The following is a 109176-nucleotide window of genomic DNA, read 5'->3' on the forward strand; positions in this document are numbered from 1 at the left end:
CAAAAAACATAGTTATCACCCAACAACTATATATTAATGTTCCCCATGGTCTCTTGTACACCTGTGATGATTATCAATATGTTTTACAGCAGCATTTATTAATAATAAATTATTGAAATATTACAGAATCCCATCCGTTTCAATGTAATCTTTAGAAAAATCATAACAAATCCAAAAAACATAGTTATCGCCCAACAACTATATATTAATGTTCCCCATGGTCTCTTTTACACCTGTGATGATTATCAATATGTTTTACAGCAGCATTTATTAAGAATAAATTATTGAAATATTACAGAATCCCATCCGTTTCAATGTAATCTTTACAAAAATCATAAAAAATCTAAAAAACATAGTTATCGCCCAACAACTATATATTAATGTTCCCCATGGTGTCTCGTACACCTGTGATGATTATCAATATGTTTTACAGCAGCACTTATTAATAATAAATTATTGAAATATTACAGAATCCCATCCGTTTCAATGAAATCTTTAGAAAAATCATAACAAATCCAAAAAACATAGTTATCGCCCAACAACTATATATTAATGTTCCCCATGGTGTCTCGTACACCTGTGATGATTATCAATATGTTTTACAGCAGCACTTATTAATAATAAATTATTGAAATATTACAGAATCCCATCCGTTTCAATGTAATCTTTAGAAAAATCATAAGAAATCCAAAAAACATAGTTATCACCCAACAACTATATATTAATGTTCCCCATGGTCTCTTGTACACCTGTGATGATTATCAATATGTTTTACAGCAGCATTTATTAATAATAAATTATTGAAATATTACAGAATCCCATCCGTTTCAATGTAATCTTTAGAAAAATCATAAGAAATCCAAAAAACATAGTTATCACCCAACAACTATATATTAATGTCCCCCTAGGTCTCTTGTACACCTGTGATGATTATCAATATGTTTTACAGCAGCAATTATTAATAATAAATTATTGAAATATTACAGAATGCCATCCGTTTCAATGTAATCTTTAGAAAAATCATAACAAATCCAAAAAACATAGTTATCACCCAACAACTATATATTAATGTGCCACTAGGTCTCTTGTACACCTGTGATGATTATCAATATGTTTTACAGCAGCACTTATTAATAATAAATTATTGAAATATTACAGAATGCCATCCGTTTCAATGTAATCTTTAGAAAAATCATAACAAATCCAAAAAACATAGTTATCGCCCAACAACTATATATTAATGTTCCCCATGGTCTCTTGTACACCTGTGATGATTATCAATATGTTTTACAGCAGCATTTATTAAGAATAAATTATTGAAATATTACAGAATCCCATCCATTTCAATGTAATCTTTACAAAAATCATAAAAAATCTAAAAAACATAGTTATCGCCCAACAACTATATATTAATGTTCCCCATGGTGTCTCGTACACCTGTGATGATTATCAATATGTTTTACAGCAGCACTTATTAATAATAAATTATTGAAATATTACAGAATCCCATCCGTTTCAATGAAATCTTTAGAAAAATCATAACAAATCCAAAAAACATAGTTATCGCCCAACAACTATATATTAATGTGCCCCTAGGTCTCTTGTACACCTGTAATGATTATCAATATGTTTTACAGCAGCAATTATTAATAATAAATTATTGAAATATTACAGAATCCCATCCATTTCAATGTAATCTTTAGAAAAATAAAAAAAAATCCAAAAAACATAGTTATCACCCAACAACTATATATTAATGTTCCCCATGGTCTCTTGTACACCTGTGATGATTATCAATATGTTTTACAGCAGCATTTATTAAGAATAAAAATGCCATCAGTTTCAATGTAATCTTTAGAAAAATCATAAGAAATCCAAAAAACATAGTTATCACCCAACAACTATATATTAATGTGCCCCATGGTCTCTTGTACACCTGTGATGATTATCAATATGTTTTACAGCAGCAATTATTAATAATAAATGATTGAAATATTACAGAATCCCATCCATTTCAATGTAATCTTAAAAAAAATCGGGAAAAAAATCCAAAAAACATAGTTATCACCCAACAACTATATATTAATGTTCCCCATGGTCTCTTGTACACCTGTGATGATTATCAATATGTTTTACAGCAGCATTTATTAATAATAAATTATTGAAATATTACAGAATCCCATCCGTTTCAATGTAATCTTTAGAAAAATCATAATAAATCCAAAAAACATAGTTATCACCCAACAACTATATATTAATGTTCCCCATGGTCTCTTGTACACCTGTGATGATTATCAATATGTTTTACAGCAGCATTTATTAATAATAAATTATTGAAATATTACAGAATCCCATCCGTTTCAATGTAATCTTTAGAAAAATCATAACAAATCCAAAAAACATAGTTATCGCCCAACAACTATATATTAATGTTCCCCATGGTCTCTTTTACACCTGTGATGATTATCAATATGTTTTACAGCAGCATTTATTAAGAATAAATTATTGAAATATTACAGAATCCCATCCGTTTCAATGTAATCTTTACAAAAATCATAAAAAATCTAAAAAACATAGTTATCGCCCAACAACTATATATTAATGTTCCCCATGGTGTCTCGTACACCTGTGATGATTATCAATATGTTTTACAGCAGCACTTATTAATAATAAATTATTGAAATATTACAGAATCCCATCCGTTTCAATGAAATCTTTAGAAAAATCATAACAAATCCAAAAAACATAGTTATCGCCCAACAACTATATATTAATGTTCCCCATGGTGTCTCGTACACCTGTGATGATTATCAATATGTTTTACAGCAGCACTTATTAATAATAAATTATTGAAATATTACAGAATCCCATCCGTTTCAATGTAATCTTTAGAAAAATCATAAGAAATCCAAAAAACATAGTTATCACCCAACAACTATATATTAATGTTCCCCATGGTCTCTTGTACACCTGTGATGATTATCAATATGTTTTACAGCAGCATTTATTAATAATAAATTATTGAAATATTACAGAATCCCATCCGTTTCAATGTAATCTTTAGAAAAATCATAAGAAATCCAAAAAACATAGTTATCACCCAACAACTATATATTAATGTCCCCCTAGGTCTCTTGTACACCTGTGATGATTATCAATATGTTTTACAGCAGCAATTATTAATAATAAATTATTGAAATATTACAGAATGCCATCCGTTTCAATGTAATCTTTAGAAAAATCATAACAAATCCAAAAAACATAGTTATCACCCAACAACTATATATTAATGTGCCACTAGGTCTCTTGTACACCTGTGATGATTATCAATATGTTTTACAGCAGCACTTATTAATAATAAATTATTGAAATATTACAGAATGCCATCCGTTTCAATGTAATCTTTAGAAAAATCATAACAAATCCAAAAAACATAGTTATCGCCCAACAACTATATATTAATGTTCCCCATGGTCTCTTGTACACCTGTGATGATTATCAATATGTTTTACAGCAGCATTTATTAAGAATAAATTATTGAAATATTACAGAATCCCATCCATTTCAATGTAATCTTTACAAAAATCATAAAAAATCTAAAAAACATAGTTATCGCCCAACAACTATATATTAATGTTCCCCATGGTGTCTCGTACACCTGTGATGATTATCAATATGTTTTACAGCAGCACTTATTAATAATAAATTATTGAAATATTACAGAATCCCATCCGTTTCAATGAAATCTTTAGAAAAATCATAACAAATCCAAAAAACATAGTTATCGCCCAACAACTATATATTAATGTGCCCCTAGGTCTCTTGTACACCTGTAATGATTATCAATATGTTTTACAGCAGCAATTATTAATAATAAATTATTGAAATATTACAGAATCCCATCCATTTCAATGTAATCTTTAGAAAAATAAAAAAAAATCCAAAAAACATAGTTATCACCCAACAACTATATATTAATGTTCCCCATGGTCTCTTGTACACCTGTGATGATTATCAATATGTTTTACAGCAGCATTTATTAAGAATAAAAATGCCATCAGTTTCAATGTAATCTTTAGAAAAATCATAAGAAATCCAAAAAACATAGTTATCACCCAACAACTATATATTAATTTTCCCCATGGTGTCTCGTACACCCGTGATGATTATCAATATGTTTTACAGCAGCATTTATTAAGAATAAATTATTGAAATATTACAGAATCCCATCCATTTCAATGTAATCTTTACAAAAATCATAAAAAATCTAAAAAACATAGTTATCGCCCAACAACTATATATTAATGTTCCCCATGGTGTCTCGTACACCTGTGATGATTATCAATATGTTTTACAGCAGCACTTATTAATAATAAATTATTGAAATATTACAGAATCCCATCCGTTTCAATGAAATCTTTAGAAAAATCATAACAAATCCAAAAAACATAGTTATCGCCCAACAACTATATATTAATGTTCCCCATGGTGTCTCGTACACCTGTGATGATTATCAATATGTTTTACAGCAGCACTTATTAATAATAAATTATTGAAATATTACAGAATCCCATCCGTTTCAATGTAATCTTTAGAAAAATCATAAGAAATCCAAAAAACATAGTTATCACCCAACAACTATATATTAATGTTCCCCATGGTCTCTTGTACACCTGTGATGATTATCAATATGTTTTACAGCAGCATTTATTAATAATAAATTATTGAAATATTACAGAATCCCATCCGTTTCAATGTAATCTTTAGAAAAATCATAAGAAATCCAAAAAACATAGTTATCACGCAACAACTATATATTAATGTGCCCCTAGGTCTCTTGTACACCTGTGATGATTATCAATATGTTTTACAGCAGCAATTATTAATAATAAATTATTGAAATATTACAGAATCCCATCCGTTTCAATGAAATCTTTAGAAAAATCATAACAAATCCAAAAAACATAGTTATCGCCCAACAACTATATGTTAATGTGCCCCTAGGTCTCTTGTACACCTGTGATGATTATCAATATGTTTTACAGCAGCAATTATTAATAATAAATTATTGAAATATTACAGAATCCCATCCATTTCAATGTAATCTTTACAAAAATCATAAAAAATCTAAAAAACATAGTTATCGCCCAACAACTATATATTAATGTTCCCCATGGTGTCTCGTACACCTGTGATGATTATCAATATGTTTTACAGCAGCACTTATTAATAATAAATTATTGAAATATTACAGAATCCCATCCGTTTCAATGAAATCTTTAGAAAAATCATAACAAATCCAAAAAACATAGTTATCGCCCAACAACTATATATTAATGTTCCCCATGGTGTCTCGTACACCTGTGATGATTATCAATATGTTTTACAGCAGCACTTATTAATAATAAATTATTGAAATATTACAGAATCCCATCCGTTTCAATGTAATCTTTAGAAAAATCATAAGAAATCCAAAAAACATAGTTATCACCCAACAACTATATATTAATGTTCCCCATGGTCTCTTGTACACCTGTGATGATTATCAATATGTTTTACAGCAGCATTTATTAATAATAAATTATTGAAATATTACAGAATCCCATCCGTTTCAATGTAATCTTTAGAAAAATCATAAGAAATCCAAAAAACATAGTTATCACCCAACAACTATATATTAATGTGCCCCTAGGTCTCTTGTACACCTGTGATGATTATCAATATGTTTTACAGCAGCAATTATTAATAATAAATGATTGAAATATTACAGAATGCCATCCGTTTCAATGTAATCTTTAGAAAAATCATAACAAATCCAAAAAACATAGTTATCACCCAACAACTATATATTAATGTGCCCCTAGGTCTCTTGTACACCTGTGATGATTATCAATATGTTTTACAGCAGCAATTATTAATAATAAATTATTGAAATATTACAGAATCCCATCCATTTCAATGTAATCTTTAGAAAAATCATTAAAAATCCAAAAAACATAGTTATCGCCCAACAACTATATATTAATGTTCCCCATGGTCTCTCGTACACCTGTGATGATTATCAATATGTTTTACAGCAGCAATTATTAATAATAAATTATTGAAATATTACAGAATCCCATCCGTTTCAATGAAATCTTTAGAAAAATCATAACAAATCCAAAAAACATAGTTATCGCCCAACAACTATATATTAATGTGCCCCTAGGTCTCTTGTACACCTGTGATGATTATCAATATGTTTTACAGCAGCAATTATTAATAATAAATTATTGAAATATTACAGAATCCCATCCATTTCAATGTAATCTTTAGAAAAATCGAAAAAAATCCAAAAAACATAGTTATCGCCCAACAACTATATATTAATGTGCCCCATGGTCTCTTGTACACCTGTGATCATTACCAATATGTTTTACAGTAGCAATTATTAATAATAAAATATTTAAATATTACAGAATCCCCATCGATTTCAATGTAATCTTTCAAAAAATCATAAAAAATTCAAAAAACATAGTTATCACCCAACAACTATATATTAATATGCCCCATGGTCTCCTGAACACCTGTGATGATTATCAATATGTTTTACAGCAGCAATTATTAATAATAAAATATTGAGATATTACAGAATCCCATCCATTTCAATGTCATTTTTCAAAAAATCATAAAAACTTCAAAGAACATAGTTATCACCCAACAACTATATATTAATGTGCCCCATGGTCTCCTGAACACCTGTGATGATTATTAATATGTTTTACAGCAGCAATTATTAATAATAAATTATTGAAACATTACAGAATCCCATCCATTTCAATGTCATTTTTCAAAAATGATAGCGTAGCTTTAAGCAACTGCTTACTATGGGATATCATCGCCCCCTGGCGATCGCACAGAGCAACAACAGGACTCACGGAACTCCAATGTCCATTGGATAAGGGCCGTATGACGCAAACCGGAAACCGGTAGTGGTATAAATACCACTGCGTCACATGAGCTCTTCTTCCACTCTGCCAACGCGAAGCACACGGAGCCAACGAAGGCTAGCAGCCTAGCCTTTTGTTCGTCTCGTGTCTCGACGGAAGAGGGAAAAGATGGAGGCACCTTGTCACTGCGCATTCCGAGGATGCGGTTTCCTGGTCGCTGCGGACGACGACCACTGCCTCTGCATCTCCTGCCTTGGCCCGAGCCATGGCTGGCTCGCTTGCGAGCGGGGTCAGGACAAAGGCGGCTGTGGGCCATGCGGGATGTTCTCCGAGGCCCAGCTAGACCGTCGCCTGCAAAGGGCCATGGACCTAGCGGCCTCGACAAGCGGCGGTGCTAGCCCCGAAGCTCCCCCAGCAAAGGCACCGAGGAAGCTCGCACTAGCCCGGGGGCCTTGGGCCCTCCGCTCCACTCGGCCCCACGCGCCAGTGGAGCCATCAGCAAGGTCCGGGATGAGCAGGCCTCGAGGGCCGCTCCCTCATCCCCTGACCGAGAGGTCGCTGCCGAGGCTGTCGGGCCTCCCATCCTTCTCCCCCACCACCTCCATCGCCGCATGGGGAGACACTGCCACGGAATGCAGCGACTCGGACGGCGAGGACGAGGAATTCATCGTGGTGGTGGACGAGGAGGAGGATGTAGGCCCAACATGGCTCTCACAGCCGACTTAGAGAGACTACAGTGGCTCGAGCTCGCCTCTGGTTGCAAGGCCATCTTGACCTCGGGTCTGAAAAGCCTCTCGCTCAAACCGGACAACCTCTTCGACACCGCTGCCGACTGGATCATCAAGACCAAGGCGGCGGAGAAGCAGCTCGAGGAGACAACCACAGGCCTCCTCTCAACCCCCGTAACCCCCGCTGTGAGGCCTCAACAGCAAGGGGCTGCGGGCGGCAGACGCACCTCTGGACGTCAGCGTGGTGCATCCAGGGCGTCCTCCACCAGAGCTAGTTCCTGGGAGCGACCCGATAGCTCTCTTGGTTTCCAGGACGTAAGGCGTAAGGACGACAATAAAGCTGAGTAAGTACTACACCGGGGCAAGGTTCCGAGACTACGTCTGGAGAGCCGACAGCGTCTCGTATCCCCATGGGAACGGGCGCGCGCTCTGTGACGAGACCGACATTAGCCCAGCTAGCGCTACCGAGCAATGCTACAGGGCGGATGTCTACGGTGTGTGGGATTCCCCGTCTACGTCACGGGCTTTCCCCACCGTCGATCGGTCAGAGCCTGACGTGGCAGGTGACGTCAGCAGCCCCCACCATCCCCACGAACCCTCTCGCTCAATGCTTTTCCGAATGGAAAGCATGCAAACCGAATCCTTGGGTGCTGCGCACCATGTTAACAGGATACAGGTTGCAATTTTCGAGCAAACCTCCACTATCGGGCAAGATAGTGTTCTCCCACGCGTCGGGCCAAGCGGCCATAACGCTGAGGGAAGAGGTTTCAGCTCTCCTGAGCAAGGGTGCAATCAGTGATTTATCTCCGGATCAGAACCGACTGGGTTATTATTCTGAGTTTTTCCTGGTGAAAAGAAGAGGGGGGGGGGGGGGGCGGGTTTGTGTCACAGTTTGTGTCGTCACTCGAACCATGAACACACACGGCCTTCCTATCCAGAGGGGTCAGGATACGGGTAGGCACAGTAGTGTCCTGGAAGGTGATTACCATGGACGCCAGCTTCTCAGGTGAGGATACCTGGAGTTGCTGGGAGTCTTCCTCGCTCTCGAGGGTTTCAAGAGCCACATCGTGGGGTGCCATGTCCTGGTCAGAACGGAGAATGTCACAACGATGTGTTCTGCCTACAAACAAGGAGGCTTGGGGTCTCTTGTTTTGGTCAGATTAGCGCGCGTGCTGACGCCTTGGAGCGTACAACATTCGGCTTCACTACGCGCCACTCATGTACCGGGCCTCCTGAGACAGCGGTGCAGACCGGTTGTCCAAAACCAGGGCTCCGGTACGGGGACTGGCCACTATGCCCGAGGACGTTGGGCCTGATCTGGGCCCGGTTCGGCCGGGCCCAAGTCGGCCTGGTGGCTCCAAGAAGAACGCGGAGTGCTCACGGTTCTTCTCGATCGATCACCTTGGGAGTAGACGCCTTGGCACACGGGTTGGCCGGGCATGCTACTCTGCAAAATGCGTCTCCACCCCTAGACCTGATTCGTCCAACACTGGAAAGGATCAGGATCCAGGGCGGAGTGGTCCTGCTGGTGGTACCAGCGTGGGGCTCTTGGAGGTCGGAGATCACTCCCCTCCTCTGTGATGAGCCATGGCCTCTCCCCCGGTTCAGGAACCTCCTGAGACAGGGTGGGGACGAGGTGTTCCACGAGGACCCCCAGGGACTAGACCTGTGGGTTTACCCCCTGAAGAGTCGAGTCTGGGCCCGCAAGGGCTGCCCCCCTGACGTGGTGGCCACCTTTCAGGGGGCGAGAGCAGAATCCACCGGAGGTCGGTACGATATCTGGTGGAATATGTTCGAAACATGGTGCCTGGAGTAGTCACCTCCGGTGATTGCTTTTCAGGCACCCGGGAGAAGCGTTCTGATCTACCTGCTGGGCAGGCTGGACCACGACTTGGCCTTCTCCACCTTGAAGCCTCAAAAAGATGCTCCTGGTGGCCCTTTTTACGGCATGACGCGTCTGTGACATGCAGGCGCTCTCGGTGAGTGGGGCTGCATGTTGTTTTCGGACGACGGCAGGAGGGTTTTGTTGAAACCCAACTTGGCCTTTGTGTCCCACACCGGCGCAGTTGCGGGGACTGGGGGCTTTTCATCCTCCGCCGTTCTTTTCGGCAAAGGATGAACGGTTACTTTGTCTCTGTCCAGTGAGGGCTCTGTAGCTCTACTGTTAGAGGACAGCTATGGGCCGTAGGTCGTCTCAGCCTTTCGTCGCCTTTGGCCGAGGTCAGAGGTAGGCGATGGCTAAACCGACCCTGTCCAGATGGATTGTGGAGGCGATTCGGTTGGCGTACGAGAGTAGAGGGGTCCCTATTCCACTGGGACTGAGGGCCCTCTCTGCTCGGAGCGTAGCTGCATCTTGGGCCCTTTAAAAAGGGGTGTCGATGCAGGTGATCTGCTCCGCGGCTGACTGGTCATCTCCCTCGACCTTTGCATCTTCTTACAGCCTTGACGTGGCGGCATCTACGATGGCGCGTACAGTCTTGGGTGTGGGAGCTGACTCCGGGTAGAAGAGTCTGGATATGCCTTGGGGCATGTCTTTTCTCCTTGTGTGAGTGCAACAGCCGGGTTCCGACGGGGTCTAGGAGGCGTGCTCTCTCTCCCCGTCACGGTTTAATTGGTATTTTCTCAACCTTTTTGCACCTTTCTTACTGGTGGGGGAGTGTAAACTTGCCTTGGGGCATGTTTCTTCTCCCTGTAACTTTGCAGTGGCCAGTTTCATGGTAGGGAATGCGAGGGGTGCCCGGGGGCATGCTTCTCTTCCTACCTGGCTGGCCTTCCTTGCCCTCCTGGGACCGGCTAGGCATGGTCCAGGGAGGAGGAGGCCTTGGTTTCTCTGTCACTGGTTGGATAATCTAGGTTTTATCCAGTATTGGTGACGGACAGGATTTATGTCCGTCAAGGTTTTGCCTTTTCAGTCCTGCGCGTCCCGACCCGAGGGGTCTGGGGTGCCTGTAGGTCAGGGTCCTGCCGGGGGCAGGTCCTGAGGCCTTGGGCAAGCGTGTGGGTAAGGGTTGTCACAAGTGGGGGCTCCCCTGGGGGACGTGTATGTGTCCCATAGTAAGCAGTTGCTTAAAGCTACGCTATAATAACTATGTTTTTTGAATCTTTTATGATTTTTTTGAAAAATCACATTGAAATGGATGGGATTCTGTAATATTTCAATAATTTATTATTAATACTTGCTACTGTAAAACATATTGGTAATCATCACAGGTGTACAAGAGACCATGGGGCACATTAATATATAGTTGTTGGGCGATAACTATGTCTTTTGGATTTCTTATGATTTTTCTAAAGATTACATTGAAACGGATGGGATTCTGTAATATTTCAATAATTCATTATTAATAATTGCTGCTGTAAAACATATTGATAATCATCACAGGTGTACGAGAGACCATGGGGAACATTAAGATATAGTTGTTGGGTGATAACTATGTTTTTTGGATTTGTTATGATTTTTCTAAAGATTACATTGAAATGGATGGAATTCTGTAATATTTCAATAATTTATCATTAATAATTGCTGCTGTAAAACATATTGATAATCATCACAGGTGTACAAGAGACCTAGGGGCACATTTATATATAGTTGTTGGGTCATAACTATTTTTTTTTGATTTTTTTTCCGATTTTTCTAAAGATTACATTGAAACGGATGTGATTCTGTAATATTTCAATAATTTATTATTAATAATTGCTGCTGTAAAACATATTGATAATCATCACAGGTGTACGAGAGACCATGGGGAACATTAATATATAGTTGTTGGGTGATAACTATGTTTTTTGGATTTGTTATGATTTTTCTAAAGATTACATTGAAACGGATGGGATTCTGTAATATTTCAATAATTTATTATTAGGGATGTCCGATATTATCGGCCTCCCGATATTATCGGCCGATATTAGCATAAAAATTGATATCGGGAAAATATCGGTATCGGTTTTTGAAAAAAACATTATTATTATTTTTTTTTTTGCTTTATAAATAAGTTACAGGAGTTCTTACTGTATATGGTGTGTGTGATATGAAATTTGAGCTTATCCTAATCACAATAATCCCCGCATATATCGGTATCGGTTGATATCGGTATCGGTAATTAAGAGTTGGACAATATCGGTATATCGGTTATCGGTAAAAAAGCCAATATCGGACAACCGTATTTATTATTAATAATTGCTGCTGTAAAACATATTGATAATCATCACAGGTGTACGAGAGACCATTGGGAACATTAATATATAGTTGTTGGGCGATAACTATGTTTTTTGGATTTTTTATGATTTTTCTAAAGATTACATTGTAATGGATGGGATTCTGTAATATTTCAATCATTTATTATTAATAATTGCTACTGTAAAACATTTTGATAATCATCACAGGTGTACAAGAGACCATGGGGAACATTAATATATAGTTATTGGGTCATAACTATGTTTTTTGGATTTTTTTCCGATTTTTCTAAATATTACATTGAAACGGATGGGATTCTGTAATATTTCAATAATTTATTATTAATTATTGCTACTGTAAAACATATTGATAATCATCACAGGTGTACAAGAGACCATGGGGCACATTAATATATAGTTGTTGGGCGATAACTATGTCTTTTGGATTTCTTATGATTTTTCTAAAGATTACATTGAAACGGATGGGATTCTGTAATATTTCAATAATTTATTCTTAATAATTGCTGCTGTAAAACATATTGATAATCATCACAGGTGTACGAGAGACCATGGGGAACATTAATATATAGTTGTTGGGCGATAACTGTTTTTTGGATTTTTTTATGATTTTTCTAAAGATTACATTGTAATGGATGGGATTCTGTAATATTTCAATCATTTATTATTAATAATTGCTACTGTAAAACATATTGATAATCATCACAGGTGTACAAGAGACCATGGGGAACATTAATATATAGTTGTTGGGTGATAACTATGTTTTTTGGATTTTTTTTGATTTTTCTAAAGATTACATTGAAATGGATGGGATTCTGTAATATTTCAATAATGTATTATTAATAATTGCTGCTGTAAAACATATTGATAATCATCACAGGTGTACAAGAGACCTAGGGGCACATTAATATATAGTTGTTGGGTGATAACTATGTTTTTTGGATTTGTTATGATTTTTCTAAAGATTAAATTGAAACGGATGGGATTCTGTAATATTTCAATAATTTATTCTTAATAATTGCTGCTGTAAAACATATTGATAATCATCAGAGGTGTACGAGAGACCATGGGGAACATTAATATATAGTTGTTGGGCGATAACTATGTTTTTTGGATTTTTTAATGATTTTTCTAAAGATTACATTGTAATGGATGGGATTCTGTAATATTTCAATAATGTATTATTAATACTTGCTGCTGTAAAACATATTGATAATCATCACAGCTTTACAAGAGACCATGGGGCACATTAATATATAGTTGTTGGGTGATAACTATGTTTTTTGAATTTTTTATGATTTTTTGAAAGATTACATTGAAATCGATGGGGATTCTGTAATATTTAAATATTTTATTATTAATAATTGCTACTGTAAAACATATTGGTAATGATCACGGGTGTAGAAGAGACCATGGGGCACATTAATATATAGTTGTTGGGCGATAACTATGTTTTTTGGATTTCTTATGATTTTTCTAAAGATTACATTGAAATGGATGGGATTCTGTAATATTTCAATAATTTATTATTAATAATTGCTGCTGTAAAACATATTGATAATCATCACAGGTGTACGAGAGACCATGGGGAACATTAATATATAGTTGTTGGGCGATAACTATGTTTTTTGGATTTGTTATGATTTTTCTAAAGATTACATTGAAATGGATGGGATTCTGTAATATTTCAATAATTTATCATTAATAATTGCTACTGTAAAACATATTGATAATCATCACAGGTGTACAAGAGACCATGGGGAACATTAATATATAGTTGTTGGGTGATAACTATGTTTTTTTGTTTTTTTTTGATTTTTCTACAGATTACATTGAAATGGATGGGATTCTGTAATATTTCAATAATGTATTATTAATAATTGCTGCTGTAAAACATATTGATAATCATCACAGGTGTACGAGAGACCATGGGGAACATTAATATATAGTTGTTGGGCGATAACTATGTTTTTTGGATTTGTTATGATTTTTCTAAAGATTACATTGAAACGGATGGGATTCTGTAATATTTCAATAATGTATTATTAATACTTGCTGCTGTAAAACATATTGATAATCATCACAGCTTTACAAGAGACCATGGGGCACATTAATATATAGTTGTTGGGTGATAACTATGTTTTTTGAATTTTTTATGATTTTTTGAAAGATTACATTGAAATCGATGGGGATTCTGTAATATTTCAATCATTTATTATTAATAATTGCTACTGTAAAACATATTGGTAATGATCACGGGTGTACAAGAGACCATGGGGCACATTAATATATAGTTGTTGGGTGATAACTATGTTTTTTGAATTTTCTATGATTTTTCTAAAGATTACATTGAAACGGATGGGATTCTGTAATATTTCAATAATGTATTATTAATAATTGCTGCTGTAAAACATATTGATAATCATCACAGGTGTACAAGAGACCATGGGGAACATTAATATATAGTTGTTGGGTGATAACTATGTTTTTTGGATTCGTTATGATTTTTCTAAAGATTACATTGAAACGGATGGGATTCTGTAATATTTCAATAATGTATTATTAATACTTGCTGCTGTAAGACATATTGATAATCATCACAGCTTTACAAGAGACCATGGGGCACATTAATATATAGTTGTTGGGTGATAACTATGTTTTTTGAATTTTCTATGATTTTTTGAAAGATTACATTGAAATCGATGGGGATTCTGTAATATTTCAATATTTTATTAATAATTGCTACTGTAAAACATATTGGTAATGATCACAGGTGTACAAGAGACCATGGGGCACATTAATATATAGTTGTTGGGCGATAACTATGTTTTTTGGATTTCTTATGATTTTTGTAAAGATTACATTGAAATGGATGGGATTCTGTAATATTTCAATAATTTATTATTAATAATTGCTGCTGTAAAACATATTGATAATCATCACAGGTGTACGAGAGACCATGGGGAACATTAATATATAGTTGTTGGGCGATAACTATGTTTTTTTTGGATTTGTTATGATTTTTCCAAAGATTACATTGAAACGGATGGGATTCTGTAATATTTCAATAATTTATTATTAATTGCTGCTGTAAAACATATTGATAATCATCACAGGTGTACGAGAGACCATTGGGAACATTAATATATAGTTGTTGGGTCATAACTATGTTTTTTGGATTTTTTTCCGATTTTTCTAAAGATTACATTGAAACGGATGGGATTCTGTAATATTTCAATAATTTATTATTAATTATTGCTACTGTAAAACATATTGATAATCATCACAGGTGTACAAGAGACCATGGGGCACATTAATATATAGTTGTTGGGCGATAACTATGTCTTTTGGATTTCTTATGATTTTTCTAAAGATTACATTGAAACGGATGGGATTCTGTAATATTTCAATAATTTATTCTTAATAATTGCTGCTGTAAAACATATTGATAATCATCACAGGTGTACGAGAGACCATGGGGAACATTAATATATAGTTGTTGGGCGATAACTATGTTTTTTGGATTTGTTATGATTTTTCTAAAGATTACATTGAAACGGATGGGATTCTGTAATATTTCAATAATGTATTATTAATACTTGCTGCTGTAAAACATATTGATAATCATCACAGCTTTACAAGAGACCATGGGGCACATTAATATATAGTTGTTGGGTGATAACTATGTTTTTTGAATTTTTTATGATTTTTTGAAAGATTACATTGAAATCGATGGGGATTCTGTAATATTTAAATATTTTATTATTAATAATTGCTACTGTAAAACATATTGGTAATGATCACGGGTGTACAAGAGACCATGGGGCACATTAATATATAGTTGTTGGGTGATAACTATGTTTTTTGAATTTTCTAAGATTTTTTGAAAGATTACGTTGAAATCGATGGGGATTCTGTAATATTTCAATATTTTATTAATAATTGCTACTGTAAAACATATTGGTAATGATCACAGGTGTACAAGAGACCATGGGGCACATTAATATATAGTTGTTGGGCGATAACTATGTTTTTTGGATTTCTTATGATTTTTCTAAAGATTACATTGAAATGGATGGGATTCTATAATATTTCAATAATTTATTATTAATAATTGCTGCTGTAAAACATATTGATAATCATCACAGGTGTACGAGAGACCATGGGGAACATTAATATATAGTTGTTGGGCGATAACTATGTTTTTTGGATTTGTTATGATTTTTCTAAAGATTACATTGAAACGGATGGGATTCTGTAATATTTCAATAATTTATTATTAATAATTGCTGCTGTAAAACATATTGATAATCATCACAGGTGTACGAGAGACCATGGGGAACATTAATATATAGTTGTTGGGCGATAACTATGTTTTTTTTGGATTTGTTATGATTTTTCTAAAGATTACATTGAAACGGATGGGATTCTGTAATATTTCAATAATTTATTATTAATAATTGCTGCTGTAAAACATATTGATAATCATCACAGGTGTACGAGAGACCATGGGGAACATTAATATATAGTTGTTGGGCGATAACTATGTTTTTTGGATTTTTTATGATTTTTCTAAAGATTACATTGTAATGGATGGGATTCTGTAATATTTCAATCATTTATTATTAATAATTGCTACTGTAAAACATTTTGATAATCATCACAGGTGTACAAGAGACCATGGGGAACATTAATATATAGTTATTGGGTCATAACTATGTTTTTTGGATTTTTTTCCGATTTTTCTAAAGATTACATTGAAACGGATGGGATTCTGTAATATTTCAATAATGTATTATTAATAATTGCTGCTGTAAAACATATTGATAATCATCACAGGTGTACAAGAGACCATGGGGAACATTAATATATAGTTGTTGGGTGATAACTATGTTTTTTGGATTCGTTATGATTTTTCTAAAGATTACATTGAAACGGATGGGATTCTGTAATATTTCAATAATGTATTATTAATACTTGCTGCTGTAAGACATATTGATAATCATCACAGCTTTACAAGAGACCATGGGGCACATTAATATATAGTTGTTGGGTGATAACTATGTTTTTTGAATTTTCTATGATTTTTTGAAAGATTACATTGAAATCGATGGGGATTCTGTAATATTTCAATATTTTATTAATAATTGCTACTGTAAAACATATTGGTAATGATCACAGGTGTACAAGAGACCATGGGGCACATTAATATATAGTTGTTGGGCGATAACTATGTTTTTTGGATTTCTTATGATTTTTCTAAAGATTACATTGAAATGGATGGGATTCTGTAATATTTCAATAATTTATTATTAATAATTGCTGCTGTAAAACATATTGATAATCATCACAGGTGTACGAGAGACCATGGGGAACATTAATATATAGTTGTTGGGCGATAACTATGTTTTTTGGATTTGTTATGATTTTTCTAAAGATTACATTGAAACGGATGGGATTCTGTAATATTTCAATAATTTAGTATTAATAATTGCTGCTGTAAAACATATTGATAATCATCACAGGTGTACGAGAGACCATGGGGAACATTAATATATAGTTGTTGGGCGATAACTATGTTTTTTTTTGGATTTGTTATGATTTTTCTAAAGATTACATTGAAACGGATGGGATTCTGTAATATTTCAATAATTTATTATTAATAATTGCTGCTGTAAAACATATTGATAATCATCACAGGTGTACGAGAGACCATGGGGAACATTAATATATAGTTGTTGGGCGATAACTATGTTTTTTGGATTTTTTATGATTTTTCTAAAGATTACATTGTAATGGATGGGATTCTGTAATATTTCAATCATTTATTATTAATAATTGCTACTGTAAAACATTTTGATAATCATCACAGGTGTACAAGAGACCATGGGGAACATTAATATATAGTTATTGGGTCATAACTATGTTTTTTGGATTTTTTTCCGATTTTTCTAAAGATTACATTGAAACGGATGGGATTCTGTAATATTTCAATAATGTATTATTAATAATTGCTGCTGTAAAACATATTGATAATCATCACAGGTGTACAAGAGACCATGGGGAACATTAATATATAGTTGTTGGGTGATAACTATGTTTTTTGGATTCGTTATGATTTTTCTAAAGATTACATTGAAACGGATGGGATTCTGTAATATTTCAATAATGTATTATTAATACTTGCTGCTGTAAGACATATTGATAATCATCACAGCTTTACAAGAGACCATGGGGCACATTAATATATAGTTGTTGGGTGATAACTATGTTTTTTGAATTTTCTATGATTTTTTGAAAGATTACATTGAAATCGATGGGGATTCTGTAATATTTCAATATTTTATTAATAATTGCTACTGTAAAACATATTGGTAATGATCACAGGTGTACAAGAGACCATGGGGCACATTAATATATAGTTGTTGGGCGATAACTATGTTTTTTGGATTTCTTATGATTTTTGTAAAGATTACATTGAAATGGATGGGATTCTGTAATATTTCAATAATTTATTATTAATAATTGCTGCTTTAAAACATATTGATAATCATCACAGGTGTACGAGAGACCATGGGGAACATTAATATATAGTTGTTGGGCGATAACTATGTTCTTTTTTTGGATTTGTTATGATTTTTCCAAAGATTACATTGAAACGGATCGGATTCTGTAATATTTCAATAATTTATTATTAATTGCTGCTGTAAAACATATTGATAATCATCACAGGTGTACGAGAGACCATGGGGAACATTAATATATAGTTGTTGGGCGATAACTATGTTTTTTGGATTTGTTATGATTTTTCTAAAGATTACATTGAAACGGATGGGATTCTGTAATATTTCAATAATTTATTATTAATAATTGCTGCTGTAAAACATATTGATAATCATCACTGGTGTACAAGAGACCATGGGGAACATTAATATATAGTTGTTGGGCGATAACTATGTTTTTTGGATTTGTTATGATTTTTCTAAAGATTACATTGAAACGGATGGGATTCTGTAATATTTCAATAATTTATTATTAATAATTGCTGCATCACAGGTGTACGAGAGACCATGGGGAACATTAATATATAGTTGTTGGGCGATAACTATGTTTTTTGGATTTGTTATGATTCTTCTAAAGATTACATTGAAACGGATGGGATTCTGTAATATTTCAATAATTTATTATTAATAATTGCTGCTGTAAAACATATTGATAATCATCACAGGTGTACGAGAGACCATGGGGAACATTAATTTATAGTTGTTGGGCGATAACTATGTTTTTTGGATTTTTTTCGATTTTTCTAAAGATTACATTGAAATAGATGGGATTCTGTAATATTTCAATAATTCATTATTAATAATTGCTGCTTAAAAGCATATTGATAATCATCACAGGTGTACAAGAGACCATGGGGAACATTAATATATTGTTGTTGGGTGATAACTATGTTTTTTGGATTTGTTATGATTTTTCTAAAGATTACATTGAAACGGATGGGATTCTGTAATATTTCAATAATGTATTATTAATACTTGCTGCTGTAAAACATATTGGTAATAATCACATATTGTAAAGGACACACATGGGCACAATAACATTTAGTTGCTGGGTGATAACTATGTTTTTAGATTTTTTTATGATTTCCCAGAAAATACTTTAAACTGTATGGGATTCTGTAATATTACAATATTTTATTATTAATAATTTGTGCAGTAAAACATTTCGGTAATAATCACAGACGAGAACGTTAGACACAAACTATGTTTTTAGTTTGTTTTATTACATTTTTACATGTATATATTGAAGTAACTGGGATTTACGATTTCATTGAACGCACCATCAGTTCGCCTAACCGCAAAAAGCCACGTAGCTGCGCAATCATTTTTGAAGCACGGCTGGTGCGACCGACTCTCTCTGAAGAGCGGCCAGCGTGACCGCAGTTGTTTAAACCAGTGGTTCTCAAACATTTTCATGTCATCATGGACCCCCAAATGAATAGACCCCTTAACAGACGATGTCACACTGATAAGAACCATTATGCGTGCAACCAGTATGCGCGCAATGAAACCCATTCTATCAGGTCTCGCTAGGACGCGCCTCACTAGCCAACACACAAGAGGGGGTTGGGGGTGTGCTGAAACCAGCGCACCCCGAAACAACAGGTTGAGAATTGATTGCGTGAAACAATCACCTGTGCATCCAGTCTCAATGTTAGTAAACAAATAATTGGTCTATATGTATTTGTCTTCGGACCCCCATCTGAAAACGTTTCATGCAGGGACGCGGGAAGTACTTCAGAGCAAGGGGTGCTGGTAAACGGGACACATGCACGCGCGCGCAGCGCGCGTGCATGGGTCCCTCGCGCGCGCGAAGCGCGCGCGATTTTTTTCGGGTCTCCCGCGGATAAAGTGACTTTTTTTGTTACTTTATTTCGGTTTTAGGGTTAGGGTTAGGGTTGGATTAGGGTTATGTGATTTAATTATTTTGGGGGAGCCGCGCACACCGGAGAAAATCTCTCACACACACACACACGCACGCGTTCAGCCTTTTTTTTTTCTTCCCCTCACAACGGCAGGGGGTGCTGCAGCACCCTCAGCACCCCACTTCCCGCGTCCCTGGTTTCATGCCAGGGACCCCATACAAGATTTGTGTTGTTAATTATTTTTATTTTTTTCACACATTTACTTTTTGATTTAAAAAAAAAAAAATCAGATCTATGAGCTCACAACGTGTCGCATTGTTGTGAGCTTGTAGATCTGATATTTTCAAATAGCAAATGACACGTGTATGTATGTGTATGTATGTAGGTTTAAAGGTCTCTTGTGGTCGCTTCTTTTGGGCTTGTTTTCATAGACCTGGTTGCTTGTTTCTCTCGCAAATCATGGCAACACCGTTAGCGCTCCTCTCTCGTCTGGTGGTGAAGCTCCGCAGAATAAGCTCTTCTTGTGGTTACAACTAGCCGGGGCTAGCCTAGCATAACCATGTCGAACGTTGTGGACACCAAACTGTACGACATCCTTGGAGTTTCACCCTCTGCCTCTGAGAATGAGCTGAAAAAGGTGCGTTGGGTTCAGAAACGAAACGAACGCCATTGTACGGTCGGAGAAACATGGACATAACCAGCGAGAAGAGCCACTAAAGATGTACAAATGTGGCCTACATACACGCTAGCGTGTTGAGTTAGCTAGCTAGAGAAAAGATGCTTATAGCGATGGTTTAGAGCAGTTTTGAGCTAGCTGGCTTCATGGCTGCTTCGTAATGTGCTGTTTTAGCATAGAAAATAACAGCCAACTACCTAACCTAATGTGTCTTTTCTTTATAGACATAATGACATTAATAGCCGTATAATAACCTTAGTCATTTTGAAAATCAACAATTGATGGCTAGCTTGCGAACTGTTAGCTCCTGTCTTATTATTATTATTATTATTATTATTATTATTAATATTTTTGGAACAATCTACCCACTAATTTGAGAAGATCCATCCTTTACAGCTTTTAAGGTCCAACTAAAAGGATGGATCATGGACAATAAAACATGTGAACATTTTTAAATAGGCTAAAACGTAGTAGATTTTTCTAGTTTTCTTGAGTGTCTTGTATTTTAGGTCAAAACCAGGCCTTTTTTTTTTTTTTTTTTTACTGTTTTCCTCTACTGTTTGTATCCTTTTAGTCATGTTTATGTGTGCTGTTTTTGTTATGTTGCTTGTTTTCTGTATGGGGACTGCGGATGGAAATGAGCATTCTTGCTAAATCCGGTGTATTTACATTGCATTGTATGTGTGGTGTTCATTAATATGCACTGTCCCGTCCAAATAAACGTATAAATAAAATACAATTAAATATTATTTGGTTTGGTATTGATTATGTAAGAAATGTGTGTGTGCTGCTCGTGATTCAGCCTTGCAACAAATAAACTGCACCAAGCCAGAGCTAACTGTCGGCTGTAATCTACACTTCACTACATTGTGTCCAGAATTAACATCGATTGGATTGTTGCCAGTACAGGTTAGCTTATGTTGGAGCCCGAGTATCTTGATCTGGTTTATTCTGTGCAAAGATAACTACTACATTGTGCTGCTTTTCATCTATACTATGTACGCATAACAAAATGGGTACAAATATGGCAACAACAGCCACTGCTAGCTGTGTTACTAACGGCAACCATGGTGTCATGATGTTCTGACAGCAGTCATTCAGTCCCTCACGTTAGCTCTGCTCTCTAGCTAGCAGCTGTAGCTGCTACGCACTTTATACAATGTTGTATGATGCATGATGTTGTCAGTTTGTAGTGTTATAGTAGTTTATTGGGCTAATGATTTGCTCCATTTCAGGCCTACCGCAAGCTAGCGAAGGAGTATCACCCCGACAAGAACCCTGATGCTGGAGATAAGGTATGACGCACCAAAACAACATGACCTGACAAGTTACATTAAAACTAAATGAAGCAACATAACCCCCCAAACATCCTTTTCATTTTTAATAGCGAATAGTAGTGGCAAGTGCAAGTTTTCCTTATCAAATGACTGTTATTCAGCTAGGTTAGGGGCGGCCGTATTCGCAACCCCCGGCCTAAACCGGGAGTACCTCAAATGAATGCGCACGTTCGTGCACGCGCAGGCCCATTCGTGCACGCGCAGGCCCATTCGTGCACGCTCATGCGCGCGCGCACATGTACATATGCACCATAGGTGTTGCATACAGGCAACGATGTGATTGACAAGTTGACACACATTAGCATTGAATTCAGACACGCAATGCATAGTTAATGTTTTCTGATTGATTGATTGAATACTTAGTCAGGTGCAGTCAGACATTTGGGCTAAATGGATACCACAAATAAGTCCTGGGGACTTGTTTCCAATGTGGTCCTATGTATTTAATTAATCAACATAGCATAACAAATAACACCAAAATACAATATCATCAACAAATATAAAACACTATGTACCGAGTAGAAAAGGTGGCGGCGGGGGTGGGGTTAGTTAGGTGTGAGCATGTACATGAACAGAACATGATGAAAGTCTATGCAACCGCTGAAATCAACTATTGTTATTATTGTGGCAAAACGGGACAATTTGGTATTGCATGTTGAAAATAGGGACATTTTGGTCTTTTTAGAGATATTTGTCAGGACTCTGGACAAATCCCTAAGCTAGGTATAGAGACAGACTATAAAATTGCTTTTCTAATAGAACTAATAGATACCCGTACTATTTTTACTTCTTCACGACCTGCCTAACAACAATGCAAGAACTGAACTAGAGAAATTAGCCAAATGTTCTTGTTGTTAAATAGGTGCCAGTCAAAACACTCGCCTTGTGTCTCTAATTTCTTTTATTGTGTACTTCCCTTTCTAAAGTTTAAGGAGATCAGTTTTGCATATGAGGTTCTGACCAACCCAGAGAAGAAGGAGCTATATGATCGCTATGGAGAACAGGGGCTACGGGAGGGAGGAGGTGGAGGGCCAGGCATGGATGACATCTTCTCTCACATCTTTGGAGGAGGGCTGTTTGGATTTATGGGGGGACAGGGAAGAGGTGGACGCAACGGAGGCAGGAGGAGAGGAGAAGATATGGTGCACCCTCTGAAGTAAGTATTCAAATTGAGACAGTGTGAGGGGGTGGATGTTTGGCCTGTGCAGGGTTTTTCCTGAGTCCGAATGGGCCTTACTACGAACAACAGTAAGCATGATCTGTGTTGCAACAGTAAAGCATTCCCTTTCCATTTTCTGCCCATTTCATTTGCCAAAATGTCCATTATGAAGCCTCAGTTAATAAAACTGGTTTCAGAAATAATAATAATTTGCTGCATTGTTGCTGCCATACAGCATTCGAAAGGGCAGGTGATTGGCTACAATCCTAGTGATTGATTTGTTGATAGGCTGATAGGTTTGGACACCAAGGATACATAGAGGCAACACACTAAAGGTCAATTTATGCTGCGACGAGGTCAGACTACGTGACTTATGACAAAAGTGACATCAAAACGACAAAAATGTGTTGCGGGGGACCGTCGCAGACAGCATCACGTATAACTGGAAAAATGGATGGTCACAGTTGCTTCATAAAATGCTGCGTTCTCTGATTGGTTTGGAAGACAAAGTCATCTCCGTTACACAGAGATGCTCAAGACCACATTCACTTCCTTAATGCTGTCAGTGAGTCGCAGATACTGTGAATGCTCGAAACTCAGACCGCTGTGAGACGTGTCATTTTTAAGCTCAGAAGAAACACCGGACCTTGTAAGCATTGGTGCAAACGTTCACTGTGTCTCAAATTGGGCAAGTGTTAGTGTCCCGACTCAGCCGTTTGTCTGTCTGTCTGTCCGTGTGTACGTACGTGCGCTTGTGCTCTATCTTGATGCAGCATGAGGAATTGTTTCTCGTAGTTATTTTGATTGGCTCTGATATGACAGGTGATGTCATATTGGTAACATTTGCACTTAGATCGTGCTCAATTGCCCATGAAAGCTGTATGCAGTCCAGGGTTATACCAAAGTTGGCATCACTTTAAAGTATAAACTAGCAAATGTGATGAGAGCCTCACTTGTACACAAGCACCTCCCACCACGTTCTATGTTTTGGGAAAGTGGACATGAACTTTGGGCAAGTAGAATATGACCTCTGTCTCCCCCCATTAAGACAAAAATATTTCACACTCTGCTAATAGGAGACAAACTGTGGCACAATGTTGAAGTGTCCCTTTTCTCTGATGCAGGGTTTCTCTTGAGGACCTCTACAATGGCAAAACCACCAAACTGCAGCTCAGTAAGAATGTTCTGTGTGGTTCCTGTAATGGGTGAGTCCAATTTAATTGAATCAAAACACCAAACCAATCGATCTCTAGAAATCCCAGATGGATTTAGGTAATGATTATATTTATGTTGTGCACAAATGGAAATTTTGACAGCTGAGACAGACTACCGTATAACTAAATGTTCTATTACACGGTAACATTCTGTGTTATCCATTTGTAACTTGTGTACAAATGTAACCGGTCCATTTTGTTACATTTGTACGCAACATACGTTTTTTCAATTGTTAAATGTTACAGTTAAATGAACACTTTCTAATGTTGTGTTTTCCAGTCAGGGAGGTAAGGCCGGAGCAGTCCAGAAGTGTGTAGCATGCAGAGGACGCGGTATGAGAATCATGATCAGACAGTTGGCCCCTGGCATGGTTCAACAGATGCAGTCAGTCTGCACAGACTGCAACGGAGAGGGTAAGTAACACATCTCAACACCTACACACTGCCTTTAACGTAGAGTTGATAATGTAGATGATTCACATTCATGGGCATAAACATTATTACATTGTACGTGTTAATTTGCAGGCGAGGTGATAAACGAGAAGGACCGCTGTAAGAAGTGTGAGGGTCGTAAAGTATGTAAGGAGACCAAGCTTCTGGAGGTTCATGTGGACAAAGGTATGAGACATGGCCAGAAGATCACCTTCTCTGGGGAGGCTGATCAGGCACCAGGCACTGAACCAGGAGACATAGTCCTGGTACTCCAGGAGAAGGAACATGAGGTATGTAATTTAGATGCCATGTTATGTAGACGGATGCCAGGCTCATTTGTAGACCTGGCATCCTATAGTGTGTATAGTTTCAATGTACAGATTATTGATTTTTTTATATTATACTGTTTAGACTGATGATAGGTTCTTGATTTATCTATGATCCTAGATGACTATTGCTATGCATTTGATGTATTACCTTGTGTTTTCCTTGCTTATATAAGTCGCTCTGAATTAAGAGCGTCTGCTAAATGCCTAAATTGTACTCCACACATGCACTCTTATCGTTCTCTCTCTCAATTGCGCACACACACACACACACACACACACACAAATCCACTGTGCTGATGTGGCAGGCTGTGTGTTTTTATCTTAAAAATGTGTCATTGTTGCTGTTAAATTCTTATTTGCAATTTTTATTGTGTAATAATTTACCATAATGTATACTTAAAATGATAATATTTTTAATGGAGTATCATGTAAAAGTCTGATATTATGTGACCTGGTCACATGACTTAATACAGAATCCTAAATCACAGATTCAGAATCCTCAAATACATGTCCATCATTCACCTAAAAGTCAGAGCTGAAATCGGCGTTTAAATATTAAATTATGACGATACAGAACGGAGGGATTGCATGACGCAGCCTGCTGGCTGAGCCCAGCTGAGACAAAGGGAGGAATCTCTCACCTTGTATTACAATCATTCACATGCTATGTAGTCTGGAATGGCTTTTGGCCAGACATTAGTGAATAAAAAGAAAGAGAGAACAACAATATAAAAAGAAGGAGAAAACAACAATATTTTCCCTTGCTGTGTGAAATTCTCTGTTGCCACATTCATTCTATGTAAGCATTAGGTGTATAGAAGCACGGACGCTGCGGGGAACAATGCTCACACAATGTTGGTATCCAAACCTACGAATACTCATAAACATAAAAATGTATGTACTTAAGTACACTACTCAAGTAAATGTACTTAATTACTGTCCACCACTGGTTTAGATAACTCTACTTTTTGGGTTTTCCACTTCAGGACTTCCGTCGCGATGGCAATGACCTTCACATGACCCAGCGCATCGGCCTGGTCGAGGCTCTCTGTGGCTTCCAGATAACAGTCACACACCTCGATGGACGCCAACTGCTTGTCAAGTATCCACCCGGAAAAGTCATAGAGCCAGGTAATTTCTTCCATGTTTGACCATTTTGTTCTCTCTTAGAAGCAAGATTGTGGTGCTTGTGCTGGATTCAGTATAGCCACTTTCTCATATGAACACTGGAAAATGTGCAGGGAATTCATTTCAATCAGGTCAGGACATTGCTCGGTGTTGGCCGTTTACACATGTTGCATGCAACAGCAGAATGTCTGTCTCAGATGCGTACACACATCAAGGTAAATACTCAGTCTGATCAGGTGAGGGGCGGGGTCTGGGTGGTAGACGCACACATTAGCGACTCCCGCGTAAATATAACGGGCACAGCCTGAGGGAGATGCGAGGATCAAATGCAATATTTTTCAGAGAACATTGGTCTCTAGCCTATATACAGCCCTGCGGAGGGAAGCGTCAGGTGTGCTACTGCAGTAGTAAAGATGTTTATGTTTGATCTGTGAATATTCCCAACTCGAACGCTAATAAAAAGCAGAATGGTTAAACTGGTTTTCAGTTTAATCTCTCTCTCCAAACCCCTCGGGAGGAGGGGAGGCTCCACCCGTCAACAATAGAAGTGTCATCAACAGTCCACATGCTGAATGCAAATTCACCGGACAATCACCACGTCCATTCACACATAGAGCCATTTGAGCCAAATCGGAAATTACTTCCTACACTCACACAAAAGTAAACTTGCACAAAATACTTTGAAGCCCCCAGAACAGTGTTGTGGCCATTCACGCACAATTTGGCATTGGATGCCCACGGCTTTGCTGACCAGTGCCATGGGAAAAAGTGGAAGATAGTGTCCTGTCCACCATAGATCACTTGTATGTATCTGTATTGTGTACATATGAAATGGATAACACATTTATTTATTTTGCAACTAATTTAGCTATATTCAGTGAGCATTCTTTGATTACAATATGTTTTGTTTCCAGTACATAGTTTAACAAAGGTCTCCTGTCAAAGAATTCCCTTGTGCGTATAACCGCGTGTGTGACTATGTTACAGGTTGTATTCGGGTGGTTAAGGGCGAAGGAATGCCTCAGTATAGGAACCCCTTCGAGAAAGGAGACCTGTTCGTCAAGTTTGACGTTCAGTTCCCTGATAACAACTGGATTAGCCCTGAAAAACTCACTGTGAGTAACGACGCCACATACCAATAACAGCTGACATGAACATGTTTCTTTCAGAAAATTGCAATATCCCCAAAGCATGCACACGTTCACATGGGCGAGTGGCCCTATTGATTTTGCATTTCTTGTTGTGCAGGAACTCGAGGATTTGCTGCCTGCTCGTGCTGAGGTTCCTGTAATCTCTGCAGATGCTGAGGAGGTTGACCTGAAGGATTATGACAGAGGTCAGGGGTCGGGTGGGGCCAGGAGAGAGGCCTACAATGATAGCTCTGATGAGGAGGGGGGTCACCATGGGCCAGGGGTGCAGTGCGCACACCAGTAGAAGGACTCATACATACGCGTGCACGCACTTGCATATACCCATCCAATCCCATTGCATACTCCCACCAGTCAAGACTTGACACACATACATGCACATTTCTCTCCTTTCTCAGTTCCCAGAGTGAGGAGAGAGAGAGACACACACACACACACACACACACACTCTCATACACATACATCTAAAGCCACTTTGTACAGCTCCAGTGTGTGCCCATGAGTCAGCGAGCTGCTGGATGTGCGACCACCATTTTGTGTTTTATGGACCGTAGTAATCATCAGAACTTCCAGCAAGAAAGTAACCCCGCTCTCCGAGGGTTCGAGCTCTCCACCAGACTCCAGCTTCCCCATACTCATCCCAAGCTTTTACCTTTCACTGTGGGAACATGCCAGTCTAGTGTATAAAATGCAAATATTGTTGATTATCTTGTATAAGGTGTAGTTTAGTCTATCACACATGAGCGCATGCTGCTTCTTGCCGAAGAACTCGCGTCAAAAATCATAGGTCCAGAGCAGGACACCATAGAAGGTGGTGCCTCCTAAACTGTGTGCGTACCTCAGTGTTACTGCTATCAAAAGTGCCCTGCAGTCAATAAGAACTGACCTGAATACAGCCCTAAAAGCATGCCCCTTTTACACAGCCTGCTGAGAGCTGTACAGGGAGATAATACAGCACTTCTTGTAAGCTCAACTTCCTATCGCTAAATGGGGTCATCCTAGTTCTGATCAATCCTCACATCCATCACATTGCTAGAATATTAAAGCTCTAAGCAACAGCATTTCTCAGTCATGTTTTTGTAGCTTGGAACTTAAGCTTTTGTGTTTGGTGGTTTGAATGTTTGTGTGTTTAAGACCACAGAACTTGAATCTAACTTTTGTTTTTACCTTTGAGCTGCGGGCACACTTCTGTAAATGTGTCTCTGTATGTGTGTACAGTAACAGTGGCTCAGTGTGTGGGAGCTTCTGTAGAATGTTCCGACTCAGTCAGCTGGTTGGTATTCCTGCTCTTTGGCTGCAGTGTGGGTGAATGCTAGATAAGGTCAATTAAAGGAGGAAAAAAATAATTTGAATGTGCTGATTTGTTTTGACTTTCTCACACCTAGTCAACCCTTTGCCCTCTATTCACTAGGACCAAGAGTTCTTCCTCCTGAGCAGGAAACTCAGTGGGCCGCATCTCTGTTCCTCTGTATTGTACATGTCTCCCCAATAGTAGACTTGTTAGCCAAACTTCTGTCCATGGACATGTTTCACTCAGTACTCCCTCTCCCCATATAGACCTGTAAATACCAGCTGAATCCATCAGTGCATTCACAGTCTACAGTGGTGTCCGCTCCCTGTAGTTACAATATCATATATATTCTATTCTGAGTGAATACTGGCCACCTGTGCCATTGGAGAAGAGCAACATTTATATGAAGGAGAGTAGAGAGAACACCTGTTGACTGCTGAGATGCGCCCCTTATTGTATATGTCATTTTAGGCCACAGGAGAATAATGCCTACAGACTAAAGGGGTCATTGATATTAAATGACATTATTGTTGATGCATATGTTTGTTGAGATGATTAAACTGTATAATAAACAGTCACCCTAAGAGTGTTCTTTTGTTGTCTCATTTCATGTGTTGTGTTCAAGGATACACAAAGCTATGTCTGATAATAGTTTAATTCTATAGTAACACATCAAAAAGTAATATTGGACAAAACAATGCATTTGGTAAAAGGTCAAGACAGTTTTAGGAACATAACAGACAAAAAAAGCCTCCATGTTTACCTCATTTAAGTGTTGTGACCCTATGTTGTAAGGAAAAGTATTGCTTGTTTGCTATGGCATCCTTCCTTGAGACTAATTGGGATGGATGGGAAAATAATTTTGGAACGATTAATGTAGAATAATGTAATTGTATGTGGCTCAGTCTGCACCATCATCACTTTCCATGCTGTGGAGAGCTACTGGTCCCAGGAGTTCCTTGAAACCAGCAGTGTTCCTGTAAGATGAGACAGGGAAAAAATAAGACTAAGAGAGGAGGGGTGCAGTTCATATTTGTTTATTGTTTGTAGCATTGTCTAATCATACTATACCTGTCCCTTTTGGACTGCATGACTGAGGAGCGTTCCCTCCGTAGCTGCTCCAGTCGCTCTTTGACGACAGCCTTCTGCTGGCTCTTATCCTCCTAGACACACACACATACAAATGGATGTTTATCATGCTGTACCGCTTATCGACACTGTAAATGTGCATTCTAGGGATGCGACTGTTAATCGAACAAATCGATTTGATCTATTGTAAAAAAATAATCGATTTTAATAAAATAATTCATTTAGAAAAAAAAAAAAATTGAATACAATGGCGAAAATGTGTGATGCAACGCATTGCGATGCATTGTGAGCTTGTACATCTGCTATTTTATCTAGTTTTGTGTTTCAATTTGTTGATATATATTTAAAAAATAATATCAACCAAAACCGTGCTTCTCGATTATTTGATTAATCAAAAAAGTCATCGTTAGAATTATCACTAAGAAGATAATCGATAGTTGCATGTGTATACGTGTGTGTGTGTGTGTGTGTGTGTGTGTGTGTGTGTGTGTGTGTGTGTGTGTGTGTGTGGTTACCTGTGGTAAATTCTGTGTGAGCTGCCATATTCTGTCTTGCTCTAGGTCCTCCTGTGCCTTCCTGTTCTGGACGATTGACAGCCGCTCCTGAACCTGAAACAAATCAGGATGTGCATTAGAGCAGTGTTTCGCAAACATTTGGGTCGCGGAACTGTTTTTATGGATCGAAAGTCTTTTGTTTTTACTGCAAAGATTTTAGAAATCTTCCCAAAAAATACGTTCTAAATTCAAACATTTTCAGAACATTTAAAAAAATGTGAAAGATGCAAACTGTGACCTTGTAGATCTGTTATTTTCACTATTTTTGAAATAGGGCTTAAGAGATTAATTTATGAAATATTTGTAGATTTGGACCGCAGGGAGAGACTACATTTCTTTAATTTCCCCAATACGGCACTAACTAATTAATAAAATCAATACTTAAAATAATATAATTTCCCTCAAAATACCTCAGTCCATCTCACACTCACCCTTAGCAGTTGTCTCTCTCTGTCTCTCTGCTGCTTCTGTTCCACCTTTCTCTGCATGTCCACCAGGCTGCGCATTGTCCTCTCTCTCTCCATTTCTGAGACCGGTTCCTTCGTTCTCTGTTCTCTGTCCAGCATTATCGATTCCTGTCTTGACTCCGTCTCTGGGATGCTATACTCTACCTGTAGACAGGTAGGAACCACCAGCATAATGAACCTTTTGGGTAGGATGCTTAATAAGGAAATGCCCATAGAAAGGCTTTACACAAGACAGTGAATTTTAAATGTTTAAAATTGACATCTATGGCATCTATCAAGCACTTGTGTGTATGCAAAAATGCAGTAACAGACTTACACTGGCTTGTGAGATGTATCCAATGTCCTCAGCGTAAGGCGCTTCAGGCCCTTTCACGTCCCACTGTTTTGACTCTGTTTGTGTGGGACTTATTTCCAGCTCAACATCTTGTCCATCCATGAACCCCAAATGAGCTCCCACACTGGTTAAATCAGAGCAGAGGTTGGCCTTGTTCACCCCAGTAGTAGGAGAGCAAGCTAAATGACGTGTTTGTTCAACCTCTGGGGTTCCCACTACCAAAACATTAGTTTGCAGGTCACCATCAGACAGGGCTTCTATTCGATTCTCTGGGGGCTCTGGAACTGCCCTGTCCATCAGGGTCTCAGAATCAATCTGAAATGCAAGACAGATTTGAACCGTTAGTGGCAGGCAACAGGCGGCCCATGGGACACAACTGGTTCGCCCAGCGATAATATCTTGCCAGGCAAATTATTTATTTACAATATGTGACTGACATTCTCACATATAGGATATCATGTACAAATAGAGAATCTACCCCCACCTGAAGAATGCTCATTATACTTTTACCCATACTGAGACTGAATGAGAAGCACAGGTAACAGGGTGTGCTGTAGTCTCGCATAGCCAGAAAATGAGATCTCCGCCTACTGATACGTCTGGTGACATGTAAATTCACGGAATGGACTAAAACTGTGTGAAAACAATTTGGAAATGAAAAAAATGACAGCGTCACAGAACCGATAAAAAGACTTTATGGTGTTATCAGGATTGATAACACCATAGTATCAGGATTGTTTTCAAAGCAGTGCATGATTTTCTCTGGCATCCAAGCCCATTCATTGAATTTAGATTTCCCCAGATGTATCTGTAGGATGAGATGTGAACAGGATGTGTAGGATGAACACAGTTCTCTTTCTTTCTGTCAACATTCCTCTTTATATTTTTGGATGAGAAATGTCTCTTGCATTTAAAATAAAATCGTGTTTCACATGCCTTAACAGTACACTGTTCCTCTCCAAGAATAGACAACAAAAGAGCTCTTGTTTATCTCTGTTTCGAAAAGGTGTATGACTATCTATTTTTCTTTTCCTTTTTAAATGTCATTTAACAACATTTACGGATGTGGCCTGCACAAAATGACTACGCAAGCATCTCTATCTGCACCTGTAAGATTTAATTTCACACAGTTCTGTCAGTAAGCAGTTATACAACATTTTTTTATTCATTAACCTTTATAACAATATAGTTATTATTCTGTATATAAGAAGGCGGTTCCAGCCCAGCACATTCCAGTTCTTAAATGAGCCATTAATTATGTTCTGGACCGCCATCTAATGGCTTAGAAAATTATTATGTACTTGCCTACCACTGCGTTACATGATAAAAATTAAAGTAGTGTCAGAGAAGAACATCATATTAATAATAAGGGTAATAATAATAATAATAATAATAATAATAATAATAATAATAATAATAATGTATTTTATTTATAACGCACTTTACATTCTTGCGAATCTCAAAGTTGAAATATTGTGACATCTACAATAGGTTTATACCTGCTGATCTCCATCTGTGCCCTTTTGCTCGTCTGCAAACTGTGTGTATGGGTCAGTTGGGTCACCTCCAAAACGGCACAGAGAAGAATCCACCTCCTCCGTGTGACTCCCTCGAGGGCCCTCTTCAAATTGCACGACTCCAGCTGTGCCGTGAAAGTCACCGGTCCCTTCCACTGACTTCACGCTGAGTTCAGCAACCTGCTCAGCTGTTGTGCCTGCAACTGCATCCTCAGCCTCACTGTCACTGTCACTGTCATACTCTGGTGGCTTGCTCCAAGCCAGCGTGATCAGGGATTCCTGTTTCTCATAGCTCTGGGGGGTTTTCCTCAGACTGCCCTGCTGCGCTTCCTCTAGCGTTCCTTTATCAGTTGTGCGCCCGTCAGTGGTTGTGGCATCTGACATGCACAAGACCTCCAGGTATGGCACGTCCTCCATGGCTGCACCACAGCCTGGGGGAAAAAATCGTAAATGGTCTGCATTCCTAAAATGGACACTATGCTGGAGTTACAGGTGCACGTGTGTGTACTGTACAGTATGTGTGTGTCCCTAAGTCTATGCCTGAGTCCCTTTTATGGTATTTTGTATCTCTGAATCTACAGTATGCTTGTGTTTGCTTCCAATACCTGTGCAGACATCGTGCATCTCAGGGCCTTGCATTGGATTTGGCTCTCCACTGGCCTCTCCAACAACAGTGTTGTTTTGGGGTTTAGCACTGCTATTCTGGGCTGTGGTTGGACCAGCAGAGAGTAGGGAGTCAGCAGTGAGAGGGTTCTCTGAGGTCAGTAGTTGGAATAGGCTGCTGAGACGCTGCTCTGCAACGGCAGTTTCGTAGTCCTCCCTCACTGCTTGGAGATGCTGTGCGCTCTAACCTCAAGAAGAAAGCACATATGCGTAAACACACACACACACACACACACACACACACACACACACACACACACACACACACACACACACACACACACACACACACTATCTAACATAATTTACTCTCTACCTATTGCCATTGTAACCCACCATGTTCAATATTGCTGGCAGTACCGCTGAAATCTGGGCTTCCTGGTGCTCGATCAATTGTATCATCAGGACCAGGGCACACGCTCCCCACTGAGGTCTAGAAAGCCCTGCTGGTACCTGGGTGTGGGGCTGAGCAGCAATCTGCTCTATTTGGGTACGGATGTGGGAGTGTGTCTGCAGTGTAGCGTGGATTTGCCTCAGCCTTCTTACACAGCTGTCCTTTAAGGCAGCGTGCATCTGTGGATGTTCTGAATAGGAACATAACACAGATATAAAGCAATACCAAGTCGATATTGTCCGACAGACAAATGCACAGAAATGGAAGCACACAGAGTTACCCTCTCTCAACTGGCCCCCGGGACCCTGCAAGTCCTCGAGGGAGACCCCATGTAGCAACCTGAGCAGGTACTTTCTCTCTTGCTCCTGACGCAGCACCAGCCACTGCAGTACTGCCTGTTGGGAGGTGCCAAGAGATGTATCACCAAAAAATGTGTACAGTATGTTTTTTTTGTTACATTGAAAACAACAACAACAACATTTGTCTCACGTAAGTACATAAAAACGTATTTAATTAAAATGATATTAATAAATGCCTACATATAATTTACAGCACCTGCTCTGGGGACACGGTGATAGAGAACTCATTTTCATTCCCGTCTTCATCTGTGTCCTGTAGCCACATAGAGGCCTGCTCTTTTCTGCACGGACTGCTGACACATGGCCTGAAAACACATGATGGACAGTAAAATGCTGAGGGACATCCTGCCTGCCTGCAGCGATCATTACTGTCTGTGCACATCAAAATTAGTTGCTGGTCTGCGCTGGTATGTGCATTTTAATTGTCATCATCACCGTCTATAGCCCAGTGGTTCTCAAAGTGGGGTTCGGGGACCCCCAGGGGTCCTTTAGAGGGTTCCAGGGGGTCTCCAGCAAATTCATTTAATTTAATCAAAATCAGCTGAACCACTTAACCCTATTTTATACTTAAAGCTCACAGTGCATCATATCGCAATGCGTTGTGAGCTTGTAGATTTAAAAAAAAATATTGAGAAAACATCTAACAACACAGATCTAATCTAACAAAATAGTTTGAAATGGGGGTCTGTGGCTAAATACAAATCAATTTGTGGTCCTTGACATTGATATTTGAGAACTACTGCATTAGCCTACCATGTCTCCCAGGACTGTCTGGTTGCCAACAGAGCACCATAGGACACTTTCTCTCTCTGAGCTCTGAGAGCAGCCAACCTGATGTACAGACACAACAGCCTCAGGTCCTCCTTGTCCAGCCTGTTAAAGAGATACAAGCAAATGGAGCCCCTAAGTCAGGACCTAGCCAGAGCTGTGTTTCAGCGCATTACACATCAACCTGAGTAAAATTGGTTTACGAAATGGGTGGAGTTTTACATACTGTACAGCATATAGAAGAAAATAAAAACTAATGAGCTGAGAAAGATAATCACATGAAAGTCAAAACTCAAATGAGGGACTTGTCTGTGAGCAGTGGTTTACCTGGCACTATCTGAGCTTAGCTGCGAGCTCATGTGAATCCATCCAACTTGTACCTCTTGCAGATTAAAAGAAAACCTAAGAACTATTTGCAGATGTTTCAACTAGGTCTGGTGTGTGTCTGAAACTCTCTATGTACCTCTTGCTCAGGTCTGTGAGTGTGTCCCTCTCTTGTTGACAAGAGGTTTGTAACTCAGTGAGGATCGTTATTGCAGACCACGATTTTTCCCTGGAACCAGAACCTTCTGGACAGCTCTTAAGAGACACTCCCTCACATGACCTGGGGAGAAAACCACAACATAACAAAAGAAGTAATTTCATATGAGACTATGCTTCCCCATTGCTAGGCAAGTACTTCTGCATTTGTGTGTGTGTGTGTGTGTGTGTGTGTGTGTGTGTGTGTGTGTGTGTGTGTGTGTGTGTGTGTGTGTGTGTGTGTGTGTGCGTGCGTGCGTGCGTGCGTGCGTGCGTGCGTGCGTGCGTGCGTGCGTGCGTGCGTGCGTGCGTGCGTGCGTGTGTCTTTCTGTTTTTACATACATACAGTGCATACATTCATGCATGTCAGTGTGTCTCCATGATTAGTATATGACAGGAGCAGGAATGTGAGTTTAACTATGAACACACACTGTGCATGATAATATGTGTGAGTTTTGTTACCTGTATATTTTGAAAGCTCCTGGCAGCTCGGCCAGATGGAGCAGGTCACTGCATTTCACAGCCTCTTCAGCTAGATCCCACAGGCGCTCCTCTTCCTTGTCTTGTTGCCATGGCAGCAGGGCCTCCCATGCAGTCAGACCTGTGGAGTTCCAAAAAAAAAAAGTTAAGTCTCATGGCTAATTTGACACGATTGAAAATAACAGATTTTTAACTGAAAAACATTGTAGTTCTATATTCTGATAGTAATAATTGCTATAGACTAGTGTTTAGTCAGTAACAGGGGTCTCCCTGTTTCACCAGCTCTTTAGTAAACAGAAAACCAATTTTCCGGACCAATTTTAGAACTGAGAGAACTCCTACAGGACACAGGTCCTCAGGATAAACAAGAGAAATTGGAAGTGATGAAACAAAGAAATGAGCTAACAAAATTGGAACTGGAACACTATTAAAATTGAAGCTGATAAATGGGTACTCTCTCCTGATTGCTGGAGAGATGGGGAAACCCCTGTTATTGAACAAACACTCTATAGCAATGATTACTATCAGAATGTAGAGCTTTAACTTAGTACCTTGTTGTTTTAACCAGAAATATCACTTACACGACCACTTAAACCCTAGTTGACTGGAGTCCCCCAGGGCTCTATATACTAGGTCCGCTAATATTTCCCTCTACACCAAATCTCTTTGGCGAAAATAGCCGATCTACAAGCTCACAACGCTTTGCACTGTGACATGTTGTGAGCTTGTAGATCTGCTATTTTTGCCAGGCTACTATTTGTGGCCTAAAGACGTTAGGCAGTGATGTGCCTTAAAGGTCACAAGTAAAACATATTTAAAGTAAAAAAATAACAATAATTTGGTGAAGAAATTGCATGGCATTTTATATTGCGCAACTTTGCTTTCTGTTTCTTTTCCATTTGTCACATGACATAATACATTTTCAAGTCATTCGCTTGAGAAAAAATACTTATTTTCAACTTTAAAAGTGTCACAAGTGTCCACACCTCTTTCAGTTGCAAATACAAACATGTTTCTATCCTTAACTCTCGTATTTGTGACAATTACTGTAACTCCCTCCTTACCGTGATGCTCCTGCAGCATCTCTGTGTAAAGCATGTGGGTGGTCACATCATACTTCACTTCCACCAGCAGGAGGAGGTCAGACGGGGAGACATAACCCCAGGCCTGACCTCTGACCCTTAGCCCTTGACCAAGCCACAGAGAGGGTATGATGCTGTGCACACCCTCTGCTACCAGTCTGGGAAGACAGCATGGAGATGATTGGGGCAGTGTAGAAATAAGTAAGCAAGTCAACCACTTTGACACTGGTGTCACTTTTTGGACATGTTATTATAGGTGAAAACTTTCAAAAACGAATTAAAAACGACAGCAAAAATAGCTAAAAGCTCACAACGTGCAAGCTTGTAGATGGGCTATTTACAGCCTATTGTTTGTACCGAGAACGGATTAGGATTGTAAAGCATTTCTTATGGTTAGGGTCATGGTTACCTTGCCCAGTGCTGCCTGGCTTTCCTCCTCAATCTTGATTTGTGCCTGCCTCTTCTCTCCTGGTCCCACTTCCCAGTCGGCTGCATTCTCTACATACAAAGCAAGAAACAATTATACAACGCCTCCGACCAAGTGATCATCTGCTTCAGTGTGAGCATACTGTACATACCTGTGATAGTTCCGTGTCAAGGCCATATGAAGTTACGGACTCGGAATCGGTTCTGTTCTGAGTTTGTTTGGTGCTCTTTGTGTGTGACTGCATTCTATTTGTGGTCTGGCGACTGATGCTGTGCTTTGTGTCCATCGTGTAGACAGTGTTGAGTTTCCCCATATTTAGAAGCTGGAGGTCCCAGTAGAGCTACAGATAAATAGCACCGACTTTAGACAACGGCAGGAACAGTAGAGTGAGTGAAAACACTGTGTTGAAATATACTAATATCCCATCACAAAAAGGAACCCATTCAGCCACAGAGACTTTAAAACCCTAGGTCTGGTGAAATTCAAGAGATTCCAAATGTATTTATTTAGGTTTCATTTATTTTAATATTTAAGAAAGAAAACCTACCTCTTCTCTCTTTTGTCTCTCCCTCTCCATCTCAATGAGAACATCCAAAACCCTTTCTCCAATGCATGACCAGCCCTTATCATCCCCTGCAATCTGAACAAGAAAGAGCTAAATGAAAATGTCTTACAAACTATTTCCACACAGAATATCTTTGTCAATGTTAATCTGCAGTTGTGTGTTTTATGTGTGGTTGAGGGAAACGTTAAGGTACCTTCTTTATGGCCATGTGCACATCCTCTTTTGTAGAAGGTAAGTGGAAAATTTTGTTGAAGAGGATGCACACGTCTTCAGAGGAAAACTCTGCTCCAACAGAGCTACCAAGAGATTGGTACAGACCGGCAACACAGTCCTAAAGAAACACACAAGCAAATTGGGAAAGCGCACAATTTGGAACAACATAGAAAGCAAACGGTTTCAATAAAACTCATCTTACCTGCTCCATGTTTTCACTCTCGTAACTGATAAATTATACAGGCTACTGCTATGGTTACAACAGTCCTGTGGAACAGCTGGATCGAGTTACCAAGCAACACAGTGACAATTTGTCGGTCAACAGATGTCAGATGGGAGTGCAACAGTGCCATTCCACCTGTTTGTAAACGGAAAACCAAATGAGATGAGAATGGACATTTGAAACTTCTAGTCCTCAACATTTCTAATTGATCTAATATGACAGAAAACAATAAGTTCCACAGATAAGGGGTGAAAAAGGAACTAAAATGCATCTGCCATCCTGTAGGTGGCGTAAATGTCCCCCAAAACACCTGAATTGACTTTATGACATTCCACAAAGTGACAGCACTAGTACTCAGATAGCAAAGAGGACTGTTTCACATAAAAGATAAACATTGATTGAAAAATGCATTTTATTAATTGAAGTTCATTAATTCTCTTAATAGTCTACTCATCAGAGTTAGTCAGTTGAACCTAAATGACTGGTTGGCCTAGGGGTCAGCTGCACAGTTAACTATTTCTGTAGCCATTTCACTAGAGCCAGCTGTTCTCCCGTACTTGTGATACAAAACCCTCACAGCAATAAAACACAAGATGCAAAATGACACTGGTGTGACTCTGAAACTGATGTCTTTGTTTTGGTACAAACACATTTTTTAATGAAGTTTGTAGTATTGACATGGATTTCAAAAGGAAGCATTGCATGTTGTGCATTCTTATATACCACCCTGTAGGAGTAAAATAATGATCCCTCTGCTTCTGTGATTCTTCATGGTTTGAAATGTTCATAGTTGGAACTGAAATGGTTGATTCATCTCATGTGTATGTCTGACTAATTTCCACACAAAGTCTAATTTATAATAAATAAAACATGAAACCGTTGCATTACACAAAAAACACTTAAAACACTAAAAAAACATATATTACATGAATTGCATTCTGATAAACAATGACATTCAGCCAAGTTATTTTAGTCAAATAACTTTCTAAACTCTCAGCAGTCCAATCCCTTGTTGTAATCAACTCTTACATGTAAGCTCATTGGGATAGAAATGGGAGCCTACATTATATTTTTGTAAAGTCAACTAAGGCAATATGTGAACAGGAAGGAGTACAGTGCCATAATCAGAAACTCTTCCACAAGACACATGGCTTCAGCACAGACTGAACTTTGAAACGTCTAAATGAAATTGGTTGATTCACTAGGACACTGCCACAGCTATTGTCTAAGTAGCTTAATGAGTTCCTCCAACTTCATTGCAGTCTTCAGGTCTCCCTGGACTTTCAGTCTCCCACTGGTGTAGGCAGCATATGGTCTCAGGCTGCCCTCAAACATGGCCAGTAGATCCCTGTCACACATATTCAAGGTGACATCTGGCTGCTGGCACGGGGAGCCTACACCAGCTGCACCGCTGCCTACAATGCACACACAGACAATAAAATAAATGTCAAGGGTGCTTGGTGGCATCGGTCAGTTTAATATTATTTTTTTCTTTTTTACAAAAATAACAAAAATAGCTTATCTAGGAGCCGGAGGCTAGCTGTCTATAAAAAGGTTTGGTCTGTGTGTGTGAAGTGTGTTTTTCCAGAGTTCATCTTACAAACTGCTGTTTGTACAAACTACTTACAAACTACTCATCAGTCAGTGTAAAATGTCTTGTGTAAGCTGCCAGTAGGCCAAAGAAGTACCTCCATGCACATCTTTTATATTTTCAGAAATGTAACTTTCATTTTATAATGGAAGTCAATGGGACTCACTGGGATGAAACGTTGCCCAAATTTCGAGTCATACGTCATAGACACAAGCTGGACACATTGTGGATCCAATTGTGGATCCGAGATCCACAATGGAGCCACGTCATTCGCAACATGATTTGATTTTTAAAAAGGTAAGACATTTAAAGAATCAGACTGCATATTGTCATCACATCCGAATCAATCTCAACATGTAACTGGAACTATCTGATGTCAATCAGGTGACGATGAAGCATTTCGGAATTGCGTTGTCAGCACTGTCTTTAGTCAGTAACCTAATAAGTAATGTGATGGGATTACTTTCAATAAACTTTGGATTACTTCATTTAACGGTGTAAAGTATTATGTATAGTATTCAGATTACATTACTTAGATTAGATTACAATTATATGAAGGTAATTTAGTTATCTGTTATAATGACATTTTTAATGTAACCTTCACAGCCCTGCTGAATGGTCACCTTGACTCAGATCCACGTAATAGCTGTTGCATTGTCCATCTTCTGAGCTGATGTGGAACTGGAAGCAGGCGCCCACCTGTCTGACCAAGGTGTCTGACAGTAGCAGCTTGACAACCCCCATCAGCTCCTCCACAGAGCCAGGCCTGGCCACGACAGGCGGAGGAGCATCTCCAAGCTCATCTATTAAAATGACATTGTCCTCTAAGGACATGCAAGACATAGATAAATGTTATTACACTGCAGTGATATGAACAGAGTACAAAAGAGATGGTCAGGGAATATTATCAGAAAAATGTCCAATCTGGGAATAAATTCCTTACCAAGACATTTCTTCACCAATGTGTTTGTAAAGGTGTCTAGTAACACATCTCACAAAGACTGAAATTCAGTTTTCCTATGGGAATCTGTGACAGTTGGGGTACCCTTAACCTTATGCGAGAAACATTTACAAAATTTAATTCTGCTTTAAGTAGCATGTGAGGGGTCAAACTAGGGTGATTCTGAATCCATTGCAAGCATTTGTTTTGCACCAAAACCACTCTTTTGCAGAAAATCGTCCAAGCCCACCTTTCCAGCTCATTGCATAGGCTATGCGTTTTCTTTTCCTTTTTTTTGGAAAATCCAATATGGCATAATTTTTCAAGATGGCTGCCAAATCAACAAGTCATATGTCTTGCACATTTTAGGAAACATTTCACCATTATAGCTGTTGTTGTAGCCCAGGTCTCCCCTCTAAAAGAGATTATTAATCTCAATGGGCAAGGCCATGAGTTTTGGAGGAGGTTTAACCATGGGGTGGAGAAGAGGAGAGTATATCAACAGGATGAGTTGAAGAGAAGGTCAGAGTGATGAGGATGAGCATATGTGTCCGGATAGCTCAGTTGGTAGAATTCTCGCCTTTAGACCATAATAGGTCATAGGTTCGATCACGGGCACCGCCAGTTCAGCGTATGAGTAGCGCGCTTTGAGTCCTATGTTGAGTGCTGAGAGCTGATGTTATAGGTGTGAAGACAGAGAAAAAATATAATGGTGAAAGATGAAGAATGAACAATGCTGTGTGGAGCTCAGGGAGGAGATAAGAAAGGCAGCCAGAGAGATGAAGAAAGTAGGCAGGAGTACACAAGGAGATGAGGAGTAAGGGGAAGAAAGAGGTGGCAAAGACTAGGTAAAGAAACTGAGAAATTGGACACCAAGAAGGGAGAAAAAGATCTACACCGGATGGCTAGAGTGTAACGCTAATGAGTTTTGAAGGATGTGCAACATGTTACGGTGATAAAAGACAGAGATGGAAATGTTCTAGCCGGCGGAGACAGTGTGTTGAGAACATTGAAAGAATACTTTGTGGGAATGGATGGAGGAAAATTAGTTATTTGTGACAGAAGGTCACCAGTGAGAGGGAACATGTATAAGACGGTAGGTAGTGAGACCAGCCATGCTGTACGGCTTGGCAATGGTGGCACTGATGAAAAGTGATTGACCTCACAAAAATATAGGCAAAGATATGTTGAAATGCTAAATCAAAATCTAATTTTGGCGTCCTTCTTGAAATAAATGGCCGCCATCTTTGATTTACGAGTGGCCCGGTTTCTTAAATCGACGAGTGACCTCCAGCGATGATTTGTACCAAATTTCACACTTGTATCACCATTTGAACGATTCTCTTTTTTTACACAAACAATGGTTTGTAATGACCTGGAAAAGTGACTATGGCTGTTTTTAGCCCAAGGAGTGTTTTTCGTGCAAAACAAATGCTTGCAATGGATTCAGAACCATGAAAAAACCCTAGTTTGACCCCTCACATGCTACTTAAAATTACATTTCTACAGAGTCACAGAATCCCCTCGGGAAACTGAAATTCAGTCTTTGTGAGATATGTTACTAGACACCTTTACGAACACATTGGTGAAGAAATGTCTTGGTAAGGAATTTATTCCCAGATTTTTTTTATATCCCCTGACTAAGACTAGAGTGTGTTGCAGCACCTTTCTGAGGCTGAAGAAGTCCACTTTGACCCATAAAGTGCATGGCCAGCTGCTGAATGGGGCCAGCAAGGCCCTCCAGCCCAGGTACTGAGGGAGGCATAATGAAAGGCCCTGAGGGGCCCTCTTCTGGGGCCTTTAGTAAAGTGCCCACTACAAGTTCTACTCTGTCCACCTCCAGCCCCCAGGACCGAGTCATCTCATTGATGTCCACCTGTGAAAAATAAATAAATAGTTGGTTTAAATTAATTAAAGGAGTAGTTCACCCAAAATATTACTTATTATCTATCAATTACACACCCCATGAAGCATTGAATTCATGGATTTTTTGGGTTTTTTGTCGCATTCCTAAGCCAATCATTTGATTACCGGCGGAAAGATATATAGGAGACTCAAAGGAGTCTCTTTGAGTCTCCTACTGGAAAAACACCCGGTCATCAAATTATTGGCTCAGGAATACGTCAAAAACAAAAACAATTTAAGGCTTCATGGGGCGTGTAATTGATAGAAAATAAGTATTTTTTTGGGTGAACTATTCCTTTAAGTCTGAACAGTCAGTAGGTAAACAAATTCAGTAAGCCTTTAAAGTAGCTAGCTGCACATACTTCATTGCTGCACGACGAATAGTGAAAATAGCTGATCAAGCCAATTTAGCAAATGTTCCCCTATAATGAGATGCCCAAAATAGTGACACCAGGTTGAAAGTGGTTAATTTAACTCTGAAGTATCTTCCTGTCCTCACCCCAAGATATTCCCCCAGTTTCACTCTCTCAGTTTGGATCTCTCTAACAGTCTTCTTCCCCAGGCTTTGGGTCATGACATTCTGTGCTGTCAGCCTGGTGGATGCGTTGAGGTCCTGGACAGACACCACCGACATGACTGGGTTCCAGATTCGGAACTGAGTGTCTGCTCCCACCAACAGCACACCACCGTCCCGAGTAGTCACCTGGAATGGTAGAATTTCAGAAGATGCTAAAAAAAACGTTGTTTTCTCTCCTTCGCCAGCTTGCGACAAATTTAACATGCAGGCGTGTTCCTGATTGGGAACACACCACCATGTTAAACGTGCATCAGGAGAGCGCCTCCATGTTAAATTTGGTGCAGGCTGGCAAAACCCCAGTTTAAGTGTGTGGATGTTAGGGTTCAAGTGGTTTAAAGGTTGTTTCAACACATTGACTATTTTTTCCAGACCATCTGAACAACAGACATCTGTAGGATACCGGTCCGGGACTACCTTTACATTTTGTAAAGGGCACCGGTTGCGCCCTTAGCCGGATCTTAACGCAGTGGGACTCATCCAGGAGCTACAGCGGAGGGGAGGTCCCCTGGCAGTGCCAAGAGGCTGCCCACTGAACGACTGTAGTTGAGATGGGTTAAAGGCAGAGAATGAATTTCCGCACAGGGATCAATAAAGTGTAACTTAACATGTGTATCTTAGCGTACCTGGCAGGGAGGTATGTTGAAGGCCCGTGTACGCAGGTCTACTCTCTGCCATTGGTCTATGAGGGGCAGCAGTAGGACAACTCCGGGTCCTTTTGGAGGACAAATCCGTCCCAGACGGAACACAACAATCCTCTGGTAGTTAGGAACCGTCTAGTGACAATGTCAAACACAGTGTTAGGATTTACCTAATTAGGAAAGTGGTATTGCACTGGGTTATGTATAGCGTAGCCCTAGAATGGCTGTGATATCACATTACATACATTTCATGTATTCCATTACACAGCCATAGATCACTCCCATGCCCTCCCGGGTAGCAGAGTCATCGTGGTGGCATTAAAAGTTGTAGTGCTGCGTGTGTGTACTCACCCCTTGGGTCAGCTATTGTCCTCTAGTTTCATCCATTTGAAAGTTCTGGCAGAAAACGAGTTTAGACAAATACATAAATATTTCCAGGAGCTTCACACAGATTGCATCCTCCTACCCGACAGGCCTGATCATGAAAACTTCCTTTGGTGAGCACATAGGTATGGGGCACACATTCACAATTGGCAGGTGCATTGAGTGGTGTAGGGTAATCAATCACATAGGTGTGCCCCATACATACTATATGTGCTCACCAAAGGAAGTTTTCATGTTAAGTCCTGCAATCATTTCGGGCCAAGCCGGGTAGGAGAATGTGGTCCATGTGAAGGTCGTAGAAAATGGATATATTTAACTAAACACAAATTTTCTGACAGAACTGTCAAATGGATTTGAAACTAGAGGACAATCGGGCCATGGCATCATGGGTATGATCTATGGCTGAGCCTGTGAACAGTATATAGGGCTAGGGCTAGGTTAGGTAATGCCCACTTACTTTCAACACGAACCATCCTGATATAGGAAAACTTATAAAGGTAAAGATGTAGACCAAGAAAAGGACAATCAGGTTGCAGATCCAAGAGGGCCATCCTTGCGACGAATCTACGTATCAGAAAGAGAGGTAGAAAGTATTAGATTACTAGATATGCAAACATGCTTTTTTATCGCTAGAACACATGCCGCATTTTCATTGAGGGATTCATATAGGCGGCATTCTAATAATTTGTAACCATGCGACTTGGCTCAAAACACGTCGCATACACATACACACACAGTTACCATGACATCCATGCAAGCGCTAAACTAGTATAACGTAGCCATGGGCAGTGGTGTAAAGTAACTAAGTACATTTACTCAAGTACTGTATTAAAGTACAATTTTGAGGTATTTTTTACTTTACTGGAGTATTTCCAAAGGTCAGTACTTTTACTTCTACTCCACAACATCTCAGAGGCAAATATTATACTTTTACTCCACTACAATTATTTGAATACTTCAGTTACTAGTTACTTTGTAGATTTTGATTATTAAAAAACATACATAACCACTTCAGCCCTATATACATTTCGGCCATTTGAAAATAGCCGATTTACAAGCTCACAATGCGTTGTGATGCGAGGCATTGGGAGCTTGTAGATCTGTTATTTTCAAAAGATTTGAAATACATTTCATACATTTGAAAACTTGTGAAATGGGACATTCTGCATAATGAGTACTTTCTACTTTGGGTACTTTAAGTTTACTCAAGTAAATTTTGAATTCCGGACTTTTACTTGTAACAGAGTATTGCAGTATTGATACTTTTACTTAAGTAAGAAACGTGAGTACTTTCTCCACCACTGGTTGTGGGACATATCCTCCTGAAGCCCCTTTCGGGACCCTGTTTACCCTGTTTAAACAGGGTCCCGAAAGGGGCTAATCCTCCTGGTAATCTAACTCATTGTCATTGGTTCTCAAAGTGGGGTCCGGGGACCCCCAGGGGTCTTTGAGGGAGTTCCAGGGGGTCAAACTGGGGGTCCTTGAAATTTAAACGGATTCTCAACCATTTAAATTTCAAGGACCCCCAGTTTGACATGCGTTAGGCTACGGACCCCCATTTAATGGCATTTATATCTCTGGGACCACAATTTATATTGTGAAAATCAAATCTTAATTGAACTCTGAGAGTTGTACACTCTCAGAGTTGGTTCCTAACTATGCTAGAGCCATAAAAATCTTCTCTTATGGGGGTCCCTGGCATATCTTTTCAAATGGGGGTCCGCGGGCTAATAAGTGTCAATTTGGGGGTCCTTGACATGAAAAAGTTTGAGAACCACTGATCTAACTGATGTTAGTACCTACCGCTGAAGTCGTTGTCGATGACTTTAGGGATGTAGTCAAAAGAGTGTCCTTTATGTTGGTGGGACTGCAGGCTCTCTCTCTCCACACACAGCCCTGGGTGTCTCTCGCTCTGTGGAAGAGACTGGTACTGGTAGCTGCTAGACATTGTCACCACGCACTACTCCAATTCAATATATTATTACACTAAACCATTTCTCCAACATTTGCTGACAAGTTGTCTTCATAGAGTTATAATGTGGTTGTCTTCTACACAACTAAACGTCCATTGTTGTTGTTGTTCACTCGCTGCACTTCCGTGTTTTCCTCCATTCTTCTTCTTCTTAGTGGTTTCATTATTGATGGCCGTTGACTATGTGGTGCTCAACGTTACATTGGTGCATTACCGCCACCCAGTGGTGTAAAGTAAGTCAAAGTATATTTATTTACTCAACTGTACTTATAAGTACAATTTTGAGGTACTTTTGCTTTACTGGAGTATTTCCAATTGTCTATACTTTCACTTCTACTCCACTACATCTCAGAGGTAAACATTTTACTTTTACTCCACTACAATTATTTGAAAACTTTAGTTACTAGTTACTTTGCAGATATAAATTATTACATTATAAAACATACATTAACCACTTTAGCCCAATTTTATACCTCAGCTATTTGAAAATAGCAGATCTACTGTATAAGTTCACAACGTAGATCGGCTATTTTCAAACATTTTAGTACTTTTACTTTTGGTACTTTAAGTACATTTTGATACTAATACTTTTGTACTTTTACTCAAGTAAATTTAGAATTCGGTACTTTTACTTACTAACAGAGTACTTCTACATTGCAGTATTGATACTTTTACTTTTTAAAACATTTGAGTACTTTTTCAACCACTGCCCCTGCTTCTAGAAAGCAGTGCAGAGATTCCTTGGTAAGATCCCCTAATTATGAGTAAGATTAACCTCTGTGTCCTGAGCTGTCCTCTACTTGTGATGTAGCTTCATAAGATAAGCTGATTAGGAGGACATCTTCCTCGTGCGAACAAATCGATGATCAGGGATGAACACTTCCAATAATAAGAACTGACATCAAATAAAGCAGACATTTATTATTTTATTTACTAAAAATACAATGACACAAAATAATATTCCCTACTTTCCAGCATCTATAAATAAATAATTCCTTGAATATAGCAAAAGCAAAATATTTGTGACACAATATTAAAGGAAACCAAATTATTGATTGCATTACAGTGTGGTGGCATTATTTCTGACTTTAAGAAAAACAGCAAATGAAATACAATTCATGGAACAAGACGTGTTTCTTGAGAGCTGGCTAATGTAACCATTATGTTCCTGGGGCTTCTTTAGTTTTTGAACATGTCACAAAGCAGCTTCTCCATGGGTGTGTTGCCAATGGTCCTGTGAAAGAACAGTTGCTCTATCCTCTCTGAGCTGACCAAATGGAGGGATGGCAGCAGCAGTAAAAGTCTTCCACACCTAAGCAACAACAACATCATGATTATGATTCTGTTTTCATGAATGAATAGTTATAATGTGTACTATATCTATCTATCTATCTACAGTATCTGTCTGTCTTTCTGTCCATCTGTACGCACGCACGCACGCACGCACGCACGCACGCACACACACACACACACACACACACACACACACACACACACACATACAAGTAGGTGTAATTAAAGCCCTTTTGTTGTACTATTATGGGGTGTACCTGGCAGCCTGGGCTGGGTATATAGAATGGATGTGCTGACCCAACAGCACCTGCGACTGATCCTGCAGATTCTCCACCTGTTCTGGATCTTTGAGACCTCGAATCTCTGTGCCATGGAGTCAAACAACTGACGTTAGTTACAATGACCACCCACCAATAAACACCCAAAGTTACCTAAAGAAAGGAAAAAGAGAATAGCAAAGCAATGCTTCACCTGGCTTGAAGAGTACAATGGCTTTTAGGCAGGCAAACTCAGTGGGATCAACAGCCAGGGTCTTGAAGCGATTAAAGACCTCCTCTAAGATACGCAGGTCAGTGGAGGGGAGGCCGCCTTTAGACTGCTGCGTGGGGGATAGTTCTGGTAGAGACAGGAGGGGGCAGCTGTCCAATGGAAGGGACCACTGGATGGCACATAGCAAAAACATCTCACTCCAAGCTTCCTCCAGCAGGATCACCTGTAAATGATGCAGCAATACATTTTAGTGTAAATTACAACTTTGGAAAATGTTCAAACCAAATTACAAAAGAAAAGAAATGTATTGTGTTCATGTCACAAAGTATAAATTAGGCAAAATTATACTGTATATTGTGTGTACAGTCATGACACAGGGTGATGTAAAAGTTACAGTATAAATCTACATGCTGTTGCGATTACCTGGTCTCTGAATGGCAAGTGAGAGAAGACAGGCAGGTTCTTTGCCCATTTGACAGACATGAAGAGGAGACGAGCTGATGTCTCATACACACTCTCTGGACAGCAGGAGTTGTATAAGGACGAGCGACATTCAGAGGGTGTCCTATCTCTCTCTGGCTCATTCGTTGTCACGTCAATATTCTCTTCCACTACAAAGCACAGAGAAAGAGAGTCAGGGAAAACATTCAGCAATGTCTGGACAAAATATATTATACCTGTCGGGCAGGAACCCGTTTTCCAATCAATTTCCAATCTACTGTAGTTAGTATTTGGTCGCATGCTCTTGTTAACTTTTATTGGTTAAATATTTATAAAACCCACAGACAGACATAACCTCTTTCAACCTGAATTACAACATGTATTATAGGCAGAAATGTCCAAAATTCCAAATCTTTCTCAAATTGTGCAATAGCCAACAACGTGTCGCATTGCAACGTGTTGTCAGCTTGTAGATCGGTTATTTTCTCTATTTTTGCACAACACTGTCATACGACGTCGACGATGCATAAAACAGGGCATTCATTTATTTAAAAAGCGTAAAACGATAGATACAAGATTTCTGCCAGACAGCATTTTAACCCCTGACTCCATCTTCACATATTCCTGCATGGTCTCACCATCCTCAGGCTCCAGTTTGGCACAGGTCTCAGCAGTAAGCAGGCTGACCATGAGGCGGTGGTTGTTTTGTGGGCCGTCGCTGGGCTTTGTGGGGGCAGGGGGTGTGATGGAGGTGTTGACCAGTGGTCTGCTGATGATGGAGTATGTGGGCTCCCTTGTCGTAGCCAGGTGCTCCTTGTCTGGGTCCATATTAATGGAGTCCAGGCTGACCTGCGCTGTGCTCCGAGGCTGACGCTCATTCTGCACAGCTGTGAAGAAATAAGAAAACAGGATGACACATGGAGATAATACAGATTCTACATGAGTTAGAAAGAAAAAATGTATACCCTTTATTGCACTGATACTGAATGTTTTCAAAACATTTGAAACATATATTAATGGGGGTATGACAGAGTCTATTTTCCACTGTAGGCTCATTTTCTACTCACCATCTTTGTTCATGCCAGCTTGGAGGCATCTCTTCAGTCGACATGCTTGACACTGGTTGCGATGAGCCTTGTCAACTGGGCACATACCAGTTCCAGCCTGACACCTGTGAGTTTTGACCAGAGCCATGTTCTAATTAAACAATATCTGCCGGAATTATGATTTGCCAGGAATGTGACACGTTGTGAGCTTTTAGATCTGCTATTTTTGGTGAGGGACACCATTGTATACCATGTATAAATTCAGCATAACTGTTGTTTTTGTAGGCATGTGCATCCCCCCGTCCTCACCTGTAGATTAGTCTGCGTCTCACGCTGCGTTTAAAGAAGCCACTGCATCCATTACAGGCATAGATGCCATAGTGTTTCCCACTGCTTGTGTCAGAGCAAACTTTACACAACAGGCCTAGAATTGGTGATTTCCCCGGAGCTGGAGCTTTAGCTGAGGAGAAAATAAAGAGAGCAAGATTGAGTAATTCAGATAGTTAGTTTCAGAAGTGAAACTGTAATACATTTTTATTTGTGGTTTCTGGCTCACCTGCTTGAGCAGCATCTGTGTTGTGTTGTTGTGAGTCCTTCGAGTTGGAAGAAGGCAACGTGTTGATCTTGGTCATGTGGTCCTCCATTGTGAGATGTGAATGTATTCTATGAAATACTTTGTACAATTCCAATACAATTCTGTCCTCTATGCAGTCTTTCCTGTGAATCTCAAAGCAACTTTTTGAGTTGAGAATGACAGAAATAAATGTTCTGCCGAAACAAGAAGATTCTAGTATTGCCCACCAATGCTGTCCACACCGTGCACAGAGATACTCAGAGAATAACTCCTGGACTGCATCAAGTGTTTGGTTCTGTGCTGCTGTCCCAGGTCAGTGGCCTCTGTTTTGTACAGAAGTGGGTCTGCCACCTCTTCCTTTTGTGCCAGACTGATCGTGTGAGCCTATGTCGTCTGGGGGCTCTCTGAAGGAAGACAAGAAGATTAGTACCAGGCGCTGTGTAAGCAAATACTGATTTGTCATCCCCTTAATCTTTACTGTCCATAAGGGTGGATCAATCAGTCACACCACTCAGAGGTAGAACCACACTCAACAAGTGTGAATGTTGAAAAAGGACCAGGAAATATCCAGTCGTGTGTTTTGGTTTCTTAAAACCCACACTTATAATCCAATTGCTTTGAGATGTGCTGTATTATTTTTAATTTTTTTCCGTGACATGTAATGCTGTGGCTGAATGACCTGCAACATCACCCGAGACTGTACATTTTATTTCCCCTGCTTTCGATTTCATTTCCTACTCTTATCTCTTAACGCTACAGACATTTCTCCCTCAGAGCTCAGACAGGTTTTTCTGCCTCCACCAACTAATCCATTCTTATTTTCCGTATGAGTCAGTGTGAGTCATACTAATCTAGATTTGCTTCTGATGCACTTGCTTGAGCATCTAGTGGCCAGTACAACAGTATGTTATCTTAGTTGTACTTTTTGCCTTTCACGTCATTATTTCCCTATTTCAATTTGCTCTACTGAGCTGTTTGACAAAAGCAAATAGAAATAACATTATAGCCTGGTTTCGGTATTGTATTGTTTTGGTCCTGCCAAATTAGCAGTGCTATCCCTTTCTATGTGGTTTTGGGAGAACGCTACCATCCCTAATCAACAAAGAAGCTTATGCCACCATAAAACATGGTCTCCCTCCTTGAGAGGGATCATGGAAGGGGATGATGAGAAGAAAAACAATTAGTGCTAAGGTTGAAAGAGCACCAAAGAGTTGAACCTTAAGCCTGATTCATACTTAGTTAGTTGCATGACGGTGTCGCGAGTAGGATTCAAGTCTATTCTTCCGCCATATGGTGGCTGCTCTCTGAAACCCCAGGCTGCCTAATTAGTGACCCATGCACAATATACTACCAATTAGAGGTCAGTCATTTGCTGTTTTCTTTTCCAAGCCGGTGGATAAAAAATATGTTTGTATTGTTCTTTTATACTACACAACCAATGGCGTATGGCACTGGCACTGATCAGCACCAGTATTTGCTCCTACTGCAATACGATTTTCTTTCTGTTCAGTTTTTTATTTGCCTTTTTAAAATGTGACAAAAAAGGTGACTATGTATTGCAGTCAGTATAAACTTTTTTTTTTTTAATGATTTTTAGGCTTTGTGTCCAAAACAGAGCCCTCTCTGTTAGCCTAAACGAGTGTATAAAAGGATTAAAGATTTTGAAGGGCTTGTTAGATGGAGCTATTTGACCTCAGAACTCATTTTCTCATTGGATCAGTCACACGCACGCACGCAAGCACGCACGCACGCACGCACGCACGCACGCACGCACGCACGCACGCACGCACGCACGCACGCACGCACGCACGCACACACACACACACACACACACACACACACACACACACACACACACACACACACACACACACACACACACTGTTCCTAATTTTGTTTGAACATTTGCCAAACATTACTTTGTTGTAAGTTGCAATTTACACTCAAAAAAACAAAAGTACAATAATTCTCCCATGCTATATCTGTCTCATCGCAGTAACTTTAGGAATTCAAATTTTGCACAAACTGCAATCTGAGAACCCATTCGGTAAAAAAAGTTTGTTTTTGCCTCTGGGGGTACAGTACCACCTACTTGCATAGAAACAGGTACTTGGTTTGGCTCCTCCCCTTTCTTAGTCCACTTCCTCCCTGGTGCTTCTGCGTTATTCCTACCAACAACAACACTACATGTTTAGGGCAGTAGTGCTGACAGAATCTGTCATGAGAGATTACACAAACTGTAAAGCACACAATAAATTCATTCATTCACAGGTGCAGTGGTTCTCAACCTGTGCGTCAGGGGGGGTATTGCAAAACACACGACCCACCCATCTGTCCACTTAACAGCTAAGTGGTCAGATGGGTTTGTCACCAACGCTTTTAAGATTTTCAAGTTGGCCCTGATCCAGAAAAGGTTGAGACACCTTGACATGCAGGGTTGCATAACTTAGAGTCTGGGCCTGAGAAATAGGAGCTACATGGACTGGATTACCTCACCTGCACGTCTGGGGACAGCTGATCACCTCCATCCCCACACCAGAACTTAAACTGCAAACAACAAACAAAGAATTTACATGCAGGACAAATTTCTAGGTGCCTACTTGGCAATTTTGTTCCAGAATATCAGCACAGAGATTTTAAACATGTAATATAGGCAATGATAGCTCACACAACACGCATACAGTGTATATCATCATGCCAAGTAGGATATGTGATGAGTGACACGCATGTAAACGGGTATTAACTAGGATTTACGTCACAGTGAGGATGAAATATGAGTTAAGCTCTGCATGACCGTCTCTATCTCGATCTAGATCTCTGACACCCCAACTGCAGGCCCTGCAGTGAGGTGTTGCTGCCCTCAGCAGAATCTGTAGCTGTGGGGTTGGGCCGGAGAGCGGATAACCGTCAGATTCCTCCTCTCCTGAGCACTGGGATGGAGCTCAACAGTTCTCTGATTGTTTACTGTAATGGATCCAGTCACAAATTAAATGGGCAACCGCCATGCAGGTAGTGAGATGATTGAGATGTACTGTAGGCTACTGCTTTAGGGAGAAATCATTTCAGTGACAGCAGCACCACAGGTGACTGGACATGTCCCACCTTATTATTGCATCTCCATGCAGTGGGCATGGATGAAGACGGCATTCAGTTGATTAGGAATCAAATGTCCAGTGCACATTGGGATGAAAGACTTGCAAATGGCACTCTCACTCTGCACAAGGCATACTTTGTCGCTGCCCTTGAGTGGATGCCCTTGAATTCAAGTTCACAAATCTATGCATCAGCCTAAGCAGCTTTATATATAATCTCCTTGAATGTCAGCTATTGTCAAAGAGTGAGATTAACTTTTTATAAGTGGTAGGTGGCCTCTTTGTGTATTGGTAACAGGTGTCTCAAGATGCAAGGGCATGAATTTGATGCCATGTTTTGTGGCATAACTGGCATTCATTCCCCGCCCCATGCATTCATTGCCAAAAGAATACTAGATCTGCTATTGTTTTTGACTTTGTCATATTCTAATGCACTGTTTCTCAACGTTTGGTCTGGGGACACCAGGGGTCTAAATAGACCCTTATGGGTCTGCAACTCTGAGAGTACAAACGGAATGGTTCAAATAATATGATACAGCGTCCATGTCCTTGGCATAGATAGAGAAAAGGGTTTTTGGCTTTGACACAGCAAATGAACAGGCATTAACTGTCATGCTCACATAATACTTTTTCAACAAACCACCATGCTGAGGACATTTGTGCTTCCTGGAGGATGAACTCTACTGGTTTTAGTGACCCTATGACCTTTCCTCTTGCCGCCACCCTTGGGCCGGAATGTCCACTTACACACAAAAGGTATAAAACATTGGGCACATTTTCATAAAACCTGTCTGTTCAACACTTTGGTCAGACAGGTTATTATGGATATCTTGGAAACTACTGACCAGATTGCCATGGAATTCACCATGGTCGATGATGACACTACTTATTTCCTAGCAGGAATTTTAGATTCTATTTAGTCGTGTAATAAACAAAATGTTTATCTAAGAACCCTCAAGAAGTAATCTATCGGGATCTCTTCATGATTCTCAGGTATAATGTTTAAGGTCAGGACTGTTGTATTGCACTGAGGTGGTCATGGTAAAAACACACCCCCTTTGTTTTTCCTAGCAAAGTTCCAGTATCTACTAGGTGCGAGTATACTATGGGTAACCAAAGATTGCATGGCTAAGCAGTCTTTGGTTTGGTTCAGTGCTGTAAAGCACCCTATGCCACTGTCAAATGATGACTGGAGCAGGATTGAGGCGTCAGCACAATGACACCAGGGATTGCCCCACCCTGCCATCTGCTGCCATTAACATAATCCACACAATGAGAAAAATCAATTGTCTCAGTGCATATCAAAGACATGCCAGCTCAACTCAACAAGTAAATTAAACATTAGGGAGACTTATCTCAAATTCCATGTTAATGCCGACCAAGGAATAAAGCTCGGGAGTATCCCCTCTAAATACTACCACCACCAATACCAAAATACTAAATTGATCTAATTATTTGTTTTATTTATTTTTGAAATGATTAACTTCTGAAAAAAGTCAGGTTAATACAATTTGAAATCTGAAATCCAGAGAGATTTACAAAGTTCAAAATCAGAGTAAGTGGCATGAACCCTAGTCAACAAACGACAGTTATGTTCATTTCAGTGGTGAATTGTTGAATCGCAATTTTAGAATCAGAATATTTTTTATTGCCAGGTATGTTTGCACATTCAAGGAATTTGTCTTGGTTAAGTTGGTACACTGAAAGCAACATTATAGAAACAGTTTCAATTATTTCAACTACTAGTTTCAACTATTTTCTCAAATCTAAGCAAAAAAGAAAAAAAGTATACGATATGTAATATACAATGTACACTATAGAGTAGACTGTAGCAGCTGGTATAGCAACAATCCCAGAGATCTGTCCAAGGGACAGTGGGTCTTTCTAATGAGAGAAGGCACTGCAAAGCAGAATGCCCGCAACACTCCAGATCAAACAAAAGTCTCATGGTGCACGGCTCAACAATATCATGAAACTGAGAAAACAGCCAGCACACAATAAATGTCCAGAGCAACAGACACGTTTCAAACTAACAGGTCTTCCTCAGCGTTGTAATGAGCCTCATTCCTTGTGTGGGGGGGTTGGGGGTCAAGCATCACAAAGAAGTGGTCCTGATCCCATATACAGTACACCCAGACACCAGCTTACAGTATACAGTCCCTTGTGTACGGTACATATAATTGTATGGTCCTGGAGGCCAGTGAGGGGTCGGGGGCTTTTGTAGGGGGATGCGGTGGGAGTAGGGGGTAGTGAACTTGTTTGTGAAACTGTTCCCGTGGTGTGTGGAAGTGGTATTGATAAACCGGAAAACAACATCAGCTGTAACCGTTGTCCATCTGGAACTAAGCAATCTTAGTCTATGGCATAGACTATGCCTATGCCTTATTTCTCAACTGGTCAATCCCTGAGGTAGATTGTTTCATTGCACACTCTAATAATATATTAATAAGAGATCATTTCAGGAAGCAGTCATGTTCTTAATGAGTTAAATCTGAAAAAGAACAGTACAATCTTGTAGTATTCATCTGTCCACAGTCTTCATACAGCATGGTACTCCTGCCTGCAATGACCAACAAAGAGAGGCTCTGCCTGGACACCACGCCTCAGAGAGGAAGAGAAATGGAACGATAAAACATGAAAATGGATTCAAATGTCTGTGTAAACAAACTGAACAGACCATGGTAAATATACACATTTTGTTAGAAACTTGCTGTAGCAATGTATAAAAGGTCCTACATCATGGAAAACCCAACTACCTCAGCAGCTTGCACCGGAAGTCCTGCAACCGAGGGAAAGCCTTCTCCACACTAGAGGTTTGCTTCTCATCACTCCACAATCTCTCTGCTGCTGCACTTGCCCTTGGCCTGAGGACACAACCAAGGAGATAGAGTAACTTAAGTAAACTCTGCAGTTGGTGTATGTTGAGTATTGTAGTGATTTCATTTCTCACTCAATCAGGTAGTTACTGTAGATGTATTAATTATCTCTGCCAGGCCTAACGCTGGGCGGAGATTATGTTTTCACCCCTGTGTGTGTCTGTCTTTATGTAAGCGACTCATCTCGGAAACGTCAGGACTGATTGGTGCAAGCTTTTCGCGCCAGCAGGCCATGGAAGTACCTACTGTACCCTTATCAGATATGGTACGTTGAGTGATGCAGTGATTTAATGTTTCTCACTCAATCAGGGAATTGGATTCATTAACAATGCAGTTATGGTACATTGAGTGATGCAGTGATTACATTTTTCTCACTCTCACTGACTCTCACCAAAGGCGTGGAGAGAGGTTGGTGGCGTCAACATATTCTCCCCACATGCAAACCTCTCCCCCAATAACTAGCTTCTTCTGTTCCTCTGTACCTGTGAAGGGAAAGTAATACCTGCGATTAATAATGTATTGTTAACACGATGGAGTTTCACATGGCTTTGATACCTGGATTACAGATCTGTTAATGAATGAGGATATCCAGTATACAGTGTGGTTTGAGTATTATTGTATGCATGGTTTGGCAAGGCAGAGAGATTCTTCACAGCATTCACATTTACCAAAGCACAGCAAATCATCACTCAGACAATAACACGGCCAAATTCATCCAGTGAATATTTTAACCAGGCTCTCGCTCAATTTAGCACGTTGGTTCATGGTTTTAAAACATGTATCTTGATTAGGTCTGGGTTTGCCTAGCGGGAAATTATCATTAGCAGTAGCTGTGCCTGCACAATCGAATAGTCTCTGGTAGTTACGCCAGTCTTGGCCATAGGTGATGCGGTTGATATAATAGCGGCCATGCACCAGTCTGACAATGTGGTCAACTTTGGTAATCCTGCTCAGCTCTGCCTTTGTACTCAGAATGAAGGTCTTTCCAGATGTAGACTGTATCCTTGGGGATCTGACCAGGATGACAAACAGGACATTGTCTGGCCCTTCTGTGTAGTAGTGATTCATACTGGCTGCCATTGATCAGTGTGTCTGACTACTGGTATTGTTTCCTCTGCTTATATTCAGCCATTTGGTTTAAACAAAATCAATCTGGTGGCCTCATAGGTACATATCGTGATTGTGTTCATGGTGCCAAGCATCTAATGCTTTAATGCCCGTGAAACCAAAGGCATTCAACTAGATTTCAAAGCACTATAGGGAAAAATATTAGCAAACTGAACTGTTTGTGTCATCATCATCTCAGCCATCAAGTGACCAGTGTAAAGATACAGCAGCGATTAAAATATTTCAAGTACAGCAGCTCAAATCTATAGTTATCGTCCAACCGAATTTGAATGTATACGGTTGTCAGTGGTTAATGCAAATGTGTATTTAAGTGCCAGTAATTTGGCAATTTTCATCCTCCTGAAAGCTGTTCATAAATGATGTTGCCGTGTTCCAAGGATGCACTTAATTTTAGCAGTGTAACCATTTTAACTTATACACACTAAAGAGTAACACTAACACATTGTCCCATAGATTCTTAAAGGCTATACAGCAAATAGCTTACAGTCATTTAGACTTTATTGCCCCCTGGTGGTATGAAACTACAAAAACACCAAAAATATTGCCACTGTAAAGTCAATATTCAGATGGAAATCAAGTTTTACCACAAAAGAAACATCAATGGTATTCAACACAAAACAAACAAAACACCACTCCACATAGATTGTGCTCTGACCCTTAAAGGCGAGGGGCCACACGGTGTAATACCGGGCCCAGTCGTGTGTAGGCCCAGGCTGGTCCAAATACCATGGAGAGGCCAGAATCACTCTATGCCCTGCGTTGGTCACCCTGCGCACCTCACAGAGGTAACACCCGTCTTTCCAAACCTCCACCACTGATAGGCACCTGTGCTGCAACAAAATCCTCTAGTCTGTCAGAGATACAGGTATATCCATCCGTCTGTGTGTGTGTGTGTGTGTGTGTGTGTGTGTGTGTGTGTGTGTGTGTGTGTGTGTGTGTGTGTGTGTGTGTGTGTGTGTGTGTGTGTGTGTGTGTGTGTGTGTGTGTGTGTGTGTGTGTGTGTGTGTGTGTGTGTGTGTGTGTGTGTGTGTGTGTGTGTGTGTGTGTTACGATACACATCTGAAGGTGATGTAAGTGAGGGTCTACTGTGATAAATTTATACAGTTCAAAGTATCATGTTACAAGATAGGGTTTGCTGTCTTATTTGTCCAACACAGCTAGCTGATCATTTGCTAGTATGAACAGAACTTACCCGTTCATGGGAGTCAAACACATCTTGCCACACAATGGATGTCTTGTTGAGAGCTGAAGTTATGTTCACAATGCTGAAAATATAGATAATGCCATAAACTTTAACAAATGTCAACGCCCTAACCTGGTCACTGTCTGCTGGTTGTTATTCTTACTTGCTAGCGACTGACCAATACATTGGTCATTCATTCTCATATTTTTGTTACTTAGGGCTTGATTTTCTTGACCAAACTGTTAAAGGATAAGTGATATTTGCTTTGTTAAAATAAGTGTTAGATAGCTCTATAGTATAGTAGTAGATAGTACTCATTGCTATAGAGTGTTTGTTCAGTAACATTAGTCTCCATGTCTCTCCAGATCTTTATTAAACAGAAAATGCATTTTCAGGTTGGGATACCAATTGTATCCAATCAGGATAGAGAACTCACACAGGATGCAGATTAAACAAGTGGAATTGGAAGTGATGAAGTGATTTAACCAAATAAATATCACTTACCACCATACCTTTAAGAATGTAATTTAGATGTTATTTACACAGATGCTAGGTTCATTGTTTACCTGGTATCATATAGATTATAATTTAGATAGTATATTGTTTAGACTGATGCTAGGTTATGTCTCTTTGCATTCTATGTACTGTATGTGATTACCTTGGTTATTGTAAGTCGCTCTGGATAAGAGCGTCTGCTAAATGCCTAAACTGTAAATTGTAAATTACATTATGGTGCTTTTCCTTTGTTGAACTACTTACGTCTCCATGTAGTATGATTCCAGCTTGGTGTAATCACTTCCAAACCCCATCTTCTGCATGAAAGCCCGGACATAGGGGTTGGATTTCCTATGGGGAGCAAATTATAGTGATCCAAAACATAAGGCCCTGGCCTTTAAAGTCATTAAAAGAACATCATGTACTGTACTGAGCTAACATTGCTGTTGAATTCTGGCCTACCAGCAGGTGAAGTTGACCTCGTCTCCTCCTAAGTGAATATAGGAGTCAGGGAACACAGAGGTCACTTCCTTAAAAAGGCGGGTCATGAACTGGTAACTAGAGTCCAAAGCTGGGTTGATGGGGCCAAATATCCCTGAGGGAATACCCCCTCTGTAGCAGGGAGTTAACAGGTCAGGCTGCCCTAGAATGAAAGATGGGGGAGATTAAAAAAACAATCATTGCACCCAACAAAGACATTGTTTAGGTCGAAACGTTGTCATCTGTCTCTAATTTTGTTGTAGTTATATGAGAGCTTAGAAGTCGGTTAGCAGATCTTTTTCTTTGAAGTTTAATTGCCTTTTTTATCCAGCACCCGTAGATTATGTGTGTGCACCACCTGGACTGCATCAGATAAAAATAAAAATAAACCTTAACTTGATTAACTTATCCTACATTGAAATTAGCTAATGGGCGGACCACGTCATCACGTCACTATGACTCAGCCATAACCATATAAGGAGTTCCCAATGCAGCTACGCCGTGTCATCATGGCATCAGCGGCCCGAAGTAGCATCAGTAGTAGCAATGACAAGTACCTATCTCAGTAATGAACTGAGATAGGAAATTTAGGAGTCTTCTGGACGACAGATAGGCGAACTCAGTTAGGATTGTAGAGTATCTGTGGTCATTTACAGTTGTGTTTGAACTAACAAGAAACACTGCTACAGCATATAGCATATGGAGATGATCCAAAGAGATGACGTTATTAGCAAAGAAACATATAACATAGTAGTTTGAAATCTTACCTTTTCCCCATGACTGGGTGTGACCGGGTGAGTCAAACTCGGGGAGGACTCGGATCCCTCGTAGCCTGGCATGTGAAATCACCCTTCTCACATCAGCCTGTGTGTAGATATGAGTCATCGGGTGGAAAGCCCCCTGAATCAGAGCCAAAGGTCTTTGTTAAGGGTGGAGGCGATCTCACAGTATTTTATGACAAACATAAGTTCATGATAAAAAATACATTAAAACATTCTCGGTCTTGCGTCATGAATAGTAGGGGTAATGTGTTACGCAATACTGAATGTTATTTATTCTCTCTCTGCTGTGGCTGTCCTCTCATCTTACCTTATCACTGAGGCCTGGAAAGGTCCGGCTCTTGTAAGGGAATGAAGGGTCATCAACTATGTGCCAGTGAAACACATTCAATTTGCTGTAGGCCATTGCATCCTGACAAGAAAAAAAGTATAATTGAAAAGATTTAGTATGAATGTACTGGGATCCAAAAGTTGGAAGATATGTAAAGGGGTAAACATGGGATAAGGAAATATAGCAGTTATCAGAAAACAGAGACCGCAAGGAATAATTTGAGATACAACAATGTGACTCAATCTTTTATAAATATATATATATATATATATATATATATATATATATATATATATATATATATATATATATATATATATATATATATATATATATATATATATATATATATATATAATAACCATTATGAATTGAATCTTGCATTCATCATTATAACCGCTCCCATTTTCAATCATGTCCAATTTTTTAGCTAAATTTGGAGGAATATTTAGCTTTAAGCAACAATTTGCTAATTAAATGAAATATGGAAAATATATTCACCCAAGTAATAAAGTAATAGCACTGCATTAGTGTGCAAGATGCTGAGACTCATCTGTACTGTCAATGTGATGGGAGAATGCACTGTTTTCCCAAGATGGGATGTTGGCAAAGTATCTGCACAGTGCATGGTTGGAATTCAACTGAATTGCAATCAAATAGAGATATATGCCATGCCATTTCTGGGAATTTACCATAACATTTCTGACACTTCGCAATGCTTGAAGCTCCTTGTTGAATTCTATATGTGTTGTTATTAAGTTTTTATTACCAGGGTCTTTAGGATGGTGTTTAGTGGCAAGTAATGACGGGAAGTGTCCAACATAAGCCCTCTGAACTGGAAACGGGGGAAGTCCTCTATCTCAGTCTTGTTAACAAAAAACTAGAACAAAAGATAAAAATTAACATTTGTCCAATCCTTAGTTTTGGAGAGTTGAAGGTTATATTGCCAGGATGGGTAAAGTTATATATACACAGTAACATCCTGAGTGTACATTTTACTCTGAAATAGTACAGATGTAAGGTTATCAATTACATTCTCTGAGTTACAAATGGATAAATTAACACTGAGGATTTTACCGTGTACTGTACCAATATAATTTCTGCATTCAACATTGCATTGTTCTACTAGTTTCAAGATTCCATTTGGTTTGTTCAGTTTGAAGACTAATTTATGATTATGACTTAAAATTATGGTTACTTGAATAAATACTTACTGTGCCAAAGTCATCTTGATACACCAGCTGACTGAAAGTTTCCAAACCTGGAGTTAATTAGATGACATTAGGTTGACAAAAAAAACTGCATGCATGGACAACATTTAGACACATTTAAAATATGGATACTAAACATTAGCTAGGCTGATTAAGAGGACTGGGTGAAATGCACACCTGGACTACAGAGAGCCATAGGAAGAGTGAAAGAATGGTCACACACTTGCTCTGAAGCAAAAATATCCATTGATGAGTAACATAATTAAAACCAGCATTTCAACATCATGACATGCTGATGAAATGATGGTTATAGGGTTCTAATTAACATAAAGTGAAATGCTCATTTCACTGATTAATATATTGGTTTTGGTCTTTTTTAATTTTCACATCATCTTTACACTTTAAAGTCTAAATCTCATGTATATAACTGCTGCAAATGTGGACCTACTGTGAAAAGACATTTATCTTTTCACTTAAAAAACGTTTCAGGATGACAATTCAGTTCAAGTTCTAGAGACACAATCTCAATATATTTTAAACGATTATGATCTCAACATGGCCATGAAAAGGCTTTCCAATAATGTAAACAACCATCAAAAACAAAACTAAAGAAAGAAACTATAACGTTGGAGTTGCACAAAAACCTTTTTAGACTGTAGACTGTGATGTGACAGTGGCTAAATTTGAGGAGGTCAACATCACCTGCTGGTAGATTCTGATAGTTCTGGGGGGAAAAAATCAAATACAGATCATGACTACCTCTCAGCGCACCCCAAACAGTCTCTGCATTCAGGAACGCTTTCCCTGCGGATACAATCAGTGTGTCTGGAAGACAAAAACAAGCACATCAGGCTACATACTACTGTGAGCCCTAGGCTGCAATGTTTTAGAGCAAGCCACTTGTAGCTTGAGCAAGTTGAGCAAGTTCTTAAGACTTCTTTGGTTAGAGTAGGTGGGTCACTACTTACATCTTTCTGAAGAGTTTGCATTTGGGTAGCTCTCACAGTCATCATGGTCCAAGCTAACCACCAATGAAAATGGTTTGGCATCATGTGATGACAGGCCATCACTTACTACTGGTCACAAAAATGAACATTATAAGACTGTAGTTAACTGCTACAGTACATATATATATTTATTTATTTTTACATTTAAAACAGTTTGCTAATGTTTTCAGAGGATGGGTCTGGCCGATGAATGACCACTGCTCTGAATGACACACAACTGCTGCCTCTACAAAGGCCATTGATCTACTTTAAAAGCAAACAGAATGGGCATAACAAAACCACGTTTCTAAACAGCAACACTCATACAAATGTAGTTAAAGGTGGTAGGTGGTGTAAGTGATATTTCGGTTACAACAAAAAGGTTTTTTCTTTGTGAAAACTCTATATTAAGTGTTTGTTCACTAACAGGGGTCTTCATCCACTCTCCATGTTCCTCCATATCTTAATAAACAGAAAATACAATTTCATCCAATCAGGAGAGAGGCAACTGTGAGCTTGTACATCTGCTATTTTCAAAAGATTTTTATATATTTTATATATTTGAAAACTTGTGAAATGGAACATTCTGCATAATGAGTGCTTGTACTTTTGTACTCCACGTATATTTTTATACAAATACTTGAATTCCGGAGTATTTCTACATTCCACTTTTGATACTTTTACTTAAGTAAAATATTTGAGTTGCCAACTTTTTCCACCACTGCTGAATTACATTGATGTATCACCTGATAATTTTATTCCAGCCAAATTTATATTTCCATAATTTCCTTGAAAACCGACAGCATTTCTACAACATTAACCATACCTGAAATGTAATCTGGAAAAATGAGAGAGAAGTATCTCTTGAATGCAGCGTCCAGGACAGAACATATCTGAGTGGAGGATGAGTTCCTTCTTCCAAAGTTAAACTCCTTTGGATTGACTGAATATCGCTCCATCGAGGTGGTTAGAGACTGAGGCAAAGGCCATACTCCCGTCACTGTGCTCAGACATAACTGTAAGAGAATTATGAACAAGAAACTGACCTCTGGATTGGAATAATTCGACATAATTTACACTATCTATTTTCCAAGGTCCGTTTGCCACTCAAAGCAACCACTCTGGAAGGGCATTCATTCACATGTGTGTTGACCCAGTCAGGTCACGGGGTCAGGTGCTGCACAACAGTTATAGTCACATGACCAAAAAGCCAGTGGTGTAAAGTAACTAAGTAGATTTACTCAAGTACTGTACTTAAGTACAATTTTGAGGTATTTTTACTTAACTGGAGTATTTCCAATTTTCAGTACTTCTCTCAGAGGCAAATATTGTACTTTTACTCCACTAAAATTATTTGTAGTAATTTTAGTTACAAGTTACTTTGTAGATCTTGCTTATTATTACAAAACATAAATTAACCACTTCAGCCCTTGAAAATAGCTATTTGAAAATAGCATCTACAAGCTCACAATGCGTTGCGACGCATTGTGAGCTTGTAGATCTACTATTTTCAAAAGATGTTTTATATTTTATATATTTGAAAACTTGTGAAATGGGACATTCTGCATAATGAGTACTACTTTATACTTTTAGCACATTTTGAATTCCGGACTTTTGTTTGTAACAGAGTATTTCTACATTGTTGAATTGATACTTTTACTTAAGTAAAGAATGTAAGTACTTTTCCCACCATTGCCAAAAAGCTCAGCACAAAGTATGATAATTCATTCATTTTTAAATAAATAAAATCATCACAGCGAAGACAAATATACAAACATGACTTAAGCTTTCACGCATAATTAAGCATCAAATAAAAACTATATTAAACAAAAGAAAAACTGAAACAAAATGTGATATGATGATATATTTCAGTAACAGTAGTCTTAGTCTTATAATATTATTCTTATTCAACTGTAACCTCGCGTCACCAGGCTTTCCACGGGTTCTCGGGTTTTCATTACGAGATGTGATCGCTGATCATCATTACCCACTGTGTGATCCGGTCTAGAGCCCGCCTCCCATATCCGGTAACACAGGGGTCTACAACATTTTCAGGCCAAGGACCCCCTAGCTGAGAGAAAGATGAAGCAGGGACCCCCTAGCTGAGAGAGATATTGTATAAAATTGTGTTTTAGATTACTTGGTCTGCTCTTTTTTCCCTCTGCAGTCTGCACCTATACCTCTTTGCCAAAAATAGCCGATCTAGTGTTGTGAGCTTGTAGATCGGCTATTTTTGGCTAAAGTTCTCCTCAGAAAAAAGGGATGCTAGGGTTCAAGTGGTTAAGGTAAAACAAAAAAATCCTATCACACAAAGATTTGAAGGACCCCCTGTAGTAACTCTGAGGACCCCCTAAGGGTCCCGGACCACCTGTTGAAGACCCCTGCGGTAACACACACGCACGCGCGCGCGCGCGCACACGCACGCACGCACGCACGCACGCACACACACACACACACACACACACACACACACACACACACACACACACACACACACACACACACACACACACAGTTTCCGTATCCGCTAAGGGGAGCAGAGACCGGATCAACAACCTACAAAGCGAATCGACCCCGGTCCAGCCATGTGACGTCAGGCCCGTCGTGACGTAGGCCCGTGACGCCGTGTCTCTTTGTTGGCTTAGCAGCGGCGACGGTTTGTTGTTATTTTTCGCTGCAGTTGGAAGGAAAAAATAGGTGCGGAGGATCAAACTGTCCCACTTTGTATTGTGTTGTCAAATAATCCCCCCCACCGTCCGTCTCACACGACGCTCACACGGCCGTCGAGGCGTCGTCGTCGTCGTCGCGGGTGGTTCATCATCAAAACCCTCTAGGTTAGGAAATGGACTCGGACGAGGGTTATAACTATGAATTCGACGACGAGGAGGAGGAATGCAGCGAAGACAGCGCCGAGGAGGAGCCCGAGGACGACACCCTGGAGCTCGGCGAGGTGGAGCTCGTCGACCCCGTGGTCGCCGGAGGGGAGCGTGACGAGTGCGGGGACACAGGCGGCGGTGGCCACGGCCCGGGCCAGGAGGAGGAGGACTACCGCTTCGAGGTGCTGACCGCCGAGCAGATCCTCCAGCATATGGTGGAGTGCATCCGGGAGGTCAACGAGGTCATCCAGGTAGGTGTTTTTGGTATGCGAGCTCTCAGGAAACACCGGGGTCTCAAACAAGGCCCGTTAGCCTAGCCTGCAGTGTTGCCATGTCGGCTTATTATAAGCGACTTTGGGGCTTGTTTTTTTCTGTAAAGTTGCTTGTAGATATTGGTGGTCGCGTTTTTTTGGGCTTGTTTCTAATGTGTAGTTGCTTATTTGGACTTGTTTCCTGGATGTTGTTAGAATCAGTGGTTCTTAAATATTTGCATGACATGGACTCCCAAATGAATATGTACTTGTCCACACGGACCCCCATCTGAAAAATGTTTTGTGCCAGGGACCCCATACCAGATGTGTGATAAAATGTTTGTTAAAAAAATATTCTAAAAATGTTCCCCCAAGATTATTTTTAAAATGGTAGATCTACAAGCTCACAACGCGTCGCACTGTGACTCGTTGTGAGCTTGTATATCTGCTATTTTCACATTTCCGACGCACACAGGTTTATAAAGTGCTCATGTGGCCTAATAGTCACTTATGGGCTTTTGGGCTTGTTTTCATAGACCTTGAAAAGCTTATTGCTCTCACAACATCTGGCAACACTGAGCCTAGCCTGTTAGCTAACTTAAATATCCTGTACACAATCTTAACTCCGAGAGTGTACAAACTCTGGTCCATTTGTACACTTTATTTAGTTATAATTGGAGTCACAAATTGATAAATTAACACTTGAGGATTTTGATACCTTACATGCTGGTTTACAGGTTCTAAAATGAATTCCAATTAAATGTAACCCACAGATACTTTTGGGACCGTTTTCTTGAATTGTAATTTAGTACTGGCACTGTCTTCCATATCCATGGACACATTTTTTATTAGGTTTAGAGATAGTTGAGACGTGGAACAGCTCTCAGAAGGATTGTGTTTCAGGAAATAGCCAGAGCCCAGCAGCCGAGAAGTTGGCAGCAGTGTTGCCAGGATTTGCGAGAGAAACAAGCAAACGGGTCTATGAAAACAAGCCCAAAAGAAGCAAATCATGGGGGAAAAAGAAGGAACATTTGGAATAGTCTGGACACAAAATCTTGTAAGGGGGGTCCCTGGCACAAAATGCTTTTTAGATGGGGATGTGCGGACAATTACATATTCATATGGGGGTTCTTCCTTGACATGAACATGTTTGAGAACCACTGGTTTAAACAAAACCATAATGGGACGCAAGCCCAAATAAGCAACTACACTTTAAAACAAGCCCCAAAAAACCGCGACCACCAATATTTACAAGCAACTTTACAGAAAAACAAGCCCAAAGTCGCTGATAATAAACCGACATGGCAACCCTGGTTGGCAGCTAGCTGATGTTTCCTACGGTAACGTGAAATGCTAGCTTCATTGCAGGATTAGCCAGTTAATGCTAGCTAGAAGATAAGAGACGGACAGCTGAGTGAAGAGACTTAAACGCAGTTGGCTAGTTGCCAACCGTATTATCACTTAACATTGCGTTTGATCATGTATTCAGCCAGTGTGTTTTCATTGTAACATTAATTGACGATTAGTTTAATGCGGTGAGAGTGAGGCTTGGTCATTGAGCTAGTTAGCACGTTCAGCTAGCATGCTAGCTAACAAGTGGCTTACAAGTCTGTTGACTTGAGTCCCATTAGAGACATATGATTTGTAAACCAAGTTAAACATTAAAGTGGAATCGTCCACAGTGTAGACCCACCCTGAACTCACTTCAAATACCCTGCACTTACATGGCTCCCAATGAAATGGAAACTCGTCTTGAACTGACCCCATTTTAGGCCTTGACAAGAAACTCATTAACTGTTACATTTGAAAGATGCCCTCACTATCAACTCGATTGTTTTGTGTGTCATCGTCACACTTCAGTTTGGCCTGCCATATAGAAGATGAATAAGAATCACAACAGTACCACATCCTATCCTAATTTCAAGATACATATTAAATACAATTGGTATGGTGCTTCTTCTAAAAATAGCCCTTTCAGGCCTGCTTCGTTTTCAGGTTTCTTTATGCAATATCATGGAATAAGTGTTACAGAAAAGCTGGTGGACAGACATGAACTTAATGCTTTTAAGCAGTTGAACACAATCAGGGCTTTTCTTGGCCTGTTAATAGGTTTAGAAGGTAATGTTAGCAGTCAATGATGTTTTATGCTGGATCACTGTTGAGATAACATAAGATTTATAGACAGGATCTTTGCAGCCCATGCATCAGTTGAAAAAAAATATTTGAAATGTACAGAAGAAAAGGCGTAGATGTGCACATTATGTTCAATGGCTACTTGAACATTTTGTATTCTGAAAGGACATTCACATTGAGATGGGATTATTTTAAATAAAATCTAACACTAGGAGTAATGTGTACTGGTCAGTGGTCAGCTGTTTGGAAATGACATGGTATCAATGATCAGTGCTGGATAGAGTGGCGCTTACCTATATCTTTGTACTGTGAGCCTGTTATAGAACTAGGTTGAATATGCAAAATATTGTCAGGCAATGAAAGACAAATGGCTGCCCCTTATACTGTTTTCCATACGATTTATGTCACCAGTTGCATAGATTATACTGTAGTTTAGTTTGTACATTTAGTTCAAGTGGCTTTCTCTAGTGGTTTAGTTACTTTTGGGTCATGGAATCTTTTATATATTGTCAAGTGTCTAAAAAGTATCTCAAGACTTGTGTTTCCGGCTATTAAAACCCCTTAAAGTAACTTAACGCCTTAATAGCTGCTTATATTGGGCTGGTCCTGTAGGAGTATTTACACATTCTGAATTCCTTCTGGCATCTCAAAACCTGGAAAATTTACTGAAGTTTGAAGATATCCTCACATCTAGAAATTTACTTAGAGCTGACTGCAATAGCCCATTCTAGTTTACAGCTGTGGGGGTACTGTACTGGTGGTATTGTTAGGTTGGCACTAGTACTCTTATGTATACTGTATGTATTGTATTACTAGGTTTTATGAAAAGACAAAGACTGATACATTTGTCATCTCAGCGTTGTTGATGTAGAAGACATGGAAATTGAAATAGTCTTTGAGTGAGGAAGACTCCTCAAAGTACTGTGAAAAGTCCAGTGTTTCTGGTCTTAGGGTGTGTTGACAATATAGATGATGGATGCATGAAAAATCTTTCAATCATATTGGTATTGTCTGATATTTACTTAAATGCAATATCGGCAAAATCATCAGAATATTTTTTGATGGTCTTTTTAAAATAATATTTGTGTTGAATGTGAAGCTGTGGTGGTGGTTGAAAGATGCAGATTGAATCAGTGTTTCACCGTACGTGTCGAACAAATAGCAAACAAGTTGTTCAAATGATCTTTTGTGATAGAGCTGCACCATTGTAAGTGGTATAAAAGTCAATCAAATATCTAGTATAATATTGCTTTGCAGTTGAGAAGCATTGAAAAAGGTATACCGTATGTGTCGAACAAATAATAGCAAACAAGTTGTTAAAATTATCTTCTGTGATAGAGCTGCACCATTTTAAGTGTGATAGAGCTGCACCATTTTAAGTGGTATAAAAGTCAATCAAATATCTCGTATAATATTGCTTTGCAGGCCGAGACGTGCCCCCTCCCTCCTACACACAGATACCGTTGCTGAATGGTTAGAGAGCCCGCCTGGGAACACAAAGGTCCCAGGTTCGATTCCAGCTCTCAGCAATGTGTCAAGCTGAGCAAGACACTTAACCCCTAACTGCTCCCCGTACACTGCACACCAACGGCTGCTCACTGCTCCTAGGATGGGTAAAATGCAGAGGACGAATTTCACATATGTGCAAATATACACAAATCCACAGAGCGCTGCCCTCTAGGTGGCACAATCATTCCTGCGTTGTCAGACTCCTGCTGCAGTGTGCATAACTGCTCGCTTTACTACTGGTAAACGTACTGGAAACTTGTGTTGCAATATTGGAGTCAGTATTGATCGATTTGACCATTTAATTACCTGTCAAAATGTATACTTATACAGACACTTCATTAGTTGGAGTATGAAAGTTAGGTAAGGACAAAGAACATGGCGATTATGTATCATATAGGCTCTTTGCCAATATGATACAATATGCTTGGTTGTTTAGTGATGGTGAACTGAATACCTTTTCACCCATTTGCTTCCTTTAACAAAGTCATTAGCTTTTACCTGTGTAAAGCTATGTTTGGTGGGCGAGCCCTGCATGCTTTACAAAAAAGTCAACGTCACCTGTTCAACGCCAAGATGGTCTATTTTCCTTCCTTCTTTGCCATCACATTTTCTGGTGTTGATGACAGCCCAGGATGTCACTTTGTTTGGTAACGGTTAGATCATTTTTAATGAGGTACTGGTCCAACGCAGAAGCTAACTTCACTGCAGCTGTGTGTGGAAGATTGCCTGGCCTCTGTTAGGTATCGTAACAGCAGCGTAGTGTGAACAATAGCTCGGTTTGTGTGTGGTGTGAATGTCATAGTTGTGTGTGTGATGGTGACTAGTCTGGAGTGGCCAGCCCTCCATTCTCGCGCAACTCTGAAAGCAAGCTTGGATGTTGGGGGCAATTTTTGCCCCTCCATCAGCTTTAGGGGCATTCTGGGATTAGGGCTGTCACGATTACAAATTTAAGTTGACGATTAATTGTCACTCAAATAATTGCGATTAACGATTTAATTGTGTGTTTGGCCATTGAACATATGAAGCCTTTCAGCTTTCGTAATCAAAAATTGCACAGGGCAGATATGACAAATAACTGAAATATACAAAGAAAAAATGATTGACATATTTAATAATTTTATACATGTTACAAAAAATAGCTGATCGACAAGCTTACAACGCGTCACGTTGTAAGCTTGTAGATGTGCTGTTTCTGCTTTTTTTTATATTTGAAAATGTGTGAACATTTTTCAACATGGAGACGATATTGCAAAAATAATTGCGATTATCTCAAATAATTGCGATTAGACGATTATGTAATAATTGTGACAGGCCTATCTGGGATTTGTTGATGCATTTTTGCTATTTGCCCCGGCTAATATTGGGTGCTAATTAATTATTATTACTGCCATAGGCCACATCCCATCAATCAAAAGTCCAACATTACTTTTTGGAAAGAATCTAAGTACCCATAATTATACCTACAGCTACTTTTTTTCATTTAAGAAATTCATGTAATTCTTATCCCTTTGTGGAAGATAAACTGGCACACTTACTAGCAACAAAGTGTTTTCTTTGAGTTCCACACAGACACAAAACAGGCTAACCTTAATCACTGAGATTTCCAAGTACTGTGAGCTTTAACTGTCATTCCTGATGTGGGTGTATTTCACTGACAATGACAGCCATATCCAACTGTCAAAACAAATTTGCATGTCATTTTCACTGGGTTAAGCTCGGAAATGCAAGCTCATTTTGGTTCACTCATCGTCCTGCATATGTGCAATGTTTCACAACAAATGCAACTTTTTAAGTCACTTGACAACAAGGCAGGTGTGCTGACATGGCGGCCTTGAGGCTTGTGAAGTATGCCCAGGCAAGCTGCTAGGTGAGCATGTGCCTGCACAGAGCAGCCAATGACATTGTGTGTTGACGAATGCATCATCCGAGTTTGTAAGCTGTAGTGTGTATGGATTAAGTTATGGAAACCAACACGAACACAACCTCCTCTGCTACTCCCATGCATTTCAGTAAGAGTTTTGAGATCCAACCCGGTGAAAATTACATACCGTGACGTGGATGAAATGCACAGACTGATAATATAATGGTGAAATAAAATGCAATACAAGCCAGTGTTCTTCTGGTTGGTTATCGTTATATTAGACGCACCTTTTTAGTTAATCCCCACTGCTGTGTGATAAATGCATCAATTGCATTGCCAGTAAACATAGTTTCCGCCCTCTAACTAGAGGCCTTAAGTTTTGTATTTTTCTGCCGCGCTTTCATGCTGTACACAAAGTAAAATGATGGAAGTGAGAATTTAGCCTTTTTTTGTTTCATTTACCTAATGAAACGCATGTTTGTAAATTATGGGCTGATGTATGAACAACCATTTCCCTTTCTTCTAGAACCCTGCGACAATTACACGCATTCTTCTTAGTCACTTCAACTGGGATAAAGAGAAGCTGATGGAAAGGCATGTACTTCTGCAATTCATTCTTTATATATATGATATATATATATACATCACACACACACACACACACACACACACACACACACACACACACACACACACACACACACACACACACACACACACACACACACACACACACACACACACACACACACTTTAAGCAACATATATATTTATTTGTCCAGTAGGTTGCTTGCCAAGTCTCAAGTCTTGATTGTAACTCTGACTGGTATTAATGTTTTTTTATACAGGTACTTTGATGGAAACCTGGATAAGCTTTTCTCTGAGTGTCATGTCATCAATCCCAGTAAGAAATCTCGGACCCGTCCTCCGATCAACACAAGATCATCTGCACAGGACTTGCCATGTCAGATCTGCTATCTAAACTACCCTAACACTGTGAGTTCCATCAGATGACAGGTTCCATGTTCTGACAGCAGCTATAATACATGGTGAAACTTATATCTCCCTCTGAGGGGAAATTTTGTACTTACAGAAATGGAATAAATGAATTATAATCACACAAAAAAAGTATTGGTAGAAGCACATTAAAAGTGAACAAAATCTCAGTCATATAAATGTATCAAATCCAGGGCAGGTATGCCTCATTTCATTTTCGCTTAATTGGGGCTTCACATCTATTCAGTTTGCTGATAGTTGGATTGTAGACTAGAGTACACGATGGAGAGCCCAGGTCGTGGCTGGCTTGTAATGATTAACAGAAGTGCTTTTCGGATAGTTTTAAAATTGATTGCCCCCAAAGGAGGCAAAAAACTGGGATATGACCTGCATTTGTATGTCTTTGAGCATTACAAACTGTTTCTGCTTTTCTTAAAGGAGAATTCCGGACTAGCCATTTTCTTTCTTTTTTTATCGCTCAAAAGTTATGACGTTCATAATGACAACTCCTCTAACAGCTAAACCTGTAGAAATGGTTAAATAACCGTGCACAGTTTATTTGGGTTGCACATTGCACGATTGAGTGCTGAAAATATGTACAGGCTTGTCTTGTCTTTCAATTACGCCTATCAGCTCTGGTGTGTGGTCACCAGTAAACTAATTGGATTAATTTATGACGGGCACTAGTTTTGAATGTTCATATTTATCTATAAATCCAGGAATCTGTGTGTATGTCCGTGTCCCTTTTTTATGACCATATACAGAGAATCCCAAACTTGCCCAAGTTGATTGACCCTTTTAAGTCCAAGATCCCCCCCCGACCTTGGCCTTGGTGAAACACAAGATCTACCTATTTGATCCATCTTACTGCCAAATTGATGCAACCAAGAAAACACTCTTAGCATAGAGACCTTTGCAGTACTTTTCACAAGTAAACGTCCCATTCATTAATTACTCCATAGAGAATTGTATTATCAACTATAATGACGTAACAATCTAATGTAGACTCACTGGTGATGCTATATGTTCCCGTAGAAGCCACTCGTATGTATTCAACCAATCTAGTTTTAAGAAAAACATGCTTAAATCACGGTCTCACAGAGACCCACTACGCTAAAGTGTAACATCCGGTAATATGGGCGTCTTTGATTGGTAGAGCTTGCTATAGAAATGTTTCCACTCCACAACTAATGTTTACACAACTAAAACACTTGCCTTGGTAAACTAAACATATAATGAGGAATAATGTAATTTTCCCCTAATATTATTTAGCTACAGGGAAAGTATCGGACTTTATGTGTAACGGTCATCTAATGTGAGAACAGACATAATATGGAAGTTATACATAGAGGCAAACTTGTGAAAGACTATTCACTCCCTTTGCCAGCCCATTTTTGTATCCAGCAATATTATGGGTTCTATGTGGTAAAAGGTTTGTGTACTGTCTACCTGGTGAGATTGCTTGTTGTTAACTTGCTGTCATTTAACAGAAATGGGTCTTGTATTTTCTAATGTTTTGTCAGAAAAGAGGTTTGTCACTTTTAGCTGCCAGCCTCATGCTACTGTCGGGCAACAGGCTTTACTAGCTGTGTACGACTGAGGTCTTTCATGGTACAGATTTGGGTGATTAAGAATTTGCTGTCCCTGTGGATCAAATATGGTCTACAATATGATAAGTGGCGAAAACCAAATCCTAGTTGATTCTGTGAATTCTTTGGTGATGGTTGTTTCTCAGCATAAATTTGAAAAGAGAAAATTGACTAATCCACTTAATACTTCCTGGTTCTCAACAGCCAGATAATACTAAGTGATTTAAATCCTGAAAAAAGCAAGGATTGTTATAATTAGACTGTTGGGTTGGGGGAATTGGCACATCTGTCATGTATTAAACATACCCCCCATTCAATGACTTAGTTATGGTACCAGATTTTACTTTTACCACTTGGTAATGCTCAGAATATTTGTGCTCTTCACAGTACTTCACAGGCCTCGAGTGTGGACACAAGTTCTGCATGCAGTGCTGGGGAGATTACCTGACCACCAAAATCATAGAAGAAGGAATGGGACAGGTATTTATTTCTTTTATTTCTTTTCTTTTTCTGACTTTAGCCTCAGACAACATACGGTTGTGTTTTTATTATCTGCCAAGTTCATTTATGGCCTCCTATGCTTCTGTTTCAGACCATTTCTTGTCCTGCTCATAGTTGTGACATATTGGTTGATGACAACACAGTCATGTGAGTACCTTGTTTTGGCTTGTATTTGTTTTTTGATCAGTGATGACAATTATTTGTGAATCTTAGAAACAAAAGAGCAGCTAAACAGTAGAGGGACATGCTATAAAAAAGGTTAGGGTTAGTTCTGACAGTTGTTTACTCGTTGCTCGCAGAACTCGTCAGTCCTGACTTGTTGTTGTCTTACTGTGACCTTGCCTGACACTCAGCCTGAATTTTCATTTCGTTTCACTCCATTATTCAGTCTGAAAGCCCTCTCAATGCAGCCTTTTCTGAGATGGGGGCGTGGCCAAAGTGGGACTCTTTAGTGATTGATTCATACTGGATTAACCCAATCCTGATTGGGCCAGGCAGGCCGGTTAGATTTTCAACCGCGAAAACTCCGCCTTTTACATCGTCACCAGACCCTGAATGCGAGGCCAGCGATTTCAGGGGCTGGAGCCAGGCTAACTGTGACCTAAAGAAAAGCAAAATAGTGTTAACTGGTTTTGATCGTACTTTTATGTAATTTCATCCAAGAGTTATTTGTGAAACACATGTTTTTGTATTTTCACACCACATGTCGTGGGGCCCATATTCATTGGAATTTGCCCCATATTGAATGGAAGCTAATCTCTTGACCCAGCTTTAAGCCTGACGGTTAATTGCCTTAACCTACATCCTGGTCTCCCGTAGCTAGGTGGTTAATATGCTGGTGTTAGGTTATGCTACATTATAAACCAAACACAAAACCAGGTGCCACCACTGGAGGAAATATTAATGTGGCATCACAGTAAGATGCCACATAAATATTACATATAAGACTGGGTATTTATGGTCTGTGGCCTAGGCTGGCATCATCATTACATCAATTTACTCTTTTTATTTGTCTTTCAGTGTATAGTTGGGTCCAGGGCAGGAAACTAAACCTTTACCCCTGCAGCAAATGTACAGTGCAGAGCTCAAAATTGCAACCGTTTTGATTGCAAATGCACCTGAAATTTAATCTGTGCAACCTAAAAATATAATTGGGAGCATCTATGAGACTGAAAATAATTGCTGTGGTGCGACCAAAACAGTATGTCGAGTGAAACAAAAGGAGCGCACCTTGCCATCAAACGCGCATTCCCCTCTGAGCTGCCACTGCCAGTAGCTCTAGTTTCTAACAGTGTTAGCGTGTAGATTTACGAGGGTAAACATGCTGTGTGTGTGTGTGTGTGTACACAAGAACGCGCACAGACATGTACACAGTATATCAAATCTGCTTCGGAGTCAGACTAGCGGTGTAAGTAAGAACTCGTGGTGTTAGTATCTTTCCACCAATTAATAAATCCACGTCAACAACACCGGTATTACTGGTAACACCGAATTTGCATAGCCTACTTTGACTCCATGTGCTGTTCTTATTATTCTACCTGCCGTCTGCCAAATTCATTGCCGTTGTCAACCAGTAGATGTCCTCCTCGACACACCCAGATTGAAGCTTCACAACTGAAGAAGAGTATTTTCTAATAATTACTCATGAGAATGTATTCATTTTACATCTAGGGTTTTAGCTTAACTCTTTATATCTTCTTAGATCTTCCCAATTTGCCAAGCAGGTGCTTTTGACCTGGGCTTTGACACCAAATCCTCTGCCATCTTCTCATGTAAACTGAGTTTAGAGCCAGCCTTCTTTCTTCCTCCTCCCATTCTCGTCACGTGATTCGCTCTGTGCTGCTTGCTGCCTGCCTGCACTCTATTCTGCTCTGCACAGACAGGCTCCGCAGAGGCAGAGCGCAGGAGGAGACTCGTTGAATTTATAAATTGTTCAATGGCCAATATCCGGCGAAATATTGATAGCAAGCGTAGTAATGTACAAGAACATGCATGGGTGCATCCTGTGAGCAACTCTGGAGGCTTAAGATTGGATCTTTGAACCACTCATACTAGAGGATAATTATGCCTGAGATTCGCTCCCGATCTAGGCTGGGGTACGGCACGCCCCCCCAATACTCAGGAGGGTTGTTTCTGACCCTAAATAAACCTCATCATTTTGTACTGTGAGCAAACTAAAGTTAGGTAAAAGTATGAATAACGCAATGTAGAAATACTCTGTTACAAGTCAAAGTCAGAAGATAAGTGTTTTTACCCTAGGATGAAGTTGTAGCAGCGGTGGTGGACAGAACATTTATATATTTTAAAAATAGAATAGAAACGTCTTGGCATCCCTGCTGGGACGTTTCTATCTGCCAGCACCAGAAACCTAAGGATTGTACATACAGTTGGTTACCTACAACATGGCTGGCATAGTAGCAACACTTACCAGCCATAAGCAAACTGTTCAAGCTTATGGCTAATTTGTTCTGTTCATTTCCCACACTGGTTATGTCCATGGATAGAGGGTCAGACTTCACCATGTGTCTACCTACAACTTTACTACTCACTACTACCACCCACTCAATATCAAAGGCAAACTGTGCGACCCTAGTAGCTACCATAGGGGTCACCTTCCACTTCTGTCTATGAGGGCACCACATATCATTGATTTGGGCTTCGTGTTGACTAACATTTTGTTTTGATTTTTCCTCCAGGCGCCTCATAACAGATTCAAAAGTGAAGTTGAAGTACCAGCATTTAATCACAAATAGTTTTGTAGAGGTACGTTGATTGCATCCAGAATATGAGCTTGTGTCACCATGCTACTTGCTATATAACTTAACTATGACCCTCATGGTGCTCCATGTCTTATGTTTTGTTTCTGCTTCCTCCTCATAGTGTAATCGACTGTTAAAGTGGTGTCCTGCACCTGACTGCCATCATGTCGTCAAAGTCCAGTATCCAGATGCCAAGCCTGTGAGGTGCAAGTGTGGCCGTCAGTTCTGGTAAGACCCCCCCCCCCTCCGGTTGATTTAGTTATGCTAGCCAGGCCTGGCCTCCCCTATGCCTAGGTTTTGCCATAAATGAGCTTCCACCCACCTCTCGTCCCTGGGCTGGTGCTGTAGTACGCTCGCCTAGGATCCTTGTTTCCTGTTGGCAGGTCATAGCCCTCCTAATCCCTGCAACTAGAACATGGAGAAATCTTAACACAGATTACCTGGAGTCATCTCAACATGCACAATGTAAATCTCTTTATTGTGAGCTGCTGGGGCAGGTTGGGTCGTAGTTTATTGCTCGCTTTTAATCTCTTTCCAAAACAATTAGCATATCAAAGCTGTTCCTCTTTTGCACACAGGTGAATTCATCCAAGGGAATTTCTGCCCAGCAGGGCTGCGTTGAAATGCTGTAATGCTCTGCAGGAATACCTGAATACTAAGTTGAACATTGAGTATATTAGATTATTTTAATGTTTCTTTTCCTTTTTTTTTATTGCAGCTTCAACTGTGGGGAAAACTGGCACGACCCTGTCAAGTGCAAGGTATGCTCATGCACAATTAATTTCAAGAATATTCGTCAAAAAATCAGGCATTGAGTAAATTCAACAAGGAAATCCATGACATTACTAAAGCCAATTAACCACCAGTTCATAGTATTTGATCAGAGACACCGTGGTTGCAAATAAAACAGGTGGTTGTAATCAAATGGCGGGCGATTATCATTAAATGGCCAATGGGCTATGGAATTGTATGGCAAAACATGTCATGAAAATACCATGAATCTATCCCCCCAAATCATTTGTGAATCATCTTTTATTTTACTTAACAAAGAGCAAGACAGCAGACTGTCAACCTCCCACTCACTTTGCTGGAGGACTCTCATGAGACCTGCCTTGTTATTGCAGAGGCAGTCCTGGCAGCAACAAAGCATGCCTCCGAGTCCCTGTGTGAAACTGAGAAAGTGATATACCTGAATGTTGCCAGGCTATTAAGGGGGGCCAAAGTCATTTTTAGTTCTCATTTTTTTTGTAGTGGCTGAGGAAATGGATCAAGAAATGTGACGATGACAGTGAAACCTCAAACTGGATTGCAGCAAATACCAAGGTACGTTAGAGGTCCATTTGCAAGGTTTAGCATTAGTTGATATTGTCAACTAGCCTGGTTGGGTTAGCAATTTGTTGGTCATGAAGCTATTTCCATTGTCCACAAACTATTCATTCATAATCTACATCATCAAGTAATGACCTGCAGAAGAGCCACAGATCCAGGCCCCAAACTATCAGTCAGTGCAGGAGGTGGAGGTGAGCTGTCTAGAAGACAGTCTGTTTGTGTGTGTCTGTCCAGGGCTAATCTCTCAAACCACTGGTTCGATCAGTGCCAAATTTATTGTGCACGCTGCGCGCACGTAGGTCAAGAAAGTACAAATTGTGAATATTCTTTTACTTTTTAGAGCTTCCAATTTTATAGTGGAAGTCAGAGGATGTCAGATTGAGCTGAAACTTTGCCCAAATATGGAATATTTGGAAACATGACTTCTGAGATCCACATGGAAGCAATGCCGTTATTTAACCTGGTTTGGGTCCGAAATCACTTACTACACCCCTTCTAGGATGTCTTATGTTTTTATGAGATTCTTTAGTTGTATTTTGAGTGCCTTGCATGGTTTCCTCCGCCATCGGTGTATGAATGTGTGTGTGAATGGGTTAATGGCACAATCAATTTAAAGCGCTTTGGATAAAAGCGCTATATAAATGCACCATTTACCATTTACATACTATTATAAAATGTTCCAACATACTTTTGAGTGCATACACAATAGAACGTTTCATTTTGGACATACTGTACTAATGAGACCGCACAGAATGTTAGGAAAGTGCCCCATCTTGTGACAAAGCAGATGTACTACACATACTAGTGCTGGGGGGAAAACACAGATTCTTGGATGCATTGCAATCCGGACTGTGAATCGATGCACAAAAATATATTTTCTAAATGTGAATTTAACATAATATTGACAATGTTAATTTAAACTGTGAATTAAAAGATTTAAAAGATTATTTTGGGCACCCCTTCCAGGATGTCTTATGTTTTTATGAGATTCTTTAGTTGTATTTTGAGTCCATCGACAACACTGTGGGCGGCCAATTTCAATTTTGTCAATAATTGACTTCCTGTTTCAGATTCCTTTGGACACCACTTCTAGGATGTCTTAGGATGACCCAATGTGCCAAATTGTATACTTATATGAGATTCTATAGGCTTTTTGAGTCAATCGCCAACACTGTAGACGGCCAGTTTGAATTGTGTCCATAACTCATTTTCCGTTAAATATTTATTTGGGCACCCCTTCTAGGATGTTTTAGGATGACCCAAGGGACATCTGTATAAAATGTCATGCTTTTATCCGCCGCGTTACTATTTTTCACATGATCCCCCTACTATGACACGTGTACGCCTACACCCTCCCTAATGAACCAACCAGTAGCTGTCAGCAGTGACAAGTACAAGGGGAATTATGAGTTGACATATTATCTCTGAGAAAAAGTGGGGAAAGAAAAATAGAATTGCTTCATTTATTTATTACTTTCACTCACTTACACACAATCACACTCTGCCCCCACAACAGGAGTGTCCAAAATGCCACGTCACCATCGAGAAAGATGGTGGCTGCAATCACATGGTTTGTCGGAACCAGAACTGCAAAGCTGAGTTTTGTTGGGTCTGCCTGGGTCCATGGGAACCCCATGGCTCTGCCTGGTAAGTTGTTATAAAACAAAAAACTAAGCCAGTGCATCACCTCACTTAGTAGTGCATCTTGTTAACTTGCGTACCCTCTAGAAACCCTATTCATATGTCTTGCAGGTATAACTGCAATCGTTACAATGAAGATGATGCCAAGGCAGCCAGAGATGCCCAAGAGGTAACGTCTGTAAGACATGTCCTTTTCATTATATTTTGCCTACCCCCCCCCCCCCCCCCTTTCATGGTTGACTGATTAATTGATTCTCAAAGTGGTTTATTTTGCATATTTGCATATTTTACATTTTACATTAACTCAAATCTTTGCTTCTGGAGGATTCTACAAATGTCTTCAAAATCCTAACAGTTTTTTGAAAAAACGTATGTTGCTATAATATCAGTGGTTCTCGTTTTCATGTCAAGGGTTCCCAAAATGATATGTATTTGGCCGCGGACCCCCATCTCAAAATATGTTGTTCCATGAACCCCCAGAAGCAAAGATATGAGTAAAAAATGTTCGCTTTATATATCGTCGCTGTCCAGGATCAACCAGCTAACTCCATTTCAGCTTTTTTTTTTCATAAATCAAAGCTATTGAACACCCTTTACGTCTGTGTACAAAAAAAAGTTTTTGAACCAATGAAAAGTATTCAAAAGGGCCTCTGACAAAACCTCCCAACTCCATTGGATCCGCAAACTGTCCGTCAAAGCCACGCAACTCCTCTCCTGCTGCCTTTGCGCAGAGTGCACTGCGCAGTGAGAGAAGGAGCAGCACGTAAACACACTAAACGGCAGGGGTTTTCTCCCCGTAGTCTGTTAAAACTATGCAGTGTACCTGTTTATCAAACTTAGAACTGACACTAATGTTATGAAAACATAATTATATTTCTAAAATCTATGAAGTGTTTAATGAGGAGACCAATGTGACAAGAAAGGAGTTCATTGCATTTGTGTCGCGCTAGTTCTACTCAAACTCCAACTCTATGAACCCCTCTTTGCACAAGTTATTGTAATATTTAAAGTCCTGTTTATTATTGTAGTCCTATATAATAAGTGTCATGAAGCATCAGGGCATTAATTCACACGTTGTGATGCATTGTAAGCTTTGAGATCCATCGTTAGCCTTAGGGAATTTAGACCCATTTGAAACCTCTCCTTAAGCAGCGGAGCTATTGTCTGCTGATCGGACTCCTAACTCCACTTCAGCTGGATTTCTGTTTGTGCGAAACTCCTAACTCCACTTGCGCTGGATTTGGGTAATATAATGACACATGCAAGTATCTGACAATATATAAAGTAACTATACCAACTTTGATGAGGCAGTATTGCTTTGTTTTAAAAATATATGGTTTTCTTAATTTCCTGAAAAACTTATATTTTGTTTTTTCTTTTCCTGAACAATGAGCGTTTTGGAGTTAGCTGGTTGCTGCTGGACAGCAGAGATGTATTCAATGATTGGCACAGATTTTGTACAGATTTTTCAAAAGTAGCAGATCTATAAGCTCATAGCCGCGCTATGAGCTTGTATATCTGCTATTTTTGAATAGCCAAAGTATAAAAAAAAGTGGTTACACAGATGCGTTCCCGGTTTTAATGGGTTAATCATTTGGTGAAGGGAACTTACCTCAAATTCAGAATGCCATGGAATCCCTCAACATCTCCCCTGTTTTCATTTGCTATAATTTGTGTTCGCTGCCAGTGCAGACGGTGTGGTGACCGTTGTGTGGAGAGGGCAGCGTTGTTTCCGCGTGTAACTAAAGCCAGTGTTTGTGTGTTGGGTGTCATGTGCAGCGCTCCAGGGCGGCCTTGCAGAGGTACCTGTTCTATTGTAACCGCTACATGAACCACATGCAGAGCCTGCGCTTTGAGCACAAGCTCTACGCTCAGGTCAAGCAGAAGATGGAGGAGATGCAGCAGCACAACATGTCCTGGATCGAGGTGCAGTTCCTGAAGAAGGCCGTGGATGTGCTGTGCCAGTGCCGCTCCACACTCATGTTCACCTACGTCTTTGCCTTCTACCTCAAGAAGAACAACCAGTCCATTATATTTGAGGTACTGTGAAGTGATATCTTGTCCGGTGTTGTGACTCAGACTGTCATAAGAAGGCACAACTTGTGCATAGGATTAACTGAAGTTGAATACTTGTACACAAAGTGAACAATAAGACTAAAGTCTTTAAAGATGTCATGAAAAGAAAAACGTTTTTCACACTTTTAGAGCAACAGTTGCAGCAGAAATGGGGGAATCGGTAGCTTATTATGACATTTAGTCCCAGCGCTGACCAATTCAGCCTAGGTGGTGCACCGAGGCTGAACTGGTCTGGCGGAATCCTGTGATAATCATTATGGCGACGAGGTTGGGCTGCTACTGTTCTGAATTTTAATTCAAAATGACCGCTGGGTTGTGCATTACAAACTTTCCCGTCGTCAACTTAAACAGTACACTAAAATATGTATCTGAAAACATTTGAGGTCAGAAATAGGCAATGCAGTAACCTAAACATCCTTTCGCACTGCCTGATTAGCCTGATTATCAGAGTGAAGCTGCGTGGAGCTTCAGTCTGAAATTGGATGCACTGTAGTCTATTACTTGGGGGAGGGGATTAGCATTTCCCTAAACCAATCACAAGAGATCCAAGGATCCGCCTACAGGTGACGTCGCAGGCTAGTGTCACACAGCTTGAGAACGCCCCCTGGCGCTGATTGGCTTGTCGTTAGACCCACCCCCACCTCCGACTCTGATTTGACAGGTATTTCTTCTACCGTGAAAAGCCATAGGCTCACATTATGACACCAGACCAAGAGGAGCCCCACTCAGAGAGTGGGCGGGGTCTATGGTCTGGAACCAGGCTATCACTCTGTATCTCTGCCTTTCAGTGCGAGTGATTGTGGACATAGACATATAAAGGTAGACGCCTCCTTCGGCTCTGAGGCATTGGTATTCACGGGGCCATTTTAGCGTAGGAAAGCTTCCCTGAAGCTTCCGTGTGTGTCACAGAAGGGGGCGTTCGGTAGGCCAATCAGAGGCAAGTGGGGGCGGGACAACTAGATTCTGACAAATCTTAGAAAATACGCACTGTGATTGGCCAGTAGTCAACGCGCCGTGAGCGCTGTGATTGGCCAGTAGTCACTTTGAGTGTCCGTTTTCCTACGCGAAAATGGCGGCCGCGATACGAGTTGCTCCAACGAACTGCAGAGGCCAATGAGGTATCTAGGTTTCTATATCTATGAGTGTGGACACGAGGCTGTGTCGTTATACATCCCATAGCCCGAAGGGATGATAGACTGTGATTAGGATTGTCACCTTAAGAGTTGAAAATAAGCAATTTCATTACTTGAGCTCCAGCATTCAAATTCTAGTGGGAACATTTGCCAAGAATAGCAGATCTATTTTTGTTCACCTTGCAAACTTGTGGATCTGCTATTTTCACTACTTAGGTATTTGATTTGTTTATTTTTAATATTTTTATTTGTCGGAATTGTTTTTAAAATCTTTTGAAATATATATATTTTTATGTAGGAAAGAAAAAAAAAAGTGCTATATTTACTTGCGACCCATAAAAATTGGTCCGCAACCCAAACATGGGTCCCCAACCTACTGTTTGGGAAACAGTGCCCTAGATGCATGTCCTTGAAAAGCTTTTATCTTAAGTCTAGACCACTTGTTGACTAACATGGTCTGTTTTTGTCTCTGTTTGACATCAGAACAACCAGGCAGATCTGGAAAATGCCACCGAGGTGCTGTCTGGCTACCTAGAGAGGGACATCTCCCAGGACTCCCTGCAGGACATCAAGCAGAAAGTACAAGATAAGTACAGGTGGGTGAAAGAAGCACCACTCCACATGGTCCAATCACTGTTCAGCTGTCTTGCCTCCAACTCCAACTTTTGTGGCTTGCTCTCTTTCGTTTGTCTGTAGATACTGCGAGAGCAGGCGAAGAGTGCTGCTACAGCACGTGCACGAAGGCTATGAGAAGGACCTGTGGGAGTACATCGAGGATTGAGGACACGTCCCCCCCATGCAACGGACTCTTGAGTATCTCGACAAAACTTAGAGCGCTGATGCAATTTAACAGGGCAGCACGGGCCTCTGCCGCCTCTCCCCCGGCAAACCAACCACTTTTTTTGCATCTTTTTTTTCCCTCCCTGGATTTGTTTAATGAAATCTTCAAAGTAAATTATATATAAATAGAATAATGAAAAAAGAGTAAGTGTACTACAGTATTGTTAGCAACAGAGTGAAGTCTGAGAAAGCAGAAGATCCATCTAAAACAGAATACATCCCGTTGGCTTGTATTGTAACACCTCCTTTTCCCCTCTGTTTTCCTTCCCTTTTTTTTCCTTGTGAATCCTTTAAGTTTTGATTTTTGACTTTTTTCCCTTTTTTTTTTTGTGTGTGAACATTTTTTCAACACAGCTTTAATTGTCCTGGCCATGTCTGCTATATGTGGTGAGATCCTTTGTCTGGGTTGCTGAATGTTGATCAGCTGATTGCAAACGGGGCAAAGACATTTCAGGGGGTGGGGGTTGAAGGAAAAAAGTTAAAAAAGAACAAAAAGTAAGTCTGTATTTTTCAATTTGTAAATACTCCATATGCATGGAAGTTCAAGAGCAAGAGTGGCACGTGTTTGCATAATTTTTAAATTTAGAAATATTTATTCTTTACCAATATTCGAGAAGGTGTATATTTGCTGTGTACGGTTTGAGTCTCTCTACCCACCGCAACCTCCATACGAGTGTGGGATTATGTCAAGTCTTTGGCATTACGGTAAAAAACACAACCCCTCCATCGTCGTCCAATCTCTCCAGAGTGGTGCACAAGTTACACCCTACCGGTTAACTCTAAACGGGGAACGATAGAACGGGTTCATCTTACTTGCCAAGCAATGACGTTGAGGACTCTGTAAAAGTGCACAGCGGGTTTAGAAAACCAAGAGGTGGTTTAAAAGCGTAAAATGTACAGGTTAGGTGGAGTGTACCTGCTCCGTCTCCCTCTATGCTAATCCCCTTTTTTGCTGTACCCTCCCTTAGTTGATTTTAGAGATGTTTAACATTACTAATTATTTACAAGAGCCAAATTGAGTGACATTCACTCTTGTTTTTTTTCTTTCTCTCTCTCTCGACGTGGCTTGAGGTAGCCCTCTTAAAGCTCTGCTCGCACCTTGAGGAATATGATGAAGGTAATGGAATGTACTGGCGGCAGGCAGCACCGCTCTGGGTGCTGGTAATTTGAGACTAGATAACTGTCAAACAGGGTCAGGCACTTGCATCACTCTAGCTGAGAATTATGGATGGCGTGGGGCTCATGATGATGGCCGTGCTGCTCTTAGAAGAGATCTCTTAACCTTGCAGTGAACCTGAACATTGCTTTAACACGAGTGACTTAGATGGACTCGCATGAGCCTTAGTAGACAGCGGAGGAGTGATAGGGCAAATTTCTGAGGGTTCTAGGATCATTTTATAATGCTGTTGCTGTTATGCTTTTGCGTTTTTTGAGACAGTTTTTCTGCACATGGTGTTGAGGATTTGGCAACGAAATGTCAGTGCCCCTCCAGGTATTGCATTGTTCTGTGTTGGTTGCTCTGGATAGCAAGCTCTCTGCTTGTAAATGCTCGCATATGTCTCGGCACTGCAGCAGTCTTCACAAGACTGACTGGAGGGGAGACACGAATATACAGCTACTAGTGCAAGTTGGAAGATGACACCAAAGTGTCAGCCATTTTTTCAAACACATCCTTTGCCCCCCTCCCCCCAGTTTCAGATCTTTGGGGAGTTCTTGCCCAAAATGCTTCTTATGTGTTCAACAAACTATTATTTTAACCTAGCAAAAATAAAAAACTGTATTGTTTCTTTGAATAAATGTCATGAGAATTATTGGGAGTACTGTGTGAGTCATTAGAGTAGGCCTGGTCTCAATCATGAATTACCCAAATGTCCATGATGCATCTCTGCGCTTTGTATTTGAAATGTAGTGTGTTCTACAAACCTTTACAGAGAGCTGTGGTTGTCTTCCAGAATAGGAGCTTTATGAATGAATTTGGTAATTCATGATCAATAAGATTTTTTTTCTTTTCTTTTTTTTTCTGTTAGGTAAAATGTTAGCCTTTTTGCACCTATTTTACTTGCAGGTGTTTCATATTGACTTGCAGGTTGTTCATATGAGGATGTGGTTCTTTGTATAATGTTACTTTTTTCCAACTTCATTTTGTGTATCAGCCCAAGTCACAAACCAATGACAATTCCGTTTGAATGGATAATGACAGAAGGGCAATTTTTTTTTCTTTTAAGCTGTCTTGCAGTTATAGAACACACCAGCTACTGCTGTGGTCATTAGGCTAACACGCTCAACAGGGCTTGCTGTTTTCTTCGTGTCTGCTAGTAGTTTCATCAACATTTCAAGATAACATTGAACGTAACAGAAGCAGCTACTTTCATTTAATTGAAACATCCAAAAACTTTTAATACTTTTCTACATATATCTTTTCTTTATGCTATCAAAGGTGTTTTATTTCCTATTTACATAGTGTAAAAATGTGGAAGAAATTAGTTGTCTGTTTTGGAGAAAATATTAAAGTGCAAAATGTTGCAAACATCCTTCTGGCATGGGTGATTGTTTCATAATGCACACAATATACATCTTTGTTGTGGCTGCGACTCATCTTTATTGCTTATGTGTTAGAATATGTTGAACACCATCCTTGAAAAAACACTTTCCATCTGGATGGAGCTATAACTATTCTCAGAAAAAGGTCACAAGCACACTGCAGGATCTGCAACTGAAGAGATGATCCACATGGGGGGGACAGAGACCATGGATTGGTCCTCTTTGTTGAGTTGGGATTTTATTGGAGGTAATGGACAGAATTGATCATCATGTTTTTAATACCTTGAATACAAATCAACCGGCTCTTCATTGATTTTCTTTTAACTTCTTGACAATACTGTTTTGAGCAAATGAGGGCTTGCAGCCAGGACCTTTTGACCCTTTAACACCCATTTACACCTGGAAAGCCTTTTTGTAAATTAACACCCTACTACCTACTTGATCTTACTACAGCGTCACATAAACGTATTACAAGTTGCAGATCTGCAAGCTTGAAACGCGGAGCAAAGTGACACCTTTTGAGCTTGTATATCTGCTACTTTTGCTATTTTTTTTTATTTGAATCCTGAAAAGTAACAGTTTGACAAAATGAGGTTTCCACCCGACAGACCATATATAGCAACATTATTATTTTTTATTCTTTAAAAAAATACGTTTTTCTGTTTTTAGAATCTGCCTCAGGTCTAAAACGAATGAAAGTGAAGCCATCTCACCAACAGCTTTCTGATTATATTACATCTCTACAAATTCAGAAGGTGCATGGCTACCGGTATACATTGATAAAGTGAAAGCCCAACATATTATTTGTTGTACGACAGTGTCACAAGGGGAGTGCCTGGAAGATAAAATACTTACATTTAAGATCTAAAAGACATGAACCTAAAGAAACTTGAGAGATTTCAGCAGACAATCTATTTATTCAATATGTGCATGGGAACCAAATGGCAGCTTACGTTGATCCACCTTAGACAAAGATGCACAGGGACATTTCTGTCAGGGGTCAGACTTGAAATGTTACTACATTTAGTTTGTTACAACTGCCCTTACTTTACTTTCCTTAAGTATAATTAAGCCTGGGTTTGGCCACAAAGGCACCTACACCTAGGCATTGTTGATTATACACAATTAGCCTATATATGCTAAACATGTCAAGATTATAAGGCACTTCATATAGACGGGTTTCCTGTTAGTAAACATGAGAGGAATATGACCGCGCAGAGGAGGGGGAAGACTATGGGTGCGTTTGGAAATTACGCACCGGAGCACACTCGCCTATTAGTTTGTATTGGCCAGTGCGCTCACTGCCGCTCAGGGCTGTATTTTCGAACGCGCCTTCCCCCCAGGCATGCGCAGATTGCGCATTCTGCTCTGTGATGACGTCGCGCGGAAATCCGTCTATTAGATAGGTCAATTTCAGAGACTGAATCCAATTCATTAATCTATGTTTCCCATGTCCCTGTACTCTGGCTGTATGCCCAGACAACCTCTCTCTACACACCACAGTCTGTCTGACCAAAGGCAAGTCATGCAAAACTCAGGCCATTAATCAACTGTTTGTGATGATCTGTAATCCAAATTTCATGGAAGGAATAACCCTAGATATCAAATGATTTATTAACACAAATTATGTCTATCAAAACTTTGCAGACATCTTTCCAAATGATCAATAGCTTACAGAATACTTTTCTGATCTCTGGAAAATCTTCACAGTGCCTTGTGTGCTTGCAGATTATACGTTTGGACTATCTACTGTCAATCAGTACTGTTGGGACATGACAAAGAAAAAGCCTTGGAATCCAGCAAGACCCTGTCTCATGTGTAGGAGTCGTGTGCTGGTCACAGAATGAATGCGTGGGAGTGTAAGTGAAGAATGTAAAAGGACCACTTAAACTCTATACTTAGTTGACTGGGGTCCCCCAGGGCTCTACACTAGGCCCTGTAGTACTTCCCTCTAAAACAAAACCTCTCTCCCGAAAAAAGATGATCTCAGATTGATTGGCTATTTTCATAATGTTCGCCCCCGAATAGGGACGCCAGGTTTCAAGTGTTTGAGCCATATATACACACACACACACACACACACACACACACACACACACACACACACACACACACACACACACACACACACACACACACACACACACACACACACACACACACACACACACACACACACATACATACATTTGTGGTATGAGCAGTGCAGCCGAGTATGTGGGTTGTGCCCTTGAGAAATTTGACAAATCTTCTCTGTCAATGCTAAACAGTGTATTCTGCTGTTGCTATTGACTCTTGTTTTGAGCTTCCTACCCCAGTTACCCATGTTTTTGTATGACCTGGGGGTACGTGGGGTTACATGGTGTACCTGGGGGGGCTCCGTGTGGACCGTGTCTCCCCATAGGATCCTACTCTGCCAGAGGTCTGTTTTGAGTGGGATCCTATGGGGAGACAAAGAGCCCAGGAGGCTGTTCCCCTCTTCCCGCTCTGGGGAAAAACCTCCATAAAAACAGAGAGACTAGCAGGAGGTTTATGGGAAAATGAAGGCCTGTATCTCGGATAAGGTTACTGGAACGGCCTTAATGTTCTGGAGGTCTGAGTGGGATCCTATGGGGAGAGACAGAGTCCCCCAGGTACCATGGGTACCAGGGGTAGGAAGCTCAAAACAATTGCACATTTTGCATGGGCGCAACCCTCATACTCATGCTGTTTAAAAAAAAAAGAATATATATATATGTGTGTGTGTATATACATACATACACACAGTATAATTATATAGGTAAAATAATTTTTGGATCATTTTAAATTGTCCTTTTTTTGCAGGAGCGTGGCACCATAGGCAACCGCCTAGAAACATCCCTACATATTGTATTAAGAGTGTGTTGTAGCCTGTTTGGAGAGAGTAATCTATGGAGCCTATGGGATCATGTGATTCATGTTGGTGATGTGTGCATGTGAGTGAAGGCACGTGTGTATCTGGACAGCAGGGTGTGTGTAAAGAGAGTATGCGTGTGTATGTATGTATACTCACTTCTTCAGTATACTCCCCCGCACTCTTTTGTCCTTGTATCCATTCTCACCTTTTTTCCATATAGTTGCTAGTTTCTCCCTTCTTGTAACCTTTTTTGATAGAAGAAACTGCATCGTATCTTTCTAGCCAGATACTGTATGTTGGTTAATTGTTTCGTATTTGTTTTCTGATTGACCTTTTCTTTTTCTTTTTCTTTTTGCAAAAATGAAAGCACATATCTGTCAGAATAAAACACTGAAAAGCTCAAGAGCGTATTTCCATTGCGGTCCTTGTTATTTAGTTAGATAGCATTTTGTTAAGACTAGTGTTTCTCAATGGGGGCGGTAGTTTGATATATTATTCAAGTGCACATTTTCTTCAGTTAGTCTAGTTCTAACTAGACTTTTTTCATTAACTTTGCAGTCAAATGAGGTGTGGTTTCTGAATTGTGTATTTGCACTGCATGTCAGTATCATGGTCTGATTATCATGGCAGTATTATTCTACTTCTAATCATAACAGGGAAGTAGGCTAATAATTACATGATAATCACATACTAACAGTCCAGTTTAATGTAAAATCATTCAATACAATACACTCGCATTGCAGCACTTTGTGAACTTGTAGATCAGCTATTTTCAAATAGTCAAGTATAGGGCTGTAGTGGTTAATGTATGTTTTGTAATAATCAACGTGTACAAATAAACTAGTAACTTCAAGTAAGTGTAGTGGAGTAAAAGTACAATATTTCCTCTGAGATGAAGTGGAGTAGAAGTAAAAGTATTGAAAATTGGAAATACTCCAGTAAAAGTTTTTTTTTTAAATCCTCAAAATTGAGTACATGTACTCAGTTACCTTCCACCACTGCTCTGCTTGCTCTGATCTCGCGCTTGTAAATTGCTCTGGATAAGAGCATCTGCTAAATGCCTAAATTGTAATTTTAACAGTATATATGTGTCTATGTCTGTGTCATACAAGACTTAAAGGGATATTTCACTTTCAGAAAAACTTTTGGTGATTTTATCATCTACCCAGGCCTTTGTGAACCCCCCAGACAGTTTTTAAGTTGCTCGATTCAGTATTTAGATATTTGATTTTCATTTTATCAGACACTCCCCCTTCCTATACAAACCCATTATAACTTCAAACTCCATTTTAACCATGTTAGATTCATCAAAAACACCAGTAGTTGGTTCTGGTGACTCATCCTGCCCTCCTAATGCGTGAGGGGGCCGTGTTTTTCCGAGATTTATTTTTATTTTTTATTTTTTATTGTATTTAATTTTTTTCATTTTCCAAAAAAAATATTAAAAATAAATGAAAGACGTAATTGAAAAAACACGGCCCCCTCGCGTATTAGGGGGGCGGTAGTAGACAGGTGAACCAAGGACGGGTGTTTTTGATGAATCTAACATGTTAAAAATTGAGTTTGAAGTTACAATGGGTTTGTATAGGAAGGGGGCGTGTCTGATAAAATGAATATCTAATCTAAATACTGAATCAAGCAACTTAAAAACTGTCTGGGGGGCTCACAAAAGCCTGAGTACACGATAAAATCACCAAAAGTGAAATATCCCTTTAAATGAAACTTCTTAATCCTTTTCAGTAGTCTATAGCAGTGGTTTTCAACCCTTTTCATATCAAGGCCCATTATTTATTCGACATTTGAGCCACGGACCACCATTTGATGAGATTTAGCCTCTCAGACCCAAAACGTAGAATATTTTGTTATCGTTGGATATGATTTTGTCCACAATTCCATGCTATATTGATGTTGGTACCAATAGGAGAGATAACAGGCAAACGTTGATCAAAATAACAATTCTTTAATTAAGTAATGCAGATGTTTTTTAATTTTACGCTCTCAAGAGTGAAAGATCTATAAAGGGTCTATTTGGTTACCAACTCTATCATTTAGCTGGGGACCACCTGGAACCCCTCAAGGACCACTGGTGGTCCCCGGACCACTGGTTGAAAACCACTGATAGCACTGATGCAAGAGAAGAGACGAGACATAAAGTGGAAAAGCATACAAACGTTTATAAAGAAAAAAGAAATTACACAGTCGAAGATGTTCTCACATCTATCAATTCCATCTGCAATAATGCAAGTATAAAAAACCCTGTTTTAATTACAGTACAATTTTAGGTGAAAGCTTTAAGATTCACAGTGATAGAAACAAAAACCCAGAAACGGGAGTCTTTCAGTGATTGACAGCAGCTTTTTTCATAGGTAATTGAAGTCTGACTTCAATCACACATTAACGTAAGTCTAATTTGGGTTTGAAGAGAAGGATCATTCTTTGCCACAGCGATATACATGATATGAAACAAGCTAGACCTGTGTCTCACTTTAGCCATGTCAAAATTTATGAAAACTGTTGTGCAATATATTTCTTAGTCACAAGGCAAGTGCTATATCAAGACTTCATGACTGAGACCCAATGTCTGCACGTGCCTTCCTGGCACAATTCCCCTTGTTTATCAGTAGGGCCCACATATCGCACACTATGGCTTTAATGAGACAAATTAAAAAAATACCCTTTCAATCAAAATAATTGTATGGTCTTTTAAAAACAAAATAATGAACTTTTCTCATGTTATAACTACACCTGTTCATTCATTATATATCATATTCATGTATATGAATGATGAAATAACTTAATTTTAACGGTTCAATGAAAACATTATAGACACTCATTTAAAATGCAACATTTCTAGTTTGGCAACATGAGGAATGCTAGCAAGGCAATACCCAATAGTTCCCAACTGACAGACTACCTTTGTTTTAACTACTACAATGGTCAACTTCCTGTTTGACTTCATTCCTGTCAGGTGAGGGTATTTTATTCTCCACACGCTTAACAGACAAAATGTAAGAAGACAAACACAGTGAAAAAACACTAATGAAAATCATTATTGTCAATCAAAGACGAGGCTAGTCAGACACAAAAAAACACATGGGACACTTCAGCCATCTATTTTGAGCCAGCCTTTTGTATAGTCTAACAACAGCTCCAGGTAGTACTGCCAATCTGGCTCGCTGTCATACCTGACCTCAAACACAGTTTTCAGTGGGTTGGGGTGAGCCTCGTGGATACGCACCACCTCTCCTCTGTACCATACTTCAGACTTGTCGTCCTCCTCGTACAGGTGGCGAATCTTCTTGCCCACTAGGTCCGGATAGAGTTTCATGGCCCGCCGAGCCCTCTGGACAGACGAGCGGAGGACCCAGCGTCTCCTGTGCTCAGCGCTGTGGCAAGTAGACAGATAGGGGCAATATTTGATCTTAAGGAGGGATGTGCGTAGTCTTTTAGAGGAGCTGGAAAGGGGTCGCAGAGTATGAGAAAAGCCTGCTGTTCTGTGCCACCTGTGGGTGACCTTGGACGAAATCCTTCTTAAGAGGTTCCCATTACTACCCCTCTCTCTGGCGCCCTCAGCCTCTGAAAAGGAATGGTCAGAAGGTGCCCCCGAGTTAGCGACTCTTTGGTAGTGGGACTTTACGCCGCCGTGGCCTTTGTTGAACCGCACTCTCCGGAGTTTGAGAATCATGTCTGAATGCTTCTTGGATCTCGTCTGAGACTTGGTCAAACCTGAGGGCTCAATAAAATGAAGTGTGGAGGATATTCCTTCCGTTTCTGTGTTACTTAGAGGTGAGGAGAGCTCATTTGGGGTTAAAGGCCGTGTCCATGAGTCCCCAGATTCTTTCCCTTGAAACGTGATACACCCAATTACCTTTGTGCATTCCAGTTCATCTTCTGATGAAGTCCTGTCGTCCAAAAATGTGCGCTTGGAGCTCCTCTTAACTCTGCCCTTTGGTTTACACTCGTTCAGGAGTGAATTTTTCAGTGGTTCCTTCTGAAATCTCTGTGGTTCTGGACTAAAGGGTTGCGACGCAGATCCAGCGTCTGAAGATAATAGACTCCAAGAGGTGCAGGCCTCCCCAGATCCCTCATCCTGCTCTCTGCTGGGGGTCTCATGCAGTTCTACTCCTGCAACACAGAGCATGAGACCCTTAGCAGTTGAAAACCACATTACATAAGGATAAAGGTGGAAAAGAAATCAGTTAAGTAAGGTGGGGTCAAAAGGTTAGCAGATTCTCTTAACATTTTCAGCCACAGAATAGAAACACAAACCAAAGAAGGGGTGGAGAAGGGTTTTGGGGGGAGAAATAGACATTAATAGAAGGTGAGGTTAGCTGAAAAATGTGAGAACACAGTTCTGATCTGTTTCACTTCTGCCTTAACACAGACGTTGGAAGCAAAGAGCAACCTCAAAGTCCGTTGTTTCCTAATTCTCTGACAAACGGCTGCTTCAACAGTATCTCCACAACCCTCATAAAGTAAACAAATGGCAAATGTATCTCTCCATTAACCTCAGTGGACTTAGTAAATGGACAGCATGAACCCTCTCACCCTGAGATACCCTAGAAACAGTGAGAGAATAGAATGTTCACTACCATTAAGTATTGCAGGGCCGGGAAAGGTCGTTTTCTACAATGGATGCTATTAGGTTGGGATGGAACAGAAGAAAGTGAGACAACAATAAGGCAAGAGTCAAATGTCCCCAACCATGTGAAACATAAAAGCTTCAGCTGTGAATGGAAATAGCAATTGATTAATTCAGTCCAGGTAGTGACATTTTGAAGGGACACCATAAACACTTAGGTTTAGAAAGAAGGATCAAAGTAGAAAAGGAGGTTTAGAACGAAGGAAAGAAGTAGAAAGGGATAGTTCTCCAATTCACACTGCTCTTTTGTTAGTTTGACTTCACAACATGATAGTTATACCACAGTGAAATACAGTTTTTTTTGTGTTTTCTTTTTTGGGAAAACAAAAAAAACAGTTCTCCTATCAAATATGTCAACATGGGTTTAATGGGGTGGATGAGTGACAAACACCATCCTCACGTGAAAGCAACCCCCCCCCCCCCGCCCCCATCTCCCACCCCCCGAGGGCACAGAATGAGCCCTCTCAACTTGTGTAGGCTGCCATTTCCTTCCTCCGGAAATCAGCGACACGAGCCCCACCAATTTCTTCTTTTTTTCTCACGTTATTTTTTCTGCATATCTATGCTTTATTTATTAGATAGGAGAGTGTATAGAGACAGGAAACCAAGGACAGAGAGAGGAGAGACATGCGAGACAGGAACACAAACTCGGGTCCTCACGGCTCACAAGGAGCACATGGTCTGTGCACTAACTGGCTTAGTCAACAGGTACCCCAAATGACAAATTTAAGGGTACTTACTACTTAGTGTTCATAATGTCAGGAGTAACTTGTAAATTCTGATTGGATATGTATTAGTAGCAGAAATACTGCTGGAGTGGTTATTACAAATAAATAGTGAAGAATAGTATAAACCGAGGTACAACACAAAAAAGACAAATATACCTGGGCTCTCTTTTGGGCATCAGCTGAGGTCGATTCTGTAAAAAATAAATGGATTTGAAACAGAATATTTATTGCCTCGAACAGCACCAAGATGGCAGAAAGCATATTCACAGTCTATTCAAGGGCAAGCCATCATGTATTTTTCAATACTGTAAGTGATTAGATATCCTTTCGTAACATTTTGTGAAAGTGTGAGTGAGTGAGTGAGTGAGTGAGTGAGTGAGTGAGTGAGTGAGTGAGTGTGTGTGTGTGTGTGTGGGGCTTCAATATACAATACTCAAAAAGGGGTCTTTCTCCAAATTTGGATGAGAAGGCAGGAAATGCCAGAGCTCCCAGCAGTCATATTCAATAGGATCACATGAGCGAAAACAATAAATCACAACTAGATTTCTGAAGAGCGTCATCCATTCAATATAATTTAACAGCCATGAACTTGGTAGATAAGCATCTCTCTCTCCATTGTCTCCAAGCAATGAAAGTTCTCCATGTGATGTCACATTCAGTAAATGGAACAGTAAAAGTGAAAAGGGAACATGAGTGGCTAATTTCTAAACAAACTATACATTTCTGTTGAGTCATGTTGTGTACCGTGAAGACCAGAACTAAACTAAGGAAGTGACATGGTGTTGTTTACAGTCTGGATACCACTTTACATTTTCAACCTCAGCAAAACCAACATATTACTGAAAATAAACATGTGTGTCTTTGTATCCTAATACTCAGCGCTAGCAGTGAAGGAGACATACTTATCTCAAGAGTAAATAATAAAAATTCGGCCCAAAGAATTAAACAAAATTCTTAAAAGGTTATCCCGTGTCAGGGATGTCCTAAACAAATAACTATTCTAAATATAGGCCTACTGATAATATATTTCAACTCTGATAAAATGTTCTTTATGCTATTTGCAAACAACAATCTGCAATGTTGACTTGTTATTGACTGTTCTGTATTGCAGCAGTGACCTATCATGATAACTTTGTGCCAGTGGAAACTATGGCAATACCCAGCTCAATTTTCTTTGAAGAATCAAGTTTTGTCTTTTTTGTGAGTCCATGTGCTTCTTTTCTCAGTGTTTCTCTGATAAAAGTCCATTATCTATACTAGTATGCTTACTTTTTCCATCATAAACATTTTTTTCACCTTGGTACTGCTTTGACAAACAAGTCTGATTTCAGCATTGGCCAAAAGCAATCTGATTAAGACCTTGTCATAATGCAAAACCACACTTTATTTTGATTTCACAATAATGAAGAGGAGAAACATATGTAAGAACGTGGTAATATTCACAGGAATGGCACTGGCAATGTCCTACATTGCAAAACAAGTCGTCTCTCAAATAATATTGTATTATCAAAGGGCCAGATCAAGCAGTAACAGAGTTACAGATTTGCTGTAGAAATTTAGAATCTGCAAACTGAATCATGTTCCCAAAGTGTAATTTATTAAGTTACCACCAGGGTGGTGTTTCAAGCTTCTTCCGACTGAGGAAGTGCGGATACGCTCAAAATGTCACCTTGGTGGTAACTTAATTGAAGACAGGTCGGACAGTAAACTTTTTAAAAGACCTAAGCGTGATCAAGTCCTTCAGATCAGTCTGCAAGTGATTCCAGGCAGCGCACATGAAGGCTTGTTTGCCAAGTTCAGTTCAAGCTTTAGGAACAGTAAGTAGCAAGGAGTCGCTTGAACTGTAGTTAATGGTTTTGTGTTTAATATACCCACTAAGGTAAGAGGGAAGCAAACCAAGGATGGATTAATAGATGAACCAGTGTGAGCCTGCATGAGGTCAAATAAGACCACCCACCCAACTCTGGCATACAAGGTACAATGGTGAGTGAGAAACCTGCAGCCTGTGACAAATCGCGTATTGCAGGGCTTCTCCCTAGGGATACTTTAAAAATAATATCTCATAGCTTAATTTATAGTCACATTAATTACTGCTGTGCAGTCTGGGGCAATGCAGCTCTTGGAGACATTAAGAGACTGCAGATCACATTGAACAGGGCAGCAAGAATGGTCTTAAGATGTGGATATGAAATTGGTACGGTTGAACTGCAAAGCATAATGGGATGGCCCACAGTATCTGAATGTGTGAGACAGCAATCTTCTGCACTGATTACAAAGATTAATGTGTCTAACAAGCCAGTTAGTGTAAGGAATCGGTTGACATTAGTTCGTGACAGTCATCTGGTCAACACAAGATCAAGATGCAAAAACCACTATGTTATACCTAAAATAAAAACTATCATGGGAAGCAGATCTTTTAATTTTTAGGGCGGTCAAAATATGGAACTCATTGCAATAATTTGGATGTTTGTTTAATGATTCATGCTTTTTTTCTTCTGTGTCCTATTTTTATAGTAATAAATAGTTTTTACAATGGTATGCGGTCAGGTCTAGGCCTGGCTCAGGGAGGAGGACGCCCCTGCCATGCATAGTCCACCATGGGTATCCATGGTCATCCCTTAGGTGCAACAGGCCTAAGGCCTAGTAGTAGGTGTGTATGTGAGATGAGTTACATCTTTTTATTGTGTAACTCTGTATATTGGTACTGTTTTTACATTATGGTATGTTGCAATATGTTTATTGTAATTTTTATCAGTATTGTACACTGTACGTATGTAATGTATTGTATTTCTGCTTGCTGGACTCTTGGAAGAAGATTAGCCTCGGCTAAAAGAGATCCAAATAAAATCAAATCAATCATAGAGCACTGTGATACACCGTATGCAGCCTGTGCAAGCATTTGGCAGTGGCATGCATGTTATTTAGATCAGATCACCACAGTCCAATAGTGGAAGGAAGTCTTGGCGACAAAGGAAAAGCAGGATTTATTTCTAAAATAAAATAGCCCAAGTTTGTTTACCAGGTTTTCTTGCATTGGACGACAGTGTGCAGGAGTTTCTTCTGTTACTACGTTTGGGCCCCTGCTTGGTCTTCTCCTATGCACCTCTCTCCTTTGTAGGTGTGCAGAATACTTGCCTTTTATAACATCCAATTGAGAAAAATGAATGAATAAATTGTGGATTTGGAAATAAATTGTCTCTCCTCTCTGGCAGTAGTAAATAGTAATACTCAGATATGTATTTGGAGTAGAGATGCTCCGATTGTTCGGCCAGTGATTGGGATCGGTTTTAAATATGAGATAGAGAATTCCGATAATAGTTAAATTCACTGATCCGAGTGATGACATATTATACATGAGCTGATTGTTGAGCCCAGCCGCTACACACTCCTAACACACACACACACACACACACACACACACACACACACACACACACACACACACACACACACACACACACACACACACACACACACACACACACACACACACACACACACACACACACACACACACACACACACACACACACACACACACACACACACACACACACACACACACACACACACACAGGGCGGCCATAGCTCAGTGGTTAGTGAGCCCGCCTAGGGAGCCAGTGGCCCTGGTTGCCCCAGGTTCGATTCCAGGCCACGCCAGCATATGTGTCGATGAAATGAAATTTGTCCCTGAGCAAGACTCTTAACCCCTAATTGCTCACAGGTTCTCATTGGAAACAAGACCGCAAGGACTTTCATGAACGACCTGTTAAAAGGAATTATCCTTATCCTTACACACACACAAAGCAAAGAGACGTATAGGACTTGCCCAGCCCTGCGTCTCAAAGTGAAGTGTTACCACTGTAATAACATTTCTTGGATAGACCACTGGAATAATAAATGATCATCAATACCTTAAATATAGCCCTACTAACCTTTGTAACCAAGCTGGCGCTGTTGTCATCTCAAAATGACCAACCAAACTAACTATAATCCACAATGTCAGATGTCTAATTAGAGTAGTGATCTCTGGGTGGGTATGTTTTCAACACAAATGCGCATAATTGCCTCAAGGCGATGTAACATTAGCGGTTGGTTAATGCTGCATTTTACTACATCGACAATCAGTGCAATTTTGCAGTCTTTTATGACTGTCTCGTGTGTGTCTACACTGCATATCCAACATTTTCTGTAGACATCCGCAGCCGCTCCCCCTCATGCTAAACTTAAAGTGACTTAAAAGTTTCACTTCTCCCTAACAGGGTTGTACACTTTGGCCGCGTTGAGCACAGTTAAGAACATTCTGCACCAAACAGCGGCAAATAGTGCGCAAATGGAACAGTTATTAACCGTTCACAAAACCATTCTATGGTGCCATGGAAAAGTATAGTATAGTAATATATACACAGTAGCCCAAAACCGCATTTAGGACTATTTTGATTTTAGGTTTTGCTTGATCTGGCCCCCAAACTGTTTTTCTTTTCCCTAGCATTGTACTCTACGCACTGACCATTCACATAGCAGTCATTTTGCTGTAACATCACATACTTGAGGTATGACATAAGCGCAAAATGGCCACTGTGTGAATATGGTCAATTGGTACCTCAGTCATTCCACAACACAAACACATAGTACACGGTACATACCCATATGTTTGCAGACACAGGCATGGTAAAAGAGGTTGATCACATCGGCATAGATGTCTGGCAGATATTTGAGGGACAGCAGTCTCCTGAGCTTGGAGGAGCAGGCACTCTTGTGGAGCTGTATGATGATCTTCTCTTCAGACAGAGTTGTGGGCCGCAGTGCCACTTTGTGCAGCTGCAGGACCTGATCGATAAAGCTGCCGTTGACCTGAGGGAACAACAACTCCTTTACCACCAGCATGGGGATGAAGACCATTCCCGTCCGCATCACGTGTGGAAACGGACACTGTCTCTGGGTGACATATTCTCTCAACCTCTGGAGCACCTTGTGGAGAGCAGCCTTGGTTTCCTCGTTAAGCCACACCTTCCTGACTTTATCCCCCAAGAGATTTGTTACATTTTGGACTTTAGTTGAAGGGGACACAGGCGCAGTCAGCTCTAGTTGAGAGAGCCAGGTTTTGACCTCCTGCTCTGGGGAAAGGGACACATGGTCAGACACCAGCTTGCAAAGGCATTGATGCAGTTCTAAGAAGTGCTGGCGCACTAGTGTGTGGAGCTCAGATTTAAGTTTGGCCTCGGGTTGGAAGTCCTGGCTGACATCTTTGTGGAGCTCAGGTTTGGGTTTGAGCTCAGGTTTGGGTTTGAGCTCTGGTTTGCCCTCAGGTTGGAAATCCTGGCTGTCAAGTTGGTGGAGCCCACTTTTGGGTTTGGACATGGTCATCACTAGCTTATAAAGTGGAGTATCTGGCGGGGCAGTGGGTCGGACAGTCATGTTCATGTCATGTCGGGCAGTTAGAGAGTCAGGGAGGACAATGTTGTAGGTGGACAGTTTTAGGCAATGGGGAGGAATGTTTTGAAACTTTACTTGATTCTCAGTAGGTCGTGGCGGAGTTATGGATTTGGGCCTAAGAGGGGTTGCCTGATCAGCTGGTGGAGCGGTAGTGATAACCATGCGCTCAGGGGAGGTTTCAGTCTCATCTTGAGTAGGGCATGCTACTTCTATCTCTGCAGTCAGATCCCCTGCAGTGCTCTCAGAGGGCTCAGTTTTTACTGATATAAAGGGTTTGCTTTCAAATTCATCAGGCTCACATTTCTTAATCACCAACATGGGCTCGTCTTCTGATGAAGTAGGCTCTTCCACCTCTTGTTTGACTGTTATCTCTTTGCAATAATCCTGGATCAATTTACAACGATTAAAATGTGTTCCTTCAAAACGGTCTGTGTACTGTGTATTTCTTTCCTCTGTCTTTATCTTTTTTAGTTCCACCATTTGCAGTGCAGGCTTCTTCACTGGAATAACTGGACAGTCAAACCGCTTTTCTGTGTGATCCGAACAGACAACAGGTTGCTGTCTGTCTCTCCGAGCTGCTTTCTCTTGGACGCAATGCTCAGGTTTTTCTGTACCAGACACAGAAAACCGACCAGTTCTCACCGCTCCTTTGGCTGAATGAAACTCTCCCGAAGCATCCAGGAATGCGAAGTGGGGGGCCAAACTGAAGACATTGTCAATAACTGGCATTGGAGGAGAGTCGGGAAAATAAGCAGCCTGCTCTCTTAATCGCTGCACCTCCATCTTTTGCCGTTTTGTACATTCTTCCATTTCAAATACATCTCGATTTTCTGCTGTGATTTTGAACAATGGCCTTGTGTGATCAGGGGGCGTATTTGAGACCGATCTCTTCAGGTTGCGTTTATAATCATAGGTTCCTACACCATGTGGAGCAGCATGGTGCCCTGTACTGGTTACAATAGCAGAAGAGCCTGTGATTTGTCGCACAGGGCTAGCGCTATAAGTGACAGCTCTGTGGATCTGAGCCCCACGCCGAGCTGGTGATTGATAGAGCATGGCCCCGTCGAAATGGCCCTGGGATTTGTGTTGCGAATAATCCAGGGGTTCATCAATATGCAGACATGCAGTGGAAGGATTGGGATGGCCCACATGCAAGCTGGGAAATGGGACTCTCTTCAAGTGCATGTCGCCTCTTTGTCTGTCTGTATGTTTGCTGGGACTGTGTTGCTCCACATGTCGGCTAGGTGGGGAGGTGCTAGAGCTATTTGAGTGCAAGCTAGGTGGAGGAGCATGCAGCCTCTTTAGGGGGACTCTCATCTGACTTGCATCCAGATGAATCCTATGCACTGGATAACAGAGGTGGTCAAAACCTTGAAGAAAGGGATGATTTGGTGGGGCTATGGGACCAGGCATATGAACCTCACTAAAAATAGGCTGGGGCATCATGTAATGTCCCTGGGGGCTGGAGCGTGTGTGTTTAAGAACAACATCTTCTCTATGCTTTAGCCCTGTCTCTTTAGATACAGCCCCGCTCTGTACCTCCATATTTGCCTGAGGGTAGTAAAACATAGGGAGCTGTGGCAGCTGGCCATATTTGGATATAGGAGAATGGTCATGATAAACTTGTGACGGAATCCCATGCTGTACAGAGGCCATGTGCTCGTATATGAGAGGATGGGAGGGATGCAGGCTATGAGGGCTCTGCTCATTAAAAGGACCAAACAGTGTACGAGTCGGGGTGCACGGGTAATTGTTATAGTTTGTCTCACTATAGACAGGCAAGGTCCTTGCTCTACTGGGGCTTAAACCATGGTATTGCTCCTCAGTAATGTCTTTCAAAGCCAGCCTCTCCGCATTGTAATCAAGAGGAAGACTTTTCTCTGGTGCCTTTGTCAGAATGGGAGATTGGTGAGTATAGTGGGCACCAGTGCAGTCATAGAGCATGTTTGGCATTTTCTGTCGCCCATGCTCCATACTATATCTCGGTCCTAACATATAAGCCAGGTCATTACAGCAGGGGCTATGTCCATAATATGGTTTAGGGACAGTTAAATAAGCAGAGTTTTCAGATGGGGGAGATGGGCTCATGCCTCCAACCGTTTTATTTCTAACAGCTAATGGTGGAGCTGCTGAGGGACTGCTGATTTCAGGACTTCTCGTGTAATATGTAAAACCATGTTTGCTTGGGGTGTGACTCACAGGGGGGGAAAGAGAAGGACTTTGTTCTGTAGAGAAGGTGCCGTTGTCTGGTCTGTAAACGATATGCTTTTGTTTCTCCATGCCAGGAAGATGGCTCATGGAACTTCTGTTTTCCAGTAAAGTGGGCTTTGAGTTGCTCCAAGCATAAGTAAAATCAGCTCCATCTTTTCCTCTGGGGTCACAACTATAGTAGGACCCACTATACTGCAGAGGCTTATTCTTGAGATAATCGGTCATATGTCCAGTCTTTGAGAGTCCTGTGGATGCTATGGTACTTTCAAATAATGGCATCTTGCTTTGGGCTGCTGGGTCAATGAGACTGTGTCCTGGTTGGCTGCTCATGCTGTGGTGACTTGGCAATGATGATCCAACAGTTTTGCTCCAGACCTAAGAACACATGAGACATCTGTTAGTAAATGTGCTGACAATTCTAGTGATTCTAAAAGCCAAACTAAACACCCTAGAGGTGGCATCGCTCCTTACACCTACACTGTGTGTGTGTGTGTGTGTGTGTGTGTGTGTGTGTGTGTGTGTGTGTGTGTGTGTGTGTGTGTGTGTGTGTGTGTGTGTGTGTGTGTGTGTGTGTGTGTGTGTGTGAGAGAGAGAGATATCCCCCCAAGTTTTAAATTGACAAGTTCTAAATTAAACGTCACAATTTGAAATGTAACAAATTGCCCTAATTTGTCCCCCATTACAACTTTTACAGAATTGCAATATCTATAATATACAATAGATCCATATACAGTGTTTTCTTTGTGTGACACAACAGACAATAGTTTTTTATTTTGATTAAAAGAGAGATCTTCTGCAATAAAATACTTAACTTTGTTTGGGTTTACTCAGTACTCAGATTCACACGACTCCACTGAGTGCTCTGTTCAACTTTAACAACATGATAAGGCCATTTGAACTTCAAACTTATCTCTTGGGGCAATTGCTGAGCTTCTGATCTGCATGTCACCTAGGGCCATATGTATCATGGGTGTAGTGTACGACTGTACGCATATAGATTATAGATTATGCTGAGCAAACATCAGTATGTATGAAAAGTAAATGTGAGAAGGTGCACTGTAGGTGGTGTATGCAGATACAGAGTTGCAAGTAGAGAATATATGCAGTAACAATTATAATAGAAACATTAAAATGTGTGCGTTTTAAATTGGAGTATGGTGCTCAAGATCAGATAAGAATTTGCCACTTTATTGCCCATTATATCTGCATGAAATAGAAATGTCTCTTCAGTTCAATGTGCACCGTGGAGCGCAAGTCTCTGCCAGGGCTTTCCCAGGGTTTAAGAGGCAGAATTTGACACTGCAGGGATGAGGTGTGGCACTGCATCAACTGTATTAGCCGTAGGCATATTTGATCAAGTGTTTTTAGATTAAGTGTTGTATATAATATTGTATCGTAAAGCTCTGGGCCTATGATAGCGGAATTCTTTCAGTAATGGAGCGCAACAATCACCCGACTTGCATCGTTCCCGACATATTTTTTGGGCTGTGCTCCGTGGTTGCCAAGTGGAAAAAACGTAGACCAGGCGTGCAATTTTAGAAAAGCCACATGCGTGCTGCTTCTGGGACGTGTCTGATATATGTCTGGTAGATCACAAGCATTGACTAGACTGTAAGTGACTGTAAGTTTGCGCACACGCCGAAAAATGTTGGGTTCTCAAAATGCATATTTATGCAAAGTCTTATATATCTTATATAGTACATGTGCACAGAAATAATTGTATAGTTTACATATGAATTGTCTCCAGATTTAGGAAAATATACTTTTATTAGACAAAAGTATACAAAATCAGACAGTCACACATCAACAACTAATGATGGCACAGATGGCATCCTGCCTGAGAGCATTTGAGCACTATATCATATGATATGATATGATATGATATAGTTTTTTCTGTAAAAAAAAAAAAAAAGAAAAAAACAGAAAAAATCATACTGTGGCGGTCAGATTTAAGGGGTGGCGGCCAGCCACTGCTTAATGCATATAGGGGAAACACTGGGTGGAATTGAGGGCTGTTGCAGAAAACACAGTGAGCTACCTTAAAAAAGATGGGCCTTGTCTTTCCCTGAACACTTCATGGGGCTTTGGGAAAGTAATGTTAAGTTTCACTTAAGACAACCACCACCACCGATCTTATTAGCACAACATCCTGTTGACACCTTTTATATGGAAATATCTAGGTGCACCTAGAGAGAGGCGGATCTATGATCTATTTCACAAAACAGGAAGTTAGGCAAGAGTTATAGTCAAATTATTAGATGTGTGCTGATAGAAGGAGGAGTGATGGAGTACAGACCTCCAAATGTAAGGCCCAAGACAGGTCAGTTCTTTTTTTCCCTTTTTTATTCCATTCATTACTTGTTTTCACTGTGAAAATATAAATTCTGACATCTGAACATCTGGACAGCACAAAGTATTTTTTAAATCAAGCTTATTGAAGACAAGACTGACAAATTGAACTGAAATAAGCTACCCTTCAACCGGAAATGGATAGTTTCTTCTTTCAAAATAAAACCTAGTGGCGGACCACGTCGTCACGCTCACGTCACTATGACTCAGCCATAACCATATAAGAAGTTCTCAATGCAGCTACGCCCAAATATGGAGTGTGTTGTCTGACCTCAATGTGTCGTCATGGCATCAGGCTCCATGTCCATATATGGGCATATACTGATGACATCAGTGATCTCCAAATATGGGCATAAAGGGGACAAGGACTGACAGAAACAGACATCTCCATATATGGAGCACAAAAGGGACAGACAGGTACTCAGACAAAGCCCCCAACACTATGACTCAGACATATCTGTCGGATCGGCGGTGCGACGTAGGTGTGAGGGCTCTCTCTCTCTCTCTCTGGGCGCATGTAACCTTAAACGGCAGCTGGTGTCGCGAGATCACAGAGCCGTCAGTCTCAAAGACCGCAAGCAGCAGTTTATACTTCATCGTACAACGGTATCGATCGAGCCGATCTAAAAGTCCTCAATGCTTCGCTGATGCAACGTGTTGTGGGCTTGTAGATTAGCTGTGTTTGCCACAGGACACCGCCATACAACGAGGATATATCAGCTGCCTCGCTGTAAATACACAGACACACAGTAACACGCACACACAGTAACCCGACTCGCTCGGAACTAGAAAGCACTTTTCATCAAACAACGTCACTTTCATTGATTCAAATGATGATCACAGGTCAAGCTGTAACGGCCGATTCATTTGGTAGTAACGGCAGACAGTTTACAGTTTACCATTACCGCTTTATTAAAATGAGGCTATAGAATAAAATAAGTATGAATCATTAATTTGATCTTGCAAGAGAGCGAGTTTCTCAGCACCAACCGCAGCCAGCGCATATAGAAAAAGAAAGAGACTTTTGCTGAGTTTGAATTAAGTTTTACTGCATACAATATTTTATATTAAAATATGAATTTGAAAATCGATAAGTTCAAATGGATCGAACCCAGGTGGTGTTTTAAAAGGAATATTCTGACAGCTCTAGTATATATATATATATATATATATATATATATATATATATATATATATATATATAGAACTGATATATAGAAATGATATAGAACTAGAAAATGTGCTCCTCGGAGCACAGGTCTCCGCCAGTACTGTTCCTGATTAATCCTGTCTTAAGTGTTACTTGATTAATCCTGTCTTAAGTGTTACTCCGCCATTTCTCAGCCATTTCGTGATTATTCCTGTCTTACCTCACTTTGAAAGAGACCAAGACTCTTTCAAAGTGACACATCTATTTATAGGCCGCTATACGTCATGCGTCTCACTAGCCAATCAGAGCACACTCTTTCAACGTATTGTCACGTGTCACGTGAGGCTTGACCAATGTTAGCTTGGCCGAGGGGGGGACGGGGACGGAAAGTGAAAACATAGTCTCCTGGCGGAGACAAAAATCACACCCAGTGTGAAGAGAGTGGTGCCTTCGAAAGTGTAACTGGTTGCATCCTTGTGTTGCAATCAGCAACAATATGTTGTCACGTGACAACATATTGTCACGTGTCACGTGAAGCTTGACCAATCAGCCGTGCTGATTGGTCAAGGACGGACACACGGACGGACGGACACGCGGACAAAGTCAGATATAGGAGTGGTTGGCACCACTCAAAAATACTCTTTTTAGAGAGAACACTCTAACTACTTCTTTCTGACAGAATGTCAGGTAACAGTTGGCATTACAACATATTTTTGTCTTAGAAGGCCTGGGGCTTGATTTATGCTTCGGCAAGTGTCGTGCAGTGTGGTGCTCCACAATTGAACATATTATGTAGTTTTGACATGCTGATGCAACTTGTTCACACTTTTCTGAAATCATTATATTTGTCAAGCAAAACGTCACATGACACCTTATCATCACCAAAGCATAAATCAGTCCTCACTCAAGCCAGTTAGGAAGTCTGTCTGACAACTAACAGGCTTTCAGAAGTTGCCATAGGCTGGCCCTGGAGGTTGAAAAAAGGAACAATCCTTCCAAAACTGTATTAATTTCTTACAGAACACAATGAAAATGTCAGTTAGCATTTACAACTTGTTAACTTTTGCCAGTCCTGTATATGGTATTTTTCACTGTACCGTTTACACATTTTAATTAAATAAATCTTATTGATATATTATTAAATATTGTAACAATAGTCAACACGGTTCTTATTTTGAAGTCCGATGACCGGAAGTCATTTCTATTTGGGCTTACTTGACGGAGGTCGAACTGCACACGAACTTTAGGCAAAAACGTTTCTCCCTTGAGTTGCAAGATCATCAAACAAAAAGGTAGGCAGCTATGGCAGATATATTTGCAGAGACCTTGAGAAGAATCCGGATTTGTCAAGCATTGACATCATGTCCACGAATATAACATTGTTCAAAAATAGCTACATAATGTAAAAACAATGCAATGAGATACAAAGGACCCCAATTGGAAACAAGCCATAGGCTTTCTTGGGTTTAAAATCCTCTTAGCAGTCCTTGTATAGACCCTTTTTTTGCAAACTGCTAATAAAGTATTCAATCAATCAGATGGCCAATGAGATACACAAATATAAGCATCGCGCATTTAATGTTATTCACAGGAAACCACCAGCCCACATAGTTTCACATTTTACTATCACATGATTATCGTGACAAACCACGGTCAATATGCATTTTTTTTTTAAAAACATTATGACGCCCTATAAGACACTAGCATGTGAGAAATAAAATAAATAATGTTCTTACCTTTCTATTACGATCACTGTATGAAATGTCTCCCAAGATTCCATGAAGTACAACATTAACGTTAGAAACGGTGGAAAAGACAACCGCGGGATCTAGGGTGAAGATAAGGACCCACTTTCTAGGAACGAGGTCTGATGCATGCCGCCGCGATGAAGCAAACTTGTGTGTATCCGCCCTGCCGCTGCCTACTGTTGTCATTGGATTGATCGAAGTCCACAGTGGGAGGAAAGACACGAGGGGGGAGGATGATGGTCTTTTGATCAACAGGCGAAATACCAAAACGCTCGCCCCAAAACAAAGTTGCCCCGGGGAAAATCCGGCGGTATTCACACCAGGGGCCAGTTGCACCACCTCACACTAAGTTCAAACTTAGCCTAGTTATAGCTTAAATTATATAAAAAAAGAAAATGAAATCCGTTTTTTATGTGAAAATTTGTGCAAATCTTTAAATATATATATATATATATATATATATATATATATATATATATATATATATATATATATATATTTAAAATATATAGTCAAAGATTTGGACTCATTTTCACGATTTTTCAAAAAAATAATAATTAGCAGATCTACAAGCTCATAGCGCGGCATATCTGCTAAGTTTAGCAGATATAGGCTAAGTTTGAACTTAGTGTGAGGTGGTGCAACTGGCCCCTGGGTATTCCTAAACGTAACCTCAGTAAACTATGCCTAAACCTATTCCTAAACTTAACTTCAGTAAAACGGTGCCTAAACCTATCCTTATTATCCCTAAACTTAACCTTAGTCAAACTATGCATAAAACCTAACCTAATTCCTAAACGTAACCTAATCAAAACGGTGGCAAAACCTAACCTTATTCCTAAACTTAACCCCAGTAAAACTATGCCTAACCTTAAACTTATTTCTAACCTTATCCTCAATAAAACAAAGAACCGCTGGTCCGCGTCGCGAAATATATGGAGGCGAGC

General features: G+C 40.1%; 7 protein-coding genes across 8 annotated transcripts; 2 read left to right on the forward strand and 5 right to left on the reverse strand.

Moving 5' to 3' along the window:
• The first annotated feature begins 20753 nt into the window (after positions 1-20753).
• dnaja2b (DnaJ heat shock protein family (Hsp40) member A2b) lies at positions 20754-29574 on the forward strand. The gene is made up of 9 exons (XM_084060782.1): positions 20754-20913; positions 22188-22247; positions 23216-23445; positions 24573-24653; positions 24943-25076; positions 25188-25384; positions 26410-26554; positions 27539-27666; positions 27800-29574. Exons 1-9 carry the CDS (start codon positions 20836-20838, stop codon positions 27983-27985), a joined length of 1239 nt encoding a protein of 412 aa, XP_083916908.1. The 5' UTR covers positions 20754-20835; the 3' UTR covers positions 27986-29574.
• A 199-nt stretch (positions 29575-29773) lies between these two features.
• Positions 29774-31536, reverse strand: LOC311047001 (uncharacterized protein; the record flags this gene model as incomplete). The annotated part of the gene is made up of 5 exons (XM_084059585.1): positions 29774-29967; positions 30062-30153; positions 30595-30687; positions 31065-31244; positions 31417-31536. 5 exons carry the CDS (start codon positions 31534-31536, stop codon positions 29892-29894), a joined length of 561 nt encoding a protein of 186 aa, XP_083915711.1. The 3' UTR covers positions 29774-29891.
• A 7618-nt stretch (positions 31537-39154) lies between these two features.
• Positions 39155-46780, reverse strand: stoml1 (stomatin (EPB72)-like 1). Its single transcript, XM_084060232.1, has 7 exons — positions 46483-46780; positions 45137-45243; positions 44281-44430; positions 43580-43783; positions 42841-43051; positions 40859-41059; positions 39155-40059 (listed from the first exon to the last, which is right to left on the reverse strand). The coding sequence occupies exons 1-7, from the start codon at positions 46625-46627 to the stop codon at positions 39863-39865; spliced, it is 1215 nt and encodes a 404-aa protein (XP_083916358.1). The 5' UTR covers positions 46628-46780; the 3' UTR covers positions 39155-39862.
• A 1050-nt stretch (positions 46781-47830) lies between these two features.
• Positions 47831-50834, reverse strand: LOC311048095 (photoreceptor-specific nuclear receptor-like; the record flags this gene model as incomplete). The annotated part of the gene is made up of 8 exons (XM_084061131.1): positions 50477-50834; positions 50230-50380; positions 49942-50045; positions 49513-49761; positions 48857-49044; positions 48416-48656; positions 48202-48307; positions 47831-47963 (listed from the first exon to the last, which is right to left on the reverse strand). Exons 1-8 carry the CDS (start codon positions 50562-50564, stop codon positions 47831-47833), a joined length of 1260 nt encoding a protein of 419 aa, XP_083917257.1. The 5' UTR covers positions 50565-50834.
• Positions 50835-55418: 4584 nt separating this feature from the next.
• On the reverse strand, positions 55419-64014 carry hexa (hexosaminidase A (alpha polypeptide); the record flags this gene model as incomplete). Its single annotated transcript, XM_084059586.1, has 14 exons — positions 55419-56188; positions 56343-56450; positions 56854-56944; positions 58246-58420; positions 58783-58855; positions 59533-59619; positions 59731-59911; positions 60516-60648; positions 60838-60939; positions 61628-61738; positions 62073-62119; positions 62829-62894; positions 63038-63142; positions 63882-64014. 14 exons carry the CDS (start codon positions 64012-64014, stop codon positions 56125-56127), a joined length of 1476 nt encoding a protein of 491 aa, XP_083915712.1. The 3' UTR covers positions 55419-56124.
• Positions 64015-65654: 1640 nt separating this feature from the next.
• On the forward strand, positions 65655-87120 carry arih1 (ariadne ubiquitin-conjugating enzyme E2 binding protein homolog 1). 2 transcript variants are annotated; one of them, XM_084059147.1, is made up of 14 exons: positions 65655-66182; positions 72212-72279; positions 72534-72681; positions 74658-74750; positions 74863-74918; positions 77468-77534; positions 77652-77758; positions 78249-78291; positions 78782-78853; positions 80376-80506; positions 80612-80678; positions 82280-82540; positions 84193-84305; positions 84406-87120. In XM_084059147.1, exons 1-14 carry the CDS (start codon positions 65898-65900, stop codon positions 84488-84490), a joined length of 1596 nt encoding a protein of 531 aa, XP_083915273.1. In that variant the 5' UTR covers positions 65655-65897; the 3' UTR covers positions 84491-87120. The 2 variants fall into 2 exon arrangements, with proteins under 2 accessions (XP_083915273.1, XP_083915274.1); XM_084059148.1 differs by having other exon boundaries at positions 80612-80669.
• A 4999-nt stretch (positions 87121-92119) lies between these two features.
• On the reverse strand, positions 92120-108386 carry cUnh15orf39 (chromosome Un C15orf39 homolog). Its single transcript, XM_084060336.1, has 4 exons — positions 108218-108386; positions 99982-103357; positions 95492-95526; positions 92120-94090 (listed from the first exon to the last, which is right to left on the reverse strand). The coding sequence occupies exons 2-4, from the start codon at positions 103310-103312 to the stop codon at positions 94085-94087; spliced, it is 3372 nt and encodes a 1123-aa protein (XP_083916462.1). The 5' UTR covers positions 103313-103357; positions 108218-108386; the 3' UTR covers positions 92120-94084.
• Between the last annotated feature and the right edge of the window lie 790 nt (positions 108387-109176).

The sequence above is a fragment of the Gymnoscopelus microlampas genome (genome assembly GCF_963454915.1).
Source record: "Gymnoscopelus microlampas genome assembly, chromosome: 6".
Classification (NCBI taxonomy): Eukaryota; Metazoa; Chordata; class Actinopteri; order Myctophiformes; family Myctophidae; genus Gymnoscopelus; species Gymnoscopelus microlampas.

Coding starts and splice junctions, on each gene's coding strand:
- dnaja2b (XM_084060782.1), top strand. CDS start 20,836: ATGTCGAACGTTGTGGACACCAAACTGTACGACATCCTTGGAGTTTCA. Junction 22,248..23,215: donor ACCCTGATGCTGGAGATAAG/GTATGACGCACC, acceptor CCCTTTCTAAAG/TTTAAGGAGATCAGTTTTGC. Junction 24,654..24,942: donor CTGTGTGGTTCCTGTAATGG/GTGAGTCCAATT, acceptor TGTGTTTTCCAG/TCAGGGAGGTAAGGCCGGAG.
- stoml1 (XM_084060232.1), bottom strand. CDS start 46,627: ATGTCTAGCAGCTACCAGTACCAGTCTCTTCCACAGAGCGAGAGACAC. Junction 43,052..43,579: donor AACTGGGGGAATATCTTGGG/GTGAGGACAGGA, acceptor TATTTTTCACAG/GTGGACATCAATGAGATGAC. Junction 40,060..40,858: donor TTACGTGGATCTGAGTCAAG/GTGACCATTCAG, acceptor TGTGCATTGTAG/GCAGCGGTGCAGCTGGTGTA.
- arih1 (XM_084059147.1), top strand. CDS start 65,898: ATGGACTCGGACGAGGGTTATAACTATGAATTCGACGACGAGGAGGAG. Junction 80,507..80,611: donor GAACCCCATGGCTCTGCCTG/GTAAGTTGTTAT, acceptor TATGTCTTGCAG/GTATAACTGCAATCGTTACA. Junction 80,679..82,279: donor ATGCCCAAGAGGTAACGTCT/GTAAGACATGTC, acceptor TGTCATGTGCAG/CGCTCCAGGGCGGCCTTGCA.
- cUnh15orf39 (XM_084060336.1), bottom strand. CDS start 103,312: ATGAGCAGCCAACCAGGACACAGTCTCATTGACCCAGCAGCCCAAAGC. Junction 95,527..99,981: donor CTGTGTCTGCAAACATATGG/GTATGTACCGTG, acceptor TATTTTTTACAG/AATCGACCTCAGCTGATGCC.